This window comes from Dasypus novemcinctus, chromosome 11 (genome assembly GCF_030445035.2).
Source record: "Dasypus novemcinctus isolate mDasNov1 chromosome 11, mDasNov1.1.hap2, whole genome shotgun sequence".
In the NCBI taxonomy this organism is placed as follows: domain Eukaryota; kingdom Metazoa; phylum Chordata; class Mammalia; order Cingulata; family Dasypodidae; genus Dasypus; species Dasypus novemcinctus.
The window spans coordinates 69,942,512-70,086,690 of record NC_080683.1 but is presented as its reverse complement, the minus strand read 5'-3'; positions in this window follow the sequence as shown (position 1 = coordinate 70,086,690).

Here is a 144,179-nt window from a genome sequence, read left to right as displayed (position 1 = left end):
TTCAAAAAAGAGTCAGGAAGTCATCAGAGGGGTCATGCTTACACCCTCCTCAGGAAGACCCCAGAAATAGCTAAAGTGAATACAACCCCAGGTACTAGTTCTCCTGAGGGCTATGGAGACCCACAAGGATATGGTCATGGCAGGTAGCTCTGGAGCTCAGTACCATGTCAATGGACCCTACTTTGGAATTTGTGTCCCTGAGTGTGATGGAGTTGGACTCAGATGTGACACATGCTTCTTCTGTCACTTTTACTGAACCTGTGGTTGGTGCTAGCATTGGTGTATTCCCAGGAGACCTGAATCTCTGGACTGTCCATGTGCCAGCTGGGCCCTGAGCCTCAGCAGAGTTGCATCCCCTACTCTCTGGTTCATTGGACTTATGCAGGTTAGCTAACAGGGAGGTGAAGATGGTCAATCACCACATCAAGGAACTAAAGGTGCCTGCAACTGTAAGCAGGAGAACTGCGTCCATCATCCATGTGGAATCTAAGCCCCTTCTCAATATAGAGGTGGAGTGGACATCAGTATCTCAGGGCCCACAGAATGGAGAAATAAAATATGGATTAGAGTGGAAAAAAAACCAAACATTTTACAGTAGTTCAGATATTTTTCTACATATGCAGATATGTAAAATTGAATTTTACTATATATTATAATCTATTTATTTTAATAACTATATTGTTGAAAATAATTCCATTTATATTTCTATGTCATATTTTTAAGTGACTATCAAATGTATGGATGTTTATTTAAGATCTGATTTATTTTGAGCACTAAGTGAACCTATTTTTCCATTTTTATTAAAGTTTGAAAGTTAAACTAAAAATAAATAAATAAATGTATAACATAAAAGGAAAAAAAATTAAGAAGGGGTGTACATTTCTCTAAGTGACAACTCCAAATTATTACATGTTTGGGTTTTTTTCTGAACTATTATTTTAAATAATCACAAAGGAAATATTTGCATATATGTGTGATAAACTAGGATTAAAGAAAATCTTAAAATATAAATAAAATGTGAAAAGCTTCACTAAGGAAAAGGAGTAGATTCAATAACTCTGAATGGTCTGGGATTTTATTCTACTTAGCAGCTCAAAACTGAGTCTGCCACAGTTTCACGCTGGCACAGTTTCATGCTGGCAGAAGTCATGAGACACCTGGGTCAAAGACAAAGGAGTTTATTCTCATAGCAATAGCAGTAGCCAGAGTACTATCTTTTTATGCAACAGTCTCATAAACCTCAATTCCCACAAGGTGACAAAAAGAGTACCAGCTGACACCTGAAGGAGGGAAAACCTGACCTTAAGGAACAAGAATCTTTTCTAATGGGCCATAAATATGCCTTGCTCTTGCTCTTGAGGGAAATACTATCAACCATCCAGGGGTGTAAACAAACCTGTCCTTTACTCTGGAGATAAACACTATCTCTATCTCCCAAGTTTGTTTGTTGTACAAATATCTTGGAAAAATTAGTTTGGAGCAAATGGCATCCAGTGTCTTGCTCATAAAGATATGCAGAGGAACAAGAGACCCATGGAAAATGAAAAATTACCTACCACTTGTTTCTACACTTTTTGGCTTCTGGTGAATTTTCTCATGCATATACCATGAGATTCATCAGCCACTTTGATAAATCTGATTAATAGAGATAAATCTGACTGAATCTGTTAACTTGTCACTTAGAATTGGTCACTAGTGGGATCCACATCACTCAAGGGACACAAGTTTGCAGTGCTTCCAACATGGTTTTTTGGCTAGATGGTAAACCTTTGTGTTCCCAGTTCAGTTTCAATAATTATGTCTAGGACTTATTTTTGGAGGGAATAACTGAGAGTATCCCATGTCACCAGCCAGGCTGTGTTCATCTATGCCTTTCAATGACTAAACAACTGTTATAGGAAAGAGAGATAGAGAAGGCAAGAAACTGGGACCATCTTTCAATTTATGGCAGATTTCTCAGTAAGGTTAAGAGGAATGACAATCAAATTTAGGTAGACCTGTTTGACAGTGAGTGGAAGGCCCAACAGTCAATTTAATTTAAGATCTTAAAAGTGTCTAGTAGAGTCAAACCAGAGCATTTCCTTCATAAAGAAAATTACAGGGAGTAATTCTGAAAAATGAAAGTCATTAATGTTTTTCCCTCTCTCCCAGGTGCCAGAGTCATTGCTGACCCTCCACTGCCATAAAATAGCAGTAGCTAAAGCCCCTCCAGTAGCTATAACTTTACCCTTTTTGGAACCATCCTTTGCTTGCACACAGATCTTTTGATGAGAAGAGTTGGGTGCAAGAGAGACAGAGCTACTTTTATAAAACTTACAGAAACTTGTAATTTTCCCCATAGCTTTTTAGTGTCATTGTAGGGGGAACTCAAGCAGTGTATTCAATCAAGTGGTTATTATCCTTATGTTCTAGGACCATGTCAATCCAATAAGAGAACTGAAGTGGTTGAACCAGAATTAATGTTGAGTCCTCTAGGCCCATTTTTGGAGGGTGTACCAAAAGACTGGCCTGAGATTGCTATTAAGGGAAAGAAAAAGAAAAAAGAATCATGCCAAGAATTGTCAGGGCAGTTGCTCTAATTTTCAAAATGCATCTTTATAATTCCCTCATTCTGCTCATTCCCCTGTAAGGGACTAAAAGGAGATAATCCCTTCTTAGGGACAGCCACTTTTAGTGTTGAAACTACCTAACTGAAGGAGGTAGTGCAAACTTTTTGAGTTAATATTTTATATTGGTATTCCAACATTTGATACCAAATGGCTGTGTATTGTAGAGAGCATGGCAAGTCCATCTGATATGTTGACTGTCAATCAGTAGTGGAGCAGCTTTTGTGAGGAAAGTTGTACCATTTTCAGAATGTAAATTGTTTGGAAAGCTGAAAACCTGACACAGATTATTTTACAGGGCCACAAATGTATGACCATAGTCAACTGACTAAGCTAGTACAGTGAGATGGTAATTGAAAAAAGTGCCAGCAGTGAGTAACCATTGAAAACACTGATAGGAATCAAATATCTAAAGTATCCATTTTATAGGAGCAGATAGGGACTGCATGCTATGCTGTGTAGCCTCCCTTATCATGAGACCAACAAGTACACTGCATGTATTAGTCAGCCAAAGGAGTGCTGATGCAAAATACCAGAAATTGGTTGGTTTTTATAAAGGGCATTTATTTGGGGTAGGAGCTTACAGATACCAGGCCATAAAGAATAAGTTACTTCCCTCACCAAAGTCTATTTGGAGCAAGATGGCTGCCGATGTCTGTGAGGGTTCAGGATCCAGGTTCCTACATTCCTGGGGCTTGCTTCTCTCTGGGTTCAAGGTTCTTTTCTTCCTGGGTCTGATTTCTCTTTCCTCTGTGAGCTTACTTGCCAGAGCTACGGCTTAAGTCTTTAGCACCAAACTCCAACATCAAAACTCCGACATCAGAAACCCTCAAATCTGTTCTTTGCCATGCCTTTTATCTGTGAGTCCCCACCCCTTGGCATAAATCAATCATGCCCAGGTACAGATCAGATTACAAGCATAATCCAATATCTATTTTTGGAATTCGTAATCATATCAAACTTCTACACTGCATATCACACAGAAACATAGCTATTTGTGCTCAGTCAGTGATGATGGATGTCACTATTTTACTGTAGGACCATATAATTTGGCCAATATAGTTGCTCACATTCCAATGGATTTCCCTCAAGTCTTTCTCTTTCAGAAAGTCATGTCTGTTAGCATCACATCATACTAGACAAAGCTGTCAAAATGTGAAGAGTTTGAGATTTAAGTTTACCTGCAACTTAATTAGAAGCCCTGCCTCAGTTTCATGGATATTGGAAAAAGGAGGAGGAAGAAAATGAGAATATGATGAAAGTAGAAGAGGTAAAAGAGGAAGAGAGGTGGAAGAAGAAAAAGTTGTGAAACAAATGAAGACATTTGTTTAAAAATGGTGAGTTCAGGTCAGAAATGGAAGAGATAAAAGACAACACAACAAAGTTGAAAGTCATGGTAATAGCAACAGAAAAATATGATAAATATTATATGTATAGATACAGACAATTGTAGCACATCCTAAGGTGCTACATGCATATCCTGGAGACTGCGCACAAATTGCATGTAAGCCAACAGCGGCAAGTGTTTGCTTGCCTGAGGGCATCCACCATTTATTAGCTGTAGGAGATCTTTATTCCTCATGCAGAGCAAGCCAAAGTGATAGAGAGTTAATACCTCGGGAATGAACTTCAACCAATAAGTGATGGGACTTGGTGAATTAACATACTTGTTTCTTCATTCCTCAGTGGGACAATTCTATGACATGTTCCCTGACTTTCAGAGAGTCCCTAGCTGGAATGAACCACCAGCTCATTATCACACATTTACTGGCTTTCCTTTTGTCCTTGTCTCACTTTTTCATGCCATCATAATGCTTTCTCAAATCATATCCCCATGAAAATACTTGCTTTAAAATCCCTATCACATAGTCAGAGTTTGGAGGAATTCAAAGTAAAGGTCATTGTTGCTTACAGAAATCAGGCAAAACAAAACAATGTATATATGTGCATAAATATATAATTTTTATAATTATATAAACATATAAAATTTATATACAATTATATCCTAAGATAAAATATATCCCATTTCTAACATGCCATCTGTTTTCTTGTTGAAGCACTATCTGATACAAGTTGTTATTCCCTTTCCTCTTCAATTCCTTCTATACATGACAAGATTTCTGGAATAGTTTCACCAAATTTTGTTAGTTATTTACGGCTGTTAAGAATCTGTTGATGTTTATAAGTTCTACTTTTCTAGCTTTCAGCACTGTACAGTATTACTTTAGTTATTTAAAATGTGCATGTACTTTTTTCAGAAATTATTTTATTCTGAAAAAATTTATTTTTTGTGAAATTAAATTAAAAACATATAAGTAAAGCCTAAAGTAGCTTAAATATGGCACATATGAACTTATGCATACCTAACTTGTAATAGTAGTCTCCAGGCCTTCAATTAATAGCAATTTTCAAAAATATCTACATGTAAAAAGAGAATAAGGAAACCAGGTCTCCTGATTATATGCTACTAGTCAGGTGTTTCTATCTATTATCTAATTTAATCCTTCCAACAACTTTCTGGATATTTTTCTTAACCAGAATAGTCCAAATATATCTTGAAATCTCTGTGACAGCACAATAAAGCTTTATTTCTCTATAAGACAATATAGGTATCAAGGATACTTTCCACCTGTGATTTATCCATCTTAAAATTGACATCCAGGGATACCTCAGCAGGAAAAAAGAGAATAAGGAGTTAGCACACTAGCTATTCAATCATTTGCTCCATCTATTACATTGGCGAAAATGAATCACCTATTCCTGCCTAACTTCCTCAGGATTTGGAAATGTAGTTTTACACACTTCTCTTATTACTTTATTGTTAACTAAAATGAATATAGAATGGTTAGGTGAGTCACAAGGCAAGATAGTGGCTAAGACAGAAGTTGAATCTAGGTATTCTGAGTCAGTGTGAATTTATACAATAATATGGTGCCCCAATGAGTTTTGTGAACATTTATTTTATCGAAAGGTTTAAGTCAGCCTTATCTAGCTGAGATATTAAATCTTAGAAGGCAGAAAATCTCTTCTATTAGTTAGGGTTCTCTAGAGAAACAGAATCATGAAGAGATATCTATCAATAGTATGCTATTCTGTAAGAGTCTCTCACACAGCCATAGGGATACACAAGTCCAGGTTCTGCAGGCAGGCTACAACCAGGGACTGCAAAGAAAGTCCAATGAAGGTTCTTGATGAGTTTGAAGGTTCAGATGTTGACTGCCCAAAGACAAGCTGGGAAATTCTTTCTCAATGCTGGAATCACTTCCTCTTTTAAGGGGTTCAACTGATTGGGCTAAGTGTCACTCATTGCTGATGGCAATCTCCCTGATTGCTGTGATTATAACCAGCTCTCTATGATTTACCACTGTAGTAAAGTCAATGGTGACTAAAGTCTATAAATGCCCTTGTATTACAGTAAGCCCAGTGCTTTCTTGACCAAACAACTGGGCACAATTACCTTGCTGAGTTGACACAGTAGCCTAACCATCACAGTCCACCAATTGTCAAATTGCCAACCATTCACATTACCATAAACCATACTTAGTCTCTAAGTAAAAACAATAACAGACATGTATATATATATATATATTTCAGCCTCACAATGTTCAAGTCTCCTGCATACAACTAGAAATGCATTAACTCCATACAGAAAAGGGTGCAAGTTTTTGGGCAATATTCACTCTCAAACTTGACATCCTCAAATATTATGGCATTGTTATATGATATGGGGAAAGTTTGGGGAAGAAGACAAAGACATTCATTTTGTGTATGTATACAATCCTCATCATAATGAAACAAGGAAGAAAGATTCATGACCATTTTTGTCCTCATTTCTGTAGCTGTCAATGTGGTTGAAGTTCAAAAATATCACTACCTTCTTCCACTACCCATTCCATGTTTCCATTACCCTCAGCAAGCACTTCAGGCTGAGGTTCTTTGCCTAGTGGGGTGACCCAAACTTTCATTCTTGAAGATTCTGGGTCATTGTTAGTCCTGCTTGGATTGGGTTGTTGCAATTTTCCATTGACTTTAATCATAGGACACGGCAGTACTAGGAGATGCCCTAGAGGATCTCCTGTATTCCAGGCAAACTTTTCTTTACCCCCATTATGTAGATGCAGTCCTATTTCCCCTTGATAGTCAGGATCAATCACCCCAGCCGGTATAATAATTCCCTTCTTTGACAGTTGATTCAGATGTAAGAGGAGCCCAAGTGGCCAGGTGGCAGTGTTAATGTCCAGTTCAATGGAATCATTGTTGTGATCCCTGATGACAGTATTCCTCCTTGTGGAACTAAAATTTATAGACCAGCAGAGTTTAAGGTTGCAGGGACAGGAAGCAAAATTTTTCCTAGTGTGTCACTAGTGATAATAGTGAGTGGTCCCACTCCCATTTCCACCCCTTGATTCCTGGACCCATGGATCCTGGTTATGGGAGAAACAGCACCATAGAGTGGACACTGATTTAGAGCATACACAGCCTTCTGAAGAATAACCCCATCCCTGCAACGTATTGCCACCTAGTTGGCACTATAACTGAGTCTTCAAAAGGCCATTCCACCATTCTATCAATCCAGCTGTTTCAGGGTGATGGGAAACATGGTCAGACCAGTGAACCCATGGGCATGTGCCCATTCCTGCACATCAATTGCTGTGAAATGGGTTCCTTGATAAGCAATGCTGTGTGGAATGCCATGGTGATAGATAAGACATTCATTAAGTCCACGGATGGTAGTTTTGGAAGAAGCATTGCATGCAGGAAATGCAAATCCATATCCAGAATATGTGTCAATTCCAGCTAAAACAAATTGCTGCCCCTTCCATGATGGAAGTGGCCCAATGTAGTCAACCTGCAATCAGGTAGCAGGTTGGTCATCTCGAGGAATGGTGCCATATCAGGGGCTGAGTGTGGGTTTCTTCTGCTGGCAGATTGGGAACTCAGCAGTGGCTGTAGCCAAGTCAGCCTTGGTAAGGGGAAGTCCGTGTTGCTGAGCCCATGCATAACCTCCATATCTACCTCCATGGCCACTTTGTTCATGAGCCCACTGGGCAATGACAGGAGTGACTAGGGAAAGAGGCTGAACTTTAGCCACAGAGTGGGTCAACTTATCCACTTGATTATTAAAATCTTCCTCAGCTGAAGTTATCTTCTGGTAAGCATTCATGTGGGACACACAAATTTTCATGTTTTTGCCCACTCAGAAAGGTCAGTCCACATATCTCTTCCCCAGACCTCTTTGTCACCAATTTTCCAATCATGTTCCTTCCAAGTCCCTGGCCATTCAGCCAAACCATAGGCAACAGCCCATGAATCAGTGCAAATGCACCTCTGGCCATTTCTTCTAAACAAAATGAACAACCTGGTGCACTTCTCAAAGTTCTGCACACTGGGAGGATTTGCCCTCACCACTGTTCTTCAGGGATGTCCCAGAAATGGGCTGCAGTGCTGCAGTTGTCCACTTTTGGGTTGTACCTGCATATTGTGCAGAACCATCTGTAAACTAGGCCTGAGTTTTCTGTTCTTCAGTGAACTGATTGTAAGGGATTCCCGAAGAGGCCAAAGCTGTGGGTTGTAAAAGAGAAGGTAACATGGCAGGGGTGGTGACCATGGGCATTTGGGCTACTTCCTCATGTAACTTAATCGTGCCTTCAGGACCCACTCAAGCCCACTTCCACTTTATTATGGAGTGCTGCTGTGCCCACCCAACTTTATGGTTTGGTGGGTCAAACAATACCCAGCTCATGATAGGCAACTCAGGTCTCATGGCAACTTGACGGCCCATGGTTAAGCATTCAGTCTCTACTAAGGCCCTGTAGAAGGCCAAAAGCTGTTTCTCAAAAGGGGAGTAGTTATCTGCAGAGGATAGCAGGGTTTTGTTCCAAAATCCTAAGGGTCTGTGTTGTGATTCTCCTATAATGGCCTGCCAAAGGCTCCAGACAGCATCTCTATTTATCATGGAAACTTCCAGCACCATTGGATCTGCTGGATTATATGGCCCAAGTGGTAGTGCAGCTTGCACAACAGCCTGGAAATGACACAGAGCCTCTTCTTGTTCTGTCTTCATGTGCTGTCTTCAAAATCCAAAGAGATCAACTAAGCATTGTTTCTCTTTTTTGGTGATAGGAGGAGCCAGATGCTACAGCTTATCCTTCGGTTCAGAAGGAATATCTTGACTTGACCCACACCACTTGACACCTAGAAATGTCACTGAGGTGGAAGGACCTTGTATTTTAGTTGGATTTATCTCCCATCCTCTCTCATGCAAATGCCTTATTAATAAGTCTAGAGTCTTTGCTACTTCTTGCTCACTAGGTCCTATCAGCATGATGTCATCAATATAATGGATGAGTATGATGTCTTGTGAGAGGGAGAGATGATCAAGATTCCTGCAGACAATATTATGACATAGGGCTAAGGAGTTGATACACCTGAGGCAAGACAGTGAAGGTATACTACTGGCCTTGCCAGCTGAAATCAAACTGTTTCTGGTCATCTTTATTAATAACAATTGAGAAAAAAGCATTTGCCAAATCAATAGCTGCGAACCAGGTACCAGGGGACATGTTGATTTGCTCAAGCAATGATACCACATCTGGGACAGCAGCTGCAATTGGAGTTACCACCTGGTTGTTTATGGTAATCTACTGTCATCCTTCAAGATCCATCTGTTTTCTGAACAAGCCAAATAGGGGAGTTGAATGGAAATGTGGTGGGAATCACTACCCCGGCATCCTTCAAATCCTTGATAGTGGCACTAATATCTGCAATGCCTCCAGGAATCCAGTATTGCTTTTGGTTTACTATTTTGTTAGGTGGGATCAGTTCTTGTGGCTTCCACTTGGCCTTTCCAACCATAATAGCCCTCACTCCACAAGTCAGGGATCCAACATGGGGATTCTGCCAGTTACTGATAATATCTATTCCAATTATGCATTCTGGAACTGGGGAAATAACCACAGAATGGGTCTGGGGACCCACTAGGCCAACTGTGAGATGAACCTGAGCTAAAACTCCATTAATCATCTGACCTCCATAAGCCCCTAATCTGAGTGGTAGACCACAGTGATGTTTTAAGTTTCCTGGAATTAATGTCACTTCTGAGGCAGTGTCTAATAATTCCCAAAATGTCTGATCATTTCATTTTCCTCAATGCACAGTTACTCTGGTAAAAGGCAGGAGATCTCCTTGGGGAAAGATGGGAGGAAGATTGCCAGCATAAATTTTGGACAGTTTAACAGGATCCTTCCCCAAGGAGACCTGGCCTCCTCCTCATTCAAGAAGCTCTGGGTCTGTAAACTGACTTAAGTCTGGGAATTGTTTAAGGGGCCATGTTTCTCTGTATCTGTCATTTGAGTTAGGGTTTCATTCATTTGACCCAGAACTCTTCTGTTTATACAGATCCTGAAGAAATATTATAGACTCCCCATCTATTTCACTGCTAGGTACCCCATGATATATTAGCCAATGCCATAACTCTATGTGCCTCAGACTATTTTGAGTGCTTTTTTGAATCTGCCTTTCATTGCAAAAGCCATGCCCACCTTGACTTTGGTGATTAACTGTCAATATTTGACTTTTATCAGACCAACATCAAATCATCACCATAATGTTTAAGGATTCTAATTCCATCATAGCCCCTCCTACAGTAATATCTGGACTACAGAGAAGAGGAACCACAGAGCTCTTCAGGGAAGATGGAGTTAGTCTTATAAATTTATTCCTTACAGTTCTGGTTAAAAGTTTGTCCTCTGGACATTCCTGAGGTGGGCTTTCAAATGGTAAATCCATTCTAGCATTCCAATCTCCCTAAGCCTTTGAATTCCCTCTTTTACTATGTACCAGGGCATATCAAGCATCTTAATCTCAGATATGCTAGGCCATCTTTTGACCCATGTTTCACTCAGCCACCCAAACAAACTGTTAGAGCTCTTTCTAACCCCTCGAGCTACAATGTTGAATTCAGAATTTCTGGTTAGTGGGCTTATATCAACAAATTCAGCTGGTCCCAACTTTATATTCCTTCCACAATCATCCTATACATTTAGTATCCATTCCCACACATATTCCCTTTACTTCTGTCTACATAAATTGGAAAACTCATGCAGTTCTTTCTGAGTATACCTTACTTCCTCATGAGCCACACTTTGTATTTCACCTTTGGGGGCTTTTGTGATTTTAGTCTAGTAATAGGTCTCGAAGACAAGACAGATAGTAGGGGTGGGTAAGGAGAAGGATTAGAAATGCTTTGCAAGCTACTGACTTCAGGGCATTCCCTTGCATTTTCTTCTGGTGAGACAGGATTAATCTCTTCAGGCAGGGGTTGGAAGGCAGTTTCCTCAGGGCAGACTGAAGGCTTGGCAGTGCATGCTGGAGTTTGGCTCAGGGCTGGAAGGAGGTCCAGATTCCCTGGGGCAGGCTGGAGGCTGGGCAGGGTAGGCTTCAGTTCGTCTGGTACCCATCTCAGGGCTGGAAGTTGTTTCAGACTCCCTGGGGCAGGCTGGAGGCTGGATGATACAAGGTTGACAAGGTGTGGTCTGGACAGGGCGGGCCATGGCAGGCTTATCTGGTAAAGTCTCAGCAGAATTCAGAGTTCCAATGTCTTCATCAATATCATCATCATCCCATATGTCTCCATCCCAATTCTTTGGATTCCACTCTTTTAAAATCAATGTCTTTACTTTAACTCAGAAACCCTGTGGGGTTGAAATTTTACTTTCCATTGTAACTCCGCTACTCATACAATGAGAGTCTGAGTTTAGTTCTCAGATATTTCAAGTCTGTGGCTACACAAGACAAGATTTTCTTTCAGCCATACATAGAGACTTTCACATCGTCCTTGTGGTGTTTAAGTTTAAAATTTGAATCCTTTAACTCATCTCTTTCTTTTGTAACAGTATGCAGAGTATCTAGGAAGAGCCAGTAAAAATCATTACAACTGACTCCACAAAACTCTGTTAAGACTGAAAACACTCTCACCCAGATGCTTGCTTCTTATAAGCATGGAAGTGATGCTATTTTGTGTATCTTGACTGCCAACTCACACCATGGACTGTTAGCAGCCTCTTCATTATTGGAAAGAGAGTTGTTGCTACCCTTGAGTCCAATTAGGGTAGGGTAGAGAGAAAATTGCAAAACTCCCAGAGTTACTGCAGACATCCCATGTTTAAGACTCTGTTCCTCAAGAATCACTACTGGTACCAAGTTGTGTTAGTTGGGGTTCTCTAGAGAAACAAAATTATGAAGAGATATCCACCATTAGTATGCAATTCTATAAGAGTCTCTCACACAGTAATGAGAAAACACAAGTCCAGGTTCCGCAGGCAAGCTGCAACCAGGGGATGCAATGAAAGTCCAGTGAAGGTTCTTGATGAGTTCTGGGAGATGTGGGCTGTTCAAAGATGAGCTGGTAAATTCTGTCAATGCTGGAGCTGGAATCACTTCCCCTTTTAAGGGATTCAACTGATTGGGTTAAGCATCACTCATTGCTAATGGGATTCTCCTGGCTGATGTAATTATAACCAGCTCTCTATGATTTCTCACTGCAGTAAAGTCAATGGTGACTAAAGTCCATAAATGCCATTGTATTACAGTAAGCCCAGTGCTTTTTTGACCAAACAGTTATGCACAATTATGTGGCCAAGTTGACACAATAGCCTAACCATCACATCAATAAAAAATATTTTTAGTCTAATACTTACCTAAAAAAATTTACAGTTTGGGCTGACCATAATGCTAAAAGGCAAGCTAGAGGTTAAAACAGGTGACTGTATAACTCAGTAAACTCTGGGGTTGCTGAGGATTGTGGTTAAGAATACAAATATAAGAATGTTCTTTCAGGATCTATCACAAAGGTATATAACTAGTATAGGGTATTGACAGTAGGGTGATATAGGGGAAAAAATGTACCTAAACATAATTCTATGGGATATACATGTATTTGTGTTGTCATAGGTATGTTTTTTTGACAGCTAGAGGCTTACACAGTAGCTAATAAAATACTAAACTTCCATCCTGTTGAAGTTCTGCTAGATATTCCCCTCAATATTGAGAAATGAGCGAATGTAAGGGGGGGGGGGGAGGGTTGTAATAATGGACCAAAGCAGATTTATTGATATTGTAGTTATGATCTTGTGGTAATGGAAAAACCTGTAACATTGCTATAGAGATAGTGTGTGCTAGGGTTTCAGAAGGGAGGGGAGGGATAAATAGGTGGAACACGGCATTTTGATGGCAGTGAAATTGTTAGGTAAGAAACTGCAATGGTGGTACATGACATTATACATAGGTCAAAGCCTATATAAAATAGTAGAGCTCAAAGCGTAAACCATAATATAAACTATAGACTTTGGTTAGTAGCAATGCTACATTATTAGTTCATCAGTCGTACAAAACATGCTATACTAATGTAAGATCTTAATAATAGGAGAAACTGTGTGGGTGTCAGGGGGAGTGTGGGAGTTATAAGGCAATTTTTTTGACTTTTGGTTAATCTTTCTGTAAATCTAAAACTCCTTTAAAAGTAAAGTTTATTACAAAAAATTAAAAAGACAAAAAATGATTTAAAAAGTAATTTGGCCTATAATTTAAATAACTTCAAAAATTTAGTTGGATAAAACAAACAAAAGCTATCTTCATTTGTATACTATTCTCTCTGGAGAAATATTTGTGGGTCCTAATTTTTCAGCAAGTCTTTTTTTCCCCTTAATTCTCAATTCCAGAATAAATTTAACCACCTTTTGCTTTCTATCGTATGTGTCTAGGTTATGCATTGTGAGCAGAAACCTGATCTTGACAGAACATTCTGAAAGCTTATAATATATCATAATGGCAAAAACCAACTTCTAAGAAAAGTCCCTTTAATAAATGGATTGCAAAGTAATTCAACTATTTATAATAAATGCTCATTATTCTATTAATTATGGTATATTGAAATCTTACATAAAAAAGGAAATGAAATTCAAACCAGACATATATTCTCTTCTCTATTCTACATCTATTCAATGATTCTTAATTTTATAATGAATATTTCCCTGTGTCGCTAGACTAATCATTAAAGAAATAGTCCCAAGATCTGGGCATTAGATTTACAAACATGAAATACCATTGCAAAGATGTTTTGTTAATTTAAATTTAAATTTATATTTTGATTCCAATTCTTTTTGGAGTATCTTGAAAGGAGATTTCTGCCACATTCAAAAAACCACAGGCTTTTTGAATATTTCACATATGTTATCTCAATGCAGAGAATTGAGCCATTGTTTCAGCATAATCTTTGAGCAGGAATATAGATTTGAGGTCAGATGGGTTTGAGCTGAATATAATTACAATTCTTGCTAAGCTCTTTTTCCCTATGCAAGTAATTCACCTGTGAACCTGTTTCCTTGTGTGTAAGATGAAGACCTTGCAGCATGATTCTTATATTAAATGAGATATTATGAATCAAGTTCTCAGCATAATATTCATGCTTAATAGATATTATACATATAATGACTAGCATTCTAATTGTATCCTTATTACATCCATTCCCTGCTTTCCACTTCCCATTGGCTATTGCAAAGGAATCGAAGGAGCAATTAATTGTAGGGCCTGCACTAATCTAGAATTTACCATGGAATTACATATCTTTATAGTGAGTCCTCAGTGGGAATTAGCCAAGATTAGTTTGACTGTAGTCCTCCTTTTAATATTGTCTCTGTTTTAGTTTCCTAGGCTGTTCAAGCAAATACAGTGCAATCGGTTTGATTAAACAATGGGAATTTACTAGCTCATAGTTTTGAGGCCAGGAAAATGTCCACAACATTGTATCAACAAGGTGATGCTTTCTCCCCAGAGAGTGCTGTTCTGAGATTGGCAACTCTTGGTCTTTAACTCCTCTGTCACATGGCAATGCACATGGCAGCCTCTTTTGGCCTCTCCATTCTCCTCTGAGTTTCATTGGTTTCAGTTTCTTACTTCCTGTGGCTTTCTTTTTTTCTGTCTGGATTTCATTCTGCTTATAAAGGACTTCAGTAATAGGATTAAGACTTATCCTGATTGAAATAGGTAATACCTTAACTGAAATAACCTCAATAAAAGGTCCTACTTATAATGGTTTCACACCACAGGGATGGATTAAAATTAAGAACATATTTTTCTGGAGTCCATACAGTTTCAAGTCACCAAATCTCCAAAATTTTTATTCAGCTCACATCTGATTTTACCTATGTCTTTGTGCTCCTGAAAGATAGGAATGTTATTGCAAAGAAATGTGATGAGAAGAATTTAAAAAAGAAGCCAGAGCAGTAGATTGGTGTGGCTGGTTTGGGTCTAAAACATCATGTAATGATTCTAACTTCAATATATAGAAAAACCACCTGAGGTAATTTCAGGTTAACTGAGTTACATAAGATTACACAACCAATTTTTGGCAATGAGGCTCTGAAATAGGTTGCTAGAACCTATCCATATCCTTTTTTAGTTTATTTCAATTGTTGGCCTTACTGGCTAAGTAACAGTAGGCAATTTAGTCTCTTGGTTTGTTTTTTGTTTCCCACTTGTAAAATAGTAATAATTTTATTTCAAACGGTACTTAATCCATAGGACTTCTGTGAGGATTAAATGATAATTATTTTTATGTAAAGTCTTAAGCAAAGTGCCCAACACATCATAATGATCAATGAACTTTAATTTTTTACTATAATTTCTAAGAGCATAATTAGGTAATCATTATGTCTGGCTCAGTGTCTTTCTCTAGAGGTGCAAGTGTTTATGTTTAATTCTTTGAGGTAATTAATTGCTTTTTATCTGCTTTCCTCATCCCTACTTTTAAGACCATCTACACTTGTTCTATTTGACCCACTTGGTGTGATTTCCTACTATACACCAACTTAAAACCCTGACTCCTGTCATTCTTTTCTCCAATCACTAGTACCAGCATTGCTTCTGTGAAATTCTCACTCTGAGAACACCATTCTCTATCAATATTCATTCAAATTTTAAAGAAATATTAAATAAAATGTAAGGCGACTTATTTTGTTATATATGTATGCATCTATATACATGCACCTCTTCTACTGACTGCACAACCACCACCCTGGCCCAAGCACTCAAATCTTTCATGTGGGTTTTTGTAATAGTCTCTAACTGGTCTTCCTCCTGTACCTTCTCTGGCATGCTTCATTCTGTTCTCAAGAAGGCAGTCAGATCATGCCACTCCTCAAATTAATACACACCTGCGGCTTATTTGAGATTGATTTTTTGGCAGAGGATTGACATTCACAAATTGATTTATTGAAGAAATTATTATTGAGCAGCAGCTTTGCCCAACACTTTCCTAAGTGCCATGAATGTTGCCTCCATATTCATTGGCTGGTAGCAAACAGAATGTAAATGAAGCAGAATGAGACTGATTTGAGGTTCTTCTTAGATCTAAGCTACCTACAATTAGCTTTCATCATTTTTTTTTTCTAATTTTGAACTGTGGGGAAAGAATGGAATAATTCTACCTTTTCTTCTGTCTTAATTTGCCTGAGCCACTACCACAAATACAACAAACTGGTTTTGGCTTAAATAACAGAAATTCATTTGCTCACAGTTTTGAGGGTAGAAGAAGCCCAAAATCAAAGTATCAGCAAGGCAATGCTTTCCCTCCAATGTCCATAGTGTTCTAGTGATGGCTGCTTGCGGTCGGTACGTCCTGTCCGGTGGACGACGGGGCAGGAGAGGCCTAGGCTCCTGCGGGGGTTCGCAGGCGTGCAGGGCGCGCGGTGGAGAAACCACCACGGAGACGAGGTGAGCACGCGGGTCTAATTTATTAAGGGAAGTACATGTGTTTATATAGGGTTATGGGGGGAGTGAGCAGGGGACTGATTGGCTGTGGCCAAAGGCGGATTGGATTGGCGGTGGCGAGCAGTTGGTGGGGGGAAGAGGCAGATTCTAGGTTGGTGAAGGGGCGGCACCGGCGGGAAAGGGGAACGGGGCTGGGAGTGATTGGTAGGGACTAGTTCCTTGCCTTTTATGGTGCGGCTTGTGCTGCGGCTTGACAGTGCAGGAGGGGGGATGTGAGCGTAGGCAGCTCCTGCTGGCTATCAGCAAGCCGTTGTGGGTTGCCTGGGCGGGGCCGAGGGCAGTGCGCCCGTTCCTGGGCTGAGGGCAGTTCACCCGTTCCAGCCGCCCTACACCCGAGTGGTGGGCTGCGCATATCCCCCACTGGGCGCGGCTATGCTTGCCAGCCAGACTTCAGCCTGCCTCACCTCAGCTGCTGACAATCCCTGGCATTTCTTGATTTCTCTCTGTCTCCCATCACATGGAGATACCCTTTCCTTTCTCACTTCTGTGACTTCTGGGTTCTCTTTCTAAGGCTTCCAATAATTCACATAAAGCTCCACCATCATTCAATTGGGTCACACTTTAACTTAAAATAGCACCTTCAAGGGGTCATATCTGCAATGGGTTCACACCCACAGGAGTGTGGGTTAAGATTAAGAACATGTATTTTGGGGGTACAAAGTTCAATTTACCACATCTTCCATATGATATAAATACTTGGAAATGGTTAACATGCCCTTTATTGTTTACCATTCCTTTTCATGCATTCATAACATTAAATATATTTTGTTGAGTACCTATTTTATGTGGAACACTGTGCTTGGCACACTAAAATGAAAGACAGTTGATCTACAGACAAGAAAACCAACAACTACATCATAGGTAAGGCACATAGGTAAGGTAAGAGGGATGTGTGAGGTGCTATGAGAGAAACCACAGAGATAGTTAGCTAAACAAATTGGGAGGATTGAGAAGACTTCATGGAAGAGGTAACATGTAAGCTTGGCTCACATGAAGGATGAAATAAAACAATCTACCAAATATGTAGTGTGTGTGTGTGTGTGTGTGTGTGTGTGTGTGTGTAGATATATAGAAACAGATTTTTTATTATCTGTCTTTAAAGAAATAGTGGGATTTATGATACAAGAGAGACGAAATATGATTACACAAATGAGATTTATACTGATCGAGAGTTGACAGCTCAAGTAACAGTAGCATTTTAGCTATATAGTAAAGGATGGATAGTATTTTGATATACAGAGATATGAGAAAGGGGGTACATAGGGAGAGGGTAGAAGGATGTACTAGAAACAGCTTAACCAAAGGAACAAAAGTAAAGACAAGCAGGATGTGTTGACAATAGGGCAGATCCAGATATTCTGGGATTAAAACATATAATTTATGAATATCTTTAAGAAAAACAGTATAAAATTGAAGATAAAAAATAGATACAAAAGTGAATATTTATTTAGAATGAAAGATTAATATCTCATTAAATTACTGGAAGCTTGGAGACTCATGACTGTTTCTTCTCAGATCTCTTTAGGCAATTCACCAGAAATGTTTGCATGGAAATGCTTCTGATTGCAACCTTACTTCCCAGTTCTCACACTTCCAGCAACTTCTCTACAACTTCCAGCATTCAAGGTGGCCTGTGTAATTGAAGCACCCTAGAACATCAAGTTCACTAGGCTCACAGTAATTTTGAGTGTGATTAGGACCAATAAGGTATATGTGCAGGGAAGCAGGGAGGGGGGAAGTCAGGAAGTGTGGGGAGAGGGAGTTACATAAGATAAAATTGAAGTGGAGTCAATCATAGGATGCTTTAAAAGCCATCTAAGCTCTTCAAGCTTTATTCTTTGAGAGAGTCTACAATTGATTATTTTCTTGTAATAGAAAGCACACAGAAACTGAATCTGTATTTTTCCTGGAATTAAACTACAGTGGAATATGCATTTATATAGGAATTGAGTTGACCTCCACTCTAATCTACTGTGTGCTAGGTATAATGAGATGACTTTTGATAGAGTTTCAAAGCCTACTTTAGTTCTCATAAAAATGTATTTCTCTGTGCTTCAAAGTAGGGTTCACTGTGTAGTGAAGTTTCATGGATTTTTAAAAATTATTCTTTTACCATATATATGATCTAACACTTACCTCTTTTATCATATTCAGATTTTTATAGATTTTTGTGCTGTTAATTGCATTTACAATATTGTGCTACCATCACCACCATCCATTACCAAAACATTTCCTTCATTCCAAATAGGAACTCTGTACCTTTTAAGACTTAAGTTCCTATTCCCTATGCCCACCCTGCCCCCTGGTAACCTACATGCTAGTTCCTGATTCTATGAGTTTATTTATCTCATTTCGATGCTCTTAAAAATCCAAAGGTCTTCAGCAAAAGAAAAATGAATAAAACGATTTTTATTATTTCCTTATCTTTCTTTATAAGTGATTTTATTTTAACAACATATTTAGAAAAATAATGGGATAAGCAACAGAATTTTATGATATGTGTTGGAGATTGAATCATGTCTCCCACAAAAGCATATAGGTATAAGCCCATTTGTAAATAGGACTTTTCAAGATGCTATTAGTTGAGGTGTACCCAAACTGAGTAAGGTGAGCCTTAATCTAATATAGCTGAAGGCGTTATAACAAAGGAAATTAGACGCAGAAAGAGAAGGTATGGGGAGCAGCCTGAATCTGCAAGTCAATGGAACTCAAAAGAAAAAGGAGAAAATGCCTCCAAATACATTGCCATGTGATAGAAAAACCAAGGAAATCCAAAGATTGTCAGCACACCAGAAAATACCAGTACCAGAAGCAAGGAATCTTTCTATTCTTTGAAACTGTGAGTCAGTACATTCCTGTTGTTAAGCCAACCCATTGCAAGGTATTTGTTTTAACACCTAGGAAGCTAAAACAGTTTGCTACTTTGAAGGAGAATGTAGTAGTTTGTTATTGATTATGAATTCCAAAAACAGATATTGGACTGTGTTTGTAAACTGGTCTGTTCCCTAGGCATATTAGATTGTATTAAACTCAGAGGTTTCACTTTCACTTGGTTAAATTAAAATTAGGGTTTTTCTTTAGCCATGTCAGTAGGATATTGTGTCCCCACCCCCTTGGTGGGCAGGAACTCATGGAGAAAACAACATGGCAGAGGAGAGAGTTAGAGTTTTGATGCTGGAGCCCCAGGAAGTAAATATACAGAGAAGCAGATACACGAGGAAAGAGGGTAGGGTCCATTAGATATGGCAGAGGCCGCAGGAAGAGAATGAGCCTGAGAGTCTACAGCTGACTTTGTGAAGAGAGCAGAGCAGCTGAGCCCAGCCTTTGAGAGAGAGATATGCCTTATGCTAGCCTACATCTGAGAATGGAAAGAGCTGGGACCATGGAGCCTTAGGAGGAAGAGGAAGGCTGAACCCTAGAGACAGGAAGCCATCTTGCTCCAATATGCAGCAACAGACTTTGGTGAGAGAAGTAACTTACACTTTATGGCCTTGTGATTGTAAGCTTTTAGCCCAAATAAATACCCTTTATAAAACCTAACAGATTTCTGGTACTTTGCATCAGCACCCGTTTGGCTGACTAATACAGGGATAATGCCTTCATTGTCTTTCATTTATAAAAGCAGATAAACTGAGAAGAAGAATGACAAATTGTCAGAATTCATTTTCTTAATTAGGAGTAAGAGTAAAATGGCATATTTGGGGAGGGAGAATGAAAGTATAGCTAAAGATAAGCAAGCCTTGTTTTGTCTTTTCCCATCCCTGTTGCATTCCCCATTTGTCCTATAGAGGATAAATCTTATAAGCCACCATGGGATAGCATGCAAAATTCTTATGTAGATTCGAAATTAATCTTCCAGTTGCCCCTTTAGAGGGGAAACGTGGTAAATTTAGCTGCTGCCAAGTCAGGATCAGACATGGGTGTTCTGTGCTTTCAAACTCTATAAATCCAGGACCATTCCATATAAGGGGAGTGAGGTGTTTTGGCATGTACACTGTGATGGTTTCTTGTTTTCACTCTTAGCATCAATTTTGAACAAACTAATTGGGTAACAAATATATACCTTACTTTCATTCTATACCTCAGTCCCTCCCACATACTATACCTTGCCTTTGTGTCCACATATGTCTCTACTCCTCCTATAGGAACCTTCTCAAACACTCCATACTATATTCCCTGAATCTCAGAGTGAGGGTTTCACATCCTCTATATCTGAGTTGCTAGAAGAATTTCTTGAAATTCAGGTTCTCTGGCCCCTGGTGTTCATATTGGGGTAGGAATCTGTAATTTTTAAAAAATGATACTTAGGTAACATAAATGTTACATAAAAAAAGGAGGGGATCCCCATATGCCCCATTCCCTACCCCTTCCACACTTTCCCACATTAACAACATCCTTCATTAGTGTGTATGGTGATCCAAAGGGGTGCTGATGCAAAATACCAGAAATTGGTTGGTTTTCATAAAGGGTATTTATTTGGGGTAGGAGCTTACAGATACCAGGCCATGAAGCATAAGTTACTTCCCCCACCAAAGTCTGTTTGGAGCAAGATGGCTGCCGACGTCTGTGAGAGTTCAGGCTTCCTGGGTTCCTATGTTTCTGGGGCTTGCTTTACTCTGGCTTCAAGGTTCCTTCCTTCCTGGGGTTGGCTTCTCTTTCCTCTGCATGCTGACTTCCTGGGTCTTCAGCATCAAACTCTAACATCAGAAATCTCCGCATCAAAATCTCCAACTCGGTCCTTTGTCATGACTTTTATCGGTGAGTCTCCACCCACCAAGGGTTGGGGACTGGGTGGGGACTCCATGTCCTAATGATAACTCAATCATGCCCAGGTACAGATCAGATTACAAACACAATCCAGGGAAGTGGACTTGGCCCAATGGACAGGGCGTCCGCCTACCACACAGGAGGTCTGTGGTTCAAACCCTGGGCTTCCTTGACCCATGTGGAGCTGGCCCATGTGCAGTGCTGATGTGCACAAGGAGTGCCCTGCCACGCAGGGGTGTCCCCCACGTAGGGGAGCCCCATGCACAAGGAGTGCACCCCATAAGGAGAGCTTCCCAGCACAAAAGAAAGTGCAGCCTGCCCAGGAATGGCGCTGCACACAGGGAGAGCTGACAAGATGGTGCAACAAAAAGAAACACAGATTCCCGATGCTGCTGATAAAGATAGAAGCAGTCACAGAAGAACACACAGCAAATGGACACAAAGAGCAGACAACTGGGGTGGGGGGAAGGGAAGAGGAAAAAAATCTTTAAAAAAAAACCAAAAAAACCCATAATCTAATATTTCTTTTTGGAATTCATCAATTATATCAAACTGCTACAGTGTGATATATTTGTTACAATTGATGAACCATTTTGGAGCACTGCCACTAAGTGTGGATTATAGTTTACAATAGAGTTTAAACTCTCTCCCACATATTTTTGTAAGTTATGACAAGATACATAATGGCCTGTATCTATCACTGAAATATCATTCAGGACAATTCCAATGTCCTGGAAATGCCACCATATTACACCTATTTTTTAAAAAAGATATTTAGGTTACATAAATGTTACTTTAAAAATATAGGGGATTCCCTTATGCCCCACTCCCCAGACCTCCCACATTTCCCCACATTAACAACATCCTTCATTAGTGTGGTACATTCATTATGATTGATGAACACATTTTAGACATTTACCACTAAGCATGGATTAAAGTTTACCTTATAGTTTATACTCTCTCCCTCCCAATTCTATCGGTTATGGCAAGATATATAATGACCTATATCTGTCATTACAATGTCATTCAGAACAATTCCCAACTCCTGAAAATTCCCAATTCCTGAAAATGTGCCCATATTACACATGTTTTCCCTTCTCCCTGCCCTCAGAAACTCCAGTGGCCACTGCCTCCACATCAATGATATAATTTCTTCCACTGCTAGAATCACACTAAATCTATAGTAGAATACCTATAAGTCTACTTGAGTCTATAATTCATTCCCCAATCCTGAGGATTCTGGGATGGTGATGTCCACTCTGCCTCTAATTGAGAGGGGACTTAGATCCCATGGGGAAGATGGTTGGGACCATCTTGCTTAGAGTTGTAGACTCTCTTGGTTCCTTGTTCTGGTGGTTGTCCATCATCACCTTGTTAGTTGTCCTGGTTAAGACCAATGAGCTGGAGTATAGGTGTTTCAACTCTGTTGAGATTCAGGACCCTGCTGGCACATGGACAGCCCAAAGATTTAAGTCTCTTGGACATACACTTACCAAATCTAGTACTAATTATAGATCAAATAAAAGAACAGTAGAGCCATGTATAGGGAAAACACAACTGAGTCTTCCTCTGTCACCCTGGGAAGCAAAAATTCAAGACTTCTCTCCTTGAAGGACAAGATTCATAATTACTTGCAATAGCACTGAGGACTTGACACTCTGTTCTGTCCTCCCCTAGTATGCATCACCCATGTCCTTAAGACACTCTTGCTCCTCTATTCGAGAACATAGCAGGCGTCCCGAGGATGGGAGTCCAACACCCTGCTGCTCATTATGTGCTTCTCCACACACTGATATAATGTATTATGGCAAGATGAACACTCACACATTCCCTAGAAGCCTGCCCCAGGTGTGCTCTGTTCCAAATGCCCCCCACATACAACACCCCAACCCTGCAACCCTCACTTACCATATTGCCACCACAGCATTACCAATATTGTAGTTTTGATTATGCACCTGCTAATCCCCAGTGTTCACCTGCTCCTTCCCCAACACTCCCCCAGTTCCATGGACAATCCAACCTACCCTTCCCACCTCCCTGACAAACCAGCACCACTCAACCCAACAGTATCATTACATCACTGTCATGCCCCTCCACTGTACAACTGCATAATTCCACCTTATCATAGATTTTGCCCATTTGGGTGCTGGCTCGCAACCTTCTTCCTTTCTATTTCCTGTAAACCTATCTTTCAGGCTCTAGTTCTGTGAGTCTGCTCAATTTTTTAAATTCATATCAGTGAGGTCATGTAATATTTGCCCTTCAGTCCCTGACTTGCTTCACCCAATACAAGGTCCTCTAGATTCATCCATGTTATCCCATGTATTAATACTGTATTCCTTCTTACAGCTGAGTAATATTCCATTGTGTGTACATACCACAAGTTGTTTATCCATTCATCTGTTGAAGGGCATTTGGGTTGATTCCAAATTTGGCAATAGTGAATAATGTTGCTATGAACATTGGTGTGCAAATCTGTATTTTTCACAATCTTCCCAGATAGGTCTGAATAACCTTGAGTTTGAAGGTCTCTGTACATCATTAAAGTGCTCAGCTGGAAGTCAGAAGTTACTCAACACACCTCACCAGTAGTCAGCAATTTAATACAGCACTGGGTTTGAATGCCTCATTTTTTTAAATCTGTAAAATGAGATTGATTTATAAGCTGATTTCTATGAATCTACTAACACTAATACTCTGTAATACTAAATTATATTCTCGTATAGTCTTTCTTCTTTAGCTCTTCCCCCTTTCCCTTTCCATGTCATTCTGCTGTTCAGAGGTTCTCAAAGTGGGGTTCCAGTACCCACAACATCAGCAATACCTGGGAACTTCAAAAAAATATAAATTCTTAGATTCCACCTAGTTTTATTAAATCAGGAACTGTGGGAGTAGGTCACGGTCATCCAGATGATTCTGATGCATGCTGAAGTTTGAGAAATACTGCTCTAGTCAATTCCTTTCTATTTTAATTTGCTAGGTTCCTGAAAGCAGATACCATAAAATGGGTTGGCTTAAAAACAGGAATTTTAAAACTTATAAGCTTATAGTTTAGAGGCTTTGAAAATGTGAAAATTTTGTAATTTTTTAAAATTTAATAAAATTTATTTTTTATTTTTTAAAAATACTTAAATTACACAAGTAATACATAAAAAATGTAGGGGATTCCCATATGCCTCACTCCCTACCCCTCCTACACTTTCCCAAATTAACAACATCCTTCATTAGTGTGATACATTTATTACAATTGATGAACACATACATATTGGAGCATTGCCACTAAGTGTGGATTATAGTTTACATTATAGTTTAAACTCTCTCCTGCACAATTTTTGTAAGTTATGACAAGATATATAATGGCCTGCATCTGTCATTGCAACATCATTCAGGACAATTCTAATGTCCTGAACATTCAAGACATTATTAAGTCAATACTTTCTTCCTGAAGACTGACTGCCAATGATCCTGGGCTCTTCTGTCACATGGCAAGATATATGATAAGTTTCTGCTGGTCTCTCCTTTTCTGGGTTTCACTGCAATCTGCTTCTTGCTTCTGTGGTTTTTTTTCTCTTTCTATATTTATCCATTTATAAAGGACTCCAGTGAGAAGATTAAGACCCACTCTGGACCAAGCATTAACTGAAGCAACCTCATGAAAACCTACTTACAATAGGTTTACACTCACAGGAATGGATTAGCTTTAAGAGCATGATTTTCTGGAGTAAATACAGTTTCAAACCACCATGCTTTCCTTTTAATATTCTCTGCCTACTGGTAGGAAATAAAAGTATCTGTTAAATTAATTCACACTGGCTTGTTAGCAGCATTTATATTTCAACAGAAAGTCTTGGTAGAAGAGGAAGTTCTAAGCTCAATGAAATAAGGTACTGATAGGAAAATTTATGTTATTGTTACTATATCCTGAGAGGCAAGTATTTTGAGAGTGGTAAGCAATTATACACATTTTACTCATTCTACAGATGAGGTCATCCCATTACCAGTATCCTATTCCTGCTTAGATCCATCCAAATACACCCATCATTTTTATCCCCTCCTAAGTTTCTTCTCTACTGAGGAAAAACTGAAAGATAAACTAATCCATGTTGATGTGTGATTATTTTATCACCATCTTGTTGCTTGTGATTTCATTGGGGGTTTCCAGAAATGATCTCTTAATCCCACATGTTAGATAATCTAGGTCACATGGTAGGTGGATGGTATAGAAAGAGAACCTCCATGAATCATTCTCTATCTTCTCATGATCTATGATCTTTTGTTTTTCAAAGCAGAGTTTAGATTGGAGCATGGAATATTTATTTTAAAAATCTAAAAAGTACTCACAGGAAATATGAATGCTTCTTTTACCTTATTTGAAAAACAGTTGAACTAAATTTACTCTGAAATTTACAGGAATACATATTTCAGTTCAATGTAAGGAAGACTTAAACTGTCCATCAACAGATGTAAAGCAACATTATGTAGGTATAAAAAAATACATGCTTTGTTGAAGCAAAGGCATCTGAGTTTATTTCTTGCCACACTTCTTATTAGTTGTGCCATCTTGATCATGTTAGAAAATGCTCCACAGTCTCAGTTGTCTCAGGATGATAATGTCTTCTTTGTAGGGTTGTTGTGAAGATGGTGTGTGATAATTGCAAAGTATTTAGCACTGTATTCAGCAAAAAGTGAACACTGAGTAAATGGTAGCTTTACGTCCATAGTTCCAAGCAGAGGCTGAACCTTTCAAAGATGTTATAGAGGTGGGATGGATGAACTTCTAATGCCTATTCTAAATCTATGAACCATGGAGACTAGAAAATTGTATGCACTCTGTAACTCTTCCACTTACATGAAACTATTTTTAGCCAAATGATAAAATAGAAAAAGAAAAGAGAAAAGATTTCCTCAAAGAAATTTTAAGATGATTTTGGCTGACTTATTTTTTCAGTATTATGTAGAATAAATCCCAAATTCTCTTTAGTAGTATTGTTTTCCACTCTGAAATATTTCAACATTTAGATCATACGTTCTTCAATTACATTTTGCTCTCAGAGCAAAACTTACACATGAGTGTGCATTCACACTCACACACAAGTCTATTTTGGTCTCTTATTCTGGATCCCATGAAGCTCAGGGAATGCTCTGGATTTGCCTCAAGTGCTAGTTGGTCTCTGGAGGAGAATGGCTTTTTCTCTTTCCAGTCTATTTCTATAGGTTTTCAGGAGTATAACTTTCTACTTCCCCTGGTTTAGGTAATAGATAAAATTTTATCAAACTGACAAGTAATTTCCTGCCATTACTCAAGGTATTTGACATCTGGAGGGTTTTACTTTGTACATCTCTTGAGTTTAAAAACATCCATGAGGAATCTGCAATGTTCTAAAATGTCTATATTGAAGATTCTTTCTCTGGTATCCTCAGAAAATATTATTTTAAAGAAGAATGAATGGGCAAAAGTATTTTCAAAGAGTGAGAGGATTAGCTTTCCTTTTATTTCATAAACAAAGGACATATTTTCCAAATGAAACCAAATCTGAGACTTTACTCAAATTTTAAACTATTCCAGTGCTTTTGATTATGGATTCCATAATTTTCTTAATTAGTCTCTGGATTTCCCATACAACTTGTGCTACAATAAAAGAGGAAAGTATCTTTCAAAAGTATACAGTCTTTTATTCCTTACCAGATAGAGGCACCATTAATAACTCTGTATATGATTATTGACTTATTTGCCCTCACACTGGGGTGAGGGTCCTTTGGAGATCTAGAATTCCAAAAGAGTGGATTCTAGGCAGAGATTTGTGGAGTCAATGATCCTGGGTCCACAGTCTAACAAATGACTTGGGCAGAGGCTAGTGACCAGTCAGTGTCAGTGACTTTATAGGGAACAAATTTATGAGAATCAAAATTTATGAAACTGGGACTTCTGGAACCTGAAGTTTGGAGCATACAGAACTTTGCTTATCATCATCCCACTCTGATAAGGAAGACTAGAGTGATTACATGTTCTGCTTCATGTAAATATATATCAGTATTTCAACCTGCCTCCATTTACATTAAATTTCAAGGTCAGTATGGAGTCAGAAAAAGGAAACTGAACTTAAACCCAGAATCCTGGGCTGAAAAACCTCTTTTTCCATGATTGTACACAATCTTTTAAGATCAGAAGCTATTACTTATATTGGGCTTTGTAGTAATAGCAGTTACAGTTCTAAGAGTTTTATATTAATAAGTCTTATGATATAGATATTTTTACCACATCTGTATTACAGAAGAGGGAACCAAGATACAGAGAATTTAAGTAACTTGTTCAAAGTCACATAGTCTATGTGAAGAGGAGCTGTGATTCAAATTCAAGTAGTGTGGTTCCCAAGTTCATATGCTTAACAATTGCACATATAGTCTTAATTATTTTTACTTATATATTATTAAAGAATATACTAACACCTTTGATACCAACAAACTAAGATTTTTGTTGTTCCCAATATTATATATAAATATTATTAGGTATTAAACATAAAATAACAACACAGAATTATATAAAAGATGAGAGGGGGACTACTATTTCTTATTGTTACTATATCAGCTATTCTAAATACAACCACCTCAGCACCTCAGAAATTTAAAATCTGCAGAATCGGTTCCATTTTAGAGTTGGAAAAGCGAAGTTCGGAGTGATAAAGTGATTTAACAATAATCCCATAGAGAGTTGTAGGTCTGAGTTTCAACTCTACAACTTTCTGACTCCAGAATCCCAGTTATTTTTATTCTATCACATTGCAAATATAATCACATATAACATTTCTATCCTTTAGAAGTTAGCAATTTTATCCATTAAAAGTGCATATTGTTCTGAAAAATTTATAGTAAACCCCTGATGTATATTATTAGGAGAAATGAATACATCCAATACTCTGCAGTAAGTAAAATTTCTCCAGGAATAGTAGAGTGATCAACTAATATGGAATATTATAAAACATATACTTAATTCATCTGAAGGCTTAAATATATTTTTTGGCAATCACTGAAGAGAGTCTGATGTACACATGAAATGTCTTCTCCATTAGTAGGCAATTAATTTCTGCAATTGTAAATATTGGTTGGGTAACAAAACCTTTATTGGCTGCATTAAGTCATCTTGGAAAGTCTCTATATTGTCAATGTCCCATGCACAAAAGACTGTTTTCTTGGTAATTGTGAATGTATATAGGTGAAGACTCTAGTATAGGGAGGGAAGAGAAGAACCAGATTTGCTACAGAATCCAAATTGAATTTTGAGGCGTAAAAAAAATTGAAGTCTGGTTCTTTTTAGAACCATAGTTTTAAACCATGTTGAAAGACTTAGGGTAAATGGAGTTTTTATATACATGCGTATTGTATCAGTTGCATTTTTATAGGGTCAATTAGGTGATATGGGTAGTTTAAAATGGCATGGCTCATTTGACACCAGCAAATACCTCATTTGACTCAAAAGTCCTAAAATCAAGTCTTAACTCACAGGACAATTTTAAGTGTTGACCCTTAGAATTGATAAAATATCTTCTTTGTCATTGCTGCAAAATTATTACAATATTACTGTTAACTATAGTTCATAAGTTACATTAATTGCACTTCCCCATGTATCACCATATTCTTAACACTTTGTGATAGAAAAACATTTCTATATTTATACTATTAACTACATTAACCATAATTCTCGTCCTTCTCTGGGTTCACTCTGTAATTCAGTCCCTAGATTATCCTCTAGCTTCCTTTCAATTGGTTTACATCCCTAGATGTAATTCAGCCACAACCATATTCATAAATAAACAGTGTTAGTTACACTCACTATAATGTGTTGCCATCAATTCTATCCATTCCCACATACTTAAAATCAACCTTATTAAAAATTCTACTCACATTAAGCAACAGCTCTCCCTTCTTAATCCACATTCTCTCATTAACATGAATTATTTCACCAGATTAAGTAAAAAAAACAGGTACTTGGACTGGATTATAGATAATAGAATAAGACTAATAAGAGTGGACAAATCAAACCCAATATTTCAAATATGTAACTTATAAAGACATGGCAGTAACTAGCAATGAAATCCAGGAACATCAGGTTAGGGTATCATAAAGAATATTTAAAATGACATTAGAATTGAGATGACAAATACCTTGGGACTTGCCAGTCTTTACCATAGGGTTCCTAAAAGAAAAATACCATTTTACTCTGAGTGAACCTTTTTGCTTTGAATCATCTGTCACTCGCTAATGAAAATTTCCAGAGAAAATGTAGACAGTATCTAAACCAGGCAACCCCAAATGGGTCAAAACCAAAGAAGTATAAAAGACTGATGCAACTTATATTCTCCCTGAATACCAAGCCCAGTTTTAAACTACAATTTAAAATAAGGCCACATGGTATATAACTGCTTGAAGAGCATAAAGAAAAAGTAAGTTTGTCCCAATGCCAGTGGTAGAGCTGATCTGCTTCCCAGTCTTAGACTTTCCTCATTTGTCTTCTGAAAGGTCTTTCTTAGCTTTGATGGAGAAGAGAGCATTTAAAGAAAGATATCACCCTGACCTATACTTTCTCTGTAAACAGTAGTCCATTACAATATTTCAAACTTGAAAAGCTCAGATGGACATCTTCCTACTTGGGGATGAAATTAGGGCTGGGGTTGCTAGGAGCAGGGAGCCACAAGAATCTTAAATTTCTCCTTAACAGCACCATCTATACCCCTGATATTATCAACCCCAGAAGATTAAAAGCAAAGCTTATAATCACCCAGGAGTGTGAGAATGCCTTTTGGTAAAGGTTATCACAAATTATCAGTGAAATCCTGTATATACCTCCAAACTGTTCACAAACCAATTAGTTGGGACATTTATCCCTGACAAAGTCCCTTTGATGTAACTTCTAGGGTTCTGAAATAGTAAAGAACACTAAGTTTATCTGATGTTCACCTTAAGCATAAAACAAAGAAGCCACCCTGAATCTTTCTGTTATTCTACTAAGCTTATAAAACAGGATTATCCAATGTGTAACATCATAGTTTTAAAATACCATTATTCCAGCCATGTCAATATAGCAACAATGTGCTACCCATTAAAAGGTAAACAACATATAATCTGCAATTTGAAATTACTCCCTTTATTTTTCCCAAGAAAAACTGAAGTCAGAAAAATGCTCCTCCTCCTTTACTTCTTATTCTACCTAATATCAGCCAAATGGGTTTTATCTGCAGTAGCAACCTTGCTTAGCTGCTCTTGAAATGGGTAGGACTCTTTCTACACTTCCAAAACTGGAGTGCTCTACCAACAAATGGTTAATGGATCCAGAATTTCCAAAGAGCCACATGATCAATAAAGCTGACAGACGTCCAAACACCAATCATATATCAGTAACCTTTAGCATTGCCAAGCCATTATAGCAGGGTAAACTCAAGGCACAAAATTCACTCTGCAATATTATTTCTCAATCAAAAGTAATATTCCCTGAACCCTATGATATAGACCTATGTTGATTACCTAGCCACAACCCATAGCACAGAATTAGCATTATGGGTAAAAGGAAATAGAAAGAAAGAAAGAATTTATAAAGAAGAAAAAAAGTTTCTTCATCTTGCTACCTTTTTCATATTAATTGATGTCAGTGGTCAGCAACCCACAATTTTTAAACTTAAATTTCAATTAATTATGACAATATGCTTCCTATGTTCTGTAGTAGTAAGTGCTCACCATGTCCCATCTGCTAGGCCACAACTAGGAATAAGTGTCAATGGCTGCAGATGAGGTAAGTGCACTTTGTAAACTAAGGTCACAAAGCAGTCCTCAATATTTATATGCAATCTACATATTTAGTGTTTACTATGTATATGCAAACTGTATTTTGTTAATTACATTTCTTAATATTGCACTGTCATAGAGTTTTTGTACCATATTCCAGATAATCCTAGGAGTGGTGATAAAAGAAAGCATACCTCTTGGCAAGAGTCCATGGAACTAATATCAGGAGAGATTCATAAATAATTGCCTGGATTAGGGTGGTATATATGAAATATTATGTATTTTTATAAGATGCTTGTATATAATAAACTTAAAGATAACCCAACTGAATGCTCCTTTTTAAATACTTAGACACTAAAAAATTAAAGCAAATAGAAGCCTTCCTAATTATATTATCTATAGATTTTAGTTCTTACTCTCAAAAATATCAATTTTCTGTTTTCTAGGCATATAGTTAGTGTATTTTGTAATAAGGCAGTCTTGGAAACATAGAAAAATCCAAATTTATTATTAAATGGGTCTCAGTTGGACTTCATCCAATATATCAAGAGGTATTCTATACACCTAATAATGGTTTTCTAACATTATCTTAACTAAAATATTGAAATGCTTAATAAAATATATGGATTTTATGACATTAAATTCAGATCTCTTTACAATAAAAATAAGACAAATTAAAAAATATTTTACTAAAAACTAATTTAGAATACTATTAGAAAGAATTCACTTCCAGAAAGGTAGAATAGACATATTCTTCCCTATTCCTTCTCATAAGTATTGTTAAAATATCTTGAAATTATATCTAAAACAAACATAAGAAGACTGAAAGATGGAGAAAAGAAGGCAGATAGTTTAGGGATGTTGAAACTGAGAAGCCAATGACATGGTGGTGGGCTCTCTTAGATTTCTTTTTGCCTTATATATCACAGTGTGAGAGTTTGAATTTTGTGAATCTGAGAAAAGATTATGTTCTTGAACTAATCCATTCCTGTGGGTGTAAGACCCTTTTGATTTGACAATGTCAGTGAGGTATGACTCAGGTTGATTCTCCACCCTTTTAATGGGTTTGATATAAATGGAGACACACAGAGAGAAACACAGGAGAAAGGAGCTCTGCCATTTTGACCCAGTCATGTGAAAGACAGGACTCTAGGTTTGTCTACAGCTGCAGAAAGGCAGAAAATTCCTAGAGACTGAGAGAGGAGGCCCAGAAAGAAACATCCCTATGCCTGGTTGCCCACAACTGAGCTCCAGGAGATGGTAGATTCTGGAAGGGGGAAGACAGAGACCTCAGCAGAGATCACCTGCCATCTTGCTTTACCATGTGGCAACACTCCAGGTTCAACAGTTACTGCCTTTGATGAGAAATCATTTCTGATGGTGCCTTGATTTAGATATTTCATGGTCTCAGAACTGTAAACTTTTACCTTAAATAAAATTCTCATTATAAAAGCCAACCTATTTTGGTACTTTGCCTCTGCATCCTGTGGCAAACTAAGACACCCAGACTGAATTCTGGAAAAACCAACAATTCAGAAACACCAATAAGCACAGTCAAAAAAAAAAAAAAAAAAAAAAAAGCCTCAAGAAGGGGCAGCCTAGCAAGGCAGAAAAAAATTTAAACAATAACTTCCTTATTCTAGCAAAACAGCAGCAAAAACTGTGACTCCACACTTGCCCCCCCCACACACACACAAAGATTCAGTGGGGAATTCTATTCTCACCAGTGGGTAACAAGTTACCCCCCACTCCATCCCACCAGCCATTGTGATATCAGAGTAGGCAAGTGGGGAGCCAAGAGTTTATCCCTACAGGAATTTTATTCCTTCTACTCTCCCCTGCAGGATCACATGGAATCCAATCTCACCCAGCATAAAGAGATGCCCCTACCTTTCTCTGCTGGGGTGGTCTCAGAGGAGGATAAATGAAGTCAGTAGTTTCACCATTGCCTTGTAGTAATGCAACTATGCCCTCATCCCTCCAGCCTCACCCCCTATGTCAGTGGAAGCCACATGGGGAACAGTAGCAGTTGTAAAGAACCCCTGCCCCAGGGATTGTGTTAGTGGAGGCTTGCTGGGGATTTTGAACTCTTGCTCATACTCAATAGTAACAAGAAGCCACATAAGTGTCAATGAAGGTTGAGTGTGGAACCTGGACTTCCAACCCTACATGGCAGTATGCAGGCGGTATGCACCATTTCCCCACAGAAGAAGTGTCAAAATAGACCTACTAAAATGAAAGATCTAAATAAGATCCAGAATCTCATAATGTAGTGCCCAAATATACAAGTTTCAATGGAAAATCACTAATCATACCAAAAGCCAGGAAAATCTCAACATAAATGCGAAAATAAAATCTACAGATATTAACACCTAGATAACATAGATATTAAAATTGTCTGGCAAGAATTTTATAGCAGCCATCATAAAAATAGGTCAGTAAGCAAATACAAACTTTGTCGAAAGAAATGAGAAAATAGAAAGTCTTAGCAAAGAAACAAGGTATAATGAAGAAAAATCAAATGTAAATTTAAAATAAAAAATAGAGTAACCAGAATAAAACCTCACTGGATGGGCTCAATAGCAGAATGCAGAAAACAGGAAAGAATTGGTCAGCTTGAAGGTAGAATAGAAATTACCCAATTTAGACAATAGAGAGAAAATAGATTGAGAGAAACTGAGGAACCTGTGGAAATATAGCAAAAGATCTAATAATTGTGTCATCAGAGTCTGAAAAGGAGGCGAAATTGAATTTGTTATTTAAGAACAACCAAAAAAGAAATCTTTAGGACCAGATGGTTTCACTGGAGAATTTTACCAGAAGATTAAAGAATTAACACCAGTTCTACACATCTCTTCCTGGAAATAGAAGAGGAGGAAACACTTCCAAACTCATTTCATGAAGCTAATTATTACCCTTATAACACATCACAGAAAGACAGTATAAAAAATAAAGCACTACAAATTCAATATCCCTTTTGAATATAGACACTAAAATCCTTAACAAAAGATTAGAAAATAGAATTCTACAGTAAATAAAAAGAATTATGAACATAACAAAGTGTGGTTTATTCCATAGATGCAAGATAGATTTGAAAATCAATCCATATAGCTTACCATATTAACAGGTTCAAGAAGCAAAATTATATAATCATGTAAATTAATGCAAAAAAAGCATTTGACAAAATTCAACACATTTCATGATATAATCTTTTAGAAAACTAGGAATAGAGGAAAATTGCTTCAGCTTGATAAAGAGTATCCATATATACCTAAAGCTAACGTCATTCTTAATAGTGAAAGACAGAACACTTTCCCAATATTGAGAACAAACAAAGATGTCCACTTTCATTGTTCTTATTCAACATAATACTGGAAGTTCTAGCTAATGCAATATGGCAAGTAAAAGAAATAAAAGTGGTATAGATTAGAAAGAAGAAATAAAACTTTCTTCATTGTCAATGACATGATGGTCTATGTAGAAAATCCCAAGTAAATTACAAAACTACTGGTCCTAATAGGTGAGTAAAGTGTTGTCACAGGATATAAGAAAAACATACAAAAATTAATATCTTTTCTATATATTAGCAATGAAAATTTGCATTCACATTAAAAATCAAATATCATTTATAAATCACTCAATAATAAAATACTTAGGTGTACATTTAAAAAACATACACAGATGGGGAAAAATATACCAAGTGTAAGTTATGGACCATAGTTAGTGGTAATGGTCTGATCACGTTCTTTCATAATCTATAACAAATGTTCCACAACGATGTAAGCTGTTGGCAGAGGGGCGATGTATGGGAATTCTGCACATTATGCATGATTGTTTTGTAAGCTTACAAGTTCTCTAACAAAAATCAACTTAAAAACATTCATAGGATGTGTGCTTAAAACTATAAAATGCTGATGAAAGAAATCAAAGAAGATGAATTGGAAGTATCATCAAAGTAAGGATGTAATTTCTCACAAAATTTACATCCAGATTAATTTAATTCTTATCAAAACTTTTGTTCTATTAAGTGCCCTGTTAAGCGGATTAAAAAACAAGCTACAAACTGGATGAAAATATTTGCAAACCACATTTCTGACAGAAACAAAAAACAAAAAACTTGTATTTAGAATAAATAAAGAACTCTCAAAACTAAACAACTAAAATAATCCAATTAGAATATTAGCAAAATACACAAAGAGACATTTCACAAAAGAGCACATAAAAAGCACATGAAAAGACATTCAACATCACCAGGCATTAGGGAAATTGAGATCATGATGAGATATCACTATCTGCCTATTAGAATAGCTAAAATAAAATAAAATAAAATTATAGTGAGGATGTGAAGAAACTGGATCTGAAATATTCACTTACCAAACGACCCAGCAATAACACTCTTAGGCACTTTATCAGATAAATGAATACATATGTCCATGTAAAACTTTGTACTCAAATTTTCACAGCAGTTTTATTTGTAATAATCAAAAACTGGAAACAACCAAAATGTCCTTAATATGAATGGCTTAACAATCTCTATTATATCTATACCATAGCTATTTTCAGCAATAAAAAGGAAAAAATTATGGATACAAGCTACAACTTGAATGAATCTCCAGAGAATTATGCTTGGTAATAAAAGCCCATTCCAAAAGGTTACATATTGTATAATTCCATTTATATAACATTTCTTGAAATGGCAAAAGAGATGGATAACTGATTAGTGGTTGCTTGGGGTTAGGAATGGTGAGAGAGAATTGTGACTACAAATGGGTGCTACAGGGAGATCTCTGCGGTGTGGTGGTGGCAAATCTATACATGTGATATAATGGCATAGATGTATATTCACATACTTTTACCCAAGTCTTTATTCCCAGGCTGCTGTGAAACCAGTATTCATTCTGCTATTCAATACTCTGCTTTTGTGTTTCAGGCCTCTAACATTTCGTTCACTTAGAGTGTCCCTTCTTTTCTCATCTCTTTCCATTTTCCTGCCAATATTAGTTCACACTTACCAAGTGCTCATTAGTACCGGCAACCATACCAAGACTTTTGCTGTATTTTCCAATTTTTAATTCTTAAAATTAACTTTTCAAAGAGGTGCTATTCTTGAGCCGATTAAACAAATAAGAAAACTGAAACGCAGAGAGGTTTAATAGTTTAAATTCAGGAACTCAGTACAGTAGTACTGGGAAAGAAGTCAAAATCCATATTATTAGTAGAATGAATATCTAGTTTTCAGTGGAGGACCTAAGGAAAGTCATTAAGGTGGATTCTAAGGTTATAGTAATAATATTTATTTTTTAAAAATAATTTAAATTTACAAAGAAATTTCATATTAACCTCTGCCCTATTTCATTTTATGTTTTGGAGTATTTTACTTCATAAGTTGAACCCTAATTTGGCATAAAAAACACTAGGTGATGGAGACACTACTTTGAAACAATTACTTTCACATTTGAACACAAGTTTGAAATAATATTTTAATATTACCTTAATATTACAACTCTTTTTTGTAATAATAATAAAATATTTTTAAAGACTGGGAAAAAATTTCAATGGAACATTGATTTCCTTAATGAAAATACAGACATTTTTATGTTTTCAATATTTGTAGCATAAAATCATAAATTTACTTGAAACTAGTAAATACCACTACTATCCCTTACATACACACTGAGCCTGCTTAATTGGAGGATGAATTTGATATTATTAAATATTATCCATGTTTTGTTTAGTTTAAACCTTCTACCAGTTGACAAAAATAGACTTTTATAAGATTTAAGAGGCTTTTGTTTGTTGAACAAATGCTTTATCTTCACTGTTGGGAAATAGGTTAAGCCTGCTGTGTCAATTAGCTAAATTGATGAGAACTTCAGTTGGTCCTGGGGTGTGTTAATTTCCTGAGGTGAACCTATTGAGAGAAGCACTTAAATAAACTTTCACATTTGAGAAAGCTTTCAAATGTACTTGATTTGATCTGAGATCCGATTACCATACTTTTACATATATTAAATGCCTAAATCCTTACATCACCATTTTTGATGTTGGGACAATCTTTGGCTCCCTCTTCCTTCAGTTTTCTTCATCTGCCTCCCACTCAGACAAAAGGAAAGTGATTGTTCTGAACATTCCAAAAGACAAAATTAAGACGTGAAAATTACTATTTACAATAAGAAAGGACATTCTCAAGGTTGTCCCAAGATAACAGTACGTGTAGTTTGGGGTGTGCTAATGAATGTGTACTTGATCATGTGTGCACCTGAGCAGATCCTTTACATATGCAGTCATATGTTTTCCTAGCAGATCTATAAATTACATAGTCCCATTTTACAAGTGCAACAAACCAGGGTTAGAAAGGTTAAATGCATTATCCAATGTTGCCTGGCCAAATCAGGATTTAATCTGACTTCAAAAATCATGCTCAATTTTTATATTACACTATCATATTAAAGATAAACTGTACAAGATAGAGGGAATGTTAGTATATGGAGGTCATTTACTAAAAGGAATTGGAGCATTTGTTGCTGGAATTGCACTAAGACTTTAAGAGATCTTGGTAATATCTCAGGATAACTTCAGAGTCCAGTTTCTTTCAGAAGTGTCTGGAACTTAATTAGCAAGATCCTGAAAATTCTTAGGGCATCTCTTTCCTTTGGCATATCTCTGGGACACACTCAGAGTAGCAGCAAAGTCAAACAGGCCTCTACAGGCTAACTCCCTTCCGTCTATGTACCTAATTGACAGATTTCCTCCCAGCCACCCTTCTGCTTTCTGTCCTATGCTGGTGGCCTGTTTAACACCTTAGTTTCTGTGTTTATCCTTATTCATTCCTACCAGACTTATATATTAATTTCACTTCAATAACACTCCTTCTAATTACTCTGAACTTTTTAATCTCTACAAATGCCTGAGAAACTATTACTCTCAAATCAGCATCTTCAGCATGGACCACTTTCCAAACCACCTTTTGAATATACCATTTCTTTAGTGGATCCAATTGCCTGCATTTTCTACAACTTCCCCAATTTAAAACAAAACAAAAAAACATAAAACAAATACACACCATGATCTTCATCATTGCATATACCTCCTCTTGAATTCTCCAAAACTGCAGCCTCAACTAGAGCCTTTGAACTTACCTTTGTCTCCTATCACATATTATTGTTGCTTCCAGACATTTCCTCTCTAAATTTCTGGCTTCTCATGTCACTATTCTATTATCACCTCTCATTTCTGATATCTACTGCTTCCTGGGGTCACTATTCCTCCTTCTTGATGTTAGATCTGAGTTCACGTTTATTCTCTCCAAAATCACTCCTATCTTAACTCTTGGAGATTTCACAATCTATGAGGATTATTCCAGTATTCAGATCTCTCAACAACTTGATTTCCTCCACTGTGCCACAGCCATGCACTCTCATGATTTTATCTGGTGGTTATAACCAATGAGATCCATAACCTCAACCTCATGCCTCCCAGTCTTTCATCATCATCATCTCCTCTCATTTTGGCTTCCTTCCTCTAGTAATCCAGTTCTAATAATCCTCCAACAATGGGGGCATACCTGATTCTTTGATTTCTCAGTGTTTCTTAGCCACTTAAATTTTTCCTTCCCGTTTTATTCAGATTAAATTCTATAGTCACTTATTATAATTGTTCTGCTTCTTTTCACATACATCAAACTCCTTTCCCTTTGCTTACAGCTGCACAAGTGACTGTGTCTGTAGAAAAACACAAAACCAAACTGCCTGCTACTTTTTATACTCATGACCACTAACCTCAAATCACTCATTCATGTTGTCCAACATCATAAATTTTGTTAATCCTAGCATACTTCCACTAAACCGGAAGAATGCTTCGGTACTTTTCTTTTTTCAAACTTCCAAATCTTCCACCTTTATCCCCATTCTTAGCTGATGACTTGCTTGCTGTTTCAGGACTGGCTACATAATTTGCTCTACTTGGTGCAAAAGGAAAATATAGGGCCTCTTGCTTAAAAAGCAGGAAAAAGTGCCATTAAAGGTACTAAAATGTAAAGCTTTCTCTTCCATGTCTTTCTCTCAAAAATGCCATGCTATCTAATGTCATCCTAAGTAAAGACAGATAAAAACTTTGTTATTAGTATGAAATTTACCATTCATCTTTATATGGTGCAATGTCAGTTTTAAATGCTAATATAAGCATTTATCTTATAGGTTGAATCATCCAAAATACACAATTTGTGTTCTGTAGCTAGTGCATGCATAAGAATTTTGTTCTTGCCAGAATTGTGGAAACATCACACACAACACAACTGTTTCTTGTTGACTTCTGGATGTGTGCTCATTCTACCTAAACTCTCTATCTTCAACTTACTGAAGAGTAAAGAGAGACTGAAAGGCAAAGAAATTAAGAGTTCCTCTACCTTCTTTTCCTTTCCTCCTATGTCATCATTTCTAGTGTTAGTAATTGGTTAATACATGGAAATACCATGAGTAAGAAGGGCTACAATAGGGCTTCTGGGCCATCTGATTTTCTTAAAATGCCTCCACTTTCTGAGTGAGAGGCAAATTCTAGTTTACACAGAGAGTGTGGCCTCTTGGAGCTGTCAGCCCCTCTGCTTATTCAGTCGTAGACAGGTTTGCCTTATGCTCATATTGAGTCTCATTAAACTCTCAAGCTTCATGGATATACTGGAATTCTGTGTATATGTGAATGGCAAAGAAGAGTTGGTATATACATTATATGTGTCTTCTCTGTTCGCATCCATACTTCATTATCCCATCAGACTTTACTTATAAGATATTAGTTCAAAGATGAAATTATTAAGAATTTCATTATGGTAACAGTAAAGAATTAAGTGCTGGGTCCTGTGCTACTGCAAGGGTTGCATGGCCATGATGTTGGCTCTGTCCTATTTCATGAAAAATAGAAATTATCAGCAAAAAACTTTCATAGCTTCCTATCAGCACACTCTCCCACCAACCTGTCTTTGGGTTCCTTATTCTTATCTTCCTGCCTATTCTAATGAACAGTTCATACTACTTTTTAAGCTCAACCCCTCCATATCTGTGCTAAATCTCTGTACTTCCAACTATTCAAAAGCATTGTCTCTCTCCCTTCTGTCTCCTACCTCCTCTCTGCTAGATCACCCCCACCAGCAAACAAACATATTGGTATTTCTCTCTTCTTAAAAAGATAAAACTGCCTCTTGATCCTACCTCTCAATCAAGCTACACCCCATTTATCACCCTCCCTTTAAAGAAAAACTTCTTTAAAGAATTGTTTATATTTACTGTCTCCAATATCTCTCCCCACATTGTCCTTTGAATTCATTCCAATCAGATGCCACCATCCAAGCCATTTGTGATCCCTGGTGGCATTGCATTACTAAATTCAATAGTCAGCTTATAGTCAAATCCTCATCTTATTTGACCTATTGCAGCATTTGACAAAGTTGATTTCTCTCCCTGCTCCCCCTTCTTTTTCATCTTTGAAACACTCTCTTCACTTGACTACAAAGACATCTGCATAGTTTTGATCTTATTTCTCAAGTCACTGCAACTAAGTCTCTTTTGCTATTCTTCCCCATTTTTCTATCCTCTAAACTCTGAGCCCTTAGTACAGGATTCATCCTTGGCATTCTTCTCTTTACTATTTGTATTCATTACTTTAGTAATTTCATCCAAACATGTGGCTTTAAATGCCATCAAAATGCTGGTGACTCCCAAATTTTTATCTCCAGCCCAAAAGTCCTCTTTGAACTTCAGACTCATATATTTAACTGCATATATTGATTCCTCACTTGCATGTTAATTGGACACCTCCAATTTAACACATCTTAAAAGACCTTGAATAAATCATCAAAACAAATTTGAAAACAAAGAATACACTTGGAGAACTTATACCTACTGACCTCAAGGTTTGTTTTAAAGTTACAATAATCAAGACAGTGTAGTATGGACATGAACATAAGCATATTTATGATTGGAAAAGAATAGAATCTATAGAAATAGACCCATGTTCTACGGTGAATTTTAAACAATGTTGTCATGGTAGTTTAAAGGGGAAAAGGATTGTTTTTTTCAAAAAAAGGTCATGGAACAGCCATCATAACAATCAAATATGGGGAGGAAATGGACACTGACCTTTACATGATACAATATACAAAATATAATTTGAAATGGTTCATAAACCTAAATGTAAAATCTTAATCTGTAAAAATTCTAGAAGAAGACCTAGGAAAAAACTTCCCGAATTTCAGGGAGGAAAAATTTCTTGGATAAGACACAAATAAGCACTAACAATAAAAGGAAAAACGATGATTTGTGCTCTATTAAAATGTGAAACTTTTTCTTCAAAATACAACATTTAGAAAAAGAAAAATCAAGCCAGACTAGGAGAAAATATTCAAGTATATATAGTTGACAAAGAACTTTTATCTCAGAAATAAAAAGAATCTGAACAATTCAATAACAAGAAGACTAATAACTAAATTTAAAAGGGTAAAACAAGATATACAAATATCCCAAAGCACATGAAAAGATGCTCAAATTTACTAATCATCAAGGAAATGCAAATTAAATGAGATGCCACTCCACACTCTTTAAAATTGTTAAAAATAAAGTCTGACAATAACAAATATTTTAAGGATTTGGAACAAGTGAATTTCTCATGCTCTGCTGGTTTGGAACTTTCTTATAAAGTCAAATATATAGTTAGCATGCTACCTTATCAATGCCACTCCTAGGCATCTACCCAAAAGAAATTAAGACATATCTAACAAAGAGATGAACAAGGATGTTCACTTCAGATTTATTCATAATAGACCCAAACTGGAAACAACATAAATATCCATCAGCAGGTGAATTGATAAATGAATGCTGGTATATTCATATAATAGAATATTATGCTGCGATAAAAGGAACAAACTGCTGATGCACACCACATAGACAAATATATTTTTAAAATGTGTACTGAATGAAAGAAGTCCGGTCCCAAAATGATCCTACTGTGTTGGTTCTACTTTATATGAAATTCTAGATAGAAAAAAAACTAATTTATAGTGTCAGAGATCAGAACAGTACTTGACTAGGTTCAGGGGTGGGAGACTGAGTAGGAAAGGGCACCAGGAAATTTTTTGTCATGATAGAACTATATTTTCATTTGTGATAGTGCTTTAACATTTGTCAGAACTCATGAACTGAACATTATAAATAAATATTTTTATTGGAGTAAAGTATACCTCAATAATTTGATTTTTAAAAATATATTGATGACTTTTGTGAATATGAATTTGGATAGGAAGGGGTTGATTTTCATTTTAAGTCTTCCTGTACTTAGAATTTTGGTAACAACGTGCAGTATTTCTTTGTTATTTTAATGCAATATTTTCTCCATCTAAATTTTTACTTGAAATGGTAAATTTAGATATAGACCCTTACTTTCAAAATATGAACCAGCTGGTTATAATTACTTAACTTTAAGAGAGCTGGCTGTGGTAGATTACTTCAGAGCAATCTTCTAACTAACAGAGGCTCCATTTATTAAAGAAAATGCTCCAATTTATGAACTTTAAATTTCAGCCTACTTGTTCTAATGACTCTTAAGTCATTTACACTTGGTCATCACTTGACCCATCATCTCACAATCCAGCTACACAAAAACGTCACTCACTCTAAGCTACCACCGGCATCAGAAGTTTAAATTACTAACCATCCTAATCCCTCTCAGTATCTTGTTTCTTTGAATCTTTTTAAATTCATAATAGCTCCTGAATTTAAAATCATCTCTTTTTTCTGTAACAAATTTAATTATTGAGTATATAACATGTGGTATATGATATTACACAATGACTTTTCTGTTTCACCTATAACTGTTAGAGATATATGTTATTTCATCCTCAGATAGTTCTACTACCCATGAAGAAAGAGACCATGTATTTCTTTTTATCTCCATAGAGCTCACAGTGACAGGCAAATAGAAGGCACACATTAATCTTGTTTCTTAAGTAATTATTCATTTAGAAAGAAACATATTTGAAAAACACTAACACTGTTGGTGTCATTTCTTAATATTTCTTATAATAAAGTGTGGTATGGATGTATCTCTTCATAACATTGTCCTCACAAGATTTGGTTCTTCCATGATTTGACCATGGTCATGTATAGAAAGGAAGTTAATCCTTTCCAAATTAAAGCTCTAGACATACTCGAAAATTATGTGGAAAATCTGTATTGTTCTTGAGTGAGTGATTTTATTTTATGTATATTAATATGCTGTTAGACTGTACTGTGGTATTAATGTGGTTGCCTACTAATTACATGTGCTAGTAAATATTCCTTGTGTTTGAACTCATTAAATGATATAATACAATAGGAACATGTTTCTCACATAGCTAATAAGCTTTTTAAATTTATTTTTATTCCATTGCCTATTTTGAATTGAATTATAGTGTAAGGCATTCATGAATGTCTATGTAGATAAAAGAGTGGTCCATTTAATATTAGCTCCACTGGGTGATTAATTATTTACTTTCCATTTATACAACTAGAAGGTATTTTACAATGTGTGACTTTTTTTATTAGTAAACTTAATTTCAACTCCGAGATTTAAAATAACAAACAAAAGGGAGCTTATCAATTTATAGAAACATTACTCTAAAAAATTCTGTCCAGGCACATTTATTCATTTAATTCTTTAAAAAACTCAATTTTTTCCCTCCAGTTTGTCCAGAAAGATACATAAATGAGCACAGATTAGCTAAATGACATGACCAAGGTCTCCTTGTTAATAAAGAAAAAAATTGTTTGACAGTATTCATATCTTGTCAAACTAAACTCCACTTTCTTTTTTTTTTTTTTTTTTTTGACCTTTAACATTGAGATAGTACCTTCTTGGTCTTTACTACAAAAATATAATAACATTACTGTTAACTATAAGTCTGTAAGTCACATTAGTTGTATTTTCCCATGTATTACCATATTCTTAACATTTTATAGAACATTCTTGTATTTATATTACTAACCACAATCCTTATCTACCAATGAAATCACTGTTACACAGTCTCTATATTATCCTCTAGCTGTCTTTCAATTAACATTAACCTCCTTAGACTATCCCTTTCAGCCGCAACCACATTTATACATCAGCAGTGTTTGTTATACTCATTATAAAGGGCTACCATCAACTCCACTCATTAACACATATTTAAAATTGACCTTACTAAATCGTCTACATACATTCAGCATCAGTTCCCCCTTTTCAATCCACATTCTGTGTCTTACTCTTCTATACTCTACAGTCAAACTCTTTAGTCCAACTCCATAAATTTACTCATTGTATTAAGTTCCTATATCAATAAGACCATACAATATTCATCCTTTTGTGGCTGACTTATTTCACTCAACATAACATCCTCAAGGTTCATCTATGTCGTCATGTGCTTTCGCAGTTAATTTCTTCACACAGCTGAATAGTATTCTATTGTATATATAGACCACATTTTGTTTATTGATTCATTGTTCAATGGGCACTTAAGTGGTTTCCATCTTTTAGCAATTGCAAATAATTAACACTATGAACATCAGTATTCGAATATCTGGTCATATCCTTGCTTTCATTTCTTCTGAATATATTCCTGATATTGTGATTGCCAGATCATATGGTAGTTCTCTATTTAGCTCCCTAAGGAACTGCCAAACTATTCCCATGGAGGCTGCACCTTTTTTCACTCCCACAAACAGTGAAGGAGTGTTCCTATTTCTCTACATCCTCTCCAGCACTTGTAGTTTTCTGTTTTTTTGTCAAAAATAATTTGATCATACATGTGAAGGTCTGTTTCCAAATTCACAAGTAGATTCCATGAGTCAATGTGTCTCTCTTTATGCCAGTGTCATGGTATTTTTACTACAGTAACTAAATAAAATGCTTTAAAGTTGGTGAGAGTCCCCCAACTTTATTCTTCATTGTTAAAGATATTTTTAGCTATTCAGGGTCCTTACCCTTCCAGATAAATTTGATAATTGACTTTAACAATTCTACAAAAAAGTGTGTTGGAATTTCTATTGAGATTAAGATCAATCTGTAGTTCAGGCATAGAATTGACATCTTAATGTTATTCAGTCTTCCAACCCATGAACATGAAGTGTGATTCCATTTATTTAGGTTTTCTTGGGTTTCTTTTAGCACTTTATAGTTTTCTGAAAATCAGTCTTTTATATCTTTGGAGTTTTATTCCTAAATATTTTATTCATTTAGTCACTATTATAAATGAAATTTTCTTGCCTTATTTCCTCTGCAGATTGCTCATTACTAATGTATAGAAACACTGCTGATTATTGTATGCTAATCTTGTAACTTGCAGTTTTGTTGTAGGTTGTTTTGGAATTTTTCTGACTTCCTCCTCAGTGTGTTCATTAGAAATGTATAGGGTTTTGCATATTAATCTTGTATCCCACCACTTCACTGAAATAATCTATTAGTTCTAGTAGTTTTGTTGTGGATTTCTCAGGACTTTCTAAGTATAGGATCATATTATCAGTGAGTAGTTAAAGTTTTACTTCTTCCTTTCCTGCTTGGGTGACTTATTTCTTTTTCTTGCCTAATGGCTCTAGCTAGATCTTCTAGCACAATATTGAGTAACAGTGGAGACAGTGGTCATCCTTTTCTCGTTCCTGATCTCAGCAGAAGATTTTCAGTCTTTCATCGAGTACAGTGTTAGCTGTAGACTTTTCATACATGCACTTTATCATACTCAGACAGTTTCCTTCTATCTTTCAGAATGTTTTTTATCAAGAAAGGATATTGTATTTTGTCAAATGCCTTTTCTGCACCTTTTGAGATGATCATGTGATTTTTCTTCATTAATTGATTAATGTAGTTCATTACGCTGATTGATTTTCTTATGTTGAACCACCCTTTCATACCTGGTATATAACCCACTGGATCATGGTGCATAACTTTTTTAAAGGTGCTTTTGGATTCTGTTTGCAAGTATTTTCTTGAGGATTTTTGCATCTATATTCCTTAGAAAAATTAGTCTGTAATTTTCTTTTTTGTAATATGTTTATTTGGTTTTGGTATTAGGGTAATGTTGGCTTCATGGAATGAGTTTGGTAGCATTCCTTCCTGTTCAATTTTTTGGAAGAGTTTGAGCAAGACTGGTATTAGGTCTTCTTTAAATAATTGGTAGATTTTACGAAGCTATCTACTCTTCAACTTTTCATTTTGGGGAGATTTTTGATGATTGTTTCAGTTTCTTTACTTGTGATTGGTTTGCTGAGATCTTCTGTTTCTCCTGGAGTCAATGTAGGTTGTTTGTGCATTTCTAGAAATTTGTCCATTTCATCAACTTTGTCTAGTTTGTTGGCATACAATTGTCCATAGTATCTTCTTGTGATGTCTTTTATTTCTGCTGGATCAGTGTTAATGAACCCTTCTCATTTCTGATTTTATTTATTTGTATCTTCTCTTTTTTTCTTTGTTAGTCTACATAAGGGTTGTTATTCCTGCCTGGCTTTTTTAAAGTAATAAAACATCATGATGTGGAAAGAGAGCAAATTTTTCATTTGGGGAGATAGGTTAATGTCTCCTGATTACAAGTCATAATTATGAAATTGCCTAATCTAATGTATTAATTGGTATTTTCTAATTTCATTTTCACAGATATTTTGAAAGTCCATGTTCCCAACCAATTGATACTGGGCAGTTAGGAGTCCTTGGAAAGAGTTTCCTGTCAGAAGATATATAGAGATAAAGATATAGATACATAGATATTTGTCATCTCTAAAACTGTAAGAAGGATTAACTAAGTGAAAAAAAGTTGGTTTACACCAGTAGACTGTTCAAATGAATGACAGGACATTTCTTATCAAAATCAATTATATCCTAATACTGTAGATACAATTCCATTTGCCTATACAAAATTTTCTCATCAGAGGTATTTTCTGAAGTAATATTGGGACTTCCAAAAAGGCCCATATGATGGTAGCAAAAGGAAAATTATTCTAGTGTTCAGCTGCCACCTTTCAAGGTAATCAGGATTTTTTGCTAGAATGGTAAAATACATTTACAACAGGTTGTTATTCTTATTAATAAAGTTTCTTTGTAGTGTTAGATAAGTATATAAATTCTTATTTTATGCAGTTAACATGCCATGAAAGCAATCCCTATTGGAATACCTCCATACATACTACAAAAACATGTAGCCCAGTAGGAAAGGAATTAAAGTTACCCATAGCCTGTGTCTATAGCATAATTAGGAGTAGGAGGATATTGCAAGATTAAATTTACATGTCAGTATGAAAATAAAGCTACAAGACCAGCAGAGTAGACTTTGCAATCTATACCTTAGCAAAGAATCAAGCAGAGATTGCACAGAAAGGAGGAGAGTGAGACAAGATCCCAAAGGTAGCAGATAATATCAGAGGCTCATCCCCAGAAAAAAAGATCAACCCAACTGAGAAAGGGAATACTGGAATGAATCTGACACCTGGTGCATTAGTGCTCTGGTTATGAGGAAGCTGAAAAAAATAGGCTTTAAAAATTATTTCGTGAAGGTGTCAGCTTGATAAGAGGAGAGGAAGGAACCCCAGAGGGAAAGGTAACCCTGAGATGCTTGGTAGTTTACTGGTTAAGGTAAAAAAAAAAAAAAAGAATATCTAAAATTGTAGTTTTAAAATATCAGTAAATCAGAACATCAATACATCAGCAAATCAGAAACGACTTCACTTTAAAATAATAAAAAGGACAATCTTGTATTAAGATAATGGGTAAAATATACAAACTCCTTCATCTCTCATCCCTGTAGCATCATCCATATATTGCTGGTTTAGGAAAATCCAGTACATACAAATATGCACCAAAGAAAGAAGCCAATATTTATATAAATTTATTTTAAGAAGAATAGGAAATAAGAAACAAATCTTTTCAACAGACAATTTTTTTAAATCTGAAAAATAGAGGAAAATTATAAGGCAATATTCCAGTAAGAATTAATTGTAATTGCAGATCAAAGAGCACCAGAAATTATAAATTCAAATTCTCAGAATAAAAATGGATCAGTACTAGGGAGATGTGAAATGGGATTTGAACTCAAGAAAGAAATTAAAGTAAAAGATTAAAAAATCCAATAATAAAACTAAATTAATGCTGCAAAAGGGAGACTAAGCAAGCTGAGAATACAATAAGAATCACGGAGGGTAGAAGTTAAAAAAGCCAAGAAAATTCAAGTGAGATAAAGAAAAGCATAAAATACAGAAGAAACAAAGTGATAGAGAAGACCAGCAAAGAAAACCAGAACAACACTAATGTTTAAAACTGTAATTCAAGGAAACCTCCTCAAAAGAAAAAATTCTTTCCCATATACATGGGAAAATTGAGTAGGATGATCCATTCCAAGGCTTACTTGAAAGAAGAAAAAAATCAGACAATAATAATGAAGAAAAAAATTGAGTCTCCAAGAAAATGGTCTAATTGCTTACAAAAGAAAGGAAATTGTTTTGGCATTTGATTTCTTTCTTTTTTTTTTTTTTTTGTCTTTCTTTATTTTTTCAATATTACATTAAAAAAAAAATGAGGTCCCCATATACCCCCACCACCTCACCTCACTCCTCCACCCATAACAACAATCTCCTCCATCATCATGAGACATTCATTGCATTTGGTGAATATATCTCTGAGCACTGCTGCACCTCATGGTCAATGGTCCACATTATAGCCCACACTCTCCCACATTACACCCACTGGGCCATGGGGGGACATACAATGTCTGGTAACTGTCCCTGCAGCACCACCCAGGACAACTCCAAGTCTTGAAAATGCCCCCACATCTCATCTCTTCCTCACATTCCCTACTTCCAGCAGCCACCATGGCCGCTTTCTCCACACCAATGCCACATTTTCTTCAATTACTAATCACAATAGTTCATGAATAGAATATCAGTAAGTCCACTCTAATCCATGCTCTATTCCTCCATCCTGTGGACCTTGGAATGGTTTCTTGACAACCACATTGCATTCAAACCAAGAGAACAACGGTATAAATTCTGATGAAAGAAGAATTTTATATCCATCCAAACTATCTCTCAATATAAAAGGAGTAGAGAAAATATAATTAAACTTGAGAACTCAGGGAATATTGGACTCATGAAGCCTTCCTAAGGAATCTTTCAGAAGACAAGCTTCATCCAACCAAGAGGTAACATCAGCAAAAATCCAGTAGAATTGAATATTGTAGATTTAAAACTAAGACAAAGGTGGGGTAAAGATGAAGAAAATTTATACAAAATTATGTGCCCTGATAAAGTTTAAAAGAGAGCAGAACAACAACAACAAAAAAAAATGGGAGAAGAATATAAGAGGAGAATATCTCATTTGTTGCTTCATTGTTTATAAGTAGAAGACAAAGAATATTTTTTAACACTGTAACACCAAAGTGTAAACACTAACCAAGAGAAAGGAGAACTCAGTGTTAATATGAAGTATAACTAAAATAGAAATACAAGCCTTTCCAAATACCAAAATAATTCAATATTTTAAAAATAAAGACAACAGACCACATAAGGGAAAACACAGTAAATAGAATATCAAATAATATGACAGAGTGGAGATGGAATCAATCAATTATATTAGTAAATGCAAATAGGCTTAACTCCCTTTTATGCAAAAGTGCTTTTTGAAGGCTCATAAAGCAAAATTCAATTATGTGCCATTAAAAAGAAAACAAAAAGATGTGTGAAAGAGTTAAATAGTTGGTGGGGAAAAATGCAGGGAGCTCTCTTCCTCTCAATCTTTCCACTTCCTTCCAGTCCTTAGGGAGTGATCCACTTTCTAAACAGCCCTAAAGATTCTATGACCAGGTGAAATGTTTTTTTCCTGAAAGGCAAAGGACCCTTTCGGATTTTTTACCTTATTGTACACATAAGGACAACTTTAGATGTAAATCTTAAATTCTTGTTCTTGAACCAAAGTAAAATGGCCTAAAACAGTGCTGACAGCAATTAAAAGTTAAATTGCACTCTGTTGACACCCAAAGACTAGGAGTATGTTAAAACAAATAAGCCTTTATTTATGCAAGAAATCTTTCTTAATCATCTTAGAAACCTTCCCAATTCACCAAGAATGCATGTTTTAGTGCAAACTGCTACATCTATTTTTGAGTGGGCTCAGAATTGCTTTTACTGCTTTACAACGTAATGGCTCATTTCCTACCTTGCTTATAAAACGTGGTTCCAGGTAAGTGCAAATACAAAGGTATTATTGCTATAGAAGATATAATAATTCATGTCACTAAACGAAAGGCACATTGAAGGATTATTACTCGGTTTTATTGTCTTTCTCATCAACAACCTACTGAAATTTTATGGCGCCCTGATTTCTGTTAGCCTGGATTATTTTTTTCAAGAATCATAGCTATATTATTTTCAATTCAGTTATTCTGGTCACTTGAGCCTTATAATAATCACTCAGCACTCAGAAAAATATTTTTTTTAATTTGTGTGTGTCCACATTGCAATGCACTGATGGCTTATAAAAGTATTTTATATTAAATTAAAGGCAGAAAAGAAGAAAATGCAAATATGTATTATGTGGTTAGCACTGCCCTAAGGTTCTGTGGGCTAGGTTCTGTGGAAAACATAAAAATAGATATTTCTATTTACCCCAAGCATTTGCATTCTGTCTACATTTAAATTGCCAGTGCTCTTTAATCAAGAATGTATGTACTAAAGCCCTTGCATCCTCACTTCTGCTAGTTTTCTACTTGACTCAATAGTCACATTTCTCCATCAAAGTTGCTGTGTTTTTGGGCAGTGGTGTCAGTGGTATACTGGAATTGGCTTGCAGAATCAACTATTAAATATTCAGTGATTCTATGAGCTGATTGTTCAACTTGGTTTCTTGAAATCAGCCCTGTGGGGAATATTTACACTGTGGAAATTAGCAAATGCTACAGATCAGAACTTTTTTCTTTTTCTTTTATAAAAGCAGGTTTAGCCTCATACTGATTGACAATGTCAGGCAGCTCTTGCTGAAATCTGTGTTGCTGAAATTAGTCTTGTAGTTATGACAACAGCCAATATTTATTGTGATTTTATGTGCCACCACTGTGTTAAAATTTTACATATACTAGCTCATTTAATTCTCACAGGACCATGAAGAGTTGGGCACAAAATCATAGAACAGATAAGTAATAGAGCTAAAACTTAGCCAAGCAGTTTGACTTAATTGACTGCTTTCAGAAACACCATGCTGTGATCACTTGATTTCTGGGGGGCAAAATAACTCCATTTCTATCATCTTCTGTGCCTAGCATTAAATTATTCAAATAGTAAGGAATCAATATGCATTTACATATTAACACCATATAGATCCTTTGCCATACAATGTTATCACTTGATCTTTTTTTTTAATTGCTTCACCTTTAATATAGCAGTGAGCTATTCCAAAAAATAGAATGGAAAAGATTTATGAACCTTTCCCTGGCTTTTTATTCCTCTGAACATGGTTTCATCAACTCAAATTTAGCTATAAAAGTGGTTGACCTACATATGAATAATTTCCATAATCTCTCACCAGGGACAGAGAAGCTATTGCTTTTCTTTTCCTGACTAGGTCTTAATTTTTACCTATTTTGGTTTATCCAGGTATCCCTGCCATCTAAAACAGTGGCTAGGATAGAACAGGTACTCAATATTGATTGAATGAAATGTTTTTTTTCCTCTTCGTCCCTTCTTATCTCTTTTCTTTGACTTAGTCATACACCCATTGGGGACAAGATATGCCTCAAGAGGTTGAGCACCTGCTTCCCACATGGGAGGTCCCAGGTTTGATCCCCAATGCCTCCTATAAACAAAAACAAAATCAAGCAGCAAGCAAACAAATGAAAAAAACCAATTCAGAGTAGTCGATGTGGCTCGGTGGTTAAGCACTGACTTCCCACATACAATTTCCTGGGCTCAATCCCTGGTCCAGGTACCTAAAAAAAAATCACACTTAATGCCTCCATTTTGTCTGTTCACAGATGAGAGAACACCTCCCCTCCTACCAGTCTCTGCTCTGGTGTTCTTGCACTCTCCAACCACTCCCATGGTCTGAAGTCCCCATAAGCATGGAGAATCTTTCAAGATTTAATTACAGAAACGGATCACCCATTTCTTTTCAGTAGAAGGAGATTTGATGCTCAAAAAGTGCTTAGACAAAGTATCAACATTTTAAATAAAAACAGCGTTTGACATTGCACTTTCATGACTCATCTCTCTTGCTTCACCCTAATCTGCCTTTACTCAAATTTTAGTTAAATTTCGAGATTTTAATAGTACTGAATTTGGCATTAATTTTGATTTTTTAAAATACTGCATTCAAATATTTATTTGATTACTAAATTTTTTGGCATCTCTTAAATTTTGCACCCAAGACAAGGACCTCAAACACCTTGCCTAGTCCTGGCCCTGAGAGATTTAAGAAGAGTTATCTTCCTCCTGAGATTATTTTCCTTTGCTTCTACCAGGGCTCTGAGGACAAACATTTCTGGAATTCCTGAGGGACTGAGGTATTGACTCAATTTCAGAGATTTGGATAACAGTAAGTAAGCATCTCTCTTTACAATTCTTTCTTGTTCCTGGTATTCGGCCTCTGAGGTCGCAGAACAAAGCAAAGAGAATTCTCTAGGATCTCACACACTTGTTTGGACGTGTACTCCAAAACTCTTCCTCCTAGCTCTGTGTGATTACAGCACTATTCAATCTCTCAGGTTCTCAAGTGTTCCACATGGAATGGTCAAATGTCCCCAGGAGACCAGTAATCTCAAATACTTTGCCTACTTCCCTGGGCGCTAACTTTCCTCCAGATCCTAATCTGGTAATTATTGACTATCTTGTTAGCTTTTCTTTTCCCCTTCCTGATTCTCATCTGATCCTCAATGAAAGGTTTGGTTTGAATGATCTAACTATGCATTAATGGGAATAGAAATTCAGGCTTATTTTAAAAACCTAAATAATTTGCCTTGGATATCCTATCTACTTAAATCCCCTCCAATAATCATATGAGTCCACCAGGACTTTGCTGTACAGATAGGTAATGGAATGGATTTGGATAAGGTTATTTTATTAAGAAAAAGTTTTGCCCCCAGAAAAGGGCTTAAAGACTACTTGGAATCTTTGGGTTAAAAATATCAGGGAGTTCAAAAACCATTCATACATCATTGTGGAATATTTGCTTATGAAAGATATTCTTATTATGTAATGACCTTATTCCTTACATTAAAAACTCCTGGAAATCATTTATTACTTTCTTTCTTTACTGACTTAGTAGAAAGATCATTCATGGTCTGTTTTAGTTTGCTAAGGGCTGCCCAGAAAATATACCAGAAATGGGTTGGCTTATACATTAAGGATTTATTAACATATAAGCCTACAATTCTGAGGCTGTGCAAGTGTCTACATCAAGGCATCATCAGGAGATGCTTCCCCCTGAGCTCTAGTTGTGGGTGTTCAAGCACATGGCGGTGTCTGCTGGTCTCTGCCTTCTCCTCCACGTTCTGTGGATTTCAGCTTCTTTCTCTTGTGGATTTCTCTCTCAACTTCAGTGGGTCCTTTCTATCTCTGTAGCCTCCTCTCCTGTTTATAAAGGACTCCAGCAAGAGGACCAAGACCCACCCTGGGCTATGCCTCACTGAAGCAATCCAATCAAATGGACTTCAATTGAATTCCATCCAATCAAAGGGCCCCACACTCATAGCAATGGACCATTTTAAGAGCAGAATTTTCTGGGGTCCACAAAAGGCTCACACTACCATATCCGATGGTCCTTAAATCTTTCTGGACCTAGAATACTTTGATAATCTAATAAAAGTTATACATTTTTTTTCCACAGAATATTTGCCTATGCTTAGAGGTTTGCATGTAAATTAATGGGTTTCTTGTAACTCAGGTATACATGAACATACTACTGATACCCAGGTAAAATTATATGAATATGTCTTAGTGCTCAGTGAACAGCATAGATTTATTTGATATTAGGGATAGCAAACAAATTACCATGTGTTTTTGGCCGGCTCTACTATAGCCTGGTATGTTCCATTTCCTTTGTGTATCATGTAGGCAGGAATATGATAATAACAAAAAATGTATGTAATGGATTCAGAATAGTGCAGGGGAACTGGAAAAGAAGCTCATGTTAAGCAATAAGTGAGAATTATTAAAGGAGAAGAAAGAGGAGGAAGAGAAGCAGAAGAAAGGATGTGGAGAGAAGGAAGAGAAAGAGGGAAAAAAGAGGAAAAGGGGAGAGGGAGAAGAAGGTGGCAGCACCTGGGAAAATTAGATGTGCTTGGTAACAAAATCAGGGGCTGGAGCTAAGCATTATGAAACACTCTTGGTAAATGTTGAGTAAGGACCGTGTCTGTTCTATCACTAAAACCACTGTCCAGCAACAGAGAGGTATGCAATACAAATGTAAGAAAATTCCCTGAGAAGAATTTGAGTAAGAGTGGTAATATCTGTTTGGAGGAATTGGAAATGGAAGCTGATCATGGAAGGAAATGAAAGAGAGAGAGGGAGAGAGAGAGAGACAGAATATGAATGAGGTGGTTTAAAAGAACCTAATCCTGAGAAGAAGAAAAGGAGTTGGGGTCTTTTCTCTGGAGCCAAAATTTTAGGCTAAGTCTTATGTGTTAAAATCAGTACACACATACAAATTTGGCCCCAAACTTTGGAATTTTGTGTAAAATAAGGAAAGTTCCATCTCCATAGTTAGCTTATGATCTCTTCAGAGCTCCCAGGGTACAATGGCAGTTACAAATGTAATTAATATCAAATAAGAAATTAAATCTTTGTTGGGGTGGGGGTGGTTATTGAACATTTAACAATCAGTATTGGTGATTTCAATTTTACATAGCCCTTTGTACACTTCATTGATCATTATAAATCATAAAATCCTGGGAAATTCTATTCCTGGAAGGTCCATATGTAGTTGATATAACAACTACTGTGAGCCTAAAGGATTAAAGTAATTCAATGTATATTAATCCCTCCTGAGCCACACAAAGCTGTGATTTATCCCTGTACCATCAGAGCTTTCACGATGCTTGCAGAGTATGCAATAGTAGTTGAATTTAGCATCTCTTACATTTTGTATCAAGATTTCACTGTATTTTCAATTTAAATAATTGTCATCCATAGTTACTATTTACACTGTAATTTTAAGTATATTAATTTTCAGTCAGAGTTCGGAAATTCCATTAGAATGTCCTCATGCCCCAGATAGCTTCAAAGGAAAAGGGGGAAAGACTCAAACCAGAAAGAAATCTCTTAAGTATAAAAGGAAATACGTATAATAAATCATTTCATAAACATCAGAACTTCATTTCCTTCACTCACTTGTGATGATATTCTAATTTTTTAAATGAAAACTGGTAGTGTTGGTACATAAAATTTAATTTGATAGTAATTTAAAATGAGTGGTAGAGTAACTTTCTTTGTATATGTACCTATAACAAAAGCAAAAAATCATCTGCTTCTGTACTCATTAGAAATCTATAATTTTTGCTCTCTGGGTCCATGGCTATGCTCTTACTCAGTTAACTTGAGAAAAAGAAAAGATCTCTCTTGTTGACAATTTCTAATTCTTCCAAATTATTTATATTTTGCAAGAACAATCATATCCTTCTGCTCATGCCCTAAATAAAGATAATATTGTTGATATATCAAGTTATTAGAGACCTTTTAATTAGGGCCTTCAGAATATATGGCTTTGATAAAATATCAGAAAATGGTATGATTTAGCCAAGGATTATCTTCCTCAATTAGAGAGGCAGGACTAATTTATGCCTTTATCCTTTTAATCCCATCATATATAGGCCTAATATTTTTGCAGACCAACAGTGCCTTTTCATTTGTTGCAGAATTCACAAATTTCTTTGAAGGAAAATTTGTGTTTATTAAAAATAAAATACAAGCCATGTAACTAACCTTAACTACCTGAGATTAGCATAAATGAGAATTATTACAACAAAAAATGGTAGTGCATTGTTGTTTGGGGCAACTTGAAACGCAGTTGTATATTAATTAGCTTTTTTATGTATACAATTTCTATTGCTTCTTTTAGATTCAGACCTTTTAAGTCAGGGATCATGCTTTTACCACACTGGAATCACTCTGAGGATCTTAACAATTCTGGAATCATTAAAATGGCCTAATAAGGTCTCCTTTAGTGGACTTACTGATTTCAAGAATAAAGAGACCAAGGAACACATTGGATTAAATGCAGACATAGTAATATACCTTATCTGAAAAATATCTTTTTATTTCAGGATAATTTAGATAATTATTGTATTTAAATAATTGAGGAACTAATCAAATAAACCATTCCTCTTCAAGGATTTCCAACTACAGAGACAAATGAAATGTCAGAATGCCCAAATGAAAGATAACTCTATAATCCACCACCACCATCTCAGATCAGCCACACAATTAAGGATGCAGATGCAAGAAAATAGAATGGATCTAGATTTTTAGAAAATCTGAACAGTAATCTCTGGGTTCTCCTTAAAGAAAAGATTAACATCCAGGCCACAAGCTCTACACATTCAAAGAGTGCTTTAAATTAGTATCTTTCAGGAAGCGGACTTGGCACAGTGGTTAGGGTGTCCGTCTACCACATGGGAGGTCAATAGTTCAAACCCTTGGCCTCCTTGACCCGTGTCCATAAGGAGAGCTGCCCAGCATGAAAGAAAGTGAAGCCTGCTCAGGAATGGCGCCGGACACACAGAGAGATGACACAGCAAGATGACGCAACAAAAAGAAACACAGATTCCTGTGCCGCTGACAACAACAGAAGCAGACAAAGTACATGCAGCAAATAGGCACAGAGAACAGACAACTGAGGCTGCGGGAGGGGGGAAGGGGAGAGAACTAAATAAAAATAAATAAATCTTAAAATAAATAAATAAATAAATTAGTTTCTTACAAATTCTCTCATGAAGAGAAAGGTGAAAACAATAATTTAAAACAGAACATGAGGGAGACAGATAAATGTAGCAGAAAGAAACTCCATAAAGAATAACAACTGTGATTAATTTCCTTTATTCTGAGATAAGAGAAAGTATTATAGGCCTACTGTGAGATCAGAAAGCTATGAAAATGTAAGAGAACAAAGAAAACTCTTAGAAATAAAACATACTAACTGAATGCTTTCTAAAAATTCATTTGGAACATTCTTGAAAGATTATTAAAATGGAGAACAGATTGCTTATTGTTAGGGGGTATGGTCAAGGCAGCAAGAATGAATGGGTCATCTTTGTGGTGATGAACAGTTGTGAATCTTGATTGTGGTGGTAGTAACACAAAACACAGCCCTAGCTTGTATATGGCAAGGGAAATAAATGGGGCCTTCACTATTTGTAGTACTTATGTGAGAAGTATTATGATACACTTACTGTTCACATTTTTTTTTTTGCAATGATACTGTTCAGTCTGTAAGAATAGTCATTATTTTCATAGCTCAACAATGTGTGCCCATCATCCTAAATTTATTACAGATGCATACTAAGCAGTTCATGGTCCCAGGTCCCTACAGAGTACAGATTTTGTGAACTATATTTTAGCAATAGAAAATCAAGGTTCTGATCTAGATATAATTTCTCTATTTATTAAAGAATAAGGTACATTCCAGGATCACGACTAAGCATGATAGTCTAGTAACGCCTAAGAAAACAATTTTTCTTTCTAATCAGCTGTAAATATGCATACCCGTTCACTTGAACTCTAATAACTCAATCTAAAGGTCCTGGTCTTTTTCAAGCACATCTAGACAAGGTTGGGGCATTTAGGTACATTAACCAAATTTATCTTCCTTTCTACAAATACAGACAATTTAGTGTAGAGAAGAATCTGATGATTGTGGAAATACCCTTTGATTAGACCAATCCTGCATCTATCCTGCTATCTGCTCACTCACCCAAGTCTAGACTTTGATTTATGCAGACAGAAATGCTTTTAACGATGATCTACCTAGAAATATCTGAGGGTACATACAGGTATACAGTTTACAAGTCCAGCACACAGTCTGGGTATGAAGTGTGGAAAAATTTGTTCTTAAAGTCTATTTTCTAATGGCTTCTTATGTTATGATAGGCCTTATCATTCTTGGCCAGGTGCTAATTTTCCAGATCAGTGGTTCTGAGGGCAATGTCTGAAATACAAGTAGACTTATTTTAAATTTCTTATTCATAATTTGGATAGAGTTTCTCAAATAATGTCAAATATATTTAGTGTTTCACTTTGGGCCAGTTAACATGGGCTTAAACACCTTTCTTTATTCACGGCTCAGCTCTTTTATGTTGGGGAGCCCAGAAGGAGGCGCGCAAGGAGGAAAAGATTTCAATTGACCTTCTGCCAAACTTTATGTCAGATATTTGAAAGATTGCTGGTGAGCTGAATGAAAAGAAGATAATTGAACTTAGTCTTCTCAAAAACTTTAATTAAAAAGATAAACATATTCAAAATTTTTGTCTACTTCTAAATATTGAACATGGGAAGAATGCACATCTGATAGTGCAGATTTTTGCTGAATATGGTTTTTCTAAGTTTAAAGTAGATAGCCGGCAATAGAGTTAGTGGAAAAATGTATGAAAATTTGGAATTCTGGCAGATTCATATGAAGGTGGTTATGTAGAATTTTCTAAAGAAAGATTGTTTCCTAACTTAAATTGAGTATGACCTTCAAAAACCTTCATATCCAATTCCACCAGTTTTGAAACTACTGGGATTCAGAGTAAGAGGAATATATGCTCTGATGGACATAAGGATAAAGCAGGTTTGATAGATTCATTGTTTTCAATGTAAATACTCTACGGCTATGAAATTGAGGAGTCTCTAAACTTCACACATTCATTTAGCATCTAATTTAGGTAAATTTCAGAATCATAAGCTTGTCTTTGTAAATAATACTCTTTATAAAATTTATATTTAATTGGATTCTTATTCAGTCCCATTTAGGGAAAATGAACACAGATATGCACAAACACAAAAAAATTTTAAAGAGTAGTGTATTGTCAGCCAAAGGGGTGCTGATGCAAAATACCAGAAAATGGTTGGTTTTTATAAAGGGTATTTATTTGGGGTAGGAGCTTACAGATACCAGGCCATAAAGCATAAATTACTTCCCTCACCAAAGTCTGTTTTCATGTGTTGGAGCAAGGTGGCTGCCGATGACTGCGAGGGTTCAGGCTTCCTGGATTCCTCACTTCCAGGGTCTTGCTTCTCTCTGGGTTCAAGGTACCTTTCTTCCTGGGGTTTGCTTCTCTTTCTTCTATGTCTTACTTCCTGGGGCAACAGCTCAAGACTTCAGCATCAAACTCCAACATCAAAACTCCAACATTAAGAAACCCCCAACTCTGTCCTTTGCCATGCCTTTTATCTGTGAATCCCCATCCACTAAGTGGTGGGGACTCACTGCCCTAATGACATGGTCCAATCAAAGCCCAAATCATAACTTAATCATGCCCAGGTACAGATCAGATTACAAACATAATCCAATATCTATTTTTGGAATTCATAACCATATCAAACTGCTACAAGAAAACTATCTTTCATTATTTAGGCAGGAAAAGAAAAAAAAAATACGTATTATGCCCTATTTGACAAAGAGTAGGCATCAGTCTTAAGCTTTATAATAGTCCAATCAACAATCAACCCAAATGGTTGTGAAAATCAGTTTGGAAACATGTACAGTGACTTCTAATCTTCAGAGTCATATACAACATATATGTGATATATATATAAGATTTTATATGGTTTATATATGATATATACAAATGCAGATGATTTCTTAAAAGGACACTTTCTGCTGGTTTACAAGTATTCAGATAATTACTGGTATATGAAGTTGGGGAAGGACCTGGGTGAACAAAGAAACCTGGGCTAGTGGACTCCTGAAGCAAGGAACTACATCCATTTACTTCATTAGACCTTACAATTAACAACATTTTCTATGTACGTCATTATGTAAAAAGGTTGGGAAGCAATTCTGTTAGGCAGCTATTTGCCCACCCAATCCACTCGCCTCATAGCCAGCACCAGCCTTAAATCTTCAGGAGACTCCTCCCCTTACCTTGCTCCTCCTGATTTGGATGTTTCCACCTTGAGCCCCATTTGCTCCTCCCTTTATGGAAATCCTTCTGTTGCGAGACTTCACCTAAAACCACTCCTTAGAAATTCAATCCCTTGAAGACAACTAACTCAATCATTTAAAAACAAAAATTTAGTGAGTACTCATAGGTAAGGTCCATGAAGAGTTTATAAAGCTGCTAATGTTTCCTGATTAAATAGAAAATATTCGTGTCAATTGGTGGTTTTTTCCAATGTTCCCTGAACCTAGTGCATTCAATCTTAAAAATGGGGGAAACATAAGGAGGTCTAACATAGGATTCACAAAATTAACTCAATACTTGTTGAGTAGATAAATGACTGCTGATTGAATGAAGGTACTTCATGCATAACCTGAGTCATAAACCGTATAGCACACTCAGAATTTTAATTATAGCAAAGAGCTGCCTGTTTACATCATTAAATATAAATATGGTGATAATATAGTCCACAGTCTGAATATGTGACCCGTCCAAGTTAAAACTTTTTCTTATGTATTCTACTTAATGTTTGGAGCTCAAAAGAGGAATTTTTACAAAGCAAATTCAATCAGGTGAATGAATATTTTTTAAGTAAAAATTTTATGAAATTAAATGTATTTAGTTATATAAAACAATACTTGCATTCCTGTGCTAAGAAATTTACACAATTTACAAGAAGTAAAATCCTAGGTGGTCTCAAATTCTATTTAAAAAAATGTGAAGACTAGGCTGATTAAAATTTTGCTATGTAGATGGCAGTGCTCTGCTTTTTAAAAAAATGGATGCCAATAGATCACTTTGCAAAGTGACATAGGGTTGAGTTATGTGGTATCCAGTTTTAGTTCTGATGGTTCCATCAGGATATCTGTTTTCATTTCATTTTTAACCAATGGGTTTGGCTCTGTAATAAATAGTCTATTACGTATTTTGAGATTCTGTGGATGATAGTAACATCTCTGCTATCATCTCTCAAAACTCATATGCTGTTGAAAAGTAAATGAAATGTTTGGATGCTTAGTTCTTATTACTGTTAAAGGAATGAATTCTTTGAGTTCATTGAGATTGATAAACAGGATTATAATGAGAATGAATTTAATGAATATAAATATTAATCTTATTTACCTAAGCTAAGTACTTTAATATATTTACTTTCTAAAGTTGAGATGTCTCTAGAGTCAACCACTAATGTCAGTCAAAAAAGCTATTGTATTTCACTATGTAAAAAGAGAAAACACTGTATATTAATTCATTCCTTTCAAAAATGCCAGCAGGTCAATGGATTTTGATTTCTGTCTTATATAAATGAAAGATATTAAAATTTGGAGATGATTTGTTTTATAGGGTTTCCTGGTAGTTTGGGGACCCAATGGATTATTTTATATATTTTTAAAATATCTCCAGCTGCTAACAAAAATGGAAACCATGAGAGGGAATTAAAACTTATGTCTATTCAACCTACTATAGATTCTGAGTTTACATATTTTCTGGTCTCATTTGAGTGGTTGACCTTTCCTGAGGGAGTGAAATTTACAAATGTGCATCTACATTTTGAGTTCAGACAAGAATTTAAAGCACTACCTGACAATGAAAGTGCAAATTTTTAATTTCTTTGTGTGACATGATGTGATCCAATTTGCTTATTTGTCAATGTCTGTACCTATTAAATTTATTTAAAAATTAATCATTCAAAAGTATAAATAAAAGCATGACTGCTAATAAAAGTGTAAGACTGTTGATATTATATTTTCATTCTCTAATTTTATCATTTGTCAACTACTGACCACAATTAGGCCTTCTCAAACATGCTTTATGACTGTTCAAGTTCCTTCTCCATTTTTCACTTCAAAGGCATAAGCACATTTAAAGTATGTCTTATAGAATAACTAAGATATATACATTTGAAGATTTTATTTTCCTTTACAATAGTACTTATCGCTGTTTACTGGGACTCATCTGAAAATTTACAGGAAAGTCAAGATAATGCCAGTTTGGGGACAAAATGACCTTACAGAATTTGTGTTGAAATGGAAATAAAATTGCATCAATTAAGGCTTAAAAGGACAGTAGGGAGACACAAAGTCATCTCAAAATGATTTTCTGAACTTATCCACAAAGGTTAGGAGAAGCAGATGTGGTTCAAGCGGTTGAGCGCCACCTTCCCACATAGGAGTTCCAAATTTAATCCCCCGATTCCCACCCCTGCCTCCGATATCGCAAAAAAAAATTTAAAATAATGATTAGATAAAGTATCATAATGTCATTGAATTGGTCATGTTCTTTTCAAAAGTTACAAAGGGTTCTCTGTGATTTGACACCCAATGTTTATGAATGTAAAAAATACACATATACAAACACTCTAAAGAAGCTTAAACCGTTTCCCAACTTCATGTTTCAAGTTATTTATACGCATTCTGAATTTCTTTTTAATTAATTACAATGTAATCATAGTACTTAAAAATTCAAATTTAAAATTTGAATTTTAAAGTAATTGTCAGAATAAATGAAATGATGAAAATATTACAAACAATAGAAAGATTCAATAGTTTAGATGTGAAGAAAAAATATTTTGATAATATTGAAAACCTAAAGCAGAAGTAAGGTATATACATAGAGTGAATGACGATAGATACCTCAGCTGAGCATTTAGCATCTTCAACTAAGTCATGATAATGTAGCCCTAAGCACACTGTGCTTCCTGTAAATTCGCCTCAAGGTGTACTTGGAAGTACTTGGTAATATGAGTAAGTCAATAATAACTTTTGCTTTGCTCTAGCAATGCAAGCTGGCCATATGAATATTTTAGGATCCAGAACTCTGTTTCTTTATGTCACAAGATGGTGGCTTAGACTTTTGAAGAGAGGAACATCAGGACAGTGAATTATCAGAATGGTTGAATCAAAATTACACTTTATCCAAAATAGGATTAATTGCTTTTCTTAAAGAATCTGATAACAAATATAACTACCGTATCTTGTTTTTCTTTTCTCTTTCAAATTATGTGGTATATGAAAGTGTTCAAAGTGAGTTGGTTGAGAGAAAGAATGAGTAAAATGAACCACAGAAGTAGAAGATAGTTTCTTTTTAAATAAAAGACACAAGACAAACTATTCAGACATATACTTTTTTAATTTCTTAGGTTTTAAATGTTAGAGTATAATAATGATTTCCAGGTTTCTTTTCTAAACCTTTGAAATCAAAAGTAGCAAATATATTTTTACCTCCTTTTCTACTAAAAATATAAAATATAAGAGTTTAATCCAATGTATTAAATTATGAAATAGTCAAATCCATATAATTACACTTTCCTAAAATCTCTTGAATCACGTCATTTCTTCCCATCACACTGCCACTATCTTCCTAAGCCTGGATTATTTAGTTTGTTTCCACTAAAAGAAAACAAAGCCAGTTTTCTTTGTCTTTATATAATTATACTAATTACATGAGAAATACATGATTAATTTATGAAACCAATCACTAAATACAGGCAAGCAAATATTAAGTTAAATAAAAATCAACTTCGTCTAAATTCCACTATTCAGATCAGTAACTTGCTATATAATACTGCAAATTCAAAGAACCGGATTATTAATTTATTAATTATCTCTAAATGGTGTTTTCTAACTCACAAATATGTTTTCTCTTTGTTAATCATTTTATTCCACTATCTTTTTATTTATTGTATTATTATTTTCTGAATTATTCTAGTCAGATCCTTAATTCTGTTATTTTCCCTTCTCTTTTCATTAGTGATGTGAAGGACATGTTTGCTTTTAGTTATAGAACATTTTTATGTTATGATTTTGTCGTATATACAAATGTTTTTAAAAACTTTCATTCATTAGGAGATGTTTTCTTGGTCTTAAAAATATTATTTCTCAGATTCCAGCAATAGCAGATTACATTGGGGTAGGTGGTATAACCTTTCTACAGATAACAATTATAAAAGCTATACAAAAATTTAAATATATATATCTAAAAGTACTGGAGAATGATCACAAACAGAAACTGTCTACCCCCGAAAGATGAGACTTAAGTTTGTTTATTTTTGCTAGCGGGCTGTCCAAAATTTTCATGCATGTCAGGCAGAAGTAAGTTTCAATCTTACTGACTAGAAGTGAAAAAAAAGAGCTGTTGGAACTTGAAGGGAAACAAGAAACGTAGGGAGAGGATGCTTGAAGGCAAGGAGCTGCAACTCTGCAAAATAACTGCCCAAAGCCTTGGTTAAATTACACATGCTTGGGAGAGGCCATAATGGTCTTGACAAAGCAGCAGTGTGAAGTTAAAATAACTAAGTAGAGATTTCAGCTGTTGCTCCTGACAGAGGGGAGAGAGTTTGGAAAGTGTATTTAGTCAAGTTAATTGCATACTAGAAGAAAACTCTACAGAGAGCACAACAGAGTCCAGAGCATGCATCATGCAACATTTATAGAGTCCAGTGTAAACTCAAAAATCACTGAACATGGAAAAACAGAAAGGTATGACCTATATTTAAAAGAAAATGCAAGGATTAAAACCAACTCTGAGATGATCGAAGTTTGTACTTAGCAGACAAAACTTTTAAGCAGTTATTACAAATATATTTCCAGACTTAAAGAATATATACTCATAATGAATGAACAGATGAGAATATCTGCAGGTTTTAAAAATGTACCAAATGGAAATTTTGGAGCTGAAAATAATCAGTAACTGATGTAAAAAACCCATGTTATGTTCTTCATAGCAGACCAGAGGAGATGAAAAAAAAAGACAGCAAACTTTAAAAATAGATAGATTAGATAGATAGACACACACATATATTTGGGTATATAAAATAAAGAACATAAAGCAGAAAGAGTGAAGGAAAGGGAATGGAGATTCATATACCTGTGAAATTTTATTAAACAGTCCAATATCTGTGCAATTACAGCTGTAGAAGGAAAAAAGATGAAGAGGGGGGAATAAAATATATTTGAAGAAATAAGGAAATGAAGTATAAATTTACAGATCCAAGAACCTCAAGCAAGACAAGAACAGAAAAATAAGAAACTGAAAATGTGCAAAAAAAAAGAGAAAAATCTTAGCAAAAGTTAAAACTCAGTTCTTTGGTATTAATAAAACTAAGAAACCCCAAACAAAGGTGAGAAAGAGACAGAGAGACAGAGAGAGAATTACCAGTACTGTTTCAGGACTGAAAAAGGGGATATGGTTAGAGAACCTAGTGATCTCAGAAATATTGAAAAAACATAATAAGGGAATATTATGAGAAGGTTTATGCAAGCAAATACAGCAGTGAAATAGAAATTTCTTTTAAAATGTAAATGAGCAAACTGACACAATATTTACCCAAAACTAAGTATAGCAGAGATTTGGATTTAACCAGGGTTGCCAATTGAGTACAAATAATTAAGTGTCAAGAGAGTTGACAATGTATACAAAAGAATATTATATTAATGGACTCTATAATCTAATGGATATGAGAGAATGAGGATACAAGGTAGTAAGATATAGTGAAATGTAAATCAGTAGATTTGCAGGTCCTGTTAGGTGCGAAAGAAATATTGGACTTGAACTATTAAAGGGAGTGAGCTGATGATAGAAAGTAATCATCAGAGAGTGGTATGAATGAAATTCAGACTATGAAAGGGTTGTGTTTGTTTATAATGACAAAATCCAGGGCATAAGCATTGAAGTATAAGACTGATATAGGGTGAAGGACAAGATGACTGGAGGAGGAGCTGAGGGAACTGGGAAATTTGGGTAATAGAAGAATCATATTTGTGGACAATGAAGTCACCAAGAACTATAACAAGCATCATGTTGGAGAAAAAAATAGTGAAAAAGAACTTAAATCTTCAAAGAATGGAGGGAGTCATCTATGGATGTCTTTAGTTATCTGACTACATGCCATTCAAAGATGAATGATGTTAGGGACAGAAAATGGTCTGGAAGCATAATATGGAGAAAGAGGACACCAAAAATGATACAGAGAGTAAAGCATTACTACTGAGTTCCCTCAAGGCCAAAGAGGCAATCTTTTTTCACTTTTGTGAAGACAGATACCCCTATTGGGATTGGCTATCTCTATACTGTTGACCATGTGAAGGACAATCCTGTGCAAATTTTCCTCAGTTTACATAGTTAAAGCTGCTGGGCAGGATTGTATAACTGGTGGAGCTGTACTGCTCAGTTAGGATAGTTCTAATGTAACTCCTTGAAATTGACTCTAAAGAAGTTCTAAACAATTTGGTTATTATCTGGAATTAAACATGTGGAGAATTATATTAAAGGTTCCCCCTTAGAAATGACATTTCTCACTCCTTAGCCAAGACTATAACATAACTTATTTAAAAAGCTCAGGCACTGACAGCAAGTTTTTGTGAGTTGGGAAGCAGCTATTTTAAATCACAAATTTTCTCATTTAGCCATTGAATGGTCCTAGAGATAAGGAAGCCTACAATGCTGCCGTATTTCTCCCAAGCTGTCTTTGGAGATGGGATTGTTGCTCTCTTGGGGGAACCTTAGACTGTAGCTCTGCTTATTGCCAGTAAAAGGAATATTATATATGAGCTATAATTCCTCACAAAGTATATAGATAAGGTAAAGGACATACTAAGAGGGTTGGTATTAAAGCAATATATAATTTTTGTACTCTTTAAATCTCATAGTTGCTGTAAGTTCATTTTGTTATGTTCACACTGTGACCCTACCCATTTTTCCCTATTTATTTTTTTAATTGCAAAAGCAGTCTGTGACAGTTTGAATTTTGTGAATCTGAAAAAAAAAAAAGATTCTGTTCCTAAAAGAATCTATTCCTTTGGGATTGGAATGCTTTGATTGCATTAAATTCAGTTGAGGGGGCATTGGTTAGATTATTCGATAAAATAGCTTTAGGGCTTTTGATTGAGCCTTGTCAGTGAGACACTCAGGTTAAGTCTCTGGCCCTTTGCTGTGTCTATTGTAAACAGAGACACAGAAAGAGAGACACAGGAAAAGGGAGTCACCATATTGTATTGATCTAGCCATGTGAGAGAGACCTGCAGGAAAGCAGAACAGTCTAAGAGGTGAGACAGGTCCAGGAGCCTGGAACCAGCAGAACACAGAGGTGCAGAAAGGGGCTCTTGAGGTGCTGGGCCCATGGAGCAGCCCTTGGCTGAAGAGACAAGCCCTACCCTGGTTGCCCACTGCTAAGCTCCAGGAGACTGTGGATTCTGGAGAAGGTACATACCTCGGCAGAGATCAGTGGCCATGTTGCTTTACCATCTGACAACAGAGCAGGGTCAAAAATAGCTGACTTCAGTGAGAAAGCTGCTGGTGACTTGATATGGACATTTCACAGCCTTGGAGCTGTAAGTGTTTACCCAAAAAAATCCCCTTTATAAAAGCCAACGTATTTCTGGTACTTTGCATCAGCAGCCCTTTGGCAAACTAAAACACAGACTTACAGCACTAAAGTAAGCTCTAAACATTAAAGCACACACACAGATCACAGTAACATACTTTCCCCCACCTCCCATTTTCTAGACACCTTTTTTTTGTCTAATTAGAGAAGTTGTGAGTTTACAAAATAATCATGCATACCATACTGATTCCCCTACAAAGCCCAACCACCAACACCTTGCATTGTTGTGGAACATTTGTTACAAATGATGGAAGAACATTTCAAAATATTATTGCTAACTATAGTCCATATTTTATATTTGGTATATTTTTCCCACACACCACCCTAGTAACACTATGTATTAGTATTGTATATTTGTTATAGTTCATGAGAACAGTCTCATATTTGTGCTTTTAACCATAGTCCATCATCCATCACAGAGTTCATAGTATTATACAGTCCTATGCCTTGTACAATCCATAAAAGTATCTCTCATTTTCATCACAGAGTTGTGCTGTCATCAGCTCAATCCATTTCAGAATGTTTTCATTACTCCAAAAGGAAAACTCCCATGTTAGACCCGCCATTGTTGAACTTAGCTTTGCTATAGTAGCTTCTTTGCCATTGCTGCAAAAATATTTCAATATTACTGTTAACTATAGTCCATAATTTACATTAGTTGTATTATTCCCATGCATCATCATATCTTACCTTGTAATAAAATAAAATTTTTGTATTTGTACTATTAACCTCATCCTCATGTATTATGGGGCACTCTGGTTTGGTGCATAGATATTTGTGATTGTTATTTTTTCCTGGTAGGCTGCCCCTTTCATTAATATATAATGGCCTTCTGCATATCATAATGTTTTGGCATTTAAAGTCTGTTTTAGGCACCTCAGCTCTTTTTTTGGTTGCTCTTTTCATAAAATATACTTTTCCAGTGTTTCACTTTCAACCTATTTGTATCCTTGATTTTCAAGTAAGTCTTTTGTAGACACCACATGGATGGCTCATCTCTTTTATCCATTCTGTCATCCTGTGTCTTTTGATTGGGGAGTTTAACCATTAACATTCAGTGTTATTACTGTATAGTTATTACTTACTTTGGCCATTTTATCCTTTGGCTTTCATATGTCATATATATATTTTTTGTCTGTCTTTTTACCCTTTTGGTTACCCTTTCTGATAATCTTCATTTTATACTCTCCTCCAAGCCTCTCTATCCTGTCTTTTCCTTTCAGGCTACAGAACTCCCCTTATTTCTCATAGTGTCAGTCTCTTGTTTATTAACTCTTTTAGTTTCTGTTTATCTGTGAATATTTTAAATTCACCCTCATTACTGAAAGACAGTTTCTCTGTATTAGTAATTCTTGGTTGGCGGTTTTTCTCTTTTAGTGTCTTAAATATATCATACCTCTGTCTTCTTGCTTCCCTGGTTTCTTATGAGAAATCTGCACTAAGTCTTACTGGACATACCTTGTATGTGATGGGTCACCTTTCTATTACTCTCAGAATTCTCTTTTTTTTCTTTGGCATTTGACATTCTGAATAGTGTGCATCTTGAAGTAGGTTTATTCTGATTTATTCTGTTCAAAGTATGTTGAGCTTCTTGGAAATGGATATTTATGTCTTTCATGAGAGTTGGGACACTTTTTGCCATTATTTCCTTATATATTCTTTCTGCCCCTTTCCCCTTCTTTTCTCCTTCTGAAACTCCTATGGCACACATGTTGGTGTGTTTCATGCTTTCATTCAATTCTCTGAGCCCTTGCTCAATTTTTCCCATTCTTTTCTCTCTGTTCCTCCATCTTTTCAATTTCTGCTGCGCTGTCTTCTAAATCACTGATTCTTTCTTCTAACATTTCAAATCTGTTGTTGTGTGCCTCTCATATATTTTTAATTTTACCCATTGTATCTTTCATTCCCATAAGCTCTGTTATTTTTCTGTTCAAGCTTGCAAATTATTTCAGTTCATCCAGTGTTTTCTTAATGTCCTTTATCTCTTTAGCCATATTTCCCTTCCACTCCTTGATTTAGATTTGTTTGATGTCAACATCCTTGATTAGTTGTCTCAAAGCCTGAATCTTTGTCTAGCATTTTGATTTGTTCTTTGACTGTGACATTTCTTCCTATTTCTTAGTATGGCTTGCAATTTTTTGATGATGTTTAGGCATCCAATTATGATGGTTAGTTTACTCTGGCATTCCATTTCTTTCTCTTGCTTAGGACTATATTGCTCTGTACCTTTGCGTTACAGCTTTTCTTTGTTCTTATTTCAACCTATTTTAGGTCTTTAGAATTGCCTCTGCTTAACCAATCAAAACAGGGCCAGGGCCCCACTAATGCAGTGCAGATGAGTTCCAAAGTGCCTTGGGGAGGACGACAGTAAAGGTATCAAAGAGGCTCTTTTATTTTTATTCACAGAGGTATACTTTCTAGGCCTGCCAGCAGATGGCGTATCTTAGCAAACCTTTTCCTTCAAATCTTAAGGGGAATGCGTACCCTGGAACCACATCCAGCCAGGTGGTGGTAACAAAGACCCCCTCCATGCAGGCTATGTGGACTTACGCTTCACAACTGAAACTTGCTGATCCAAAGTCATTCTCATTCCTCAGTGCACCTTCTCTTTTCCCAGGGAGGAAAGAGATTTCCATTGTATACTGGCAGCAGCCACTCCCAGTAAGTAAGGAGGTGTTTGAGAAGGCAGACTATCCTTAGCACTCTGCTCAAGTAAAGAAAATGGTGCAGATGCACCCAACCAGCAAGGCTAGAAATCATGGAATCCAGCAGACCAAATTCACTAAAAGATAGATCAGCAGTGGTCTTTCCCCTTTCCTGGAGAAGTAGATCCCTGTGGCTCTTTTGGCCCATAGTGGCCCACCAGGGACAGAAAGACCTGATGTTGTCTGCTCCAAGGGTGCAGGTTGGATGCCAGCAGCAGCAGCTTGCCCAGTATACTCACAAATCTTCACCACAGCATCTCCTCTTCACTCCTCTCTTCTGGGTGCTGTCCAGACTCTCCTGGTATCCTGTGCCCTAGAACAGTTATTCCAGACAGTTTCTGCCTGTCTTCCAGCTGTTTTTCTGGGAGAGAAGTGAGCCTGTAACTCTCTTAATCCTCCATCTTCCCAGAAGTCTCCTATCAATATTTTTATTGGAGTGATTTTTATGTAGAGAGTTTAGGAAATTATTCTTTTCCTGAGAGTTAATATAGAGCAAAAATGAAAAAACTCTAATTAAAGAAAAAAACAGGTTGATGAAACATCTAAATTATATCCACTATGAAAAATTTCAAGTCTTCCACAGTAAGGGGTTTTGATATTTTCACCCTTGTAATTATAATACATTAAAAAAGACATGTATTTCTATATCAAGAAGAATATTAAAATTGATTTGAAGGTGTAGATAGAATTCAAATTTCTAGAGCTACTTTGAAATACCCTTTGAACCCTCATATAATCATTCTGATAACTACTATATTTTCAAGGGTACCTCTGGTACACAAAACCATAGAACACATCAACCTTGAGAATGACTACTACAAATAAAAGGAATGTCTCATCAAAATAGCAATTTAGTGTCATGCAGGTACACTTTATTCCTTTATTTAGTTAGGGAAAAAAAACGAGAAGTAAAAATGCATTGGCTCCCTAGCAGTTCAAGCTCTGGTATATTCAATTACTTGGTGGAAGCTGATCATTAGATTAGATACATCCTAGTGCATCAAAAAGGGTGAAAAGGTTCCTCCAGAGACAAAGGTGCTTTAGAGCAATTTCACTTCTAATTATGTTTCCTATAAGACTTTGTTTGTGTTTGATTTAAAGTAGGATGTAATCTGCTAGAGTGGGAATGAAATCGAGAGATTAACATCACCTTATTATTTAGCATGAAATGGGACTGGACCCAGACTGATCTGATAAAAACTACTTATAGAAATGTTTTTCTCTGTTATTTAAAAGAAAGGTTGCTGCTGTATAGATGATATGAGCAGATGTCTTAATTAAGCATGATGTACTACATAGCACTGCACAGTATCCAGGGAAGAGTGGGAGGAAGAGGCGGGTAAATTATGGTAAATACCAGTAAATTATTCTCTTTGCACAATGGTTACTGGCACCATATCCAACTCTCACGGCAGAAACCAGTGGGGTCCTGCCCCTGGTGTAGCTTGCTGGTGCCAGAAAGGAACATAAAAATTCACTTCCCCAAGGTCCAGAGTGTGCACAGTCCATAAGAGCTTTTGACAAGCTACGTTGTATCACTGAGGGTCCAGCTCTGATGGTGGCCATTATTCCAAGTTGCCCTGGATAAAAGGAGTAGCAGAGACTTAAAGATGGTATGCTTCCTCAGAGCAGCACAAGTCAGTTGAAGGGCTCCATTTGCTGGGCATATTAGGAAAATATAGCTTTGAGGAGCCATGGAAAAAACTCTTGGTAACCTTCCTGAAGACTACCTCATCCCATCTCCAGTAGAGCTGGGAACCAGCTGTCACTCCCTTTGGGAAGTTTTGGCTAGAAAAGATTGACTTGGAAACCTCCTCTCTAGCATGCTTCCCTCTCAGAATTTGTCCTATTAGAAAAAGCAGCTTGAGACAATGAAAGCAGAGTAAGAAACATTTGAGGAAGATGGCCTGGGGGAAAGACTTACGTGATTTAATTCCAGCAGTGGAATACCTGGGAGAGGGAGTAAGTCTGTTTCCTGGAAAGTACAGGGATTTTCCAAGGCCACTAATGAACAAAAACCCAGGACAAGACATAGGCACAAAAATTACAGGGAAAACACTGCACTTTGCATTCACCTCAGGTAGACCTTCCTGATAGAAGGGCTGGCACTCAAGAAAATCTCTGTAATATCACAAGCAGTTTCCAAACTCAATAAACAGACATTTCAGGGAACAAATCCAAGAGGTAACCTTTTAAAATATTTAAATGTACAACAAAAGATTACAAGAAACAAAGAAAAAGGAAATTATGGCTCATCCAAAAGGAAGAAGCTAAAAATACAGAAAACATCAAGAAAGAAGACCAGACTGCAGATATACTAGAGTAAAACTTTTAAAAAATTATTCTCAGTAAACTCAAGGAGATGAAGGAAAACACAAAGAAAGAGCTAAAGGACATCAGAAAAATGATGATTAAACAATATGAATTTCAATACTGAGATAAACATTTTAAAAAGCAATGAAACAGAATCACTGGAGTTGTAGATCACAGTAACTGAAATTTAAAATTCCGTGGAGCTTTCAAGAACAAATTGTCACTGGCAGAAGAAACAATCAGTGAATATGAAGACAAGTCAATTGAAATGAGTCAGGTTGAGGAGCAGAAAGAACAAAGAATTATAAAAAGTGAAAAAGAGCTCAAGTGAGCTTTTGGACATGAAGGAACATACTGATATATTCATTATGGGAGTCCCAGAAGGAGAAAAAAATGAATCAAAGAGGTAGATGGAATATTCAAAGAAATAATGACAGAAAACTTTCCCAAATTAGCAAAAGACATGATGAAGCACATTCAAGAAGCCCAGAAAACACACAACAGGATAAACCTTTTAAAATAACTACGCACTATCACATACTGATTAAACTGTCAAATACATAGGACAAGGAGAGAGTTTTGAAAGCTGGAAGAGGAAAACAATGTATTGTGTACAGGGGAATATCAATTAGATTAAGTGTTGATTTCTTATCATAAACTATAGAGGCAGGAAGATAGTGGGTTGAAACACTTAAAGTGCTGAAAGTAAACAATTGCTAACCAAGAATTTTGTATTAAGTGAGACTTTCTTTTAAAAATGAGGGACAGATTAAGAAATTTTCAGATAACCAAAAGTTGAAATTCATCATCACTAGACCTGCCCTACAAACAATGCTAAAGGGAGTTTCAGATTGAAAGGAAAGGACAATGGACAGTGTTTCAAAGCAGCACAAAGAAATAAATTCAACATCCCTTCTTGATTAAAAAAAAACACAAAAAACCACTTAGAACACTAGGAATGAAATGAAACTTCCTCAACCCAATAAAGGGGAATACGGAAAAAAAAAAAAAAAAAAACAGAGCTAACATCGTACTTACTAATGAAAGATTAAAAGCTTTTCCTTAAAGATCAAAAACAAGAAAAGGATGTCCATCATATAAAAGGCATCAAAATTGGAAAGAATAAAACAAAACTTTCCTTACTTTCAGATAAAATAATCCTATATACAGAAAATCCTAAAAGATCTACAACAAAACAACTAGAATAAATTAATTAAGTAAAGTGGGGAGTACAAGGTCAACAACCCCAAAATAGTAGTGTTTCTATAAACTAAAATGAAAAATCAGAAGAAGAAATCAAGAAAAAAATTCCATTTACAATAGCAATGAAAAAGAATCAAATATCTAGGAATAAGTCTAACCAAGGATGTAAAGTCATTATACATAGAAAACTACAAAACACTGCTAAAAGAAATCAAAGAAGACCTAAATAAATGGAAGGACATTCTGTGTTCATGGACTAGAAGACTAATCTTGTTAAAATGTCAATTCCATCCAAAGCAATTTACAGATTCCACACAATCCCAATCAAAATTCCAACAACCTTCTCTGCAGAAATGGAAAAGTCAATGATCCAATTTATATGGATCGGTAAGGGGTCCTGAATAGTCAAAGCCATCTTGAACTGATAAATGAATAAATAAAGTAGAACAAGGTTGGAGGACTTACACTTCCTGATCTTAAACCTCATTACAAAGTTACAGTACTTAAAACATCATGGTACCTGTATAAAGACAGACATAAAGATCAATGGAATTGATTTCAGAGCTCATAAATCAGTTCTCATGTTTATGGCCAAATGATGTTTGACAAGGGTGTGAAGACCACTCAATTGGGAAAGAATAGTCTCATCAACAAATGGTGCTGGAAATACTGGATCTTCATTATCAAAAAGAAAAAGAAAAAAGAAAAGAAAGAAAGGAAAAACCCTTACCTCACACTCAAAATCAATCAAATAGCTAAATATAGGAACCAGAACTATCAAACTCCTAGAAGAAACCATAGGGAAGTATGCTTGTTCCATAAACCAGTTTCTCTAATAAAATTACTAAGAGAATCTTAATTAAAAATTCAAGTAGGATGATGGCCATGGAAGCCAGAATCCGCTAAGGAATGTGTAACAACTCACCTGCAAAATCAACTAGCCTTGGAAATGGATGGTGCTGAAGCATTGGGCCCACATCTAGCCATCGTGGGCAGTTGGGCTGTGCACACGAGGGATGGGAGCACCCCAACTGAAAAAAAAAAATCATACCCGCCTATCCCCAACACTTACTGAAATGTCTGCAACTGTCAGTTTTTCACTGCATTAAAAATATTTCCAAAATTTCAGTGGCTTCCAGAACAAACATGTATTTGTTGCTTTCAGGACTGTGGGAGCAGCCACAGTTCTGCTGAACTCTTCAATTGGTCTAACCTGGATATCAGGCTTCAGTTCAATTGAGGTCTGCCTCACCTGTCTCCATCATTCTGCAGCCAGCTACTATACAGGATATTTTCTTATCATGGTGCATAGCAACATAGGAGAACAAAGCAAACCCTGCAATCAAATTATTTAAAGTCTTTTCTGGCCCACACGAAGTGCTGATGCACACAAGGAGTCCATGCCATGCGGGGGTGTCCCCCACGTAGGGGAGCCCCACGTGCAAGGAGTACACCCCATAAGGAGAGCCGCCCAGTGTGAAAGAAAGCACAGCCTGCCTAGGAATGGCATCGCACAAATGGAGAGCTGACACAGCAAGATGATGCAACAAATAAAACCACAGATTCCCGTGCCGCTGACAACAGAAGAGGACAAAGAAGAACACGCAGCAAATAGACACAGAGAACAGACAACTGGGGCGGGGGTGGGAGGAAGGGGAGAAAAATAAATAAAATAAATAAATATTTTAAAAAAAATAAAGTCTCTTCTCTTATCACAGTCACTAACATTCCTTTGGCTTCAGAAACTCACATGGCCATGCTCAAAATCATTGAGGTGGGGAATTACACTCCTCCCACAGTGGGGTGCAGGACAAAACAAGGACAGACAGGGAAAAAGAGTTGCTGGAAAAAAATACAGTCTACCACAATTCTAAAGGTGACTCAGCAGCAATTCTGGCCCTGTGTACCTGGCTCAACCCTAAATAAATGGAGTGACATGGGTTCTGTCCTTGGTACTGAACACATACCCTAATTGCACTCTCCAGCAGCAACTTGCAGGACAGATTGTTGCTTACCATCCGCTTATGTTTTCTTCTGATAATCTACTCCAAATAGCCTCTATGGTCCTAACACATGTTCCAGTCATTTCTCTTGGATAGGACTTAAAAGGACTCCAGGCTCACTCTCTCATTTAGTTCGGTCTGTCCCAAAGGAAGCATCCAGGAATCCTTTGATCCACACTGGAAGGTATTTCAATTACTCCCTAGTAGAAGTCACACCTCTCTATTGCTCCCCTGCTCAAGGGATTCTCCATCCCATTTCTGCAGTCTATACATTGTTGCCCACAAACTGCAAAATATATATTCCAAGCTCTCTGTAACAGTCTTAGCTCTTTGTAACTGAAATGAAAGGAACCCTGACACCCCACATCCAGCTCCCAGAGACAAGGGAAGGTGATGAGAATCACAGAGGGCAGTGGATTTCTTCAAAAAGCCTATTTGCAAATCCCTCTGTTTTTTTATTTTTTAGGCCATTTTATATTCTATATCTGGAGTCAGAGCCCCGAGTTGAGTGCCCAAGACTGATGAATCCAATTCTCATCCTGTTTTCAACCATCTTGTTTGAAATAGACAGTTTTGGTCTGACATTTTACTTTGATATGTAGCACGTATTACATGTTGACTCCTTGGTCAAAGCTTCAATTTTACCACTCCATTACTTGTGAATGGCAGTAAGGGTAGTGTAGGCAGTTGAGAATAGGTTCATGATTCATTTTAATAGCTTCAGTTTCCAAGTCAACCTGTAAGTAATTCTTTAAAATGTTTGAGTAAACATATAAAGCTTGTTCCGGGTTTCTTTCCTACATCCATAAAAACTGCACTTTTCTCTGTTTCAATTTTAAAAAAAAACAGCAGTTTTATCATTCAGCCATGTGTACTTTTTCCTTTAGTTTAGCAGAGAATTTTTGGGTTTACAAAACAATTATGCATAAAACACTGGGTTTTAATATACCAACCTCTTATTAACACTTTGCATTGCTGCAATACATATCTTAAAATTGATGAAAGCACATTTTTATAACTGTATTATTAATTGTAGTCCATGGTTTAACTTAGGGCTTATTGTTTGAATTGTGTGGTTCCATGGATTTTTAAAAATTTTTATTCAGCTACCATATATATAATGAAAATTTGTCCCTTTCAACTATATTCAAATATAAAATTCAGTGCTGTCAATTATGTTTGCTACCAAAAGCACAAGCAACAAAAGAAAAAATAGATAAATGTGACCTTATAAATATTAAAAACTTTTGTGCATAAAATTTATGATGAATATATTAATTTTTGATGAAAATAAAATCTGACTCAAAATAATACTTTGACCAGTTTGATTTCATGACTTAACTTTCTGAAAAATCAGAGAATTAGTAAATGGTGTGGTATGGTAAGTCAAAAGAAGTAAACTAGCTGAAGACCTCCAATATTTATACCCTTTTTAAATTAGATGTTCTTCACATACACGTAAACACCACTTGCATGAGGCCCTCCTTAATCTGCTGTGCTCTTGGGGGATACTCCCTTACAATAGTTTCTTACAGCTTTTTTCCCACACACTCATTTTTTATTCTGATTAATTGTTAAAGGTTGGTTTTATCATTGTCCTGAAAGTTCTGTGAGAGGAAACACATTATCTGAATTGTTTTATTCTGACTCCCCAGCATATGTAGCACAGTGACTGTCACGTATTAGGGGCTCAATCCACATTTTAAGTGAATGAATGAATTAGTGTATTTATAGTCTCTGAGAGCAGATGGTCACATTTTCACTGAACAGTAACAGATATTTGAACTGAAACTTCACGATCTGAGCAATATCTACATGGTTAGAGTCCAAATTTTTTAGTGTACCTTTACTCCCACAAACACACTGTCAACACTGCCATGATAACAAGACCAGTTTACCAATTTATGCTTTCTGCTTCTAGTTTATAAAGGAGAGCCCCTGGTCCACTGTTATTCCCAGAGCCAGAATTCAACCACAGCCTGTTTTGCTGACCTTCAACCCTTCACTGCCACTTAACTAATAGGAGACCATTATACACCATGATAACATGTAACCTTGAAAATACAATGCAGAGCCACATCACTAAGACATCTATGTCAAAGTTCTAATTTTGGATATAAAGACATTTTGTATGTACTGCAATTTAAATTAATGTTGTCTATCAAAGGGATTACATGTAAACATTTCCTTTGTTGACCAGTTAATTTCTCTTGACTTTAATCAGTTCTATTATTTTTGTCTTGATGAACAAAATAATCCAATGCACTTTTAGTAGTTAAACATGCACCATGTTACCAAATGGTTAGCAAAATATCTGCATCTGGTTATTTCTGCTTATTTCTCCACCCAACCTTCTTGACTCCTAGAATTTAGGGGTTGCATCTGGACAATGGATTAACATGGATGTGCTTTTGCAAAACCTAACAAGTAAGTTCCCTTTACTATGTTGCAGCTGGTCATTAGTGTATTTCCTCTTGTTAACACTCATTTCCTCTATCAGAAGTTAAGGCAGTATTCTTTCTGTCCATCACTCTTCTTTTGGCTCTGTATTTACTTTGTTCCCTCAGTCACTCTTAAAAAATGGTAATTTCTAATAGTTAAAGGATATGAATTAATTTTTTAAGAAGGAAATCCTGTGGTTATGAAATATATGGTAAAATAGCCAACCTCACTATTAGTTAAGGAAATGCAGATTATTATAAAATATACCTTTCCCATCTATAACAATTTAAAAATTTTAATTAGAATATCAATAGTTGGTAAGAGTGATGAAAGAGGCACTATTCTACACTGTTAGTAGGAATATTAAAAAGTCAACCCTTTTGGAGAGTTTTGTGACAATATCTTCCAAGAAACTCTAAAATAATTATAACCTTTAATCTAGTAATATCTTACTTTGTAATCAATGTTTAAAAAATAGAATACTTATTCATTCAGTTAAAAATGTAATAAGTACTTACTCTGCCAGACATTAGAGACATGGAAGTTGAGAGTGTTTTCTTCAGGGATAAAAGTCAGATTGTCATAAAGACTTGGTGACTGAGGCAGTCACTTTGAAATAACTATGGTTAGTTTATAATTATGGTTCATATCCAGTCTTTTAAGAAGATAAGTAAACACAGGAAGATAAGGAAAAAAAGCCAGATATAAATGGAGCACTTCTACTCTAATCATTTCTTTCTTTAGACCAGCCCCTATGCTCACTCATCTTTCATACACCACATTATAGTTAACCCCAAATAGTCGCCTTAGCCCCTAGCTTGTATAACTTCCAAAGTCAGTTGATCATAGCTAACTTTGGAAATGCCCGTTTTCCAAATTGTAATATCTAGAGAAAACATATACCCAGTTGAAATAAGATGTCTATATCTGATTTGCTTCTTTGGTGGTAGGATTGGAGGGTAGAGCTCTGACTGCCCAGGACTCTCTGTCCTAAGAAAGAGGTGTCGGTTTAGGAAAGGGGGCCATCTCTATTACACTTAATAAGCAGATATTGAGAGTGAAATCTGTAGTAATTTGAGAACTTAAAGGAGGAAAAAATAAGGACATGAACTAAAGCTATGAATTTAAAGAAGAAATACTTAACTAAGGGTAATTTTGTAGGTGGATATTGAGGACAGCATTAATTCAGGGTTCAGAAATCTGTGTTCAGAGACCTTCTAGTCTGTGAGGTAGACAGAGTTACTTGTTCAGAGATTGATGCTTTTCCAAAACAGTGGTACATGAACCAGGGACATCTATATACACATTGTTAGATGATGATAGACGAAGGAAATACTTACCCTTGTGATGTGGAAAAATAAAAACATTCATTATTTTGAAGAATGTTTGACCTATTCTAAAATTTCAGATACTAATGAGAAAGAAACTTTTAGGCAATGATTCCTTCCTGGCACAACTAAAGTCTCAGTACTTCACTTTATATGTTTGCTTATTTTAAAATTAATCCTGACCCTTTACTTGATGATATTCTTACATAAAAGCTAAGTTTGAGATTTCCAGTCTCCAGAACTCAGAGAAAATAAATGTCTGTTGTTTAAGCCAGCTAGTCTCTGGTACTTTATTACAGTTGACCTTGTAAACTAAGAGAGAGGAGAAAACACTCTTCAAGTCATTAGATTTAAATCATAATATTTACATTTTTAGAGTGCTTTAGACTCTATAAAATGACTTCACACTTTATAACTTCACAGAAACCTTTTTGTAAGGACTTCTGTCATTTCTTTGGGACACAAGATCCATTTCCCCCTCCCAATACTACCCCAGTCCTTCCCCAATAGTTCTCTTTCCCACGGTTTGATGTAGGTGGAATGGTAATTCCTGGAGATAACCTCCAACAATAGAATGACTTCCTTACTCCTAACCAGCCAATCAAATGCCTGGCTCCAGGCCTCTGGATCTTGAATGAGCTCCACAAAACTGAAAGGAACAAATTAGAAGTCACATATTGTTGAGCATGTGTGTTAGTCAGGGTTCTACAGGGAAACAGATCTAACGGGATGCAATCATAGGGGCTTACAAATCTAAACTTCAGAGGACAAACAACAGCTATAAACTCTAATAAAGGTGGTGTTTTAATCCTCACTCCAAATTCTCCGTGGGGAGCTAGATAGATGGAAATTCCAGCAAAAGCCAATGTTGAAGTTGAGGCAGAAATTCTTCTTCGGACAGCTGAAGCCCTCAGTTTTGGTTTGTAAGACCTCCAGAATGAGAGGAGCCTACCTACATTGCTGAGAGCATTCTCCTTTGTTGATTATACATGCAATCAATTTATTGTAGATGCAATCAAATGATTATAGATGCAAGTCCCATTTATAAAACACTCTCACAATAACAAGCAGGCCAATGCTTGACCAAACAACTGGACACTATAACCTAGCCAAGTCAATGCATGAAATTAACCATCATAGGGTGTGTGCCTGCAAAATTTTCCTGCTGTATTTCCATGACCACGTCTTCTGCAACTGCCTTAGTTTGTACCTGACTGCAAGTCTAATCTTTCAGTCTCCCATTGATATTGTGATTACATTTCTAATAAATTCCTTTAGCTTAGGTTACCAGAGTTAGCTTCTGTGCCTCCAAAGAGGTACTGTACAAGATTTACAGATGATAAATCTGAAACTCAGGAAATCAAGTGATTTTACAGAGATTCTTAACAAAAGGAAAGCAAAAAATTGGGTTTTATTCCAAAATCTCTTCTGACTTGAACAAAGCTTCAAATTTCTTGCTCCTTCAATTAAGAGTTGAACTCCTACATAAAGTACATTTACTTCTATAATTATTATCTGATTTTCTAATGTGTAGATTTTCTAATTAGACATGTTTAACACAATTAGAATGAAACATATTATCCTTTGTAATAATCTTCCATCAAGTATTTATTTGGTTATCTGTGATGAGCCTAACCTACCTATCTGTACACACACATATATATACACACACATATCAATAATATGCATTTTTATGAAAAAATACTTGAGGTACTGTATTTTTTAAATATTGTTCCCCTTTAGTTTGTTATATTTCTTCATAATCAAAACTTCATTTCCATCCCTTGAAAAGTAGTTTATGCATTGCACAATTCCATTTCAGAACATTGTTCACCATCATGTGATATAATCTGTGGAATGATTTCATGAGGACAACTCTCTGTTCTCTTGTGACTTATTGAAAAAATGCTGCTATTTTTCCTTTTAAATTTCGCAGATCACATCTTCACTACTTACAGTAATTCCCAGGTATCAGAACATACCCACATCAACAAAATAGCAAAATTTAGGCTGCTTTGATTTCATGAATATGTTGTAGATGTTGTACTCTAAGAAATGTATTTGTATATATTATTATCAAGGTTTAACTTTGAGAATGTCTTGCCCGAAGTTACCTTAGCCAGAATCCTATTATAGATTTTGCCAGTGATACTGATCAAAAGTATAGGGATTTATATGAAATGAATTATTTCATACTTGTGGAATTCTGCATAAGAAGTTCTTATGTGCAGAAAATACATACATATCTTCCAAAGAAATAAATAATCATTTGAGGTAAAGTAATTTTTTCTAAATAGGAAATTACAACATTCAGAAAACAACACGATTTGTCAGAGTCTTTGAACATGATGGTCGAGATTTTTTAAATGTTGTTGGGATGGTATTACACATTGACCTAAAAATAGTAATAGAATTAGAGAAAAGGTTTTTACATTTCATGTGGTGAATCAGTAAATATAAGAGGTAATTTAAACTAGAAAACTCATTATTTTGCTTAAGATTTCATTTACAATCATCCTTATCCCACCCTTGATAAGAGTTTATTTTTTTGCATGGGAATCATGATAAAAATTATTACATCTAATGCATTTTATAAAATAAACATGTTATTGAATATTCCTAATCCAGTTTATATGTTTGGGGAATATAGATAGCACTGCAAAGACAACTAAGTTCTATGCATTAACAGTCTTATGAATAACACCACACACACACACACACACACAAGTCATCAAAATTTAAACAGGGGAAACCTTTGATAAGTTTTCATAGTACATTTTAAAAATTCCCATGACACAATGATAGAGTACAATAAGCAGTGTATGTAACAAATATGAATGGTATAAATACTTATGACACTCTGCAGTATATAAGACATTTATATATGTAGTATCTCATTTAGTCTGCACAAAAGACCTATGAGGTAAGAATTATTTTCCCTAATTTACAGATAATAGAACTAATGCACAGAGTGATTTAACTTCTTTTTTAATATTACTCAGTTATTAAATCATAGAATGAGAACATGAACACAAGTTAGTTTAATTCTACAGCTTTAGTCTGCCCTCAGAGATCAATGACTACAAATGCCTCACCCAAATTTGGAATTTTTAAAAATTTTGTAGTTTGTGATTCAGTCCTTTGTTCCTTGCACAAACAAAATACAGTTCCACGATGCACTCACAAGTATTGATTCTTTGGCTCCCTGTAAAATCAGAGGGTTCAAATAATTCCATAACCTAGCTAAACCACTCCAAACCATAAAGATGGAGAAAAATGTAAATGTAATTTGTTTCTTATATTTTATATGTATATTTCTGCCTGTGTTTGTGTGTATGTGTGTGGAATGATATACTAAAATTATATTCCACATTGATAATTATTGAACTTTTATAATACAGTTTAGTTGATTTTTTAAGTTATTTGTTTTGGGTTTTGGTCAACTTGGGTGAGTAGAGCCATGGATATACAAAAATGAATATATGGAACAACTTGCTTTTCAAGTCTCCTGTGTTTGAATCATAATAAATTACACATAATGATAATTAGTGAAACTAATGATTAAGGCTATAAGCTAACAGTACTTTTACGCTTTTTGATTGGTATTCTTTTAAGATGTGTCTAAACTGAAGAACATGTAGGAGTCTATGCTTAGATTCATTTATTTCTATATACATTTGCAAGTCAGCAGGTCAGAGAAAATTTATTTGGTAAATGTGCCTTAATTCTCCTTTTCCTAGCTTATGATTACTTTCTCTTTCATGGTTTTTTTAACATTAATGATCTTCTGAAAACTTGGGTCCTGACAATATACTGTTAATTTTCCAATTTTTCAACAACCACAGAATCAAATTAGAACACCCATAAACGCTCCTCAAGCTACAATTGAGAATTTGGAATTCATGAAATGAAATTCTGATGTCTGAGTATATCTGGTGTAAATGCGAGCTGTCTTTCAATGATTTTCAAAGTGATTTTGGGCATTGTTCATGTGATACAATATTTTTAATAGGTCAATATGGTTTCAAGAGAAATAGATTAATGAATCAAACTATCATTTTTGTGTTCTATGGGAGAATTTTATGTAGGAGTAACAAAATACTATTCTTACTAAAACATTGTCAATTTACTTAAGAGCAAACAAAATTTTCCTTTCTTAAAAGATCTAATGGCCTAGAAATATATGAAATTATAATTGCTTAATACTACATAACATTTTTATTCTTTCTTATGTGAAGGGATTATGAATTTTTTCTCTTGATTATGGAGTGATAAAAATGACATTTGCATATGTTTGCAATAAATGTTACTATACCATTACCTGTTAACAAATTGCTCAATGAGGTTCATAAATTACCAGACTCATCTTGATGAGATGCCACAAGAATTTATGTTGTTTAAATTTTACAGTTCAATTGTTCTTTTCTTCTGCTTTATGAAGATTTTGCAGTATCCAAGGATGTTTTTAATGGATGACAAATAAAGCTTTTAAGATGATTTCTTCCTTCAGCAGTATACCCCAAATCTCTGATGTTTCAAGTTGTTTCAACCCAATAGTTGTGGCATGACCTAGTGATTAGTTAAAATTTTGGGATCTCAGACCCCACCTTAGACCCCCTGAATCAGAATGTTCATATTTATGTGTCTCTGAGTGATTCATGTGCACATTAAAGATTGAGAAACATTCTCCTACCTTCCTACCAACTCTGAAAACTAAACATCCTTTGATTTCTTTGATGCTTTTTCCACAACTTATTGACTATATGGTTTTCTGTTATCTGCTTCACAATGTTTAGAGAAACCACAGCTATTTATTATCAGTGTTTCTTAATTTTTATCTTACATGATTTTGACATTATGTTTTGCTGCCTCTGGGCCCTTTTCCTAAGCTTCCATATTTTTTCTTCTTTTTTTATACTGTATAGCTTTGTCTTTCTTTCATGCTTATTAATCATATAACTCATATAGAGTGTACCATAATTTCTTAAACAGTTTCAAGATGTTCTATACCAATTTATCCTATTATTTCTTTGGCCTTGATATAAAAATTAGCATATATTTATGTATTTAACAAATCACAATTGAGTATTTACTTTGTGTCAGGCACAGTACTAGGCACTGGAGATATATAACAATGGGAAAAGAATTAGAATCTCTGCATTTAAATAGATACAAGCCAATTTAAGAGAAAGATGAATTAAATCACTATTAGAATGATGACTGTATAAGCACAACTGATCAGGATTTCATAGACCAGATACAAAATGATGGCAGTGTACCAAAGGGAACCTGACCCAATGTGCACATAGTCAGAAATAGTATCGCCAAAGAAGAAATTTTTGAAATGAGTGTTGAAGGACTGAACAGAATTTAAATAAAGAAAAACTGAGAGGAAATGGGGAATGGACATAATGTCTGAGGCTGAGAAAACATTTGAGCAAAGGTTCTGCTGGGGGAAAAAAGTGTGGCATGAAAGAGAATCTGAAAGAAGACTTGATAATAAACTCACTGCCTTAATCCAGTCAAAATGTCAAGACCCCTCAACCACTACCTAAGAAATCTGTTAAATAAACTGTTATCAAACAGAACTCCTAGAATAAAGTCTAATGTATGAATTTCTTTTAGAATTTAGCACCAAGTGGGAAAAGACATTTTCTTTTCTAATAATAAGAAATTAAAAGCTGAAAGTAATGTTCAATAAGAACAGCAGTATAAAATTTGGTATTAGAATATTTTGCTTTTTCATTTATGTATGTATGCGTATATATTCCATTAAATATGAAAAAGAAAAATAGAAATTCATTTAGCATATTGTTAGCACATCAAATTTTATTACAAAATGGACATTGCTTGCAAGAATTTTCAATTATCAAGTAGAACCAGTAATTACAAAAATCATTCGTTTGAAAAATAGCATAATGAGGAACCAGATAATAAAGGAGTTACAAAAATATATTTTAATTGTCCTCATTCAAAGCTTCATATTCTTTTCAAAATATTATTCTCATTTCAGAGAAACTGATTACCAAATATATCAGAACGCATCGAGCAGCAAGTTCCACTCTTCCTTGCATGTGGGGTTCCCCTACGCTGGTATAATTTGAGATATTTAGATAGTAGAAAAAATAATTTCCTGTCACAAATGGTACTATTCCTTTACCAGAGCCACACATAATAATGAAACTAAAGTAATGGTTATTCTTTAACGAGAGTAACTGCCTGCAGGGGCAAAGTGGCCACGTTATTCACAGGTACTCTACACACACACCTGTTTTCTCCTTTTTATTTTAATTTCACAAATTTTAACAAGAGATTAATGCACATCACTATTCTATAATCTTTTTAACAGTGTCACGATTTTCTGTTGATTAAGGAATTTAGCAATATATTATTCAATCAAATATTAAAAATAATGATTTATAGACTCCAAGTTTCTCTAATTCCCTCAAGACTTGTACCAATACAATTCCACGTTGATTCAATATTCAATCCAAAATGAAGTTATTTACAAAAATAAACTGCAAAAGTGAAGAGAATTTGCCATTCTTGCATTTAAAATTGTAATTTTGGGAAACGGACTTGGCCCGGTGGTTAGGGCGTCCATCTACCACATGGGAGGTCCACGGTTCAAGCCCCGGGCCTCCTTGACCCGTGTGGAGCTGGCCATGCGCAGTGCTGATGCGCGCAAGGAGTGCCGCACCACGCAGGGGTGTCCCCCGCGTAGGGGAGCCCCACATGCAAGGAGTGCACCCATAAGGAGAGCCGCCCAGCGCGAAAGAAAGTGCAGCCTGCCCAGGAATGGCACCGCCCACATTTCCCGTGCCGCTGACGACAACAGAAGCGGACAAAGAAACAAGACGCAGCAAATAGACACAGAGAACAGACGAGGGGGGGGGGGGGAATTAAATAAATAAATAGATCTTTAAAAAAATAAATAAATAAATAAAATTGTAATTTAATGGAAAACATGTCTATATTTTGTATATATTTTACAAATAAATTAACAAACAACTATAAAAAGTATGAGGCAAATTATTTATTCATTCAGTGCCAGGCACTGAGGATAAATTTTATATTATCACACTTTGGTTGATACATGGAGTGCCAAGTTTCTTTTTTAAAAATTAATTTCAAAGGCAAAAAGGTATTCATAAAATGGTACCTATCTAGCAACTGCATACAATCATCTTAAACTGCCCTATAAAATTCCTGTGGACAGTAAAAAGAATTTTAAAAAGGAATTAAAAATGGACATCAACAGAACACCAGTTAAACCTACATCCTATTACAAATTTCCTTGTTCTATTATGTCAACAGTGCTACATGGAAAAAATAAGGGGGAAAAATCCTCTAGACTTTAGTTTATATAACCTGGGCTCAACTGACGAAATGGAGATAAGCTGTTAAAATTTTTGTTTCCCTCTCCCTAAAATTTAGAGACTCTTAAAGTTACTCATCCTCTACAAGCCTCCGTATCATGATTGCAGGCAAGAGAATGCGTTTGTGTAGAACACAGGGAAAACCAAAGCCAGCGCAAGAATAGGACAGCGGTGACCTAGACATTTTCGGACAGCACGTGAACATCAGTGATGAACTCTGGCTTTTCATGGCATTTGTCTTGGACTCCCCCAACTTCTTTCCACTATTTCACCCAAAATAATTCATGTTACAAACATGTGCTGTGAACTACTTTTTATGTGAAATTAAAAATTGATAGAAAAAAATATATTTAAAACCCGGAGTCATGTAGGTAAAATTTCTTTCTGCCTAGAAGAGATTTGTATCATGAAACTTCATTGTATGCATATGTATGTGCATATCGATATCTATATCTATATATGCCTTTTAACAGCTAACTAGCATTATAACCAGCTAACTATAGATAGATATAAACACATGTAAGCACACTCTTAAATGTCACCTTTAATGAAAGAAAAATTTTAAAAAATATATTATTACCTAATTACCTTAAAGAACTAATAGCAAGGTCCCCAAAGGGCACATGAACGCATTTTCACTTGTTAAGGTCTATTATCCAACATTATAACATCTCACAGTAATATCCTGTAATCCACAGCTATGGTTTAGCCTCCTGTGAGCTGTTTTAATGCTTCAATTATCTTTTATTGGGTCTGGAAAACCAAGGCCTCTTAATAGTCATATCTTTTTATGTGCCCCAATATCATAATAGGTTAAAGAAAGCCCCTAAAAGATTTTCCACTGATCATTTCTCATTGAGAAACATCTCTTTCATTGCATTTCTAATAAAAGAACTTCCTTATTTCTGTAAACATAGGACAGGATGTAGGGACTATTCTATTCCATCAGGTAGCCTAAATGAGAAAGAATCCTTTTCACACATTGTAATTAGGGTCCTTAGCTAAACTGTCAGAATATATTTCATTTGACTCCACATCCTCTTACATGGTATCCTCTACACTTAATTATGCTAATTGCTCCTAATTACTTTTAAACATTTAATTCTTGAAAGCCCTAAGAAACTGTTGGTTACTCAGCAAAACCTTCATTGTAATGATGCAAAAATTTCTCATGTTTTTTATATCATAGGCATCTGATTAATGGCCTTTACCTTACTAGTGTATTGTTTTTAAAGCCTTTCCAAGTGATTTTGTTGGTATATCCTATTGCTGCTATGTCTAGGGTCCAGGAAAGATATTTGTAATAAGTACTACAAACTTTACCTAAAAGTTCTTCCTTTACAATAGAAGAGAATTGATTTATGATTTTAATTAAACTTTTAAAAACTATATTTAAAATATAATCTAGATTTTATTGTAATATATTTGCATGTGAGAGATGAGTATGTATGTTTTTATTTTCTTTGTATTTCTTTATTTTAAAATTTATTTTAATAAATATACGTGTTCTACACAATATAGTGTATGTAGTATGAATTATGTTTAGTAATTCTAGATAATTTCCCTTCTTCAATTTATGGACAATATTCTTAAAATTTAATGATAAGGTTTTGCACAAAGAATTGTATGTATAAACATACAAAAAATAAAACAGAATACAAAAGACTTTCATGTATGAGGTAGCTCAAGAGTATAGCAAAAATAAGAAACTTTATATGGAGTAAATGATAAAAAAAAACAACAACCCTCTCTCTGTATTTATTTCCACATCCCTCCCCCCAGGGGTGATGATAAAATGTGAATGCATTATGGCACAGACAACCAGAAGAGACTGGCTATAGGACTGGTGCAGGACTGTAGAACCCACGTCCCTGTATTACCCCTTTAGTTGCTGCATCTGGAGATTTCAGAGCCTGAGTTGGCTAGAAGAGCAGGAAGGCTCCCAGGATGCTCAGGGCAGCAGATTTTTATCCACTGGTAGCATTATTTTAATTGCATACTGATATGGCTGTTCGGATGAACTAAATATAAACTTTGCACAGGACTCTTGAATCTACTTGATGGGAAAGTTGATGATCTAATAGTCAAAGGAAAGGAAAGGAAAAAATATGATGAGAAAGCTACCTCATTCTTTCCCCCATCAGAAAGAGGCAAAGGAAAAAATAAATCCCTAGTTTCTCCATCCGCATGGGAAGGGAAAGTGTTGATCAGCCACTCACCCAAGCTTTTCATTCATTCAAGGCAGATGCAGAGTTAGATACTATGATGAATAACAACAGTTGCCCTTTGGGCATTTATAGGCTAGGGAGGGTCACACAATTATATTTCAGAGAGCTGGGTTCTGAGGCAAAATTGTGCAGAATATTAGTACTAGGAAGAGCCCCTGACCCTGACGAGAGGGCTCCTGGGACTTCCTGGGGAAACGTCAAATAAGTTTAGTCTATGAAGAGAAATTAATTAGATGACATGAAAAGCAGTTGAAAACAGGGCACAGAGTGGTAGATAATGCAAGTGCAAAGTCACAGGTTTCAAAATAGCAAGGGCACTCACTCTATGGTCTGGGAATAATAAGATGTTCAGAAATGTGGAAGCATCAAATAAGAGGGAAGAAGCTCTAGTGGGGAAGGTGTGTGACAGTTTGAAGTCCTTTTATGAATCCCAAAGACAAAAAGATTATGTTTTTGAACTAATTCATTCCTGTGGGGATGGACTACATCAGTGAGGCTTGACTCAGGTTGGGTTTCTACCTGCTTGGTGGGCTTTATGTAAATGCAGACACAGAGGAAGAGACTCATAGGAATGTGTCACATGTGAGAGAGGACTCCAGGTTTGCCTACAGCTGCAGATAGGCAGAGAAGTCCCGAGAGGCTGAGAAAGCTCTGAGTCTGGAATCAACAGAGCACAAAGGCACAGAAAGAGGCCCTTGAGGAGCTGGGCCCCAGGAGCCTGCCTTATGCCTGGTCACCACGTGGCAGGACGCCAGGATAACCTGTAACTGATTTTGGTGAGAAGGCATCTCTGATGGTGCCTTGATTTAGACATTTCACAGCCTCAGAACTGTAAGCTTTTGCCCCAAATAAAATTTTCGTTATAAAAGCCAACCCATTTCTGGTACTTTGCTTCAGCAGCCCTTTGGCAAACTAAGACAGAGGGCCACTAGCAAGCTCCATAGAGTTCAGACCAGGAAGCTCTGTAAATGTTGTTTAGGGTTTATTCTGAAAGAAATGGGGAAAGATTTGAGGGCAAGTGAGTAACAGAACTACATTTACAGTTTAGGAAGATCACCCTGGCTGCAGTGCCAGAGCTGGATTGGAGCAAGGAGAACTGAAAGCTGAGGATGGTTTAAGAGACTGTAAATGCAATCTAGGCCCGAGGTGACCTAATAATGGAAGACTTGGAATGGGTAAAATTTGATCTTTCTCAAGGGACATGTGGAAAAGATAAACTTGACTGATCTTCATACTCAGGTAGGGGGTCAGTAAAATATGAATATAAATTATTCCCAAATTTCAGGCCCAAGCAACCAAATGGAAAGTGGATATAGTCCATCTGAAGGCCAGGTACCATAGAGAATACAGGTTTGTAGGACCATTTATAATGTTCCACTATAGACTGGAGGAGAACTGGGGGCCAGCCCTTGTGCTTATCACAACACAAATACGTTGTCATATAGAAATTGTCAAACCTCAGTGTTAATTTCCTAATGAATTTTATGTCTAGTTGTTAAAATTATACTTTGGAAGATAAAGGTCAGGTTTGAATAATAAGACACACTTTCCCAGTTCCCAGCAGTTTTTGATGCGTGGGTAAAAGCAATTGAAAATAGGTGGAAAATATTTAAGTATCCTTTGTGTTTAATTACTCAAATTGCTTTACCTAAGTCTTCATGATTACTTCCACTGCTAACCACAGAAAGCTTTCAAGAAGAGAAATTATGAGAAGAGACTCTCCTATTTGCCTCTTCAAATGAGGATGAAAACATGAAAGATCAAAAAAAGCAAAGTAATTTTTTAATCTTTTAACCTTTTCTGTGTTTTCTTGGATTTTGCTTTTTTTTATTGTGCTTTCTCACCCAAGTATCTTGATGTACTATCAGATCTCAAATATCCCAAACACGAAAAATATAGTATTGCATGGCTTGTTTTACAATAAGACAGGCATGCCTTCACACACACGTGTGCTCACATTGTTTTTAATCATTCAGAAAGACATACTTACTGAATGTCTTTCAATGTCTTATACTTACCCCCTCTTTCTTTCCTGACAACTTTTCCTTACTCTAAGTAACATAAAATGTCCTAATACAAGAGAAAATATTGTAGACACTACACAAAACAAACAATTTCTACACAATTGAAAGATGAATGAATATATGCTACAATGATCACTGTATTGCAAAACAAAAGCTGTGGCTAATTAGACCTCAAATAAATTCCCAGTGTTCTTTTCCCTTTGAATTTCTACTCAATATAACCCAATTAAATAATGCTATGAAGCCTCTACTGCAGTGTTTCAGACTACTTCTAAAACAAAGAATAGCAGCTTATAAACGGTGCAGTTCAACACATCCCCTGACCTCAATATAAGAATCAACAGTGAACACAAATTAAATCTAATTTTATCATGTTCCTGGGGGATTTCTTTCCCTCCCTGTCTGAACTCCTTGGTTATGCATCCTCTGGTGAACCAGTTTGCGTCCATGATTGTCAGTTGGATTCTGGTTTTAAACTATATTTCTTTCTGCTTTTTAACGAGTTTTTTTTTTTAATAGAAAGGGGATGCTGTTTTTGAGGAGCCCAGTCTGTAGCTGTAAAACGCACTCTTTTTGTCAGTTGGCAAATGCCTTGGCCTTTGACTTTCCATTTGTGCAGTAAAATCATAATTCAAATATGTTGACAAGGTAATGCTATAAAACAACTAATCAAAAACAATGAATCAGAACAGACAAAAGAATACAACCTAATCAAAGCATATCTCCTTGTAAGACCTATGTAGTCTTAGATTCTAGGGTGAGATCTTTTTTTTCTTTTTACCCTTTTGTTAACTGAAGTTAAAGCTGCCTAGAAAGAATGACCCAGAGAGAACATTTTCATGTGTCCCGTAGGCTTCCACATGACCTTAAAAACTACATAGGATCAAAATGCTGCAACCAAACCTCTGATCGAAGATAGATTTTTTTCATAAAAAGGGAAAAATTCATTAAATAGAAGTAAAATTATCAATAAAGTGAAAAGAGTTGATCATTGTAAGGATTTGGGGTTTATTTTCAATATTTTAATTAAAACTATTATTTTAATAAATTGTTTAGGGGCTTGCTTTTTATCATTTATAATTGATTAAACACTACTACTTTTGCTTTCATTGATATCCATCTAGGAATTTCCAATTTGAAAATTTTTCAGTCAGTCAACAAACAAATATCCCTAAGTATCTTTATTGTCAGGAACTGAGATAGATGTTACAAATACATACATTAATACAAAATAATCCCATCTATAGAAAGATTTAATAAAATAGGGAAAAAACCCCTACAGTGCATGAATCTATTTGAGTGGTATTGTCAGAGGCATGGATCAGGAATGCACAGAAATTCGAAGATAATGATTTCATCCTGCAAGGATTAAAAAAGGCACACAACTACATGTAGAAGGTAGCACTTCAGTTGGACTTAAACAATGAGTTTGTTTCAATAGATTGAAATTTTTGTAGAACCAGCACAATCCACATATAGGGGGGTCATGTACCTAGTGGTAGAGGTGGGAGAGGGTAATGTATAATAAACACTTAGTAGATCAGTTTGAAAGGGCACATGCTATAGAGTCATAATAAATAAGGCCTATGATAATTGATTTTGTTTTTTATCTAATATTGTAATACTATATTTTAAAAGCAAGAAACAGAAGAGTATATACACTATAAGATCAATTTTATAAAATAATAAAAATACATACACAGAAAATGTACTAAAGGAAATCCAAAGGGAACTCTTGATTTTTCTTTAAAGAACTAGTGTCTATAATCTATTTCACACATCAAACAGACTATATATTGTATTGATTTATTAAATAAACATTTCTAATTATAAATTAATATAGGTTCAAAGAAGGAATTATGTTTTTAAAATACAGAAACCAAGTGCACACTCACACCCCTACACAAAATTTACTAACGACCTAACCACCTACAGGTAATGTTTTAATATTTTATTTTCTACTAATTTATATGTATACATTACAAATCATTCTAATATACTCTGCTTTCAATTTAAATATATGGTAAATGTGTTCCAAGATCAAATAACATTCATAATGACCTATGAACTATGTTTAGCAATAATAATATAATATTCTTGCATCTATGCTAAAGATGTACTGTATTGATAATGGGGTAGTATGGAAAATGTGAGCCAAATGTATACTAGGGACATGTTAACAATCAGATGATATTATCTTGTCTGTAACAAATGTTCCACCACAGTGTGGTGTTGTTTGGGAATTCTGCACATGTGCATGATTGTTTTATAAGTTTACAACTTCCGTCATATAAAATACATTTAAAAAATAATAATAGGGTGGGTTGGGGGAAAAACACACCAAATGTAAGATAAGCACTATGATTAGTAGTAAGATTTTGACAATATTCTTTAATAATTTGTAACAAACATCTCACGACAGTGCAAGGTGTTGGTGGAAGGTTGATGTATGGGACCCATGTATGATGTTAGGCATGTTTGCTTTGTAAGTTCACAACTTTTACTATACACTTGTTTATGTATGTTTATATATAAATGATATAAAGATAATAATAATAGGGAGGGTTGCAGGAAATACTTTGGTTAGTAGTAATATTTTGATAGTGCTCTTTAATCATTAGTTAAAAAGGTTTAACAACAATGTAAGGTGTTGGTGGTAAGGTGAGTTATGAGAGTCTTGTGTGATGTCATATATGTTTGTTTTATAAGTTCACAACTATTACCATACACTTATTGTTTATGTATGTCTGTGTCTGGGTTATATATTTCAACAAATTAATTTTAAAAATTCATAGATCCCTTGCTAAATAAGGTTTCACAGTTAGAATACCTGAAAAATCTCCTGGTACAAACCCTAAGAAATGGTAGATTGAAATATAGCAAAATATTTTTAAAATATGGCTGATATTGCTGGAAAAATATAGAAATTCCCCCCCCCAAAAAACCCCAAAGAATATTTAACAAATGTTGGTTTCAGTAGTAGGTACCAAGATTTTAATACTTCCTCTATTTTTGCAAATTGTTTCCAATTTCCTCACTATTATATTGATGATTAAACTACTTCTGCATATATATTTACACCGATATTTAATCATTTCTTTTGGGAAACTTCCTAGAAATGATGACTCATATAGCATGTACATTTTTAAGTCTTTAGGTACTATTACCAAATTCCCATTCAAAAATTTGATTAACCAATTTACACTCTAATAACATGAACTACTTTTTATTGACACTTACCATGCTAAGTACATTATAGATATATATTTACACATAAGCCTTTCAAGAATCCTATGAGGTTTCCATTATCATTTCAGTCAAAGGAGTAAAAGCCACAGATTACAAAGTTAAAGTTACTTGCCTAGATTGGCAAAGTTAATAACTAGCAAAGCAGGAATTTGAATCCACACTTTATTCGATTGCCAAAACCAATGATCTCAACCACTATGCTTACTCTAAATCCACAATGAAAGCATCACCAGTTTCTCTGTTTCTCCTTCCTTGCCTTTACTATCCTTTTAATCTTTGCCAAAAAGGATAATTCACTCTAATTTGAATTTCTTTAATAATCAGTGAAGGCTGAACATTTATTTTAATGTTTGTTGGCCATTTGCATTTCTACATTTACAAATTGCGTATTTAAGAACAGGGTGCCTGTCTGTATTTGTAAGGGCTTTTAAGAATTGCAGGTCCCAATATTTTTACACCTATATTAAGAGCATTTTCCCAGTAAGTTGCTAGTACGTTTTCTTTCATCATTATTTTTGCCATACAAATATTTTTTTTTATACTTTAAATTTTATAAATTTCCTCTGTATATATTCTGACTCTGGACATATTCCTATGAAAATTATATTCCTATAATTTATAGAATCATATTCATGATCTACCTTTAGAAACTTTTTAGAAACATAAAGAAAAAAATCAGTATAAGTATTGTGGTCTGAGGTTATTAATTTGCTTTTCTTTTTAACCTTTGAAACTTTCCTTTGTAGCACATGTTCTTTGCCCTAGCCTGTCCTTCTGCCTGAATAAGATTAGGATTTGCTACAGAAGGGATCAAAGAGAAAGATTTCATTTCTGACATTTAAAAAAGCATGTTTCAGAAGTAAGTCAATAACCTTCAGAGTCAAGCTAATGTCAAATTCCTTTATCTCTCTGTTTAGCATATTGAGAACTAGCATGTGTGGACTAAACCATGAAGGTCCAAAAAGGAAAGGAAAATGGGAAAGTCAGTTCTTTTCTGACACCAGGGAAATTAGATGAAGAATGAATGGAAAGCAGAAGCCAGAGAAATGGCTAACAGACCGATTTCCTAATTTCTCCTTTTCAGTATTGTTTTTTAGAGAGGGTAGTTCAAAATAGTTACATTCTTACCCATTTGGAATTCTAAAGAGCCAGGTAGCAATCACCTGGCAGCAGATTCTTCAAGGTCAACTTGGTGTTGCTGCAATATCTGGCAGAGGGAAGCACTCAAGTTTCAGTTCTCCAGAATAATCTATTTTCCCCATACTATAGAACCAGAAACAAGTTTGCTGGAATCCCTATTGTGTTATAAGGAGATCATGAAAGAACCCACTCTAAGATCAATGACATTTATATCCCTACTTCAAATGAGACTGTCCCAGAAGAGAAAACAACAAATTTAAACATTAGGGCCATGAACACTTAACGATAAACCAGACATAGGACACCCACCTCCCTGCTACCCTGTAACCAGGAGGTGCTAGCCAGTGCACACTCCAGGACTGGCACAAAGCCAGAGACCTTGCCCCACAACATAACCCCCATACAACAAAATGTTCATCTCATGATAAGAATTAATGGGGCAAAGTTACCTGAGAGGCTAGCTAAAGGACTGTTTAATAATATGCTCCTTCCAGGTTTTAAACTGGATAGAAAATTTAGCCAGGTTTTCCCCACCAACCAATGGGTGGTTTCTCAAGAGATATCTTTCTTTGTATCTAAGTTATGAGCAGTTAATTTGCTACCCAATTGTATATCTTTCTGAAACTCATATTTATCAACTTATGATTGTTGATAAATTGGTTGTTGATAAATTCTACATAAATTCATGAGAATGTAGAAAGGAGGGTTGAGAAAAATGGTTGAGTATTCTGTGTATATATATATTTCTAAATATGAAGCAGAAATTCAGATTTCCATTTTAGCTTAGTTATGTGGGATGGGGTGAATGAACAATCTAAATTTTTGTGTTATCAACACACCTCCTTTCTTAATATGTAGTCACAGAGACCATAGAAGAGTTTTTAATAATTAATTGATATGAATTATTACAAGTCTTGTTTGTTGTTCTAGGAAATTGTCAGAGGCTAAAAGCACAGGGAGTTACAAGGGCAAAAAATTTGTGTAGTCTCATTCATGCATAATACATATATAAAAAGAGTAGATTTTCTTTTTAAATAATCTTTCTGTGTTACTGAAGTCTTACAATGAAGAAAAGGATTTAATTTATGGGTAAAAATATAATGCACAGCTGTATTTCTACATATGGAATCTAAATTGCATGCATTGTTTTGTATGTATGTAAGAATCTTTACTGAACTGAAGAGTTTGAAGTGATTCTGACATTGGCATCAATTTTTCTTTTTCTTGTTATTAAAATTTAAAAAGTCAGTATTTTTAGTATTTCTTACTACTGGACTATAAGAAACATAATAATTAGAAATCAGGAACAAAGACTATGGGCAGATGGTCTAGGATCTATAATTCTTTGGTGTAGCTCTTATAATTCCATGAGGAAAAAGTGGTGCTTGTAAAATTGCTTTTAGTTAAATAATATGGGCAAAGATCTTGGCATTATAATTAAAGGGCAATGCAAACAATCTCATTAATTTATTTTAGGAATGAACTTCCAGTCACTCTAGTCATTCTGGTTGCATCTGCCACTTTCCAAGCCATTGTGAATGACTCACAAGGTAGGATTCTCCCATCTCTGCCACCACAAGCTTCGCATTAGGATTCAAAACATATAGGAGCAATAATGTGGGATTTTACTAACTCCCATTGGTTCAAAATTACTTTCTTCAGACTAGCTGTAACAGCTTAAACTTTTCATGAAATTTAATGGCAGCAATTTTATATCCTTTGCTTTATTCTGGCAAGTCCTAAAGGATAGCATTGTCTTCTAGATCCAAATAGCTTTGTTAGCACCCAAAGTCACAGTAGCTGATCTTGTCAAATCTGTGGGCAACAAAACAAACTCTATGAAGGAGATTTGTTGATTGAAAGGATGATTCACCAGCCCTACCATATAAAAGGTTCTCTCAGTTAGAACAGAAGGGTTTTTTCACAGGCCAACAGCTCACATTTTATGCTGCCAAAGTGCAACTTAACTAACTCCTCATTTTGATTTTGCAAGTTTTTTCTCTAATTTTCTTTTTTACTATTGAAGACATGGTAGTAAAATGTAAGCCCATTAAAAATAAAAAAGGAACCTATTTAGTATAATATATTTCAAGCAAGGCAGAATTAAAATAAATCCTTATTTTGTATTTAATATTACCCCGTTCAGATATCAGAACCAATTTTCCTTCCTCAATTTTGTTTCTCTAGTAGGAACCTCTATTATGTTGGTATCTAAGCAGCCCTGGATTTTCTTCCTCAGTCATCCTAAGACACGAATTCAATCAATGGTTTTATCTTAAGCTTATCTAATTTATTCAGTAAAGTGATTTAGTTCTGAATTACTTATCTAAGAAGATAAAGTAGTATTAATTTAAAAAGTAATAAAATGGAAACTCTATTAGCTATTTATACATAAGTAGAATTTAAATCAATTAAGTATTAGAGTAAATGCTCTTAAGTAATTAAAATTTTAGCACAATATGCATGCCAATCACACATATTTGGTCAGTCATTCAAATCGCCATCCATATATTCATTTAGTAACTAACTTCTACTCTTACAAAAATCCTATCAATGGTATACAAAGTATAGCTGTGCATTTCGAACTCTGGAATTTTAGATTGGTTAAAAATTGTTTCCATTACCATTGAAGACCATAGTATTATTTTTCTTTGACAAAGTGTTATCTCAAATTAGTGTAACTTTATTGATTTAGAAAAAAACTGGCAGGAAGTCTAAATTAAATAAAAGAGCTCTCAGTCATTTTTAAAAGACAATTTTATTGTGATATGGTAAAGTTCTTTTGGTTTGGCTTGTTTTAAGAAACTGAGAACAGAATTCTTTTTCAGTTAGAGAACGGTTTTTGTTTAGGGAACTTGAAAATCTCCTTATGGGAAAGGGGAAACCCTGAGGAACAAGGAACAGAGGTCAGCACACAGCAGGCAACAGAGATATAATAGAACTTTCCTTGAGGAGGAAAAAGTGAAGACATACAAGAGAAATGAAGGGAGCAACACAATAAGAAGCTAGAGTCCTGGGTAAAGCCTTCCATTGTCCAAAAGCCTTCAATATATATAAATGCCTTGTGAATGTAATTTTTTTTTTTTTTTTGGTGGTACTGAGAAAGAGCTCAGCTCCTAGCAACACGAAGTCAACGCAGGAAAAACCATAAGGCAAATGGCAGTATAATCTCTAACTTAAAGTAAATCAGCTCAGTTCTGAGCTGAGTTCACAAAAAGCAAACAAAAACATGGACAAATACAAAACAAAAAATGAATACAGCATTATATTTCCAAAAGACCTGATATGGATGTTTAAGCAAGCTTATCAAGATCTTTAAGGTAAGGAACTCCTGAGCCAAAATGTAGTCTGCATTCAATTAAACAAATTAATTAAAATATATAACAACTTCTTTCAAATAGAGAGTCTGCCAGAAGTTTATGAATGGATAAAAGCAATAGGTCCTTAAGATTTTATATTTGCTTATTGAACTATATTAATAAAATCCCTTACAAAGATTTTATATTTGAGCCTTTCATCTTCTTTTCTCTATCTACAGAAAATAATTTATTCTGAAGACTAAAATAAATTTTATTTCAATTTAGATCAAATTCTCAATATTTTCTAATATTTCTAGATTAAATAAGAACAGATTATACTTTAGCTAACTCAGCAGTTTCTATGTCATGCTATTGAATCTATATATAGAATACCTTAATTAAGAAACAAAAAAAAACAATATTATGAACCATTTGGAGACAACACCTAAAGGATGGAAATACAATGAATCATAACATTTGTGGGATAGTCCTATAGATATATACCTTAGCAACAATTTAGGAATTGAAGAATTTTAAGATTTCATCTTGAATTTAGTTCTAGTATTCAATAGGCACCACATATACTTTATTTTAAACTTTAGACTATAGGAATGTACATTTAAAAGATTAAAAAAATCCTCCCATTAAAATAGCTTGTAACATAACAGGGTTTGAATTGGGTGGGGATAGATTGGAAAGTAGTGAAGAGCATCAAAATTAAAGATAAACCATGTCCTAGTCTGTTAGGCTGTTGAAAGCACTATATAGAGATAGGTTGGCTTTTACAATGGGGATTTATTAGCTTATAACCTTACAATTGTGAGTCTGTGAAAATGTCCAAATCAAGGCATCTTCAAGATGATGCTTCTTCCTGAAGACAGGTTGCAGGTGATCCTACATTCCTCTGTCACATGGCAAGGCACTTGATGGTATCTACAGGTCTCTCTCTTCCCTTCTAGATTTCATTGCTTTCAACTGTCTGTCTTCCCTGGCTTTTTCTCCCTTTGTCTGAATGTCATTCTCCTATAAAAGATTCCAGTGAAAGGATTAAGACTCACTCTGAATGAGGTGGGTCACATCTTAACTTAAGATCCTACTCACCAAAAGATCTTATTTACAATGGGTCCACAGCATAGGAATGGATTAACTTTAAGAATATACTTTTTTAAAACCATCACAAACCAAAATCATGATTAAATCAAAGTATGGAAACAGATTTCATGTAAAGGGGTTTATTTGAATTATAAGTAATATTTATAATTGTGATCATATATAGAAATATACTATGAAAATAAAAGAATATCATGGAAAAATACTATAAACTGCTTGACCAAAGGAGCTCAAAGTTACTTACACCTTGACAGAATCATGCCATTAAATATTAAATGAATGAAAGAGCTTAAGATAGAAGGTATAAGGAACTATTGGGATTCACAAGAAGGTGTTTGGAAACCAGTGGGATCTCCAAGAAACAGGGGTTATAAGAGGTGACTTTGGGAGCAGGGGTCAGAAGACGTGACTTTGGGGAGTGTTTGGAGAAGGGAGTCATATGGAAGAATCAGGGTCAGAGAAGAGAGGAAAAGAGAGTGGTCAGAGAAAAGCTGGGAAGTTCAGGGGGCAACTCCAGAGAGACAAGCCCTATGCCAGCCCTCAGCTGAGATTGGAACAAGCTGAGCCCATGGAGCCTTATAGGAAGAAGGAAGGAGAGATCAGGCAGAGGCTGCCCACCATCTTGCTTCAACACGGGTTAACTGACTTCGGTGAGAAACCAGCCTGAGTTGGACTCTTCAGGGCCTTATAACTATAATGCCCTTATAACTTATAAATACCCTTTATAAAAACCAATAGATTTCTTGTACTTTGCATCAGCATGTCTTTGGCTAACTAATACAGGAAACTTGAATACCAAGGAAGATATGGAAGGGGCAAAAGACAAGCCTGGAGAAATAGTCATATCATCCTAATGGTTTTGGAAAGCCACTAAAAGGTTTTAATAAGAGGATCAATGTAATAAAATATTATTTTATTTATTTTTGTTTATTATGACTCTTTCTTAATGGAGAATCTAGGGGAGAGCATGGTGATGGACATGAGTGAAAGCAAGGCTATTTCAAGAATCCAGAAGAGTGGTGATGGTGGTTGCAATGAAGTTATGCTATTTAAGGTAGAGAAAAGTGTATATACAATGGTTATATAGAAGCTAGATTGGCCTGGAAATAGTGAGAATCTGTACATGAGTATTGTGGAAAGGGTGGTACTTGAGGGAGAACATGAAGTAAAGGATGGCTGCCAGAAATTTGATGTGGATAATTATAATGATAACTATAAGGATAATGGTTCCATTGAGATGGGATATTTAAATGACAGTTAATTGTGTGTGTGTGTGTGTGTGTGTGTGTGTGTGTGTAGGTCGTGGGGGGCTGAGATGATGAGTTCAATTTTGAACATGTTGAATTTGAGGAACCAGTAACCTAGATTCAGGCCAAAATGATGAAAAGGTAATTGGAAATCTGAATCAAGAGGTTAGAAAAGAGGCTGGAGTAGGTCATCAGTACATGAGTGTACCAATTGCAGCCTTGAGAATACATAAATCACCCGTGAAATATACTGTGATAAAAGAGAGCTTAGTACAGAAGATTAAGGAACACCAGCATTTAATGATTATGTAGAGCAGTGGGAAGAAAAGAATAGTGTGGTGTCATAGAGCCAGAGAGTGCTTTCAAAAGATGGAAGTTAAACAGGGGTTAGAATTTCCCTTTGGATTTAGTAATAAGGAGTCACTACTGCCTAATTAAATGACAGAAACTCTAAGGGGAAAAGGTTCAGCAGTAAGGATGGTGGGAGTGAGGAGGAACATGGAACACAGAATGATAAGAAGAATGATGTCATCAACAATGCCTACACCAAAGATTCATAAAACTGGACCTCCTCTTAGGGAGTGTGAGCAATACCCAAAGCGTAAGGAAATGGAGAAAAGTGTAAAGTGATTGCAGAGAAGAAACTTTAAGAACTGCCATATTATAGTTCAGTGGGGTAGGGCCTTGGAAGCCCTAGCTGGCTGTGGCATTTTGGTTCCTTATTGCTTTTAGTGATCCTACACTTTGGAAAAGTGATAATAAAATTGTGAAATTCAAAAGGGTTTTACAAAGGTAAAGCAGAAAAACTGTTAAATAGCTAGCAAGTCTTTCCTGAAATGTATAGTTTATGTCAGGAAAAAAAAAGTTATTTCTGCTTATGATTATCAGCTAGAGAAATAGCATTATAAACAAGTAGAACCCAAACCATGTTATTTAGCTTATTGCTATTTTTCATGTTTTTATCATGTCAAGTGGTACATGAAAATTTCAGTACATATACATATATGCAATGTAGCCAATAGTTATTTGACTTTAGACCATCAAATTATTTTACAAACTATTCACCCCATAGATGGATAAGTTGTCAAAATTTTAAGTTTCATAGTTATTTCTCAATTAGGGAGGAAAAGGGAAGAGACAAAGGGAACTATAGTAATTGTTTCTCAGAGAAAGTGACTTTTAAACCGAGAGCTGTATTGTAAATATGTTAACTAAATGAAGGCAAGAGAAAGAGGTTTGCAGATAGGAAGAAGAGCAAATGGAAACAGGGAACCAGGAGAAAACATGGCTTATCAGATAACAATAACAAAAATTGTCTGGTGCTGTGGCAGTTTGAGGTTATTTATGAACTCCAAAAGAGAGACTATGTTTGTAAACGGGTCTGTTCCTCGAGGTGTGATTCCCTTTGATTGTATTAGATTCGGCTGAGATGTCTTTGATTAAATTATGTGATGATTAGGGTTTTGATTCGACCATTTCTGTAGAGTATAACTCAGGCTAAGTCCCCACTCCCTCGTTGGGCTGATATAAAACAGGCACTCACTCACGAAAACACAGAAGAAGATACATGAGAAAAAAGAAAGAAATCCATAGATACCAGAGGAGAGAACTACCTTCTAGGGCTATACAATAGATTTACCCCTCAGTTTGAGAGAGGTGAAAAGCAGTTGTATATCAAATATATGAGTTGGAGACTCAATACTCCACTATGCACATAACTTCACATTTCAGGTAATTCTTTGGGAAAATCATACAGCACTAGCAGACACCAACACCACTAGACTTTGACACCAATAAGAATTTACTACTGCCTATCAGAAGGAGGGAGGCACATGACCCGCAGCTTGCAATTCTGATTGTATGTGCATCACAGACAAAGGCCCCAATTAGAACACAAGAGAGCTACTCCAGAAGAGCAGACAGCAAAGCAGTCAAGGACATTTTGAATGATCAGTTGCAGCAGTCTGTGTTCTATGTATATTCATTTGATATAGGACAAGAGACAAGTGAGGAGATACTTTTACAAGAAGTTTCAGGTGAGGATGTCTCCCAAATATACAGTAACTCAAATCATAAAATATACAAGAACTCATGCCATGAAAGTTGCTTCCAATTTTTCTCACCATGTAATATACAAGAGCTCACACAATGAAAGATGCTTCCAATTTTCTTTGTCCACGTCTTTTCCTACTTCGTTATTTACATAGAATAGAGGTTAAGTCCAAGTTCTAAAACTAAATCTAGTGTTCCTATGTTCACAGGGTGAATCCTACCTAACATTTCTGGCTAACTTTTGCCTTTTGGTTGACAGTTATACTAAATCACACTGTACTATTTTTTGTGGCAAATATAACTAGAGGCACATAAGTAAGTCCCTTGCTTTAATTAGAACAACAACAACATCACCTAAGGAGTATTATTTCAGGAAAAGCAAAAGAGCTACAAATAAATTTAAATCTTTCTCCTGGTGATGTAAATTGTTAATTTTAACCTCAGTGACGGTCATAGACAACCGTTCCTCAAAGCTCTCTTTTTAAGCTGTTACGATTTTGAAAGGGTTGCAGTCTTACACAGGTGCCTCCGGACTCCTGCAAAGCTCTGTAAAAAAGTTTCAGGGATTCTTAAGCTTTTTTGTTCTATGGATCCCTCTGCCAGTCAGGTAAAAAGCATGGACCTTTACTAAGTCAACACTATACTATACATTATTTAATAGATAAATTACACCTGCACCCACATGTCCCCACAAGAATAAATTTTTTTTGAATTTCAATTCAAGTTCACGGACCACTGGTTAAGAACCCCTGAATTAAATGCCACTCCAGCTCACTTGGCAAGAAGGGAACACATTACGTCGACGTTCTATATTTAGCACTGGCTCCTCAGCACCATGGGCACTCCCAGAATCCTAGGCTAACCTAACCTCTGTAGAAGGGTCATCATATCATCACATCTGGAAGGAGTTTGGTATGGCATTGGTAACCCCATCAGGACCTGACCTTTCTCTGGAAACATGATAGACTGAATGAAAATAAACAGGAAACAAATCCTTCTGTTTAATCCAAAACACTACATTGTTGACAACCTCACAAGGCTCATTCCACTCCTTGCCTAACTTTTACATGCAGTGTATATTTAAACCCAAAAGGAACTGAAAAAACAAAGGCAAGCCAGATTTAGGGGGTAAGATTTGTTCTAGGACATTGCTACTGTCAGCTGGAGTGGACTCTTCTGTACTCCAAATTCAAAGACTTGGGATTTGGGAGAAAATTGCAGAAGAAGAAGGAAACTATGGCAAGATGGAAGGATTTTTATTAAGATTGCAAAAATAACTGAAGATGTGTGATAGGATGGAAAAGGTACTGGGCTGAGAGTCAAGACTCTTAGGAACCAAAATATCAGAGCTACATCTGTGTGACCTTTGAGAAGTCATTTAATTTCCCTATATTTTGATTTCTTCATGAGTAAAAACAAAAAGTCTAGACTAAATGATAACCATGGTATTATAAAATTTTCAAAAGTAATATATATATATATATTATTCTGTGTTCTATATCCATAGAATTTAAATGTGTTGTTTGTAATATATTTGTTGGATTTTACTTCCCCTGAGTGAGAAGTAGGAGAAAAGAAAAAAAGAAAAAAACCTGAGATGACAAGCAATTATACAACTATGGCAATTAATTGCACTGAAAAATTAAAAGCTTGTATTCTGCATATTTTAGGCCATTAGACTGAATAACAGTCTGTCACTTATCTTGCCTATCTTATCATTTAGATGTAGAAACATTCTTAGCATTTATTATATATCCTGGGAGCCAAATTATACTGAAGAAAATTAAGAAATAATCTTTATCCCTAAGCAGAAGGACATAGACTGTCACAAGAGTCTGATACTCTAATGTAGGGAATGTGAAGGTCCATTTAGCAGTCCTTCCTCCCCAGAACATTCCTTATTCAAACTTGACCCCAGAGTAAAGAGGCCAGGAGAAGATTTGGGATGGTGAAGAACCCTCAGGCTGAAAGGAAATGGGAGGAAGGCATTGCTCTAGAGATAGTCTCCAAGACAAACTTTGAGACAAAATGGCAAAAGGTGGAGACAGGTCTTGGTCCAGTCAAAATCCTTTGTGATTGGGATTTAGTGACAGCAAAGCATGGGTTCCAGTTTCTAATCCTAAGATTTTATGCTTTTGCACTTTTATTCCCAGCTCTAATAGTAAATAAAAATGCACATCTGCCCTGAAACTCAGATTTACTGAATCACATGTTACATTTTAATGCTTTAGTGAAATTCTTGCAAAAATTTTGAAATTGATAAGCAAAGCAGAAAAAGAGGATGGAGAAATCATAATTAATGGTGCTGCTAACAGCTCCCCAACTGCAAATCTGAGAAATGTCAGGTATGAACTGAGGCAGAAGAAAAAAATGCAAACTGAAGAGAGAGGGAGAGTTGGGAAGCAGTATGATTATTATTGGCTTCCCACTTGGGCTTTTCTGTATAATCCCTTCCCTGCTCTTACTTTTAAAACCTTTAAAAGGAAGATTCCCTAATAGGAAATAAGCGAAAATCCAGGTTTGAGATAAATATTTTCGGAAGAGAAGAAAATAAGTTATTCTAGGAAACTGGATCAAGATCTAAAAAGTGTCAGGGTTGTGAAAGAGGAATGTGAAAGAGGTTGAGTGTAACTGAAGTTTTTGGAAATGGCTGAAGCTCTGTAGGGAACTGTTGAAAAATGGATACATTCTGTAAAGAGATATTTACCATATTAAAAGGGGAGTGAATATAATTTTAGGGTGAAAAGGAACAAAAGCAATATTTTATAAGTGATAATTAAATTTGTGTTGTTGAAAGGCAAGTGATGTCATGTGGATGCTGGGTTGGAGTGGGGAGAAAGTAGAAGAGATGAGTTAGGGAGCTACTATAACAATCCAGTCTAGGGATGGAGGGAGGTGGAATCAAGGCAATGATGACAGTAATGAAGAGGAAGGTCTAAATTGGAGAGATATTTGAAAGGTAAAGTATTTGGACTTAGGTAAAGATTGAGTATGAGCGTAATAAATTTGCAAAGGAAGGATCCACACATAGAAGCTTGGTAAACTGGGTTAATGGTAATTTTATCAACTAGCATTATAATTAATTCAAGAAATAATTAATTTAGTTTTAGCCATTTAGTCCACCTGCAGGCTGTGCAGGTGGAAAGTCTTCCAGTAAGTTTAAAGCTCAAGAGAGATTGGGGGCTATAAAATGTGGGGTTTATCATAAATCATCTATAGATATGCCTTACCACAAATACTCTAGCTTTCTACAACTGTGTCTTCTTCCTCCTTTTAACCTCTTTATGACCCAAAATTAACCAAAAGCCCTCTGGGATGAAGTTGTGTTGGAAAATGGCTTCACAACAGAAACTCAAAGCAACCGGCCCAAACCTAATTAGAGACACTCCACATTAGAAAAAGAAAGAAAACATAAAATCTTTTCAAAATTGATATTTCTGTAATAAAAACATATTATTAACATTATCTCAGGTCACATTAAGACTTAACTGTGGCAGATACTTAACAATTTTCCAGAATTCTTATTTAAACAATTACCTAACAAATGCATCCAATTTAAATTATTTTAAACATCTTTCATTCACACAATTTAAGAACTATAATGTATCTTCTTACAACTTAATTTAAAAAACATGTCTTTCACTTAAGGAGGTGTGAATTCAGTATAATAACTTGATGTCCTATTCAGTTGCTAAAAATAGTATCTTATCTGTGTTTAACCTTTGTGCTGTTTGTCACAATAAAATGTTTAAGATGCACTTCTGAACAGATTTTTCTGTAATGATGTTGAATAATGATCTCAAATAAGCACTTTCTAGGCAGTTTTGCACAATCATGAATGTATTTTACATAAACTGAGAAAATAATTTAAAGAATGCTGATGGTACTCATATGCAACAAGTCATTTCTTAGGATAAACACAAAACATTAATATAAAAGCCTATTGACACAATTAATAAAATTATAAAACTAAACTTTGGACCCCATTTATTCTTCTTTATTGGCCCAACTAAGAATTCTTAGAAGTGACCACTGAAAACTTTTAATGAAATAGACTTAGCTTTTACCTAGATAACGACAATTGGTGGTCTTTCTTTCATTCCTCTCTTTTCCTTACCTGTCCTTCTCCAACATTTATCAGCAAAGTCAATGAAAACATATTCCAAATCCATTCTCTTTTTTTGTTGTTGTTGCAAAAATTCCTAATCTACCCTGGCCCAAGTAATGGCATCCCTCCTCTGGTGTCTCAGGAAGTTGCCTCTTTTCTTCTTTTGCCAACCCCTTATATTTTCCATTCAGAATAATCTTTTTAAAACATAAAACCAAGCATGCCCTATTCCTATTTGAAAGCCTCCAAAATCCTCCATTACACACGCAAAAAAACCCAAAATCTAAACACCTTATACTTCAAGTCTTTCATAATCTCACAACTGTCTATAACTCCAACTGAAGTTCAACCTTTCCCCTCTAGCCCTCACCTTACAAATATTCTGGGCTATTCTGACTCTTCTAACATGCCATCTCTATTCCCACCTTAAAGTCCTAGCAACAGTTCTTTCTACCTTGGATGCTGTTCCCTTCATATTTGTTTAGCTGACTCCTTGTATTTCAGACCTCCCAGCTTACTAAGAGCAGCCTTCACATCATCCAGCCTCAAGCAACTCCCTCATTACTATCCCGCCATCATATTTTAATTTACTTCCTAACAGGAATATGCTATCACTCTCAGATAGTTAACTTGCTTGTTTGTTTATGGACTGTCTTATTCTATGTAAGATTAGAGCCCAGGACTCTCCTGTTCATGAGAGAAAGGATCACACATGGGGAAAGAACATTAAATGGTCTTTGGCATCAAATGATGAAGGTTGAAGACTTGATTACCCATGTATTAGCTCTGCTACCTCTGGAAAGTTATTACAACTTACTTTGCCTAACTTTCTCACATGGAAAATATGAGTAAAAACAGTGCCTACCTCATAAAGCTCTTGTTAAACAGGGACTGAGGGACTGGTGCATTTTAAGCATATGAGAAAGCCATCTATTGTTCCCTCCAGGATTTCAACGCTTGGAACAGTACTTGACAGAAACAGAAATTTAATAATTACTTGTTGAAGAAAAAAGAAAGATCTAGGTCATGTTGATGTTTATACCTCTTACTTATATTAGCTTATTTTTCTTCTGCAAAAAAAAATGTACTTTGTTTCAGCCTTATGGGTATAGAATCAAGTGGGAATTTTTTTTTAAAAATCGGATTCCTTGGATGTGGGTACTAGGTTACACTGGAGCTTCAGTAGTTTTTCCTATAAAATGGAAATGATGGTCCTTGACCTTCAGCACTCCATACAATATGTAAGGTGAAACAGAAATTTAAAATAGCAATAATTTACTACTTGTCTGTTAATTTAGCTGCTTTCTCTGTGCAATCCCACAGCTGCAATACAAAGCAACTTCAATTGTAAACTGGGAAGAACATAAATTATGGCTAATTGAATGTGCCAGGTACACCTGAAAGATGACAAAATGAAATTACCCAAATTGGGCATAGGCCAGGCTCGTACTGGTATGTCTAATCTTAGAAATAATGTGCTGTTTTATGGAGCTAAAACAACTTGGTAAAACATGGTTGTTAAAAATAGCTTGTGGGAAGCAGACTTGGCCCAGTAGTTAGGGCGTCTGTCTACCACATGGGAGGTCCTCAGTTAAAACCCCGGGGCCTCCTTGACCCATGTGGAACTGGCCCATGCGCAGTGCTGATATGTGCAAGGAGTGCCCTGCCACTCAGGGGTGTCCCCGGCATAGGGGAGCCCCACGTGCAAGGAGTGCACCCTGTAAGGAGAGCTGCCCAGTGCGAAAAAAAGTTCAGTCTGCCCAGGAATGGTGTCGCACACAAGAAGAACTGACACAACAAGATGACACAACAGAAAAAGAAACAGATTCCCAAGCTGCTGACAACAACAGAAGTGGACAAAGAAGACACAGCTAATAGACACAGAGAACAGACAACTGGGGTGGGGGATGGGAAGGGGAGAGAAATAAATAAATAAATCTTTAAAAAAATAATAGCTTGTGCCTCCGTTTATCAAGTCTCTTCACAGCCTTCTGTTCCCAGGCTATACTCCTGGAAAAGGATTTGTAGAAGTTTCTTTCCCACAAATGACAACTTATTTGCATAGATTTAACTTTATACTGTCTAAAGCCCAAATGTATTCCTGGTTTCCTGGTCTAGGATATCCTGTGCCCCTTTGGGGTAATTTAACTCAGAAACTGTATGCTATTAATTTGGTGTTAAATTGGAAACCCTACTGCTTCCACTGCCTTGGGATTAGAATAAAACACAATCCAGTCCTCCCTTTAGGCAAGGAGATAGTGTAGTGGAGAAATTCGGATAGGCGCGGTTTCGAAGGACAGGACACGAGAATACCGAGAAGGAAGTTGGTTTATTTCGACCGGCCGGGCTCGGCGGACTCTTGTCCTAATAAAAACCGAGCCCGGAACAGCCTTTTACAGACCCTTTTATACAGAGGATATAGGATTAGGAAGACTAACAGTGATGGTAAACAGAACTTTGGTTAGGTTCTTCAGATCTTAGTATCAGATAGGTTATTTCCTCCCGGTGAGTTACATATTCTCCACATCCAAGCCAGTTTGGATTAGCATATCTTCCACATCGTCTGGAGGCAGCCCTGAATACACACTCAGTCTCACATCCCTTCTGAACATTCAAAGACTGTAGGGCCTAAATTACTTATTTGGTCATCTTGGAGACTAGGTACTCTTGGAAATAATTTTGTTTTTAATGCACAGGCTATATCAATAGAATTGAATATATTTTCCTTTTTATGTATCTTTTATGTATCTTGGGCTTTAATTCCACAGCATACAAAGAATACTTGTAAGATATGTTATATTTTCATTAGGCTTTCTTTTACTCTGAACTTTGTATATATGTGTTCATTAATTTATTTCATTAAAAGATGGAAGAAAAATATTTTTCCTGATACCTACCTTGCAGTAGTTTCCATTATTCTCACTTAACCTATGGGGAAACCAAGTGTCAGAAAGGTTAAATCCCTTCTACAAGAAAATTCAGCTTGTCCCTGACAGAGCAGGAATTCTAACTCAGACACAGACAATCCCATAGCCACTACTCTTTCCAACAATTCCCCACCAGTTCTCAAGGACAACAGACTCAAAATTGTTGAGTAGACAGAAAAACTGAATGAGACATTATCCCTGACCTTAAAGAATTTGCCACTTGGCAAGAGAAAATGCAATATAAAAACATGTAAGTAGTGACGTCATGCTCTCCACAACCCTCATCCTTATCCTAAAGGCCATACTGTGTTTACTGCTGGGATTCTTCCATGGCTGAAAGTTTCTGTGCACTGGTCCAAAAGAAGTGCATGTGCATGAAAGACTGAGTGGCTTGGAGGTGAGTCATTATGTGGAGAAAGAATCACATGCAACAAATTTGCCTCCAGGAGGCAGAGCTGATTCCATTCTCCTCTGCTGTAAATATACATCTTGCACCTCCACTAGCATACATTCCATACTGCATTGTGTTTGCTAAATTATTACATGTCTGATTCTTCTATTTCATTGAAATGGGAGGCTGTATATTATTCACTTATACATCAAAAGTGCTTGCACAGAACTTGAAATAGGGGCTCAATTACTGTTGGAAGCATAGTGGCTAAGAGCATTAGTTCTGGAACCGGACTGCTTGGGTGCCAATGTCCATATCATAGCTTAGTAGCTGTGTGGTGGTAGGCAAATAATTGATATCTGTGCTTCAGGTTTTGTGGGAAGCTGCCTCTGGTACTGGTGTTGTATTGGCCATCTTGTTGCTAAGCACTATTTTTAGATACTAACTGGTTAAGTTTCCATTTCCCCACCCTCGCTGTAGTAACTAAGTTTCTATCTTCACGCCACTCCCCAGGGCTCCGATTGGGCACTCCCTAAAGAGCGCAAAAGTCTTTCCCACCTTGCGCATCCGCAGAGGGTTGTTTTGAAACATCCGTGAAAAGACTTCGTGACCTGGACCAATCAGATCTGTGGCGCGAAACCTCATTCATCCCTGGCTACAAATACCCCTGATTGACCCTCAATAAACGAGACTTGATCAGAATCCTGTCTTGTCTCCATTCTTTGTGTCTCTTTTCCCTTTCATTCCCACTCCCTCCCTCAGGTCTTGGTTCAGCTGACCCACGGGTCGGGTCAAGGTTTCTCATTCCTAACATAGAGGTAATAATAGTATCATCCTCAGAGTCCATTATAAGAATTAACTGAATTAATATTTTAAAGCGCATAGTACCATACAAATGCATGATTGAATAAACTTAAACATTTGCTTATCATTCTCATAAACTTCTGGACTGTTGCCTAACTGTCCTCTAAATGTGTTTGGTTTGGCCTGCATAGTGCTTAAAAGAACAAACTCAAAAAGAATATGTTTAGAAGGGTCATGCACTCGCCATTTTTACACAGAGCCCCCATTATTCCTTGTTATCTTATATTCTGCACTGTACAATTTTGTGTTATTTTTCATACCTCTAATAATTTGTTTTAAGACAGTGATAAAATTGTTAAAGAGGACAAAGACAAGGACTTTAATCCATTAGGATGACACAGAGGTTTGATTCCACACTTTTTAGATGCAATTGTTCAAACAGCTATAAATCCATGTCAAAGTTTTATTATCCACACTACATTTCCTCCTTTCATGTACACAAATTTCTTATCAAAATAGTCAGTCCATGGTTTAAATCAAAATGGTCTTTTTTATGGAGAATTACCATTATTACCTAATGTTAAATACATAAGCATTAAACAGTCTTTACATTTGTGTTTATAAACTTGAGAATTTATGCTCTTCATTGGCTGAGGGTAGTCTATCCAGTTATAGTAATTTAACTGTCCACAAGAGGATAACAGTGGGGACTGCCATATTTTGGTGCTGAAATTCATATTTCACAAAATAAAATTCATATCAAAAGGTTTCATCTGAAGTTAAGCAAGATGGCAGCAGGGTAGGGAGTTTGATGCATTACCTCCTCCTACTACACAGTTAGTAATCATCCAGAAGCTATCTAAGTTGCTTGTTTGGGGGTGCTGAGGAGACCAGAAGAGCACCTTGCAATATCCTTGGAAGAATACAAGGAGGAAGCTGGTCATCTGTGGTGCACATTCTTTAGTAGAGCACTCCATGTGGTGAAGGTCAGTGCCTATTCCCCACTGGCGAGGCAACAGGCCTCAGGAACTACTCTCTAGCTGGAGTTGGAAGCTCCACTTCCCAAAAACAGGGAAAGAAGAGATAGCCAGGCACTAACTTCAGCTATTGATTAGTAAATTTGGCTGGCAAAAAAACAATCCAAAGTACAGCTAAAGTTTGATCCTGTTCAAGTCAGGAAAAGCCTGGTAGTCTCATTTTAACTCTGCCCCTGGAAGGAAGGGAAGCAGGTCTGATCAAAAATCCCAGAGGCTTCCTGAATGGTTGGGACTGACTTTTATGCACAGGCCAGACTACTGCCCCAGCCAGGGTACTGGACTTGCCTCCCCACTCCACCCACCCACCAAGGAGGAAGCTGGGTGGAGCTACATCAGTCTCTTAGCAATCATGATCAGTCTTGGCCCATACTGATTAGACTATTACCCACACCTGTAGCTCTATCCCTAGCCCTGGCATGGAAGAAGGAGAGGGTCAGTGCTTCATCAGGCTCTCTGAGAAACTGTGGTCAGTTTGGGCTGTACTGCTTAGACTACTACCCACATCTGTGGCTTCATCCCAACCCTGGCAGGGGAGGGAGGTGGACAGAGCCTCATCAATCTCTTTGAGCAACTAAAGTCAGTTTAGGCTCCCATTGCTTGGATTATTGCCCACAGTCATGTCTCTGTGCCCACACCTGGCAGGGGAGAAGTTGGGCAAATCTTCATCAGTCTCTCTGGGCAGATGAACCCAGTTTTGGCCTAAGCGGCCTAGACTGCTGCTCCCACCTGTGGCTCCATACCTGCTCCTGACAGAAGAGGAGGGTGGGAAGAATGTCACTGGTCCCTCCAGAAAAAAACAGTCAGTTTCTGGCCACACAACTTTAGTTTACTGCCTGCACAGTAGACAGGGTCTCAGAAAGAGAACACACAAAAGAACAGATAAAGAAAAGAATGGAAAAAACTGAACAGATCTTAGGGAACTAAATTACAGCAAAATGCATGCAAACATATGTCTTATGGGTGTCCCAGAAGAAGAGAAGGGCAAAGGGGCAGAAGGAATATTTGAATTTGAAGAAATAATGGTAGAAAATTCCCCAACTCTTTGAAGGACATAAATGTCCATGTCCAAGAAGCACAATTTACTCCAAACCAAATAGACCTACTTCAAGACACATACTAATCAGAAGGTCAAATGCCAAAGATAGAGAAAGAATTCTGAAAGCAAGAGAAAAGCAATTATCACATACAAGGGATGCCCAATAATATTAAGGGCTGATTTCTCATCAGCAACATGGAAGTAAGAAGGCAGTGGTATGATATACTTAAGATACTGAAAAAGGAAAACTACCAGCTAATAATGTTATATCTGGCAAGATTAACTTTCAAAATTTAGGTTGAATTTAGAATATTCACAGATAAAAGAAACAGAGTATATCATCAAGAGACCAACCTTGCAGGAAATACTACAGGGAGTGCTATAGTCTCATAAGAAAAAGACAGAAAAGAGAGGCTTGGGAGAGAGCCTAGAAATGAAGATTATCACTAAAAGTAACTGAAAGTGTAAAAAAACTGGTGAAAATAAGATATGACAGATAAAACCCAAAGGCCAAAATGGATGAAGTATTGCCTTTATAAGTAATAATATTTAATGTTAATGGTTAAACTCCCTAATCAAAAGACACAGTCTGGTGGAATGGATAAAAATATGAGGCAGCTTCATGCTGTATACAAGAGACTCATCTTAGACCCAAGAATACAAATAGGTTGAAAGTAAACAGTGAAAAAATATATTCCATGCATGCAGTAACAAAACATAACAAAACCAAAGGCTAGAAAACCTATATTTATATCATATAAACTAAACTTTAAAACCTATATTTATATCATATAGACTAAACTTTAAAAGAAAAGCTGTTATTAGAGTCATGGAAGGACATTGTATCCTAAACAGCAGGATATTCATTCTTTTCAAGTGTTCATGGGTCTTTCTCCAGGATATGTTTTGTCACAAAAGAGGCCTCAAGAAATTTAAAAAGATCAAAATTAAACAAAGCATTATCTATGATCATAATGCAATGAAGCTGGAAACCAGTAATAGAGAAAAGGAAAATTTGAAAATATAGGAAGATTAAACAACATATTCTTAAATAATCAGTGGGTCAAAGAAGAAATTGCAGGAGGAATCAGTAAATATCTTGAGATAAAGGAAAAAAATACAACATATAAAAATCTATGGGATGCAGTTAAAGCATTGCTGAGAAGGAAATTTATAGCCTTCAATGCTTACATTAAAATAAAAGAAAGAATTAAAATAAAAAATCTAATGGTACACTGGAGCAACTAGTAAAAGAATAGCAAACTATTTCCAGAGCAAGCAGGAAAAAGAGATAACAAAGATCAGAGCAAAAATAAGTGAAATTGAGAAAAATAAAATAAAATAAAATAAATAAAAAACAATAGAGATAATCAATTAAACCAAAAGTTGGTTCCTCAAGGAGATCAGCAAATTTGACAAAACCTTAGCTAGATGGACAAAGAAAAATAGAGGATGCAAATAAATAAAACCAGAAATGAGAGATCATACATTACTACTGACCCACAGAAATGAAAGAGATTAAAAGAGGATACTATGAACAACTATATGTCAGCAAACTAGACAAAATATTTGAAAATGGACAAGTTCCTAGAAACACTACACTGATCTTAGAAGAATAGAAGACCTCAAAAAATGAACACAAGTACAACAGTTAAAACAATCAAAAACCTCCCCAAAATGAAAAGCCCTGGACCAATCATTCAAAAAAGATTAAAACCAATCTTGTTCAAATTTATTTAAAAAACTGATAAGGAGGGAATGCTACTAAACTCATCCTATGAAGTCAAAGATATTTTAAAAAAAGAAAACTACAGACTTAATTCTCTAATGAATATAGATGCAAAAATGCTCAACCAAATAGTTGCTAATCAAATCCCACAGCACATTAAAATAAGTATCATCATGATAAAGTAGATTTCATTCCAGGCATGCAAAGCATGGTTCAACAAAAGAAAATTAATCAGTAATACACCACATTAATATATCAAAGAAGAAAAATCACATAATTATCTCAACACAGAAAAGGCATTTGACAAAATATAGGTTCTTTTTTGATAAAAACACTTCAAAATATAGGAATACAAAGAAACTTTCTCAAAATGACAAATGGTGTACATGAAAAACCTATGACTAATATTGTGCTAAATAGTGAAAGACTGAAAGCTTTCCCATTGAGATTGGGAACTAGACAAGGATGCCCACTGTCACCACTGATGTTCAATATAGTGCTAAATGTTCTAGCTAGAGGAATTAGTCAAGAAATACATGTAAAAGACATCTAATTTGGAAAGCAAAAAGTAAAACTTTCACTTTTAGCAGGTGATATGATCCAATATCTTGAAAGTCGCAAAAAATCTACAACAAAACTACTAGAGCTAATAAACAAGTTCAGTAGAGTGGTGGGATACAAGATGAATATGCGAACATCAGTGTTTCCATACACTAATGTATTAGTCAGCCAAAGAGGTGCTGATGCAAAATACCAGAAATTGGTTGGTTTTTATAAAGGGTATTTATTTGGGGTAGGAGTTTGCAGATACCAGGCCATAAAGCATAAGTTACTTCCCTCACCAAAGTCTATTTTCATGTGTTGGAGCAAGATGACTGCTGATATCTGTGAGGGTTCAGGCTTCCTGGGTTCCTCCCTTCCAGGATCTTGCTTTTCTCTGGCTTCAGGGTTCCTCTCTTCCCATGGCTTGCTTCTTCCTGGGCTTAGGGTTCCTCTCTTCCTCGGGCTTGCTTCTCTTTCCTCTGTGAGCTTACTTCCTGGGGCTCCAGCTTAAGGCTTCAGCATCAAACTCCAATATCAAAACTCCAACATCAAAAACCCTCACATCAAAAGCTCCAACTCTGTCCTTTGCCATGCCTTTTCCCTGTGAGTCCCTACCCACCAATGGGTGGGGACTCAACACCCTAATGACATGGCCCAATCAAAGCCCTAATCATAACTTAGTCATGCCCAGGTACAGACCAGATTACAAACATAATCCATTATCTATTTTTGGAATTCATAAGCATATCAAACTGCTACAACCAGTAATGAGTAATCTGTGGAGGAGGTCAGGAAGAAAATTCCATTTACAAAAGTGACTAAAGAATCAAATATTTAGGAATAAACTTAAACAAGGATGTAAAGGGCCTGTATTCAGAAAACTACAATAGATTGCTAAAAGAACTCAAAGATTACCTAAATATATAAATCTATGTTCATGGGTTGGAAGACTATCCTTAAGATGTCAATTTTATGCAAATTGATTTATAGATTCAATGAAATCCAGATAAAAATTCCAACATCCTTTCTGAAGAAATGGAAAAACTAATTATCAAATTCATTTGGAAGGGAAAGTCTCCCTGCATAGCCAGAAATATCTTATAAAAAGAACGATGCTGATGGACTCTCACTTCCTGACTTTAAATTACATTACTTAGCTACAGTGATTAAACAAACAAACAAACAAACAAAAAACAGCATGGTACTGGCTTTAAGATGGACAGATAGACCAATGGAAGCTGACTTGAGTGTTCAGAAGCAGACCCTCACATCTATGATAAAGTAATTTTTGACATGAGTGTCAACACCCAGTTGGGCAGAAGAGTCTAGTCAACACATGATGTTGGAAGAACTGGATATCCATAGCCAAAACAAAAAGGACCACTGTCTTATACCTTATACAAAAATTAACACAAATGGAAAAAAAGATCTAAATATAAAAGTTAGAACCATAAAGTTCCTAGAAGAAAATGTCTGGGAAACAAGATCTGGTGGTGGTTGGGGGCTTCTTAAATCTTGTGATATTCTTTCATAATTTGTAACAAATGTTCCAAAACAATGTAAGGCGGTATTGGTGGTGGGATGACATATGGGAATTCTGCACATTATGTATGATTGTTTTGTAAGCTCACAATTTCACTAATAAAAAAGAAAAGAAAAAAAGTTCCATCCCCATGAAATGCCTAGGACTCACAGTTCATTCAACTAAACATCACTCTTCCCAGGTGTAGCAGTTTGATATGGTTATGAATTCCAAAAATTGATTATGGATTATGTTTGTAATCTGGTCTGTACCTGTGCATGATTAAATTATGATTAGGGTTTTGATTGGCCCACATCATTAGGGTGTGGGGACTCACAGACAAAAGACATGGCAAAGGACAGAATTTGAGGGGTTTTGATATTGGAGTTTTGATGCTGGTATTTGATGCTGAGGCCTTAAGCTGGAGCCCCAGAAGTAAGCTCACAGAGGAAAGAGAAGCAAGCCATGGGAAGAGAGGAACGCTGAAGCCAGAGAAAAGCAAGACCCTGGAAGGGAGGAACCCAGGAAGCCTGAACCCTCACAGACGTTGGCAGCCTTCTTGCTCCAAGGCATGAAAATAGACTTTGGTGAGGGAAGTAAATTATGTTTTATGGCCTGGTATCTTTAAGCTCCTATCCCAAATAAATACCCTTTATAAAAACCAACCAATTTCTGGTATTTTGCATCAGCAACCCTTTGGCTGACTAATACACCAGGTGATAATGAAAAAGACACTTACCCTTTTAACTGTGTTTCCTCAGCTAAGAAATGATGTCTGAATTTATTCATAAGGAGCAGTTAGCTATTACATGCATCTAGAAGCAAAGATGAGGACAGACCTTATATTTTATAAATGTCCTTTCCACAGCTGTATAAGTGTCATGTTACAGCTAATGTGACTAGAGATAGGTCACCATGTAATGGATCCAAAGAAAAAGAGACTTGGGGGATAACTGGCACTTTCTCATTGTTCCACCTCTATAATGCAATCCATCCTCTTTGCAACACTACCAAATCAGAGATAAAATAACTATGACCCACTAGGGGAGGAAAAAAAAAATCTGAGAGTTTACAAACTCAAAAGTGTTTATTATTTGCTAGTTGTATTATGAGTTTATTTTTATTCTTTATTCACAAAAATGATATTCCAATGTCTCAGAAACAGTTTTTAATTTAAAATTACATATGTTTTCATGTGAATAAATAGCTTATTTTTATTACTAATCATTGTTTTAGTTTGCCAAACCAGTATTAATTAGTTTAAACTATTGTCTCACAGTTTTAGAGGCTAAAAGTCTAAAATTAAGGTATTGGTAGGATCTTGCCTACTCTGAAGTCTGTAACATTCTGGTGGTGGCTTGCTGTCATAACTCAATCTTTGTCTTCATCACATGGCCAATCATCTCCTTCTCTCTCTTACTGATTCTGTATCCAAATTTCCTCTGTTTTTAAGGACTCTAGTCATATTAAGGTGGATTAAGGTCCACCTTGATTCAGTTTGGCCTCACCTTAACTAATAATACCTTCAAAGTGCCTATTTACAACATCCACAGTTTTGGGGGTTAGAACTTGAATATGTCTTTGTAGGGAGTATGATTATACAACAATATTAGTGGCTATATTAGTCAGCCAAAGGGGTACTTGTGCAAAATACCAGAAATCTGTTGACTTTTATAAAGGGTATTTATTTGGGGTAGAAGCTTACAAACTAACAGACAATAAAGCATAAGTTACTTCCCTCACCAATGTCTATTCACACGTGTTGGAGCAAGATGGCTGCCAGCATCTGCCAAAGTTCAGGCTTCCTGGGTTCCTCTCTTCCTGGGACTTATTTCTCTCTGGGCTCAGCTGCCCTGCTCTCTCCACAAGGCCAACTGTAGACTGTCAGGTGACCAGCTCTGTCTATCTTCCTGGGCCTTGATTCTCTCTGGGCTCAGCTGCTCTGTTCCTCTGGTGCTTACTTCTTAGGCTCCAGTTCAAAACACCAACTTCCCTTCTGGGTGCTGAGGTTTTTCTGTGCATCCCCGCCCACCAAGGGAAGCAATGTCCTACTGTCATGACCCAATCAAAGCTGTAATCATTATTTAATCAAGTAAAAGTGAAACCTTAAATCCAATATAATCTAATACACTATGCCTGGAAGGACAGAACAGTTTACAATCATAATCCAATATCTATTTTTGGAATTCATAAACAATATCAAACTGCCACAGTGGCTAAATTGTATTCTATTATGCAGGTGGTTCATAATTAACCAATCTCCTATTAATGGAAATTTTAGCTTGTTTCAATTTTTATTATTTTAAAGAGTATTTTTACAAAATTACTTACACATAAAACTTACTGTCCATCTCAGGATATATCCTTAAGATTAATTTGTGAGGAGCAGATGTGGAGCAAGTGGTTGAGCACCTGCTTCCATGTATGAGGTCAATTGTTAAACAGGATGAAATTTGCCATTACAAAGGGTAATACTCTCTTCTGCTTGTTTTATCTAATGTATTGGTTGCTATACAGTCTTCATTAATCATTTGGAAAGGAGGTTGATGTGAACTTATCTTAAATTTCTGTGATACATTCACCTCTTTTGTAATCCTGTCCTCTATTCCTGGTCTACTGCTGTCTTGAATTCCTAACATCCAGAGTTCCCATCATTTAGCCTTCCCTCTTGGTGACTACTCTATCAGGTTGCATTGTGCTATCACAAGGTCTCATTACTTGTTGCGGATCATTTTATCTGAGAATGTAAAGTATTGCTTTGGTTTTAGATAGTGTGGAGGGGTAGAGGAGAAAAAGAGGTTAGTAATATTTGCAGGGCACAGGTTCCTTCTTACAGTGTATTTTCTTCTGGGTAAATGGTTGGAGGAGGATACAGAGCTTCCACACACAGTTGTGCCCTGCATAAGGAAGGTTGATGGAGAGTAGTGTCAAAAGCTGAAACTCAGTCTTATTCCATCAACCAAGCCATGTACTCTGGCTAAGGCTGCATTAGCATGGGAAGGTCCTTTTGACAGCACAAAACACATAGAGCCACTTTTGTCTTTATATAATCATTGTATATATTCTTTTGTGTCTGGCTTCCTACTCACAACATTAATTTGTGAGTTTCATCTGTGTGATTGGGTGAAGTCATGATTCACTCATTCTATGTGTTACATAGTGTTCATGAAATCTACCTATTTCTAACATTTATGTGCATTTGAGTAGTTTTCAGTTTGGAGTATACATATATTTCTACTGTGAATATTAGAGTAGATGTTTTTGGTGAATGTATTTCATTATTTCTGTTGGATATATTCCAGGAGGTGGAATTGCTAGATTATAGCTAGATTATATTCAGTGTCAGTAGACATGCCAAACAATTTTTCATAGTGTTTTACCAATTTACATTCACATTGTCTTGTATGGGGATTTTAGTTACATTCTTGTCATTACTTAGTATTTTTAATCTTTTTCCTTTGGGCATACTGAAAAATATGCAGTGTTATTCCATTGTGGTTTAATTACTGTTTCTGAAGTTGAGTGCCTTTTAACATATGTATTGTATTAACATTTGGATATCCTCTTTTGTAACATGTCTGTTCACGTCTTTTACCCATTTTTCTATAAGAGTGTCTAGCTTGTTCTTATTGATTAGTAAGGGAATATTATGCAGACTTATGATAAATATGTGTTTTGTGACCCCACTGAGTGGATTACCTGATCCTTCTTTCAAAAGTGTTTTTTGATGAACAGAAATTCTTAATTTCAATCTACTATAATTTATCAAGTTTTTCTCCTATGGTTAATGCCTTTGTGGTTCTTTTTAAGAAATTTTGCATACTTCAGCATCACAAATGCATTCTCCTTCGTTTTCTCTAAATACTTTTTCCTTTTACCCTTGATCATTATACCTGCAATCAATTTGAAATTGATTTTTTTGTATGATGTAAGGTAGGAGTCCAGACATATTTAGGAGTTTGGAAACATTTATTTTTTTGTAATGGATAGCCACATATCCCAGTTCCATTTAGTAAAATGTCCATCTTTTCCCCACTGTATTATAGTCACCTTTCTCATAAATGCTTGACAAATTATAAAGTTGTAAAATAACATTAAAACATGATATGATATTTATTTTAGTTTCCTAGGCTGCACAAGCAAATGCCATGAAATGGGAAAGTTTAAATAATAGTAGTTTATTCACTCACAGTTTGAGGCTGGGAAAAAGTCCAAAATCAAGGCATCAAGGGGATGCATTCTTCCTGAAGACAGGCATTCTGAAGCTGGCTGCCAGTGATCTTTGGTCCTTGGCTTCTCTGTCACTTTGTAGTGCACATGGCATCCTCCCTTGGCCTCTCAATTCTCTTTTGGTTTCTGTTGAATTTCAGCTTCTTCCTCCTATGACTTTCTCTCTCTGTCCAAGTCTCATTCTGCTTATAGGACTCCAGTAATAGGATTAAGACCTACCTTGATTAGGCTGGACCACTCCATAACTGAAGTAACCTTAACAAAGTTTCTTACTTACAATGGGTTCACACCAACAGGAATGGATTAAATTTAAGAACATGTTTTTCTGGGATATATTCAGCTTCAAACCACCACGATGTATAATTAGTGCACATTAACACCATTCATATTTTCTATAGTGTAGCAGTTTGATATATTTTATGAATTCCAAAAACAGATATTGGATTATGTTTGTAAACTGGTCTTTCTGAGGTTTCACTTTTACTTGATTGAATTATGATTAAGGCTTTGATTGGGCCACATCAGTAGAATGTTGATTCCCTGCCCCCTTGGTGGGTAGAGACTCACAGAGAAACCATATCACAGAGAAGGGAGTTGGAGTTTTGAGCTGGAGCCGGGAAGTAAGCACACAGAGAAGCAGAGCAACTGAGCACTGAGAAAATTGAGCCCTGGAAAGACAGAGTCGGTCATCTGATAGTCTATAGCTGGCCTTGTGGTGAAAGCAGGGCAGCTGAGTCCAGAGAGAAGCCTAGGAAGCCTGAACCCTGGCAGATGTTGGCAGCCATCTTGCTCTAACAGGTATCAGTAGACATTGGTGAGGGAAGTAACTTACACTTTATTCATTGTTAACTTAAAGCTTCTACCCCAAATAAATACCCTTTATAAAAACCAACTAATTTCTGCTATTTTGTATCAGTACACTGATACATTTGGCTGACTAATACATATGGTCATTCCTTTTTTTAAAAAATTACTATCTTATACTCTCTGCTCTCCTTAATTTTCTTCCTCTAAAGTGATCTTTTGAGAATAAATTTATTCATGTTATCCCAAGCTTTTAAAAAAATCTCCCTGAGCATTCTGCAATATGTTCAAAACCCTAAGTATAGTTTACAAGTCCTCTCAATAGCTGGTTTTGAGATGACTTCTTCAGTCCTATCTTTTAGTTGCTCTTCCCGTCCTTACTTACTCTAGCTTGTAAGCATGTCACCTCAAAGGTAATAAACTTGTTAGCTCTCCCCACCTGCTTCCCAATTTTTGAAAACTGTGCATGGGTTTCCATCTCAGGCCATTCCTTTTTGGAGTTGTTGAAGCTTTGCAAAAATATTTTACTAATTTCTTATTTATTAATTTATTTAATTAACATAGTAAGGAAAGATATAATAAAATGATTTCTATCCATTTCTGTCATTGTGCTTTGTCATGATATTTGCTTGGGTGATCTACTGATTTTTATTAAGCTTTTTTTCTGGGTGCTGGTGCCGAACATGAAAAGAGATATGAACAAACAGATGTACTTCTCCCCATAACAATCTCCGCCCACTACAATAGCCCTTATACATATGCAGAGAAATTTTGATCTCTAAGTCACCCTAGAAATATTTTTATTTTATAGATAAGAAAAATTTAGTCTCAGCAAATTCAAGTGATCTGTTACCATACAGATTTGAGTCAGAGCTGGGAATTTAAACTCAGAAATGCTGAGTTTTATTATAGATGCTTATGTTTTTAAGAACTAAGCAAAACAAAAAAATCAAAAGTTCAAGCAAGCTAATCACTTAAAATTTGGTGGCTCAACAAAACTATAAATTCTCTAGCCTTTCTCCTCTCTGTATGCTTAAAAATCATGTGTATCTGGATTTTGAGCTTGAGACAATAGTAGCTCTACTAGCAGTCTCCTGAAACTGCTTAACCCTCTGATCGGTTACCAAGAACCTGGAGAAACAACAGAAAATAATAGCAAGAGGCCCTTTTTGCTAATACCCTAACTGTGGTAACTATAAGCTACCACTCACATTTCAGATTTGGGAAAATTATAAAACAAGTTTTGAGGAAAAACAAATTTATTTCTTCATGTGTCTGTATATATAGATAAGTGATCGCATATTTCTAGTCTCTGGGATTTAATAGTTGTATCTTTCTTTTATTCTTTTACTTTGGACTTTACACAAATTAAAAATAAATATTTGAAGTCTACTTGATATCCATTCCAGATTTTTTTCCAGAGATCAGTATTTAATGTAGGCACATACTTCCCCTTTTGGAAAATTGAGACATTTGGACCTTTCTGATCATCTTGCAACTCTCCCTTTCTTCATAATTTGAAAAAATAGTTCTGGTAATGACCATGAGATCATATTTGTACAATTCTTCAGCTTCCCAGAATGTAAATCCTCTACCTCTGGAATCTTAAGTTCATTTAAAGTAATTAAAGACTGCCTCACAACAGTATTCATAAAGCTGTTTTAACTAGCAATATCTTCTTTATATTGTTCTACCTATGCTAAAGTCATTCTCTTTGTTGGAAAAGGTGAAGCCAAATAATATTTGGGATATTCTTCCTTCTTTCATTTGTAAAAATAATTTCATTTGTACAGGCAGAAGGTGTATTCTTTTCATCTTATCTCTTTACAAGTAGCTTTACAAAGCTATGGATTGTCTTACAAAGAAATAGTGCTTTTTAGTAGAGTCAAGAAGACATGGATGTCCCTGATTTTGTTTCATTCATTAGTTTGGGCAAGTTTCTTAAAGTCCAGAAGCTGTCTTCATCTGTAAGTTTGAGAAAATAATAGGTTGCATAAAATTTGTGATAAAAACAAAAGGCACATGCAATGTAGACTTAAAGTACATGGTGTTTGACACATAATAATCATAACAGATTGTTCATTTTAATTCCATTCCCATTTCGGTTTATACTGTGCTTTCTGGGATCTTGATTGCAGTGTGGTTGGGACTGATTGTATGTAATTTGCTACTCTGGGAAGGAGATGATGAGATGAAGTAATGAGGGCAAGAGTTTTATAGGGAGGAAGACTTCATACTGCAATCTAGCTGAAGGGGAGTTTTAGAGAAGAAAAATGCCCATTGACAGAAAACTCAAATTAGGCAGAAATGGCCAAGTCCTTATTGACACACTCATCACTGGCTGGGAGAAGCACAAGAAAAATATGGTATTGTTTCAAGAGTTTAGACATTGCAGTTGGATGCTATAAGTCAACTGTACTCCTTGCAGCCAAACAGCAAGATCTTTCTTGAAGGGCTATCCAAGTGACACCCCTCATGGTTGGCACATAGGGTTGTGGAGCAAGTTTGACTACATTCATTCAAAGCTTGACTTACTAACTGGGTGGTTGTGAGAAAAGTACTTAACTTTTCTGGGCCATGGCTTCTTCATCTGTAAAATGAAAAAAAGAAAAGTAATTAGCACAGGGTTATTCTGCAGACTAAATTCAATAATGCATATAAAGTACTTAGTATAGTATTTGGAACAGAGCAGAGACTCAATAAATATTTGCTATTATTATTGGTATATTCTTTATGTTTTGCCATTTCCTTGAATTTGCTCTTGCCTGTGGATCCCTCCTTGTGCCTTTTACATAAATCTTTAAAAAAAATTATGAGCTTATCAAAGATACTCCGAAGTAAATACATTCTTTCCTTAGATGCTTTCCCTCCCCTGTTGTTTGTCATTGTCAGTCCAGCAATTGCAGTTATTAATATTTCTTTCAATAATCCCACTTTGTATAGGTAAGAAGAGTGTCTACATGAGATTTTCATGCCGAAACCTTGCAGAGATGAGGTATTGGTTCCACAGCATGAGCAAAATAATCTTCTCTGAGGAAAAATCATAAGCACTATGTGCTATATCCTTTCCAGATAAAGGGGAGCTATTTTGCATCCCTTGAAGTTGAAATGAGGTTTAGTTTAGTGGACCATAAAAATATTACCTGTTTTGACATAAGTTCAATGGAACAATTCCAAAGAAATCCAATTTTAAACAGCACTGTGGGTAGGGATTAGAAATTTTCAGAAGATTTTGGTGTTTTGAATGTGTTTTGTTGTCTGAGGTGCTCTCCTAGGATTAACAAAGCCTATTGTGTGACAATGAACCAGATTTACCCTTATACTTTTTCAGTTTCTTGAAAAATGAAAGTTAAAAAATGATCTGCCTATTCCAGGTATCTCATCTATTCCAGGTATCTCAACTTCTTTTCACGTATCATTCACTTAAGAAAATACCCCTTTAGAATAATTTCAGGGCCACTATTAATATTCTTATGTAAAAATAGATATTATAAACTATAAATTATGTTTGTAGGAAAGGCATTAAAATATTTTGATGAACTTGACTGATTAGGAATTTTTCCTTTAAAGTGTCCCTTCTTTTTTTTCCCCACCACGTAATGACAGCATGATATATAGTGAATATTAGTAATGAATCTGAAAGTACACCTTCCACTACACTTCAGTCATGACTTTTCAGAACACTGCCATAACAGTCATTTATTCACACAGTAAGTATGTATTGAGTTCCTCCTTTATGACTGTCCTACTTCTAAGTAATGGTATAGAAGTGAAGAATTCAGTTAAGATTTATATTCCTATGGAGCTGACCTTCTGGTGGCAGTACAGAGTTTGATCAATTAAAAAAACTGAAAAGTTAATTTCAGATTGCGATAAATGCCTTGAAAGAAGAATGGGGAGAACAGAGATTGAGTGGTCAAGAAAGGTCACTCTGAAGATACAATTTTTAAGCTACAAATGGACAAAAGCCTCTCAAAGAGCTACAGAATGGGCTTTCCAGGCAAAGAGAATCACCATCCCGTGGCCCTGAACAAGGAAAGATTTGTCATATTCCAGGAATAGGGAGTAGGCCAGTGGACTTCTCTAGAATTCTGTGAGCAAAGGACAGAATGGCATGGAATATGATTGGAGCAGTGGGCAGGAACCACAGCACCACACCGAGAAAACCATGTGTTTTTGGTTAGCTGAAACTTTGGGATTCATCCCCTCTCTGTACCAGGCTATACTGAGATTCTTTGAAAAGCAATGAAAAGGAAATATCAGGATACTAAAAGTTAGGAGACCATTTATTCCCCTTTCATTGATTCAAAAATGTGTGTTGAACATCTATGGCAGCCAAGACACTAAAGATACAGCAGTGGAAAATAGGTGATATTTATAGCCTCACAGAGTTAGCATTCTAGTTTTAGTGGATAGAGATAAATGATAAACAGGCAAATGAAAAAAATTATAATATGCATGGTAGTAATAAGAGAAAAAATAGTGATCAAGAGTACCTGTACGGGAAACGGTGGTTAGGGCGTCCTTCTACCACATGGGAGGTCCGCGGTTCAAACCCCGGGCCTCCTTGACCCGTGTGGAGCTGGCCCATGAGCAGTGCTGATGCGCGCAAGGAGTGCCGTGCCACACAGGGGTGTCCCCCGCGTAGGGGAGCCCCACGCGCAAGGAGTGCGCCCTGTAAGGAGAGCCGCCCAGCGCGAAAGAAAGTGCAGCCTGCCCAGGAATGGTGCCGCCCATACTTCCTGTGTCGCTGATGACAACAGAAGCGGACAAAGAAACAAGACGCAGCAAACAGACACAGAGAACAGACAACTGGGGGAGGGGGGGAGTTAAATAAATAAATAAATCTTTAAAAAAAGAAGTACCTGTAGTGAGTCAGAGTGCTCATTTATAGAGAGAGTGGTTGGCATCTTTGATGATGGAATATTTAAGCAGGGACATGAAGATTTAAAGATAGTCCCCATTAAATATAGCAACTCCCAAATATTTAGGTGTTTCCCAAATTGCTCTACACCTGATAGGGGTTGAATAGTGCTCCTCCTCCCCAATTAATGACTACCTGAAACTTCAGAATGTGACCTTATTTGGATATAGGGTCTTACCAGACCTACTTAGTTAAGATGGTGTCATACTGGATTAAGGTAGGCTCTAAATCCAGTGACTTATGTCCTTGTAAGAGGAGAGGACACACAGAGCCATAGACACACGTGGAGGGAGAAGGCCATGTGAAGAAAGCAGACTCTAGAGTGATGCAGCGACAAGCCTAGGAACGCCAGGGAGTACCTGCAACTACCATAATTTAGGACGAGGCAAGGAAAGATTCTTCCTAGAACCTTCAGAGGGAACTTAGCTCTACCAATACCTTAATTTTTGACTTTGGCTGCCAGACCTGTGAAAGAACAGATTTCTGTTTTCTTAAGCCACCAAGTGTGCAGTACTTTGTTATGGCAGCTCTGAGAAACTCACAGACCTCCACCGGAAGGTGAAAATCTTCAATTTCCAAAGGAAACCAGGCCTTTGGAGCTAATGTATTTCCTTATTTGTTAATGTTTGGGGCAACAGAAACAGGATTGCCCATGGCCCAATCTCTTCCCAGAACTGTCATCTTTCCATTCTGGCAAATCTTGGGCCTACTCCGATATTTTATATTAACTTTCCTCAGGGAGAGATTGCAGGTCCTGACCCTGACTCACTGCTCCCCAGGGTAACATCCTCTTAGACCGCAGGTCTTGACAAATTTCCACTAGATCTTTTGCCAGTATATCTTCATGTCTTCTTTCTTTATTTATTTACTTTGGAAACAAAGGTAGAGTCTCTCTCTGCAAATCAATAGTACAAGTAGTGTGATGAATATTTTGGAGAGCCAAACTGCAGTACAACCATACAAGACAAAAATTTAAGAAGATGGACAGATAGGTAGGTATATATGTTTAATACACTAAATATTAAATATACGAGATAATTACAAACAGCTATACTATTACTTTAACATAAAATGCATAAACCACACATATGTGTTTGAAATTCTATATTATTCTGAATTATTTACTTTTCTGTCATGTAAATACTATTATTTACATGCAAGCATTAGGTGTCATTGAAATTGCCAATTTTTAGTAATTGTTAGTAGTATTAATTAAATGTTTAGTGTGAGAAAAACTATTTTGTTATGATTGTACTATCTTACGATTATTCAGTTTTTAAACTATTTTTTACTTTTATTCAATATTTAATTTTTATAGGCTGTGACACTGGGGATTATTCAAGTACATAAACGCAAGTCTTGTTAAAGGAGAACTTAATTTTCAGCATAATCAATTGTAAACTGCAAATCATGTTTGCCAATATCAGTGTTTAGAGTAGGAAAAAGCAAGATCTACTAAGAAGGGCAGATAATCCAGGTTCTATTTATATGATATTCAAAACAGTGCTGTTTGAGGTCCCCGTTTTTGGGACTGCTGCATGGATTTTGTATTTTTCCCAAAACTTCTGCATTCATCCCTGGAAACTGGGACTCTGTGTGCCTCAAGGAGAGGTTTCCCAGGATGACCAAGCCAGGATGGTTAGTTATCCTAAGCACAAGCCAGAAGAGGTTCAAAACTAGGGAGTTCCTCTTTTTTTTTTTTCTACTCACAATACAGTCAGCAATCTTTCTGAGAAGGCCACTTCTCTTAGGGCTGGTTGCCAAAATTTATTAACCTGTTCCCCTAAGAAGGAAATGTCATTACTAGATAAATGGTAGGGTAAGGTACTATATAGGGATTTGCCAAGGATCCTCTATGACATTATGTGTACCAGTGCCATAGAAACAAAACCAAAACTAAAAACCAAAAATAAAGATTTATTTATTAGTATACAAAACTAGGTGCTGGCTAGACAAGTCCAATATCCAAAGGCCATCAGGAATTGGAGCTTGGAAATCCTCGGCCTGAGCTGAAGCTGCAGTTCACAAGTAGAATTCCTTCCTTCCTCCCTGCTTTCCTCCCTCCCTCTTTTCCTTTTCTCCTTTTTTTCCTTATTTTTCTAGAGAAACCTCAGTTCTACTCTTAAGGCTTTTCCACTGATTGAATCAGGCTCACCCAGATCATCTAGTGTAGTCTCCTTTACTTAGAGTCCATTGGCTATAGTCCTTGATTACATTAAAAAATACCTTCAAAGCAACACCTAGATTTATGTTTGATTGAATAAGTGGGGACAATAGCCCAGATAAGTTACCACATAAAACTGACCATCCCTAGGAATTTGGACTTTAATCTAAGTGGCCACGGCAGTGTTTTAAGCAAGATGGGCAATTGATCTGATCTCTAATTTGAAAAATTATAACTCTGCTGTATTTTTAATTATCTGCATGTTTGTCTTCCCACTAGTCTATAAACTTCCTGAGGCCAGGAATCCTAACTTTTCTTACTTTCATTCTAACATTTGATTGGCTTTTATTTGATTGAATTAATTAAGACATTTATTAATAATAATTTTTTACAATATCAATCTAGCAATATCAATAGCAATTTTCACCCAAGAGGGTATAATTAAATAAAGCTTCCTACCTTCTTAGACTTTCACCCTAGCTCACCAAGGATCTTCCTCTGCTTTCGAACATTTAATGATACACCTCAATATAAAAAAATTTGAGAGACCTCTCTGTGTACTCTTATCCTTTATCATGCATTCATTTCACTCTTAAAATATTTAATTACATTCATTAAGTAAATATTAGGGCCCAACTTATGTTGTTCTGTGTGCTAGATACTGACAGAAAGATTGATACCTCTTTCCTTCTCACAAGAAATCCAGCGGTCATTAGCAATGAAATACACTATGCTTACATGTGAAATACTTATAAGGGAACTCACAGAATGTTTTAAAAAAGGGTTTCTCAACTGCACATTGGAAATGTCTGCATGGGGACTACTCACATCTAATGGGCAGAGGCCAATGATGCTACAAAAATATCCTACAACACAGGACAGTCCACCACAACAAAGAATTATCTGGTCCCAAATGTCAGTGGTGTCAACATTGAAAAATCCTGTCTCATGATACCTAGAGATGTTTCTTTGCTCCTATGCTCTTCAGCATACTGCCATAATAAAGAAGTGATCTTAAAACAAGGCTTGTTTAACTGTTTCCACCTAATCTGAGACTCAGAATCTAGATTGTTATGTTTAAGCAGTCTCTTCTATCCAGGTATATATCCTTAACATTTTTTTGGAGGTTGAGTAGAGCACAGGCTGGGAAATCAGACCAACTTGAATATCATTTCCGCTTTTCCAGTTATAAGCCATATGATCATGATCAAGTTTCCTCATCTGAAAATTGGAATACTAATCTCAGTCTCATTGTGTTACATGAAGATAAAACTGAATAATGTAAAAGTCACTGCCAGCACATAGAAAGGACTTGATAATTAGCAATCTTGTTTATAAATGCTACTTCACTTTTTAATTTGGGATCTTATAAAGACAACAAAACAATGTGGTAAGCATTATAACTCATTCAATAGAACAATAACGTTGTATAATTAATATGTGGATTTGAAAAATGCATGTAACCTCATATATCTCAAATCATTGTTCTGAGTTTTCAAAGTTACGCAGATATAGTTTTAAAATGTTCCATAATGTTCATGCTACACTTGTCTGGAATGAAATGTCTCATTTTCATACCCACTATCTTATTATTTTCTCCATAGTTTGCACAGTATTGCTTCAGACACTTTCTCTTCTAAATGTTTTGCCTAGTGCTGTCTGTTTTTTGTATGGCAGGAATCCTGCAACCAGTGGAAGTGAATTCCAAAATTTCCATTATATGAGAATTAATTAAAGGTCTTATGAGAAAATAGGGCTTGGCTTGGAAACAAAGTAGGGATTAAATCCAAAAAAGCCTTTAATAGTGTTATGATTGGTATATTCACCAGCCAAAGGGGTGCTGGTGCAAAATACCAGAAATTGGTTGGTTTTTATAAAGAGTATTTATTTGGGGTAGGAGCTTACAGATACCAGGCCAGAAAGCATAAGTTACTTCCCTCACCAAAGTCTATTTTCATGTATTGGAGCAAGATGGCTGCCGATGTCTGCCAGGGTTCAGGCTTCCTGGATTCCACCCTTCCTGGGGCTTGCTTCTGTTTCCTCTGTGTGCTTACTTCCTGAAGTTCCAGCTTAAGACTTCAGCATCAGATGCCAACATTAAAATGCCAACTCTGTCCTTTGCCATGCCTTTTATCTGTGAGTCTCCACCCACCAAAGGGTGGGGACTCAATGCCCTACTGACACAAGAGGTTTATCTGAATACTTAATCAAGTAAACCTCTGAATCCAATATAATCTAATTTGCCCAGAGTAAAAGATCAGTTTACAAATATAATCCAATATTTCTTTTTGGAATTCATCGATAATATCAAACTACTACAATTGGTAAAACAAAAAATAAAGACAAGACAGTGAATACAAGCAAAGCTTTTATTGTTCTTTACAAAAGCTTTTGCTCTTACCTCTCCAATTTCAGTAAAAGGGATTACCTAATTATTTAATCTAAATAATTCATAAATCTAGATTTCATCTTTAATTTCTCTCTTTTTTTAAAATTTCTACTCACTTCCAAAGTGGGAACCATTGGTTCTGTCTTCAAAACATTTCTTAATTTTAGTTCTATTGCTGCTACCTAAATCTAAATAATTATCTTAAAGGATCTTTATGCTTATAGTATTACCCTGCTTCTATTAATTCTTTATACAGAATTCAAGGTGATGGTTTTTAAAGTAAAATAAAGTATGTCATTTTCCAACTTAAAATCTTCCATTATAATTGGAATAAGAGTCTTACATTGCCTATAAAGCCCCATTCAATCTGGAACCTCTGCTTATGTCTATTATTTTGAGTCACACAAGATTCCCCAAGTTTACTATGCTCCAGCCACACTGATATTCTGTCCTCTTTATTTATTGGACAACATCTTAAACTCTTTATAGCCTCAGGTCATTGACACTGGCTGTTACCTCTTCGAATGCTCTTCCTACAGACCTTATGGTTTCTTCTCATTATGCAGATCTCAGATCAAAGGATGGACCCACAGAGAGTTCTTTGGCCTAAAATAACTCCTACTCCCAGTATCTTTCCAGTAATACCATTTTATTTCCTCTCCAAAATTACCAGTATAGGAAGTTATCTTTTTTGTTTTTATATACTTACTGTCTATTTCTAGATCATTATGGCCTTCCCAGTGTTATAATTCCTTTGAATAAACACATGCCACTTTTCATGGCCTGCCTCCAGGACCTTGCCATGTTTTCCTGGATCACTTTGGTTTTAGCATTATCATAACAGTGAGTACTTTCTGTATTGTAATGATCTTTATATTTGGCTGCCCCTTAGCACTAACATGTAGGCTGTTTGAAGGTAGGGATGATGTTTTCAAATACACAGTTGTAGCTCATAGAAAACTGAATAGCACACAGTGGTGTCCCCAAAAAAGTTATTGAGCAAATTAATGAATTAATTAATTTGAAAATGTTTTCAATATTGTCCACCTAATAAATTACTACATGTTGTCCTATTTCCTATAAGGGGGAAAGAAATAAACTTAATCTCCCTTCTCCTATTTAAAAAAATCTGTTGACCTAAATAAGCCATGTATTTATACATACCACTTTTGAGTTTGCAGGTTATCAAGGGTTTCTCTAATTAGAGGTCTGTAGAGAGAAAGCAAGTATGAAGCACTAAAACATTTGGTATACTATCATTTGAAATATCTATTCTAGATCACATCAGTCCTACAAAATATTTATGGAGAAAACCTCTGCTATTTCATAAGAAGTTTACTTACCTATATGGATGAAAGGATGAAAGATAGCTGATATAACTTATTTTTAAAATTATTATTGGGCCCATGGCTTATGTATACACCTATTTTAATATATATTCCTTCTGTTAGCAAAGAACAAATTGAATTTCTTCAAAAAGACATAGAATTACCTCCAATATTGATTATAGTTCTTCAATTTCAAGAAACTCAATTTTTCTTTAATTTTCCAAGGAGAATATGTATGATTGTTACTTATTAAACCATATTAGATAATTCCTCTGATTCAGAAAGTCTTATGGGGAAGATACTGGATAAAAAACAGAATGCTTGAACACATAATTATATACAGAGACTAAAACATAAATCTTTCATTCAATAAGAGTTATTTTCTTCAGAATTCTTATTCCAAAGGGAACAAAAATCTTTATAAGAAAAACAGAGAAAGGTTGATCACTAATTAATATAGCTACATCATGTGCAATTGGAATAACATCCTCATACATCACAGAATTAACCAGAATAAAGACAGCATTGCTGTTTACTTACCTTAGCATTGAACAAAGAACAATGCACAGCCTTTATATTCAAATATTATTCTTTTATGTATGTGTTAGAAATAGATGAATGACATCATCAACATGCAACATAAGACATCCCATGAAAAATGCTCCCCAGTGATTTAGGTAATAAAAGGACAAATGCCACTGGCTTAGAAATCTGGAGGATGGTAGAGACTGGAGAAGGACTCTACAAATACTGAACCAAAGGAAAAAATATTTCAGGTAGAAAATTTCTCTCCTGGACATATTGGTCCACTTCACTCCTCATTCAGCCCAGAAGAGCTTAGGAATTGCTCAGAGGCAATGATCCTGATACCTCCTACACAGACACTAGAGCCACTCACAACAGCAAGGTAGAACCCAATGCATATCAGGCACAGGGACCCAAATTTGCAGAGACCCAGAGTGGAACACAATATGCTGAGAAATGCTGAATAAAAATGGGCCCCCAGGGGAATAAAAAACTCAGACCACCATTATATTGGTGACTGGAAAATAGTACACTCACTGAATCCAGTTTCTGTTTGTTGGACAACTTAAACACAAAACAGACTTTTCTGGCATGACCCACCTTTCTGGACTGAACCCATATGACTCTTCAGAACTGGATACCCTAACAGTGAAGAAACCAGAAGCAAAAAGCCTCACAGAGAAAAATAAAAAGGGGTAGTTTAAACTGAAATGCTGTAAGACAGGTGAATCACAGAAATGACAAGTGTAAGGGAAATGAGGCACTGAGTGAAGGAGAAAATTTAAACAATTCATTGGAGCTGGAGAGAAAATTCAGCAAAACAAAACAAAAAACAAAAAGCAAGAAAACAATAAAAGAACAGATCAAGATTATCAGAGGAAAGGAAGATTTCTCCTACAGGTGAAACAAATGCACAAAAAGAACAATCTTAAAAATTATACTGCATATCCAGGGCAAGAATCAGATGAAGAATAGCTGAAAAAGTCTGATCAGTTACACAAGGACTATTCTAAAGGTCTATAAGAAATAGGACTAAGCATCAAAGAACAGCCTTAATACAAAGCCAATTAACAACAACAACAACAAAAAACCCTAGACAAGAGGGAGAAACTGACCTTAAGGGTTAATTCATCCAAGATAATTAGAAGCCTAGATATAAGAAACAGGAAAATAGAATCTGTTAAGGGAACAAATTAAAACTTCAAAGGAGACACAGAACTTGGAATGACTAATCAAAGAAGTTCAAACCATTCTTCTATATTAATTCAAGAAGATGAAGGGAAATATGGCCAAAGAGATTAAGAAGACAATATGTGAGCATAAAGAAGAATTTGAAAGTATTAAAAAAAAATGTAATAGAAGTTATGGGGATGAAATGCACAATTGTAGAGATTTAAAAGGCACTAGAGGAATCCAACAGCAGGTTTGAACAGGCAGAAGAAAGAATCAGTGCTCTAAGACAGGACAATCAAATTCATCTAGTCAGAAGAAGAGATAGATAAAATAATAGAAGAAAATGAGCAGTGTCTTGGGAGTTGAGTGACAGCAAGTAGCGTGCATCACGGGTGTCCCAGAATGAGAAGAGAAAGGAAAATAATATCGAGAAAATAATGGCCAAAATTTTCCCAACTCTTAAAAAAGACATAAATATTCATGTCCAAGAAGCATAATGTACTCAAAACAGAATAAATCCTAATAGACTAATAGACCTACTCCAAGACACATACACATCAACTAGAATAAAGCAATTTGTTGCATACAAGGGATCTTCAATAATACTAAGTGCTAATTTCTTATCAGAAACCATAAGAGAAAAGGCATTGGTATGATATATTTAAGGTCCTGAAAGAGAAAAAACTGCCAGGCAGAAATTCTTTATCTGGCAAAACTGTCCTTCAAAAATGAGGGAGAGTTTAAAATATTCACAGATGAACAGGAACTGTGAGAGTTTGCCAACAAGAGACCTGCCCTGTAAGAAATACTAAGGCAGTTCTGCAGATTGAAAGGAAAAGACTGGTGAAAGTGGGTTGGAGTATTATGAAGAAATGAATATTATCAGTAAGGGTAACTAAAAGGGTAAATTCAAAACCCAATGATATATCATTAACATGCAATTCAACTCTGTAATTCCTATAACAGTCAGAATACAATTGAACAGAAACATATTTCCTGATAATGGACATGAACTATAAAGTGGTAAAGTAGGAAAATAAATAACATGTAAGTGTAAACAGAGGACTATTGGAGTAAAGAACATGTAAACTACTGAAGCTAAGTTGGTATCTTTTCAAATCAGAAGGTTATAGAAGTAGGTTGTATAAAATAAACTTCATAGTAACCAGAAAGCATTTTTAAAATAACAGAAATAGAAATGAGAAAGGTATGAGTTAGTTATATCACAAAATATGAGCTATACAGAAAAAATGGTTGCAATAAAGGAAATGAGACACCAAAAAAAAAAAAAAAGATATGACATATAAAACCTAAAGGGAAAAATGGATAAAGTGAGTACTGCCTTTTCAGTAATAACTCTGAATGTTAATGGATTCAACTCCCCAATCAAAAGACAAAGAGTTTAAGAGTGGGAAAAAAAGAGAAGAATCCAACTATATGTCATTTACAAGAGACTCACCTAAGAACCAAAGATACAAATAGATTGAAATGAAAGGTTGGAAAAAAATATTCCATGCAAATAGTAACCGAAAAGATATAAGGTAGCTATACTAATATTGGACAAAATAGACATTAAGTCAAAAGGTAATTTAAGAGACAAAGAAGGATACTATATATTATTAAAAAGGCAATCCAACAAGAAGAAATAACAATAATGTATGTGTGTGTGTGTGTGTATATATATATACATATATTGGCAGTACTGGAGCCAGGGATTGAAACTGGGACCTTGTATGTGGGAAGCTGGTGCTCAACCACTGAGCCATGTTGGCTCCCCTGAATTGGTTTTTTTCATTTGTTTGCTTGTAATTTGTTTTTTGTTTGTTTGTTTTTAGGAAGCACCAGGAACTGAACCCAGGATTTTCCATGTGAGAAACAAGCACTCAACCACTTGAGCCATATCTGCTCCCCAACAGTAATAAATATTTATGCACCTAATAAGGGTGACCCAAAATACATGAGGCAAACACTGGAAAAACCAAAGGGACAAAAAAGAACCTCTACAATAATAGCTTGAGACTTCAGTACACTACTCTTATCAATAAATAGACCATTTAAACAGTAGATAAATAAGAAAACAGAAAATTTGAGTAATATGATAAATGAACTAGACCTACCAGACATATACAGAATATTTCACCCCAGAACAGCAGGATAGACATTCTTCTCAAATGCACATGGATCATTCTCCAGGAGAGAGCACATGTTAGGTAACAAAACAAGTCTCAATAAATTTAAAATACTTGAAATTATACAAAGCTTTTTCTCTGACCGTAATGGAATAAAGCTGGAAAAGAATAACAGGCAGAGAACTGTAAAATTCCCAAATATCTGGAAGTTAAATGACTCACTCGTAAGCAACCAGTGGGTTAAAGATGAAATTTCAAGGTAAATCAGTAAATATCTTGAAACAAATGAAAAGGAGAATACAACATATCAAAACATGGAATACAGTGAAGTCAATGCTGAAAGGGAAATTTATAGCCATAAACACCTATGTTAAAAAAGAAGGAAGGGGGAGTAGATGTGGCTCAAGCAGTTGAGTGCCTGCTTCCCACACAGGAGGTCCCAAGTTTGGTCACTGGTGCCTCCTAAAAACAAAAACCAACATCAAGCAAACAAATGAAATAACCAACCCGGGGTTGGCTCAAAAGCACCAGCCTCCCACATACAATGTCCTAGGGTCAATCTTCCACCCCAGTGCCTAAAGGAAAAAAGAGAGAAGACTTAAATTCAAAGACCTAACTGCTCACATAGATGAAGTAGAAAAGGAATGAAAAAGTAATATTCCTAAAGGAAGCAGAAGGAAAGAAAGAATAAAGATTAGAGCAGAAAAATGAAATTGAAATTGAGAATTTAAAAAATTGAGACAATTAACAAAACTGAAAGTTGGGTCATGCAAAAGGCAATAAAATTGACAAACCCTTAGCTAGATTTAAAATGAAAAAAAGAGAGAAGATGTGAATAAAAACAGAAACAAGATAGGGGAAATTACTACTGACCTCACAGAGATAAAAAGGATCATAAAAGGATATTATGAACAATGGTATGCCAATAAATTTGACAACCTAGATGAAATAGACAAATTCGTTGAAACACGTGAACTACCTACACTGACTCGAGAAGAAATAGAAGACCTCAAGAGACCAATTACAAGTAAAAAGAATGAATCAGGTATCAAAAGTCTCCCAACAAAGAAATGCTCAGGACAAATGGCTTCACAGGTGAATTCTATCAGTCATTCCAAGAATTAATTTCAATCCTGTGTAGCTGAGTGTGAGGGTTTCGTCCTCGCTCAGGCCCAAGAGTCGGGGGGGCTTGCTCCTGCCAGGCAGCCGGCAGGGGGTGCTCCAAGATGGAGCACCGGTTCTCCAGGCGTGGAGGATGCGCGGTTGAGGAAAAACCACGGAGACCGCTTGAGCGCAAGAACAGGTCTGCTTTATTACGGAAGTACACTTAGCTATATAGTGTTGGGTAGAGGGAGGGGCGTGATGAAGGGAGGGTTGGCTAAGGGGCGGCTGTGTACAGGCTGAAGCTGATGGATAGACCTGAGGTAAGCAGTTACTGGGGAAGAGGGCAGATTGTAGGTTGGCAATATGGGCGGGACTGGCGGGAAGGGCGGCGGGGGCTGAAAGGGGAGGAGGGGCAGAGAAAGGCGGCAACAATTGCTCCTTTTGTTTTAAAAAGAAATAGAGGCAACAAGTTTTGGTGCGCACTGTGGGTGTGAATAACTCGGCGTGCGCAGCAACAAAAGACAAGGATTATGAGGAGGAGGAGGAAAAGGAGGTTATAAGGACGGGTACTGGAATAGGACAAGGGGTGGGGGGAGACCACGAGGACCGGCCGGCCGTGAGCGGACGACATAGCATCTGGCCAGGATGCATGTGCCCGCCATTAGGGTCGGCGCACGCCGGCACCTGGCGCGCGCCGAGCCTTGCCAGCGAAACAGGCCTGTGATGCCCCTGTACCCCTCGCCCGAGGGGGAGGAGTAGTTGGGGAGAAGTAAGGAGAGGAAGACAAGAAGCTATAGGCGTGCAGTCTGGAGTAGGTGGAGAAACCTGTGGCAGCGGGGTTGTGTCCCCCCCACTCATAAGGCGGAAGGTTCGTGCGTCCAGTGAGGTTGGCGACATCAGTTGTGAAAGAGGGGGCGGAGGTGGTTACGTTCGAGGCGAGGAGCCTTTTTTGTTGCCAGAGGGAGAGGGTCCAATTGAAGGGCTGGTGACTCGGGTTGGCAGCGGCTGGGAGAGCGAGGGAAGCCAGGACGAAGAGAACGGCTGCGAGGCTGTGTAGAGGCATCATCTGATGGTGCGGCATCTGTGGAGAAAACTCCTCGCTCTCCACACTTGGCGAGCGGGCAGCATGAGGGGGGTAAGGAGAGTGGGGTAAGGGTCTGAAACGTTTTAAGAAGGGGCGTTCCTTGATGATGGCTGGTGCTGGATCCGGGTGAACGGGGCGACCTCTGGGCCATATCCACTGTCAATGTTATCTCTCACCGAAGGCATAGGGTGCTGATCGTTTGGTGGAACTAATGGGTCAGTGGCGGGCCGAATGCAGCGCCCAGGAACCCAGAGCAGCTGCGGCTCAGAATCTGGAAAGACGCAAGCAAAGCCCCTCCCCTGTGCTAGGAGGGGAGCTGGATCTTGCCAACGATTTGTGGCAGGGTCTTTCCAATGGACGAGGGGAACTTGCGAGGGCTGCCACATGGGTCCCCAGTGTTTATGGGTGGGGGAGAGTCCATGGTCATCGAAGGCTAGGAGATTGTGATGAATGAGGCAGGCAGTCACGACGTCGGCGGGGGCCTTGTGGGGAGAGGAGGCCCTTTCTTTTTGAATGAGTAGCTTGAGCTGTTGGTGAGTGCGCTCGACGATTCCTTGCCCATGTGGATTGTATGGAATGCCAAAATGATGCGTGATGTGATACATCTGCACAAAGCTGGTGAAGGCGGCACTGTGATATGCTGGTCCGTTGTCTGTCTTGAGATCCCATGGAATTCCCATGAACAAAATAGCTTGGCGAAGCACCTGGACGCAGTGTTTAGCACTTTCCCCCGTAAGAGGGACTGCATAGCACAGATGTGAAAAGGTGTCAATTGCCACATGAAGATATTTGAGGCAGCCAAATGCACTGACATGAGTGACATCTAATTGCCACCTTGAGTTTGGGCGGAGGCCGCGGGGGTTAACACCCTGAGGCTGCAAAGGTCCAAGTGGCAGCAAGGGCGCGCAAGTTCGGCACGCGCGCACAAGGTGCTTGCAAGTCTCAATGGGTATGTCTGGAAAGAGCTTTCGGATGGACCGCGCAGAGAAATGAAATTGGGAATGTAAGAGCTTAGCTTGATTGACAAAGTCCCCAAGCCGCGGCCCATCGGCAGGGCTTTCATGGAGGAGGACTGGGTTTACCTGGCGGCTTGACACAGAAGCATCAGCAAGGTCATTCCCTAGAGCCAGCGGTCCTGGTAGGCCAGAATGGCTTCTGATATGAGCAATGAACCAGGGCTGCTGCCTCGCCTCAAGCAGTCGCTGTACGAAGGCGAGCGCCCGATTGATGTTTGAGTCACCTGGTAGGAAAGTAGCAAGCGGGAGGCTGCGACACACCTGAAGAGTGTATAGGCTGTCAGTAAAGATGTTGAGAGGCTGGTCTGGGTGGAGATTGAGGACTGCAGCGACAGCTAGAAGCTCGCCCACTTGAACAGAAGAGTCATTTGCGAACAGCAGTTGCCGTGGCTCAGAATTCTCAGGAGTGTATATGATGGCAGCAAACGCCGTTTCTGAGGCATCTGTGAAGGCAGTGATAGCAGAAGGGATCGGGTTCCGTGCGGGCAATGGAAGGAACGGGTTGGAAAATGCCAATTGAGACATTCCCTGCAGCAATTGGTGATGAGGATAGTGGTTGTCAAAGGAGCGGCAAAAGAGCTCTACCAGGCTCTGCATTTGGGCATTGTTCATGATGAGGGAGGTAACTTCCTTGGCATCTAAAGGCCAGACAATGGTGTGTGGCGGGATGCCATACGTTTGTATGGAGAGAAGTACTAAGTCAGTGGCCAACGCAATCCAGGCCCTTGTAAAAGGGCAGATTTTCGGGAGTTTGCTCTTTGACGTATGCAGAAAAAGGAGAGGGCCATCTTGCCACAAGAGACCTGTGGGAGTGATTGGCGTTGGCAGAACTAAAGACAAAATTGGAAGGTTAGGGGAGAACCGCTCCAGGCGGCACTGCTGCAGAGCGGCGCTAACTTGCTGGACGACTTCTCGAGCAGCAGGAGTGATGGTGATGCTGCGGGTGGCTGCAGTTGGTGGGCTGTCTTTGGTCTGCAAGAGCTCGAAGAGGGGTTGCATCTGCGCTGTTGTGATGGGCAGCACCGAGCGAAGCCAATTGATTTGTCCGCAAAGTTGTTGGAGTTCAGTCAGCGTCATCTTGTGAGAGACATGAATTTGTGGGCTTGTGGGCTGAATGAAGTGATGAAAATGAAAGCCCAAAAATTGAAAAGGAGGTTGGAGGTTTATTTTGTCTGATTGCACGGTAAGTCCGAGGCTTGAAAGGTTTGTCATCACTGCAGAGAGCAGGTCATTGAGGAGCGCGCTGGAGCTCGCTGCTAAGAGAAGGGCATCCATATAGTGGAGAATGTATGTTTGCTCTGGATGAAACTTTGAGCGCAGCGGCTCAATGGCATGGTTGACATAGAGCTGACATATGGTTGGGCTGTTCCGCATACCTTGCGGTAGCACTCGCCATTGGAATCGAAGCGCTGCGCCCTGGTTGTTGGTGCGTGGGACTGTAAACGCAAATCGCGGACAGTCTTGCGGGTGAAGAGGAATAGAGAAAAAGCAGTCCTTGATGTCAATGGTTGCTGCATGAAAATGTTGGGGGACTGCAGTGGGGTGCGGGCATCCTGGTTGAGGTGACCCCATAGGCTTAATATGTTTGTTGATCTCACGGAGGTCGTGGAGAAGGCGGTATTTGCCGGTGTTCTTTTTGCTAATGACAAAGACTGGTGAATTGTAGGGACTAGTGGACGGCTCTATATGCCCTGCTTTTAGCTGCTCTTTGACGAGGGCAGAGAGAGCCTGCAGTTTGTGAGCTGGCAAGGGCCACTGCTCGACCCAGATGGGCTCCTCTGTGTCCCATTCCAGAGGGATAGGGTCAGATTTTGAGATGGGAGCAGTGGCCCCTAGAAGGGGGGGGCAGCACAGCTGAGAAGGCTTCTGTGGTGATTCGGGCCTTTAGCTGGCTGAGAACATCTCTCCCCCATAAGATGGTTTGGACTGATGAGAGGACGAGTGGACGAATTTGGCCTTCGTGGCCTTCTCGGTCACTCCAATGCAGAGGCTGGGATGTTTTCCAGGAGGCAGCAGCTCCTGTGGCGCCGATGACTTGAGGGCCGGTTTCGAAGGGCCAGTGATTGAATGCAGCGATCTCAAAGGGAACACAGGAGACTTCAGCGCCAGAATCCAGAAGCCCATCAAGCCATTGCCCATTAATCTTAAGCTCTAATGAGGGTTTCTGGCGGCGTGTGATGGGCATTGTCCACATTATGGCTTGGGAATTTTTCTGGGGGCCTCTTGAGGGTGGGGCTGAGGCCTGCCCCGATGGAAGTTTAAAGGCTGCTGGGAACCTTGGGTGGAACGGCAGTCGCGGGCCCAGTGATAACCTTTCCCACAACGCGGACACGGCATAGAAGGGCCCCTTGGCCGTCGCATCGGCGGGTCTGAGCGAGGCGCTGGGTCTGGCTGAGAGCACTCGCGGACGAAGTGGCTGGGCTGGCCGCACCGAAAGCAGACGGAAGTGGGGCTGGATGAAACAGCCATGGCAGAGGCAAAGGCAGCGGTGAGTGTTTTGACTTGTGGGTCGACGTCACGGCAAGCAAGGACCCATTCGTGCAGAGCTTTGTCGCGTATGGGAAGGATTATGGCCCGGAACGGCGCAAGGCACCCGTCAATGACTAACTCTTTGGCTAATGCAAATTGGGCATCCTTGCTGGAAATTTTCCGCTGACAAGCTTCAAGGACGCGGGCGACAAATGCTGGGAAGGTCTCATTGGAGTCCTGAAGCAGCTGTGCGAGCTTGGTGGGCTGCTTGGTGGAAACTAGAGAGAATGACCGCTGGACGAGGACCTTTACCCGGTGCCAAAACCCTGGGTCAATTTCGAGATAAGAACGAGGGTTTGCATAATTGTTGGTGCCCGTGTATGCATCGGAGGGATCGAGGACGCCGGCCTGGGCATTCTCCACGATTTGCCGGTCAACAGCCACTTGATAATGGGCGCGCCATTCAATAAATTGACCCGGCGTCAGGATGGCATGGGCTAGTGCAATCCAGTCATATGGGAGAACGAGTTGGGTCCCTAACTCCTCAAGTAGTTGCTGCGCATAAGGGCTGCCAATCCCGTCTTCCTTTACAGCTTTGCGGAGGGTTCTGACCTCTTCCGCTGTAAAGGGTAGCCAAGTTTGGGGTCGCTGCGGCGTGGGCTGCAGATTCAGCGGATACAGCTGAGGGGTTTGAGGAGGTGTGGCACCGGGGACCGATGGAGCAGCCAAGGCAGGTGAAGGGCTATTGCCGTACGGCGGCGGCAAGGGATAAGCGGAACATGGGTGAGAAAATGGCGGCTTAGCGGCTTCCGGGCAACAACAAAATGGCGGCAGGACCCTTCCGGGCGCCGGCCAAGATGGCGGAGCAGCTACATCCAGCGGCGGACAAAATGGCGCGGGGGGTGCTTCCGGTTTAGCGGAAGATGGCGACCCTGCAGTTTCCGGGCCCGAACCGGATGCTGACTGGGCAGGAAGAGGCGGGTAGAGGCGGGAGGAGGAGGATACTGGCGGAGAAGAAGCTGGATGTGCGCCATCTTGGGCAGAAGTGGAGGAAGAAGGCGGAAGTCCGCCATCTTGGGGAGCGGCAGGAGTGGTTCCTGTCGGCTGCGGGGAGCTTGGGCGGGGAGGTTCGCGCTCGAGAGCAGCAGCAAGTTGGTCAGACAGAGAGTCATTGTCAGCGGGCTCATCAGGATCACAGTCTAGAGGCCGTTTGGGAGAAGCTTCATAAACGGCCTCGGTCGGAGCGCCGAGGAGACAAGCGCGAATAGCAATGAGAACGGGTAAGAGGCCTGTTGGGAAGGTGCGTTTCTCGTGCTCCATGGCGGAGGTGACTCGATCTATGAGTCGCGAATAGGTGTCCGGGCTCCAGAGTTGGCAGGTGGCGAGCCACAGATTAAAAGGGAGCAAGAGATCCCAGTACTTTTGGAGCGGCCGCAAGGAGACGCGGACTCCATTGGCATCGAGCAGGGCAGCGAGGGCCCTGACCTGCGGCGCCTTACGCAATGACAAAGAGGCACCCATGACGGGATAGGGACGGGACGACGGCGAGGGGTCCCTTGGGGCTCGTC